The 124,201-nt window shown below is 40.2% G+C and overlaps 1 protein-coding gene and 1 long non-coding RNA gene across 5 annotated transcripts; one reads left to right on the forward strand and one right to left on the reverse strand.

Moving 5' to 3' along the window:
* The first annotated feature begins 11,311 nt into the window (after nt 1-11,311).
* On the forward strand, nt 11,312-37,732 carry LOC144225845 (uncharacterized). Its single transcript, XR_013333427.1, has 3 exons — nt 11,312-11,409; nt 12,839-12,970; nt 36,661-37,732. It is a non-coding gene; the product is annotated as an uncharacterized LOC144225845 (long non-coding RNA).
* A 641-nt stretch (nt 37,733-38,373) lies between these two features.
* Nucleotides 38,374-108,008, reverse strand: RB1CC1 (RB1 inducible coiled-coil 1). 4 transcript variants are annotated; one of them, XM_077757108.1, is made up of 25 exons: nt 107,950-107,968; nt 106,792-106,915; nt 101,024-101,128; nt 100,055-100,172; nt 98,687-98,813; nt 98,166-98,336; nt 95,060-95,262; nt 93,240-93,666; nt 88,027-88,197; nt 81,195-81,379; nt 80,837-81,023; nt 80,671-80,752; nt 80,319-80,380; nt 77,944-78,047; nt 77,373-77,499; nt 75,380-77,280; nt 55,971-56,136; nt 53,116-53,224; nt 52,780-53,020; nt 48,351-48,405; nt 47,216-47,263; nt 44,932-44,990; nt 42,885-43,012; nt 40,490-40,560; nt 38,374-39,764 (listed from the first exon to the last, which is right to left on the reverse strand). In XM_077757108.1, exons 4-25 carry the CDS (start codon nt 100,123-100,125, stop codon nt 39,687-39,689), a joined length of 4,773 nt encoding a protein of 1,590 aa, XP_077613234.1. In that variant the 5' UTR covers nt 100,126-100,172; nt 101,024-101,128; nt 106,792-106,915; nt 107,950-107,968; the 3' UTR covers nt 38,374-39,686. The 4 variants fall into 4 exon arrangements, with proteins under 4 accessions (XP_077613234.1, XP_077613233.1, XP_077613235.1 ...); XM_077757107.1 differs by having other exon boundaries at nt 42,876-43,012; nt 107,950-107,964; XM_077757109.1 differs by lacking the exons at nt 98,166-98,336; nt 98,687-98,813; nt 100,055-100,172; ... (1 more) ...; nt 106,792-106,915; nt 107,950-107,968 and having other exon boundaries at nt 42,876-43,012; nt 95,115-95,185.
* Nucleotides 108,009-124,201: the final 16,193 nt, after the last annotated feature.

A 124,201-nucleotide genomic window follows, 5' to 3' on the forward strand; every position in this document is an offset into this window, starting at 1 on the left:
GCAGGACGGGCGGGGCGGGGAGCAAGGGCGAGTCCCAGCGCACGGGACTCGGCGACAAACGCGAGCCTCGGGCTGCGGGTCCCGGCTCCGCCGAGAAGGGCGAACAGAGCCGCGACTTCTAGGTCGGGACGGAAGGCAGCGGGGCCGGGGTGTCCGGGGCTGAACGGTGCGGGGCTCACGGTGCAGCCGGGGGCCGGCTGTGCCCAGACGCGCGGGCTGGCGCGACCCAGCCGTGCAGGAGGCCCGACCTGCTGGAGGCGGGCGCNAGGGGTTCCCCGGGCGGGGTGCTCCCGCAGATGAAGTCACCGGGGTCCACCCGGGAGCCCAAGACCGCAGACGCCGAGATTTTCTTTTTAAGGTCAAGAACTCTCCAAATGTTCTGTCGATGCTAACAACACAAAGATGAGATTAAGTCCACTTGTTCTGATTAAAATCAGGTGGGCATCTCTGATCAAATTGTGCCGTGAAGCATCACTGTGGTTTTTAGCCCGATTTATTACTTGATATTAAGTCTATCGAGGAATGTTTCAGTTACTCCCTAAATAGTCGGTTGCCAATTCTCTTCTCGGATGCAATGTGGTCGGTAGTGTGAAGAGAGAAGGAAGGCACCGTCCAACGTTAAATTGTCCTACCATGTTGGTCACAAACCCTGAAAAATAATCCCAACTAGACTTGGTATTTCCAGCCTCTCCCGGAAAGTGGGGAAACATACAGCAAGCTTTTCAAGGCCCCTACAATGGAACGTTATAGAGAAAGATGATATACAGGGGACTCTCTTTTCTGTTAATAATAGCATAAGAATCTGGTATTCCTGAAGGAAGCAAAATGGCATATGAGAACGGCTTCCACCATAGGAGACACAGAAAAGCAATCTTGGGGGTGGAAATTATTAAGAGTCTCAGAAGGCCCTAGTTAGGTAGAATAAGTTCTTCCTTACAGCTTTACTCTGGTGAAATGAGAAAACTGGAAGCTCAGGGACATTGACAAGCATTTCAAAATTTATTATAATAGTAAGTTAGCCACCAGTTTGGAAAACAACAGGAAAGATACAAAGTGAAATAATGCTGGTAGACGTGATATAGAAATAACAGTGAGAAATTAACTCAAAAGCAAATATTGGGGGAAGGAAAAAAACAAACAAACCTGGAAGCTAGATTATTTCACTTTCCATATACTGAAACTACAGGAAGTAATCAATCTGATGAACTTTCCAGAGCCTGACAGTTTGAGCTCTACTTTTTGTTCAGCCATTAGCCCTGTGACCTTGAGCAAACTGTTTCACCTTCATTTTGTGTCTGACAAAGTGAAAGATTGAATTTCAGTGGTTCTCAGACTGCAGGTAGCATGTGGAACAAGGATTCGCTGTGTGTCTGTGAAGACTGCAGGTTCTGATCCACCCCTCCGGGAGTTGGGGGGGGGGGTCACAGTTCCACCTTGGGGTGCCCAGTGAATCTGCCTTTGAAAGGACTCTGGGTAGTTTTCAAGTAATTGGGTCCTTGAAACCCACTTCTATTCGTTCAATAAAAATTGTCTGAATGCAAACCCTAGGCCAGGCACAGTGCAAACACTGAAGCTACCTGCGTGGGCGAAATACGCAACATCTTCGTCTTTGTGAAATATCTAGCCTCAGGTTTCTGATTCCCCAGCATAATGGTTTTATCATCAATGAACAGGTTGGGAGCGCCTGGCAGGCTCAGTGGGTGGGGCATGGGACTTTGATCTCAGGGCTGAGTTTGAGCTCCACATTAGGTAGACAGATTACTTTTTTTAAAAATCTTTATAAATAAACAGGTTGTGTATAACTAAATTATCATTTGTTTTTTCTTTTTACGTTTATTGTTTACCCTTGGTTATTTCTTGTTATTGTCCCAATTTATGCTATTTTTGTAGGTTTTGTAGTACAGTTTGAAATCGGGGAGTGTGATGCCCCCAGCTTTGTTCTTCTTTCTCAAGATTGCTTTGGCTATTCAGGCTGTCAATCATTTTTATTTTATTTTATTTAAATAAAAATACCTACCTCTTGCTAATTAGTTCAGAAGCAGCTTTATGTGTAGGTACTATCTCAGTAACATAGGCTAACTTATTTTTTTATTTTTTACATGTTTTTATTTATTTTTGAGAGAGAGAGAGTGTGTGTGTGTGTGTGTGCGCACGTGCGTGTGAGTGGGAGAGGGGCAAAGAGAGAGGGAGACACAGAATCTGAAGCAGACTCTAGGCTCTAAGCTGCCAGCAAAGAGCTCCGATGTGGAGCTTGAACCCATGAACTGAGATCATGCCCTGATCCAAAGCCGGATGCTTAACTGACTGAGCCACGCAGGCACCCCACTAAATTATTTTTTAGTAGACTTTTTAAAGAGCAGTTTCAGATTCACAGCAAAATTGAGAAGATACACACACACATTTCAGATAATTCTTGTCCCCTGCCTTCCCCCCTCCCCCACATAGCCTCCTCCATGATCAATGCCCCTTACAGGAGTGGTATTGCTTATCACTGATGAACCTACACTGATAGATCATTATCACCCAGAGTGCTTGGTTTACATTAATGTTCACTTTTGGTGCTATATGTTCTGTGGGTGGGACAAATGTATTATGACATGTGTCTACCATTCTAGTATTATATGGAGTAGTTTCACTGCCCTAAAAATCCTCTTGGTCTATCTATCCATCCCTCCCTCTCCCACGACCAACCCTGCAACCACTCATCTTTATCCTGTCTCCATCATTTTGCCTTTTCCAGAATATCATATAGTTGGGATCATATAATATACAGCATTTTCAGTTCCACTCTTTCCAAATTCCAGTGATAGAATACGGTGGTATGATCCATATTCACTATGTTATACATTAAATCCTCAGACTTCATCTTGTAGCTGAAAGTTTGTGCCCTTTTTACCAACCTTTCCCTATTTCCCTCACCCCCAGTCCCTGGCAACCAGTTTTCTACTCTGTTTCTATGAACGACTTTCTTTTCTTTCTTTTTTTTTTTTTTTTTAATCCACACATACATGATATTCTACAGTATTTGTCTTTCTCTGCCTGGCCTATTTCATTTAGCATCATGCCGTCAATGACCATCCATGTCATCACTAACAGCAGAACTCCTCTCTTTCTCAAAGATGAATAAAGTCCATTGTGTATGCCTTCTTTATCCATTCACCTGTTGCTGGACACTTAAGACGTTTCCATATGTTGGCTTTTGTGAATAATGCTACAGTGAATATGGGAATGCAGATACCTCTTCAATATCCTGTTTTCATTTCCTTTGGAAACATACCCAGAAGTGAGATTGCCGGATCATGGGGTAGTTCTATTTTCCACTGTGGCTGCAACAATTTACATGCCCATCAACAGGGCACAAAGGCTCCCTTTTCTCCACATCCTCATCAACACTTATCTCTTGTCTTTTTGATCAGAGCCATACTAGCAGGTATGAAGTGACATCTCATTATGGTTTTGATTTGCATTTGCCTGAAGATTGGTAACTGTGATGTTGAGCATCTTTTCAATTGGCCATGTATATATCTTCTTGGGAAAAAATAATCTCTTCAGTTTCTCTGCTCACTTTTTAATCGTGTTTTGTTGTGTTTTATTTTGTTACTGAATTGTGTACATACTTTATATATTTTGGATATTAACCCCTATCAGATGTATTATTTGCCAATATTTTCTCCCATTCAGTAGATTGCCTTTTCATTCTGTCAATAGTTTCTTCGGTAGTGCAGAAGCTTTCTAGTTTGATATAGTTCTACTTGTTTATTTTTGTTGTTGTTGCCTTTCCTTTGATGTCAAATCTAAAAACTCATTGCGAAGACCGATGTCAAGGAGGCTTTTTCCTATGTGTTCTTCTATGAGTTTTATGGTTTCAAGTCTTACGTTCAAGTCTTTAATCTATTTTGTGGTGGAAGGTAGGGGTCCAGTTTCGTTCTTTTGCCTGTGGCTGTCCAGTTTTCCCAACACCATTTGTTTGAGGAGACTGTCCCTTCCTTCCTGTAGATTCTTGGCTCCTTTGTCATAAATTAATTGACCATATATTATTAATGATTATTTCTGGTCTCTCTATTCTGTTCCACTGATCCATGTGTGTGTGTTTGTACCAATACCATACTGTGTTAATTACCATAGGTTTTGTAGTACAGTTTGAAATCAGGGAGTGTGATGCCCCCAGCTTTGTTCTTCTTTCTCAAGAGTGCTTTGGCTATTCAGGCTGTCAATCATTTTTATTTTATTTTATTTAAATAAATCTTTTAAATATTTTTTTTTTAATTTTTGAGAAATAGAGAGACAGAGCATGAGCTGGGGAGGGGCAGAGACAGAGTGAGACACAGAATCTGAAGCAAGCTCCAGGCTCTGAGCTTCTGAGCTCTCATCACAGAGCCTGACACAGGGCTCAAACTTGTGAACTGCGAGATCATGACCTGAGCCAAAGTTGGATGCTCATCCAAGTGAGACACATAGGCACCCCTTTAGAGAAAAAATGTTGATTTATTTATTTTGAGAGAGAGAGAATGAGCAGGGAAGGGACAGAAGGAGAGGGAGAGAGAGGGAGAAAGAATCCCAAGCAGGCTCTGCACTGTTGGTGTGGGGTTTGAACTCATGAACTGTGAGATCACAATCTGAACAGAAATCCAGAGTCAGAAGCCTAACTGACTGAGCCACCCAGGAGTCCCTGGGTGCCCCATTTTTAAAACATAGAATTTTAAAAAGCACAAAAAATGAAAAACCCATTGTGACCCTCCCCCAAAATTATTGATAATATAAACTTAATTTTTAAGAGATTATCATCTTTATACATATTTTGTATCTTCTTGGCTAACGAGGTTACTTTTCTTGACTAAGGGTAATAGAAGTCCTATTTCAGGTCAGCTGAAATTACCGATCCAGGATTATCTGTTAGAAATTTAGAACCTGGGTGCCTAGGCAGCTCTCTCTTTCTCTCAAAATAAATAAACATTTAAAAAAATTTTTAAAAATTTAAAACCTCAAGTCAAAGTGTGAATTTGAGGAACAGGTAAAGACTATAACACAGAAAATCAGGAGAACATCCAAGACAATTGACCTATGCCAACAGGGTTATGGTGCCAAGCCCCTTTTTATAGTAATAAAAGCTTCCAGCCCATTTCTTTCTAGAACTGGATGTATTACATTTCACTCTTATTTTTTTCTTAACCTCTTTTTCTTTTTAACTGTGGTACCTTACACAACTTGTATTTATTTGTTTAAGTTTTTATTTATTTTGAGAAAGAGAGAGAGAGCATGAGTAAGGGCGGGGCAGAGAAAGAAGGAAAGAATCCCAAGCAGGCTTTGTACTGTCAGTGCAGAGCCTGATACGGGACTTGGACTCACGAACCATGAGATCATGACCTGAGCTGAAGTTGGATGCTTAACTAACTGAGCCACCGAAGCATCCCATCTTACACAACGTTTAAAATAATTTGTTTCATAGCTTTTTTCTGCCTATATTAATGGAACTGTGTGTACCCCAGGCTGCAAGATTTTACATAATAGTTCACTGTTTGATTTGACCTAAACTTCACTCCATACATACATTATTTGAATTGAGTAGTATACAATATGCTCTGTCAATATAAATGAAGAATCACATATGCTTTTGCCTACCTCTTTTGAGTAACATTAAAAATTCATTAAAAACTTCACAAAACGGGGTACCTGGGTGGCTCAGTCAGTAGGTTGAGCGTCTGACTTTGGTTCAGGTCATGATCTCGCTCTTCCTGGGTTGGAGCCTTGCGATGGGCTCTGTGCTGACAGCTCAGAGCCTGGAACCTACTTCAGATTCTGTGTCTCCCTCTCTCTCTGTCCCTCCCCTGCTCATACTCTATCTCCCTCTCAGAATTAAATAAACATTTAAAAAAATTTTTTTAAATTTTTTCACAGAACTATTTATACTTTTTGATGCTCAAACAACACAGGTTGGTTGGTCGGAATGCTGTAAGCCATTTCCTTTCCCTTTGACATTCCATAAACAACGTGATAGCATCAAGCATCCTTCCTTTTTTAGAACCAACAAAGACAACCAAGCACATCTTGATTTCCCTGATTCCTTTCTATCAGGGAAAGACACTTAATTGACTACTGTCCAGGAAGTTTCAGTAGAGATGAAGATCAAATTCCTCCACATGACAAAACATGGCAGGTGGAATGACATGTCAGCAGGGTATCAAAGATCTAAGTTTTAAAGGTCATGAGTTCATGTGGTTGTTTCCAATTTTAACTCTACCAAGTCCTTCTTTAGGATCATTTTTTAAAATATGTTTTTAATTTTCCCTTCTTTAGCTATCAGCTTTTCAGAGTTTTCATTGTGTATGTATATGTATTTGTGATTCATAAAATTGTATATAAAACCAAAAAAAAGAAAGAAAGAAGGAAAAAGGAAAGTAGAAAACAGTAACATCTCTTATAACTTAAATGGATAAGTAATAGGCATATTTATGAACTAATATTTCCTTTAACAAACTGGTTTTATGAAAACATGCCATTTCTACAAACTTGTTTCAAAATGTTTTTAATTAACAAGCTTTGGAGTTAATGAGTTACATTATGGACATGTATAAGGTCTATAGTAAAACAGTCAACAACAAAATCCTTTCCTCTATACTGAATGTCAAGAAAGTAAAACAAAGGATCTGTCACCTATGATAAATGTGACAGCCACTCTTATTTAAAATCAATGATTCAGACTGGACAGACAGGTAACATAGGCTTTTTGTTTATTATGCTGAGTGGTAAGTTCTGTATTTCTTATCATCTTAGGAAAATATTGTACAGTGCAGCAGCTAAATAAAGAAAAGATGTTCAGGTCTAACGAGATTGGAAAATTGGTTTCCCTCTGTGTAAGTCCTGTCCATATCTCACTTTTAATCGAGACCAGAAAAGAATTATAAAGTGTATCTGTACTACACATTTCTCCTTGGTGACATAGGCTCCCTGATCCCACACTAAGCTCTGTGAGAGAAGGCACCAAGCTGGACTTCCAGCCTCGGAACTTACAGACACAAATGATAATGATGCACAAGGTGGTCACTCTGAACACCGGGGGGCGGGGGGTGGTGTCCTTTAACGGGGGATGGTACTGAATTATATCAGAATAACAAATATGATCAGAAACAGCTTCATTTACAAGCGTGAGTGCATTTCTCTCTTCCATATTTAGTCTGAGTTACCTTTACATCACTTTTATGATTCTGAATCAGCTAAGTGGCATACTTAGATGAAGTGAGAGGAAGAAGATATCATTTATAAATATCTAACAAGTGAGACATAGTGCATTCTACCCATATTTTTGAGTTGAGATTCTCAGACACAAAGATAAAGAAACAAACGGTAATATTCCTACATGAATGTTTGAATCATCACAAACTTTTATAATGTTTATGTCCTATGCCGAGTATACTTAAACTCTCCAAGCGATTGGGAATAATTCAAAAAGGAAAAGACTGGAATTTGAAAGTATTTCATGGATTTTTTCATGTTACATGCTATACAGGGCAAAAGGAATTAGGAGACACCCTTCTGATCTTGAAGGAGACACAAAATAGTATATGTTGGACTTGCTTAAAATAATAAAAATCAGTTAGAATCCATGGTACCAGCAATTTACTAAGGCTATATTGACCAGCTACTGTTAACTCAAGCAGAGCAGAGCATAGGTAAACAGTCTAATGCTCTAGGTCCGGAAAGTGGGCTCCAAAATCAATCTACTTGGAGCCAGATCCCAGCCCTACCACTTCATAGCTGTGCGACCTTAGGAAGTATCCATCTCTTCGCTGTAAACAACAATAATAACCCACTTTAAGTGACTGCCCTGTCTAGGTTAGACTTAATTTTCAGCTTCTTTTAAAAAAAATACAAAAATAAATAAATAAAATAAATACAAAGGTGGGGCGCCTGGGTGCTCAGTCAGTTGAGTATCTGACTCTTGATTTTGGCTCGGATCCTGATCTCTCAGTTTGTGAGTTCGAGCACCACATGTGGCTCTGTGTGGACAGGGCAGAGCCTGCTTGGGACCCTGTCTCTCCCCTTCTCTCTCTACCGCTCCCCTGCACGTTCACACTATCTGTCTTAAGATAAATAAATAAACTTTTAAAAAATAAAAACAATAAAACAAAATACATACAAAGGTAAAAATTTCAGGACACCCTGTTGACCAGTCACCATCTGAGTCTCCAACTTAGCCCACTTAGTCAACTGCTTGCAGGTTTTGTCCTCTGCTAGTGGCTGTAAATAACATTTTCATTTCTTTGTTGTTGGTTTTTTGTTTTTTTTTTTACAAATAGTTTATTGTCAAATTGGTTTCCATATAACACCCAGTGCTCANCATTTCTTTGGATAGATCTGGATCATCTACTTTTGAGGAGTAGCCACAGAAGGCCTTTTGCCTGCAAGCAGTGTCTGCTTTAAAGAAGAGACCCTCCCCTGCTTGCTCGCTCTCTCTCTCTCTCTCTCTCTCTCTCTGATGGGCATGGAGGAGGGCACTTATTGGGATGAGCACTGGGTGTCATATGGAAATCAACTTGACAATAAACCATGTGAAAATAAATAAATAAATAAATAAATAAATATTAAAACATTTTTTAAAAAAAGAAAGGTGTTCTTATTCTCATAGCATCTCATATATCTCAGAAAAGTGCATCTGGCTTAAAAATTGGAACAATTAACTGTCAACCCTCAATTAACTATAAGCCCCACCAGAGTCAAACTAAAAGTTCTCTTGGGTACCTCAGATCTGTGAACTTTCCTTTCAGGCCACACCTGCAGCTTGACTTGGGTTTGTGTTCTTTCGGGATGGACTTCATATTGCGACCCTTCAGCCACTGACAAGCCAAATTAGTCCCACCAAAATCTCTCTTCTGGGTCCTCAGACTGTACATGGACACATGGACAGCTAACTATTGTGCATATATTATTCCTAAACTATATCATATACTTTTCCGACCTGTACACATAGTATTTACTGTACTCGGTATTTTAAACAGAGCTCAGTAATGTATTTTGAGACTGGCTGATTAGGGAGAGTAAAAGAAAGCAGCATCATTCTTGCCAATATATTATAAAATGCTACTTTTTGTAGAGGGCAACCTTAGAATAAGAAGCTCATTCACCAGTAGATGGCACTGGTGATTTAATTTCCAGACAGATTATTATAATGGAAAAGCAGTAAATTCCCAAGAATGCCTGATTTCATTTTCCGTCCCTGTATTGAGTTTTCTCCCAGCTTCCAATGTCCGTACCATCTTCCTCAGCTCTGTCTGCCTCTGCCCTAAATAAGAGCTGCCTGAACACGTGTAGCAACTTCCTTAACGAGACTTCACAGTTTTCACCTCTCTTCCAAGCTATCCCAGGAATTAAACTGTGATTTAGTATGTATGACCCACGAAGGAAAACAGTGAGAGGTGGGGCTTTATTAAAGTTGAAAACTCCGGGGGCGCCTGGGTGGCTTAGTCGGTTAAGCGTCCGACTTTCGCTTAGGTCATGATCTCGCGGTTCGTGGGTTCGAGCCCCGCATTGGGCTCTGTGCTGACTGCCAGCTCGGAGCCTGGAGCCTGTTTCAGTCTGTGACTCCCTCTCTCTCTGACCCTCCCCTGCTCACGCTGTCTCTCTCTCTCTCCTAGAAACAAACAAAAAACATTAAAAAATTTAAAAAAAAAAAGTTGAAAACTCCTGCTCTGCAAAAGACACCGTGAAGAGAATGAAAAGACAAGCCACATACTAGAAGAAACCATTTTTTAAAATGTTTTATTTATCTCTGAGACAGAGAATGACAGCATGAGCAGGGGAGGGTCTGATAGAAAGGGAAACACAGAATCCGAAGTAGGCTCCAGGCTCTGAGCTAGCTGTCAGCACAGAGCCCAATGCGGGGCTCGAACCCACGAACCGTGAGATCCCAACCTGGGCTGAAGTCGGACACTTAACTGACCTAGCCACCCATACAAGAAACCATTTGATTTTATTTTTTTTTAATAGTTTATTGTCAAATTAGTTTCCACATAACACTCAGTGCTCATCCCCACAAGTGTCCTCCTCCATGCCCATCCCCCCCTCCCCCCACATCCATCAGTCCTCAGTTTTTGTCAGCATTCAAGAGTCTCTCATGGTTTGCTTCTCTCCCTTTCCCCCACCATTTCCGCCCTTCTTCTCCCCCTTGTTCCTCCGTCAAGTTCCTCCTAATCCTCCTATACGTGCAAACATATGATATTTGTCCTTCTCTGCCTGACTTATTTCGCTCAGCATAACACCCTCAAGGTCCATCCATGTTGCTACACATGGCCAGATTTCATTGTTTCTCATTGCCATGTAGTATTCCATGGTATAGATAAACCACATCTTCTTGATCCATTCGTCCGTTGATGGACACTTAGGCTCTTTCCATGTTTTAGCTATTGTGGAGAGTGCTGCTATGAACATTGGGGTACATGTGCTCCTATGCATCAGCATTTCTGTATCCCTTGGGTAAATTCCTAGCAGTGCTATTGCTGGGTCATAGGGGAGTTCTATTGTTAGTTTCCTGAGGAACCTCCACACTGTTTTCCAGATGGGCTGTACCAGTTTACATTCCCACCAACAGTGTAGGAGGGTGCCCGACAAGAAACCATTTTAAAACCTTACAACTGATAGAGAACTTATTTCCAAAATGCAAAAAGAGCTCTTAAATGCTAACTAACCCAATTTTAAAAAGACAAAAGATCTGTCTGAACACCCACCACACCAAAAAAAATAATCAGAGGGCAAATAAGCACATGAAAAGGTGTTCAACATTTGTAATTAAGGAATTGCAAACTGAAACTGTAATGAGATACCAATACACCTGTATTAGAATAGCTAAAATTAAAACCAAACCAAACAGACAAACAAAAAGCCTGACAACATCAATGGCTGGAGCAGTAGGAATTCTTACTCATTGTTGATGAAAATACAAAATGGAGCAGCCGCTTTGGAAGACAGTTTGATAGAACCTTACTAAGCTAACCGTTGTCTTCACATACAATCCAGCAACCACACTCCTGAGTATTTACACGACTGATTTGAAAACACATTACATGCAAATGTTTGTAGCAGCTCTGTAGTAATCAAACCCTGGAAGCAGTCAAGATGCCCTTCAAAAGGTGAGAGTGTAAACAGACAGTGGTACATCCACGCAGTGGAGTATTATTCAGTAACAAATATGAATATATGAATATATTTGCATGTATTTGAATATGCTATCAGGGTCCCACCTATGAATCTCAAATGAGTGTAGCCATTTAAACTGAAAGAAAACAATGTGAAGAGGTTACATACTCTATGATTCCAATCATAAGACATTTTGGAAAACTATGGTGTAAAGATCAGTGGTTGCCAGTGGTTCCGTGAAGAGGGAGAATTAACTGTGTGACACATGGGGAGTTGTTTAAGGTAGGGTACACAGAACTTTACATAGTCATTTAGAAGGTTGTGGGGTCCCTGGATGGAACACCAAATGTAACAAAATAATCTATATTGCAGAAGTATGAGACAACCTTACTAAAGGAAGGGTGAGAGGGTGGGAAATACGCTGACGTATGTAACTTTGTAAAGGAGTGGAATCTGTAAGACCAAATGCAGTGGGAACTGTCCATAAGCACTGTGTTCCATTTAATAATGGTGCTTCTCATGGGATTCGGGGTTCGCAATCTGGCACTACTATGCATATACATTAAAATTGAATGATTCAGAGCTGCCTGGGTGGCTCAGTTGGTGAAGCATCTGACCTTTGGTTTCAGCTCAGGTCATGATCTCATGGTTTCATGAGTTCGAGCCCCAGGGCGGGCTCAGTGCTGATAGCGAGGAGCCTGCTTAGGATTCTTTGTCTCCCTTTCCTCCACTTATACTGTCTCTGTCTCTCTCAAAATAAATAAACAAATAAACTTAAAAAATAAAAACAAATAAAAAGAGAAAATTGAAAAATTCACTAAATCGGTGGTGGGTGGTGGGAACCAGGTTTTTCACTATGGGAGTGGAAGTTTATAAGTAAACAGGGAAGGAGGCTAGAATGACCTGTGGGATAATGGATTATAGGTGACCACTTCAGTATGAACTCCTGTTTATACTGGATATAATATGATTATATGCCTAATATGGATACAAATGGTTACATATAGAAATATTTATAGGTGTGGGTGTCTATAGTTCAGTGTACATACCCACTTCCTCGCTCCCTCAGCTTAGAGGACCTAGAGGCAATGACACTCAGTAGCAACCAGCATACCGAGAACCCAAATCTTGGTTTCCAATACTATTCTCTAGTGAAAGGAGCCAGGACTCACTGGAGAAATGGATGATTTTAGGACTGGGGCAAGAAATATCCAAGATAAGCCTGAAGTAAATTGTAGTGCCCGAAGTAAGGCACTGCCAACACGCGCGCGCGCGCGCACACACACACGCAATGATGGGGGTCTGTCCAAGGGACAGTGGGGCCATCTAAGAGTTCTCAACTGCCAAAGCTGCATACTTTAATCAACAAAATAAATAACGATGGGGGCGCCTGGGTGGCTCAGTCGGTTAAGGGTCCGACTTCGGCTCAGCTCATGATCTAACGGTTCGTGGGTTCGAGCCCCACATTGGGCTCTGTGCTGACAGCTAGCTCAGAGCCTGGAGCCTGTTTCAGATTCTGTCTCCCTCTCTCTCTGCCCCTTCCCTCCTCATGCTCTGTTTGCCTGTCTCTCTCTCAAAAATAAATAAACATTTTAAATAAATAAATACACAATGTAATCAGTGAAATTGAATAGTCTTATTCTGGTGGAGTAAACACCTGACTTGAGGCTGAAAGCTCTGCTGAAATCCTGACCATGCTGTTTGTTCCCAGTGTTAGCTGCAGTACGGCCTATGAATATTCTACAGGAGGACAGTGATGTTGCAGCCGACTAGAAGAAAAGAGCTGTTCTTCTGGGCGTCCCTCTGACTGCTGACTCTCGTCTCTCAAGAGGACATCAGGATGGTAGGATTGGCATGGTCTAGTGTCTGGTCCCAGCATTAGGATGTCAGAACTTGAAATTACTAATTTCCTCAAATTAGTTGGTCTCTCCAAATGCAGGCTGATGACAAAATACACAAGAAAATAGTGTATGAGCCAAAGGGCAATTTGAAATATAGAATGTAAGGAAAAATTCCAAGGAAATATAGTCAGACAAATGTACTTGGAAGATGCTTAGTGAACACAGAATCAGGAAGATAAAAATGTGACATCTTGGCATAAGTTAAACCTAGTAGTATTTATTTTTTATGTTCTGACATACATTTCTCAACATTTTTTAACACAATGACAATGATTGTTCTTGAACGAATGGTAGATTAAATTTGAAGTTTTTCCCAAGACCATTTTAAAGAAAAGAGTAAGTCTGTGATCAGTCTTATAAGCTGAAATGATTCCCCTGTTTTACTAACAAAATAATTATAGTAATACAATTTATTTTTTGCCAGCAGTGCTTATACTTTGATTTTTATTATAGTAAGGGTTTTTTTAAGTTCTGTTTTTGAGATCATTCCATAAGATCTTTTTTGTTTTTGTTTTGGAAAGATACAAAACAAAACTCAGGGTTCTTACCTCAAGTTATCACTCTGAATCTAGTAAATGAATAGAGTGGTGACCTACAGAGAGGTCATGAATTCTACCTAAAGTTAAGAATTTATTGGCTAAGTGATTTTGCGCCAGTTCTTTAAACACTCTGTGGGGCACNTTTAACACAATGACAATGATTGTTCTTGAACGAATGGTAGATTAAAATTGAAGTTTTTCCCAAGACCATTTTAAAGAAAAGAGTAAGTCTGTGATCAGTCTTATAAGCTGAAATGATTCCCCTGTTTTACTAACAAAATAATTATAGTAATACAATTTATTTTTTGCCAGCAGTGCTTATACTTTGATTTTTATTATAGTAAGGGTTTTTTTAAGTTCTGTTTTTGAGATCATTCCATAAGATCTTTTTTGTTTTTGTTTTGGAAAGATACAAAACAAAACTCAGGGTTCTTACCTCAAGTTATCACTCTGAATCTAGTAAATGAATAGAGTGGTGACCTACAGAGAGGTCATGAATTCTACCTAAAGTTAAGAATTTATTGGCTAAGTGATTTTGCGCCAGTTCTTTAAACACTCTGTGGGGCACCTGGGTGGCTCAGTTGGCTAAGCGTCCAACTTCGGCTCAGGTCATGATCTCGCTGTTCATGAGTTCAAGCCCCTCATCGGGCTCTGTGTTGACAGCTAGCTCAGAGCCTGGAGCCTGTTTCAGATTCTGTGTCTTCCTCTCTCTCTGACCCTTCCCTGCTCAAGCTGTCTCTAACTCTTTCTCAAAAATAAATAAAACATTTTAAAAATTAAAAAAATAAACAACGATGTGTTCAAATATAATCTAAGGTGTAAAATAAATAAATCCCTAAGTCCATGATGGTATACATGTATACATACGTACATAGGAGAGAAGAGACAAATCTTCTATGCAAAATAATAATAAAAAACTCATGCAGATACTCCATCCTCAAGGAAGAGAAATATAACTTTCCACTCCGTAAGTGTGGGCTGAGCACAAGGACTTCCTTCCAGAGAGTTCAGTGTGGAAACGGTAAAAGAGTAACTTCTCAGTGGAGAAACGTGACAGTACTACCAACAGCCAGGTGACTGAGATCAACATAGTCATAGGTCACATCGACAGTGCATACCTTTGATAGGATGTGTGTGTTGCCTTTATCTTATACGCTCATTGTCCAACCACGAGAAAGACATAGAGAATGTATTCTATGAAATACCTGAACAAAACTTCCAAAGTCATCAAAAACAAAGAAAGTCTGAGAAACTGTCACAGCCAAGAGTAACTTAAGGAGATATGACAATAAATGGTAATGTGGTGCCTTGAATGGGATCCTGGAGCAGAAAAGAGGTTTTAGGTAAAAACCAAGGAAATCTGAATAAAGTATGAACTTTAATGAAAACCATTTTTTTTCAATGTTTATTTATTTTTGAGAGAGACAGAGACAGAGCGTGAGCAGGTAGGGTCAGAGAGAGAGGGAGACACAGAATCTGAAGCAGCTCCAGGCTCCGAGCTGTCAGCAGAGCTTGATGCAGGGCTCAGACTCACGAAGTGTGAGATCATGACCTGAGTCGAAGTTGGACGCTTAGCCTACTTTGAAAAACAATTTTTTAATAATGGTTTATTAATTATAACTAATGTCCCATATTAATGTAAGGTGTTCATAATATGGATGGAATGTATGTGCTGATGTATGGAATTCTGGACTATCTTCACAGGTTTCTTTGTAAGTCTAAAACTGTTTGAAAGTAAAAAGTGAATTTAAGTAAGAGCCTAGATTATGTATAATTCACTTTTCCCAATTTTACTGAGATACAATTGGCATATAACATATGTAAGTTTAAGATGTGCAACATGATGATTTGATACATGTATATTGCAAAATGTATGTGTGTGTGGTGGGGATATTTAAGATTGACTGACTTAGCAACTTTCAAGTATATAATGCAGTAGTGTTAACTGTAGTCACCAAGCTATGCAATAGATCCCCAGAACTTACTCTTTTTTTTTTTAATATTTTATTTATTTTTGAGAGAGAGATAGAGACAGCATGAGCAGGGGAGGATCAGAGAGAGAGGGAGGCACAGAATCTGAAACAGGCTACAGGCTCTGAGCTGTCAGCACAGAGCCCTACGCGGGGCGGGGCTCGAACCCACGAACCGTGAGATCATGACCTGAGCCGAAGTCGGACGCTCAACCGACTGAGCCACCCAGGCGCCCCCAGAACTTACTCATCTTATAACTGGAAGGTTGTGCCCTTTGACCAGTATCTCCCCATTTCCCCCACCCCACCCCACCCCACCCCACACTACCGGCTGCCACCATTTTACCCGCTGTTTCTATGAGTTAGATTCACATATAAATGAAATCATACAGCATTTGTCTTTCTCTGCCTGATTTATTTCACTTAGGGTAATGCCCTCAAGTCCATCCATGTTGTGGCAAATGACAGATTTTCTTCTTTTTCGTGGCTGAATGGTATTCCATTGTATATATATATATATATATATATACCACACCTTCTTTATCCATTCATCTGTGGACACTTAGGTTATTTTCCTAGGTTATGTATAATCCTAATGACTTGTAGACGGGAAGAACTTCCCATACCACAAAAGAGTAAGGCTAAAGCATTATCCTGAAGTTTTAACCTTTAAAAAAAACAAAACTACTGACCAGGGCACCTGGGTGGCTCAGTTGGCTGAGGTCCGACTTTTAGTTTCAGCTCAGGTCATGCTCTTGCAGTTCGTGATTTCGAGCCCCACGTTGGGCTCTGTGTTGATGGTGTGGAGGCTGCTTGGGTTCCTTTCTCTCCCTCTCTCTCTGCCCCTACCCTGGTCATGCTCTCTCTCTCTCAATAAATAAATAAACTTTAAAAAATTTTAAGGGGTGTCTGGGTGGCTCAGTCAGTTAAGCATCCAACTTTGGCTCAGGTCATGATCTCACAGTTCGTGAGTTCAAGCCCTGCGTCGGGCTCTGTGCTGACAGCCAGCTCAGAGCCTGGAGCCTGCTTCAGATTCTGTGTCTCCCTCTCTTTCTGCCCCTCCACCACATGTACTCTCTCTCTCCAAAAAATAAATAATAAAACATTAAAAAAATTTTAATAAAAAATAAGTAAAAATTATTGACCATGCTGTGACTACAATATATATTAATGTCATCTGTCATGGCATTCTGATGGACTTTCACTGATTCATGCAAGGGTCATACTATCTCTCCAAAAGGCCCTGAGAAATATGTGAGACTGAGTTGAACTGACATGTTGCCTGGAAGTTATTACTGAGATTTTGTGAATGGAAGGAGGGTAGCTAAAGCCCTATAAATCAGGGGTAAGTCCCCTACACTGCATAATTTCTTTGTCCCAAATAGCAATGGGCATTTCACTGAGAAACACTTGAGATGGAATTAGGCATTATTTCTATTTTCTGAAGACATAGACTATCAGCATGGGACTACATTTTAATATTACTTCCACCATCTTGATTTGTTATTGCTTTTTATATAATTGAAATTACTCACTTATATTATTGTCACTTTCTTCAATAAAGTTCTGTGAAGTAGATAGAATGGTCACCTTGATATTATAAGTCAGGACCATGGCAAGCGTAGATGTTTTGTGGTACCCCCATGTCAATCAGCAGGCAACCCCATCATCTGCTTGTCATTTTATGACGGACACAGGTGAATCTATGTTTTTCAGTTTGGAGAAATATCCAAAATGAGGAGCTATATTTTCCAATTGACTTTTTTTTTTAATAGTTTATTTATTTTTGAGACAGAAAGAGACAGAGCATGAGTGGGGGAGGGGCAGAGAGCAAGGGAAAAAAGGAATCTGAAACAGGCTCCAGGCTCAGCCCAGAACTCCGACACAGGGCTCAAACCCACGAACTGCAAGATCATGACCTGAGCCGAAGTCAGACACTTAACTGACTGAGCCACCCAGGTGCCCCTACCACATTAACTCTTTGTCCTAATTAACTCTCAGGTGAAGATCTTCTCTCAGGAGAAGCTTGGTGCAGATCATTTACATAACTTACAGTATTCTACTTCTCACCCATCATAAAGAATGTGCCATTTTATTGTCACAAGATAGATTTCCATTGATTTCAAGTTAACTATATTCTAAGGAAAGGTGTCATTAATTTGTTAATCTTCATTTGTAATGAATTTCTACATACTACAACCGCCACCTTCTATAAAGATGAGGTGAAAATTGAGGGACATGTTTTCAGTTTTTAAAAATGTGTACTGTGAGTTTTACTTAGAAAAACTCTTGAAGTTACTTTCCAAATTAATAGCATCAACAATACACACATGCATACACACATATATACATACATACATAAAAGCAGTTAACTTCAGAATAAAAAAATTATAGTTTTGTAACCATTTCAGTAAAGAAGTTTCTGGTTAATTTAATTTTGTGGTGAACTTAAGGTTCATCGTCTGCTACATTTACTTTCCAAATTTCTTTTCGGTTGGTCCTGGGTGGCTCAGGTGGTGAAGCGTCCGACTTCTCCTCAGGTCATGATCTCGCGGGTTTGTGAGTTCGAGCCCCGCGTTGGGCTCTGTGCTGGCAGCTCAGGGCCTGGAGCTGCTTCAGATTCTGTGTCGCCCTCTCTCTCTGCCATCCCCTGTTTGCACTCTACCTCTCTCTCACACGCACAAATAAACATTAAAAATTTTTTAAACTAAAAATATTTTTGAAAATCTCTTTTGGAAGTACAATCGAAACCATGACAATATATGTAGCAGGATAACAAGGATAGAACACGTTGCCTGCATCCCTCCCCACTGGTGGGTAGAAACACATGGAAGATAAAACCTCACCTGATAAAAATGGACTTTAGAGGAAAAAAGTTAAATATTGTTTAAGGACTATTTCCAAGAAGCTGTTTTCTCCATCCTTGGGATATTTAAAACTAGGAATCTATCTAGTGAAGATAAAAGTCAGATGGCTTTGCCTTAATCTTTTTTAATCTGTCACCAGAACCATCATTGCTTTGTGAAAGGTGGACCACGGCCTGATTGAATGATTACCATTTTCTTTATATCAGTCTGTGGTCGCCTTATATGATCTCAGTTCACAACTTGACCTCTGACAGAGACTTGGAAATCTCCCTGATTCCATTAACTTGACACTCCACAATGATTTATATACGTGGCTACACTAATCCATTGTATGTGAGTTTTTATAACTTTCAATCCAGAAGATACACTTTCTGACTTTCTCACATGTTCTTTTTGGCAGTGTATTATAGGTGCTCCTGCTCTTCTCAAACTCGGGTGTTCTTAAGAACCACTCAGGGATTTTGTGAAAATGAAGTTTTTTGGGTTTCATTTGAAGAAATTCTGATTTATAGATCTGAGAGTAGGGTCCAGTGACCTGCATTTTTAATAAGCAGCCCCTCTCTTCAAAAAAACTTCTGTGCAGGGAGCCTATAAATCACACTTTTTAAATGCTTTTAGTTTTCATATGCTTTTTGTTGAAATCATTGTAGAGCTACCCAAAAACTGCAAAAATAGCACAAAGAGTTCCCATATACTGTGTACCTGGCTTCCCTAATATTGACATCTTATGTGACCATAGTACCAGAGTGCATAGTACATAACCAAACCCAGAAAATTCACATCCATATGATCCTATTAGCTCTTGGACAGACTGGAGTTATGTTTCCTTGGTTGTGCTGCTGACATCTTCTCCAGCCCAGGGCACAATGCAGGATTCTGCCTTGTGCGTAGAACTTGTTTCTCCGCAGTCTCTTCCAACGTGGGACAGCTCCTTCATCTTGTCTTCCATGACCTTGACACTTCTCAGGAGTACCGACCAGTTATTTTGAAGAATAAACCTCAGCTTTAGTTTTCCAATGTCTCTAGAAAACCAAATTCTGCTCATGCATTGCGGCAAGAACACCACCTAAGTGACGGTGTGTCCTCATGGTACATTATCAGGAGGCTCATGATGTCACCATATCTCAGGATGGCTGGTGTCTTTGAGTGCTTGTCTGCTGACTGTCTCCAAGCAAATGTACTCATTTTCCCCCTTGTACTTAATAGCTATCTTGCACGAACATACTTCTTGACTAAATATCTTGTTTCCCGTCATACTTCTACCCACTAGTATTAGCATCCATTGATGACTCTTGCAACAATTATTCCATGTGTTTGCTAACTGGTAATTTTCCATTTTTTACAATATTTTACATGTATTAATTGGAAGTATATTTAAGGAAGAATTGTCCCTTCTACCTCATTTATTTACATACTTAGTTATATTTATTCAATTCCTTGTTTATACTTGAGAAACTCGTTCTACTTTGTGCTCACCCAACACTATGAGTTTCTATGATCAGTTAGGCTCTACTCTTACCTCCAGGACACATAAGTGAGCAGGAAATGGTCCTTGCTCTTGAGAACATTCTAAGGTATAATCCAGGTGAGTCTGAGTAGTCTAACTTAATTTCCCCAAGCCTGCTTTGTCAGACTGAATCGATACCTGAACTTCTGGCATCCGCCAGGTGCTCTCAGCATGAGAGCATGAGCATGAGAATGACGCAGGCACCTTGTGAAACAGACAGACCCCTAGCAAAGAATCTGGCTCAGAATAGCCAGGAAGAACCTGGGCCTCTGCATCTGTTACTATGTCTCCTCAATGTTTGAGATACAGGCGACTGAGAATCCCATCTGAGAACCTTGCTCCAGACACAAGGGCTTCCCATTCACTTTGATGTAGTTTTAATCACAACATGTCTTTTCACTTCTTCAAAATATCCTCTCTTCCAAAGCCCTGGGACAGTTGTTTTATTTAGGGCCATCGCTTTCCCTGAAAGCACCAACTTCTCTGCCCAATAGAGGATGAAAGAAACACTGGTTTTCATTCAACAGCATATCACCAGGACTTGTTAGCAGCATTGAAAAAGGGAGGTTTTGCTGAAATCTGATCTCTTGAGGGTCTGGAACTCCTGAGGCTTGTTCTATAAGCTTCCTGAAGACCATTGTAGAAAAACTGATAAAACACATTCTTACAGTTCAGAATGTTGTAAAAAGTTAATACGTTTGTTTGTTTTTTTTTTAGTTTATTTATTGATTTTGAGATAGAACGTAAGCAGGGAAGAGGCAGAGAGAGAATTTCACACGGGCTCAAACTCATGAACCATGAGATCATGACCTGACCAAAATCAAGAGTCAGATGCTTTACCAACGGAGCCACCCAGGCACCTCCTAAAAGTGAATATGTTTAAGTAGACTCCATAGCAGTTTTATATTAGAATCTTGGGGCAAATGGCTTTTCTGCCTCAATGGACTGTCAATTTACTTGGTGTCCCTAGTTTTCTTTTACCCCTTCAGCAGCAGAAAGAATGCTTATTTATAATTAATTTTGAAAAATACCAATTTGAGGGATATAGATAGAAATATTATTTAGTGCTTTTAAAAAAGAAATATTACTTCCTGCTTTAAATAAGCCACTCACATGATGGTTTATTTCTTATGAATGGACTTGGGGCCACAAGTTCAATTAATGAATTTTTTCTGCATGAGAGAAATGGTTGAGCTGGGAAAACTGAGGGGGAAAGTCTCCCGCCCTAATGTGTTACTCAGCATGTTCAGGTTACTGTAAAGTTTGTTTAAATTTCCATCTATCTTCTTAAACGGTCTTAAATATAAAACAGATTTAAACCCTTTAAGGGAAAAAGTTACCTTATGTACCTGCTAATCTCCTTGTAAATCTCCTGAGGGTATTTAATGGATGACTTAAACTTGACATCCAAGGGGGAAGTTTGACAGTTTTATGAGGGAATTGGCTCCTTTCGGTTCTCTGGTGGGTGTTTTGCCTCTCAGCTGTTCAGCCTCATTCTGAGGCATCTCGGGGCTGTATCTACACACCCAGCCCATGGCCAGAGCCTGAGCTGCATTTCCTGCACATCTTCATCTCAGCCTTGCCTCTGTCACAAGTAAACCCCCAAATCATTCCAGGAACATCTCTCCTGAGAAGATTTTCCTTCTATGCTCCCTCTCTCACTTGCAATTCTCTTTTGGGTGATGTGAAAATACATTGGAGGCTGGAGTATGTGCTAAGGGACTACACAGGAGGAGAATGCTTGAGGGAGGGTACATGCCAGACTCCAAGGCACAGAGCAGATAAGGATGTTATGCCCCAAGGGTGTATATAACAGTGTGGTTAAACAAAAGGAGAGAATGGGGGTGGGAGCTGTGCTTCAGAATATTTCATGTCACAGGACGGTCATTGTGATTAATTTGTCCAAGATGGTAGTCATGATGATCAATTTGTCCAAGATGGCATTGGTCTGGTTCACACAAAGGAGGGTAAGAACTTCTCTGTTTGCCTCCAAGAAGACCAAAGGGTTGGTGCTACAAGGAGACTATGTAAGAATTCAGAGATTCAAAGATAAAATGAACCACCCTGGGCAGTAGCAACTTTTTCCATCTCTGGAGCAATTCAAACATCAACGGGCTACCTCTGGGGAATTCCTATGTATTGCAGACAAGACTTAAACATTGCTTAGGTTTGGGTGATGACGCCCTTTATGGTTTCTGATATTTTATGACTTTATACAAATCTATTGATGATTTAGGATAGGTTTGAATTCTAGAATACCGAAGCCAAGGTAAATGTTTGAATTCATGCTTTGTATCCAAATCACAAAGGAAAAGATCATATGCCATTCAAAGAAATTGTCTATTAAATTGCGATTTTCCTGAGAAGTTCCCTACTAATTAAGAGAATAGATTTTAAGTCACTAATTACAGGAAGACTCCATCAAATATTTATTGTATGAATAAAATCTGGATAATTATACATGTGCACAAATCACATGTTTGTATTAGATTTTTCATTCATTATTCCTCGGCTTACAGAGAGATTTGAGCTAGCTATATGATAAAGAGGCTCACTGTAGCCTGCATGTGACTATTAGCCAATTTTAAGAAAACAAGGTTAATTTCATATGCTCTTCTGGTGCCCCAATTATTAAAGCAATTGCCACTTTTATAACCAGTACTCATATATGTCAAGTATAAGAGAGGAAATAGAGTGTCATAAACTTGATTACCAATAATTGAAACGCCACACTTACTTTAGCTAGATAATTATTGTGGTTTTCAATGGGACCATACTCTGACAATTGCGAGGTTTTTGCCTAGTCTCACCTTCTGCCACTAGGAAACACATCCAGGCATATTTTAGAGGAGCAGATGGGCAGTAATAATGCATGTTTCCTAAGTAGATCACTCACAATCTAAATGCTCGCTCACTTATTTATTGCCTTAGTATACTTTGGAGGAGTTGAGGCTACTTGGATATTGTGGATAGCTCTCTAAATTACCTGTATTTAAGGAGGCATTGCTTACCCCCTTTGTTTCGGGGGCTAGTAGGTGAACAATTGTTTTTCTGACTCTTCTCTAGCAATTGGTGTTGAGACTTCTGTTGTACCTAACATACTTTGGAATGTATATTTCAGGCCTTTTGGTAAATTGGTCCTTAGGTGTCATAAGGAATCAAAAGAACACGATCTTAGCCCGAAAGGTAACTTGATGTGAAAATATCTCTCAATTGTGATTTATCCTTGTAAACAGGACATTTCGTCATTATGACTGGTGAAATAATTTTATTTGAGTACCATGTCTAAATCAAAAGAAAGCTTTAATAGAACCATTTGAATATGTCTGTGAACACTAGCTTCTAATGTATGGTTTAGAACACCTTTAGGATCATAAAGTACATATTTCAATGAGTCAATAGCTGTTGTTTGGACCATGTCTAACACAACCTGTTGTCAATATGGAGTGTGATGAGGCAAAACTGAATTTCTAAGGCCATTTTCCATTGATTCTGAGTTACAACTGCTATTAGATCATATTCTTAAAGTAATCGATACTCACCAGTAAAAAATTACTAACACATCACTAAGAGGATTGAGCCACAAATGCAATGTATGAATGCAGAGTAATTTTACTAAAATATATCATAACTTGCTCCTTCTATTGTTCATATATGTGAATTTGGGGGTAATGTATTAATTATAACAAAGGTGAAGACATACTGAAATATGTACCCTGTGCTTACATAAAAGAGGCGCACGTAGCCATACATTGAAGGCGGCTAACCGTCGGCTGCACAGAAGATGCCAGCACCTTCCAGCAATGTGCATACAACAACCTTAAACCTGCTTGCTTAAACAAGCATGCCATGAACTGTGGACACCACAACTCTCCACATTTTCATCATACGGAAGGAGATGGTGAATCATGGACAAGGTCACTGGTCCAAGGTCAGAGCTTATACTAGGCAGAGCAGGACTTGAACTGGGTGGTCTGCTCCAGACTTCATGTTCCCAGCTCTCAGCAGAAACCATGTTAGTTTCTGTGTTAAGATATTTACTGAATGGAATCATCTAAACCAAATCAAATGTCACCCAGTTCGCACGTCAGGAGGCTTCTTTTCCTGATGTGTTTTAGGATGGTACTTGAGACATTGTTATTAATTTGGCTTTCCTGGCTGCAGACTGTACATTTGCATCTCTGCAAAATTACCAATCAGTTCCTTGGCTCGGCTGCAAGCATTTTTACATAACTGCTAAGATAATAAACAACTCCTACTTTTCTATAAGCAGAGTTCTCTGTTGGAATGCAACAGCCACAGAAGGGCCAAAATGTTGAATGCCAGTGCTCATCTAAGAAGTAGGACTGGCCGGCAAGACCCCCTCCCCTACGTCCTGCAGGCAGGCACTGGATGATCATTGTGCACGAGCCCTGCACCGCCGGGGCACGTGAGCCCCTTCTTCTGAGCGCCAGCCTCGCGCCAGGCTGCTGGGCAATCACACGAGACACAAGCGTGTACGTGAGTTGTTTCCATTACACGTGTTCCTGTCCTGAAGAGGCTTATAAGGCAACATTTACTTAGGGCACGATTTCCTAATTTCAGGCACTTGCTCAAAATTTCAGTCTTCAATACAGGTTAATTTAAAAATTGTTCAGGAGCGCCTGGGTGGCTAGTTGGTTAAAGCTTCTGACTCTTGATTTTGGCTCAGGTCTTGATCTCCCAAGCTCGTGTGAGATTGAGCCCTGCATCTGGGTCTGTGCTGACAATGCAGAGCCTACTTGGGATTCTCTCTCTCCCCCTCTCTCTCTGTCCCTCCTCTGCTTGTGGGCATGCGAGAGAGAGAGAGAGAGAGAGAGAGAGAGAGAGGGAAAGAAAGAGAGAAAGAGAGAGAGAAAGAAAGAGAAAGAAAGAATGAAAGAAAGAACGAAAGAACGAAAGAAAGAAAGAAGAAAGAAAGAAAGAGAAAGAAAAAGAAGGAAGGAAAGGAAGAAAGTACAAATCAAACAAAGAAACAAAGAAAGGAGGGNAAGAAAGAAAGAAAGAAAAAGAAGGAAGGAAAGGAAGAAAGTACAAATCAAACAAAGAAACAAAGAAAGGAGGGAGGGAGGAAAGGAAGGAAGGAAGGAAGGAAGGAAGGAAGGAAGGAAAGGGAAGAAAGGAAGAAAGGAAGAAAGAAAAGAAAGAAAGAAAGAAATGGAAGAAAGAAAGAAAGAAAGAAAGAAAGAAAGAAAGAAAGAAAGAAAGAAAGAAAGAAATGGAGGAAAGAAAGAAAGAAAGAAAGAAATGGAAGAAAGAAATTTAAAAACAAGCAAATAAAAACAAAAACTGTCCGTAAATGGTACAGGACATGTAGAAAACAGATATTTCTTCACTGTTGTCATTATTAGAATGTTCTCACGTTCTCTCTTCAGGAGGAACCAGCAGAGGCTTTGCTGATGTTCAACGTGAGGACTACCGTGGACTTTCTGAGGCCCCTTTCTGGGTCGCTGCCCAGGGCCGCTGCGAACTCGAGCAGACGCCCTTTGTTTTCTAGATCCGTTCCTCTGGGAGGTGGCAGTCAGCGGCCACCGTGAATTCCGTGAGATGAAGTAGTCTGGAAGGGAAGTCTGGGACTAGATTCCCCAAAACAGAAAGCACCGAGGGGTCTGGGTCTGGCTCACCAGTGCGCCGGGTGCGCGGGTGGACACGCAGGAGTGCGGATCGATGCAGCTCAGCAGAAGGCCCCTCCGTGTTGATTCTGGATCAAAGGCACTTGCCCCAAACCCTTCAAGGACCACGACTTAACAATTTGTACAGCACAGATTTATCCAAAGTTGCGAAAAGACGGTTGAATTTGTTAAGACGCCTAATTACACTTCTTGCTCTCCACGTTAAGGTTCAGAGCTCCGAGAACGCACAGCGGGCGGGGGGTCGCACTGTGCAGCCGTCCAGCTGCAGAAATCAGGTGGTGCGAAGGGGGCCGGCGTGGAGTAGAGGGGAGAAAGGACGAGAATGTTAGGCCAAGGGCAGGCTTGAATCTGTATGTAGTAAGTCATGATTACCAAAGGTTTTTAAGTGACAAACTAAACTAAACATTTGGATATAACAGTTTCGATGCTCCTGAAAAGTTAATTTCTTCTGGAAGGGAAATGAAAACCCACTAAGAAATCAGTGGAATTCGCGCTCCTGGGGGGCTCAGTTGGTTAAGCGTCTGACTTCGACTCAGGTCATGATCTCACAGTTTGTGGTTCCAGCCCCGCGTCGGGCTCTGTGCTGACAGCTCAGAGCCTGGAGCCTGCTTCGGATTCTGTGTTTGTGTCTCTCTCTGACCCTTCCCTGCTCACGCTGTCTCTCTCTCTCTCTCTCTCTCAAAAATAAAAATTAAAAAAAAAAAGAAGTCAGTGGAATTAAACTATAAGGGAACCGTTAGAGTAAGTAGCCTGTGATTTAGGTCCTGGAGAATCCACATTTTTATAGCTTTAAGTCTCTCTTTTGATACATCCTTTTCGAAAGTTAAATATAAAACACGTTCCGATTTGTTTAGAGAATTTCATGGCATCTTTTGAAGTAATTTGACCCACTCATCGATGGATCTTAGTACATTTCTTATTAATTCATATTTATTTTTAGTTGTATAAAATAGTAAGCTTTTATCATATTTGTAGAAACAACATTTCTTGGTGAGCTGATGACTGTTTTCTTTTGGTTATTATATTCGCCGAAGGTATGTTTTTTATTAGTGTGTGGGCAAATATACCCTTTTTTCTTTTTAATTTCTTCTCTTTGTGAGGTTAGAAAATCTTTCCCCTTTCAGGGTGGTGACAAGTATTTAACTCTATCACTGTCTTGTTTGTAAGTGGTGTCTATAGTTTCTTTTAAAAGTTTTTTTTTTTAACATTTATTTATTTTTGAGAGACAGAGCACATGCAGGGGAGGGGCAGAGAGAGAGAGAGGGAGACACAGGATCAGAAGCAGGCTCCAAGCTCTGAGTTGTCAGCGTGGGGCTCAAACCAATGAATCATGAGATCATTACCTCATTCAACGTCTGAGCCTCCCAGATGCCCCGTCTATAGTTTCTATACCTCATCTAGATGTTATTTTGGGTGAGGAGCTAGGCCAATTTTTTTTTTTTTTTTAAAGCCAGGCTGATGTCTTCTCTGCCTTCATTTATGATGTGCTGATTTGGCTAATCTGGTCTCTTTCCTCTGCTGCTTTATGGAAGGGTTCTGTGGACCCACGTTCTTCACTTCTCAGGTGCTGGGTTTAATGATTGTTTGGCTAAAGGCAGTGAGAGGGGCCAGTGGGCTTGTCCAGGGACCGGGAACGAGGTGCAGACTGAGGTGCACTCGGTGGGGTTTCATCTGGGACAACCAGGTACCCAGACTGTGTCACAGGGAACCCCCCTACAATGCAAAGAAGGTTGTGGGGGCTGGTTTAAAGACCCAGAACAAATCACCCCACTCCTATTCACCTCTTACCATCATCAAAAATACAAAATTACCCTTCTCCTACTTATGCATATACCTCCTAGGCTAAAGCTACATCGTGTAATTTGATTTAACTTGAACTTCAAAAAAATAAAAGCAGATCATTTGTTCTGAGCACTGAATCTTTTCTCGGGATGCTTTCAAACATTGGAGCAATGCATTCTCTTAAAGTATGATACTGAAAGCTTGGCTTTCTCCATTTCTTCCTTGGAATTTCCCTTCTCTGCCATATGTATCCTGCAAGCAGACATAAACAATAAACAAACAAAGGGTTCTGTTGTCTAAACCTGCATCAGGATGGATTTAGTCTAGACCTAAAGAACTCCAAAATGATGAGAAAGGAATATACTTGTTTTGAGCCTAGCTGCCAGGCGCTGTTCTTTCCTTTCTGGAATTCAGAGCCTGGAGTGACAGACAGAAAGATGGGATGATACAAGCAAGATAGGGGCACCTGGGTGGCTAAGTCCGTCCGGCACCTGACTTCGGCTCAGGTCGTGATCTCGCGGTTCGTGAGTTTGAGCCCTGCATCAGGGTCTGTGCTGACAGCTCAGAACCTGGAGCCTGCTTCACATTCTGTGTCTCCCTCACTCTCTCTCCAGAGCTACAATCACTTAACCCCACCCTGATGAAAATATTGACGATTTCTAGCACCCAATGCTCCCTTCTACAAAACTAACTTCTACCATCACAATTCATTTATCTGTTTTTGAACTACGCATAAATAGAATCATTTAGCGCTTTACTAATGGCTTATTGGCCATTTGGTTTTCCTCTTTTATAAAGAATCCATTCAGGTATTTTACTCATTTTCTAAACTGGCTTCTTTGTCTATTTTCCCCCTTGTCTTTTTCCTATTGTTTTGTAGTTCTTTATATATTCTAGGTACTAGTCCTTTTGTAACTGAACCAACATAGATTTGCTCTCACTCCCTGGTGAGTTGCAGATTCATCAGGTGGAGTTGTTGCGCAAAAGAAATGTTATTTGCAGCAAATGAGGAGATAGATCATGGGGGAATAACTTCCAAAGCCATGACTCTGAGAGAGGGTGAATGGAAATCTTTATTTTTAGGCTTAGGATGAATATTTAGATAGGGAAGTTTTGTCATCCTATGTAGAGGTGGGCATAAATTCACACATACACCGTAAGGAAACATGCCTAAATATATATGTAAATGAGGCTGAGGCTACTCCTTGGTAGGGATTTTAGTATTATAATGAGGTAAAGGGAATTGTCGGTCATTCCAGGGGTCACTCCGCAGTCCATCTGTGCAGGTCTAGGTCAGGGGCTTAGCTCAACTGGTCTGGGTGGTCTGTGCTGGTAAGGCAGTTGCTATCACCTGAAGCGGGGTTTTGGGTTTCATTTGCCGGGGTTACCAGGTAAGCCCTAAAGTGGTTAAGGAAAAATGTGAGACAAAGGTTGTGAATACAAGCAGTTGAGTGAGTACAGGCGGTAAAGGTCAGGTCTTGAGGTCTGGTTGGTGACACTTGGTTAGCTGTATGCAATGAAAATATCTTCTCTTGGTCTGTGACTTGCCTTTTTTACTCTATGAGTAGAGTCTTTTGATGAACAGTAGTTGTTAGTTTCAGCGGAATGTAATGTTTCAATCTTTTAATTGCTTTTTTGGGAGGGGGTCGTGTTTAAGAATTTTTTTGTCTTAGGGAAAAAAAGCATTTTTCTGTTGTCTTTGAAAAGTTTTAGTAGACCTTTCACATTTAATCTCATGATCCATTTCAAATATGCTTTCTGTGTTTCAAATACGTTTCGTGCATGGTATGCGGGCGAGGTCAAGGTTCATTTTATTTTCCATCTGGTACCTTTTATTAAGAAGATCTTCTTTCCCTACTGACTTGTACCTCTGTGGTTAATCAGGTGACTGGATAATTGTGAGTTTATTTCTGGACTCTGTTTTCTTTTCCATTTTATTCTGTGAGCAGAAACCAGGACTGGATTTGTGAGGCTATAGATAGTCATTTCCCAGCATGCTATTTTTAGGTTGAGACATGAATGCTTTCGCCTTGATATAGTTCTTTTGATTCTTTTCCCTGATGAAAGGAACATCCCTTTATAAGGACAAAGATGGCAGTAAGCTCAAAGACATGCGCTGGTAATGGTGACCCCAGACGATTTTTACTATAAATTCTACTATGCCTACTTTTTCTAATAGAAAAAAATTAATATAAAAATTATATTAATAACGGTTCCTTAACCCACCGTTCAGAAAAAAAAGTAAAATTACATGAATGCCTCAGGAGTCTTTATTTTGCATTACACAGAATTTATTTTCTATATTCCTGATTATATATGAACACCTACTAGAAATATTTTACAAATGTTTTGGGATCTCAGAGAATAACAGTGCTATAATCTGAGACTTTAATTTCTATTAAGAGAATATTACATCAGTTTGTCTTTAATCTTGGTATTTAATACAGTACTTAGTATAGCTATTCATGAAATCTTATTTGCAATGTATAGTTTAAATTATCTTTCAATCAGAAAGGTAAATTTTTAGTTCTTGTTTGTGAATGGAAACATTACAAGAAGAAATTTATTTAAAAAAAATTTTTTTTAATTTCTGAAAGAGAGAGAGAGAGAGCATGAGCAGGGTAGGGTCAGAGAGAGAGGGAGTCACAGAATCCAAAGCAGGCTCCAGGCTCTGAGCTAGCTGTCAGCACAAACCCCAATGCTGGGCTCGAACCCACGAACCATGAGATCATGACCCTAGCCGAAGTTGGATGCTTAACCGACAGAGCCACCCAGGCACCCCAATTTATTTTTGATATATAGAGAGACAGAGGACGAGCAGTGGAGGGGCAGAGAGAGAGGGAGACACAGAATCTGAAACAGGCTCCAGGCACAGAGCCCAATGCAGGGCTTGAACCCACAAACCGTGAGATCATGAGCTGAGCTGAAGTCAGACGCTTAACCGACTGAGCCACCCAGGCGCCCCAAGAGGAAATATTTTATGTACTTTGGCTGTCATATTTTCATGCAACTGATAGTTAAAAGTATTGCTCATAGTTTCTCTAGTGGCATTTGTACACCAGATTCAATTCTTTGCAAGTACTTAGTCACTGAACACTTAACGTCTTGTGAAAATTCCTTAAGCTCATCTCACAAAGCACCCAGCTCCCAGAAAAATAGTTTTGGCAATATGCGCAGCTTTAATTATGAAGTTCTGGATTTATTTCTCCTCCTTCTAGATTCACCTTGTGCTTCCTCAAAATGTTAGGGGAGCTTTTCAGAGGTTCCATCTAACAACAGAGCTCACTGATAAATGTCAGCTACCTGAGTCGTTCACACAAGGAAGTTTCTGTCGAGAAAATAAACTTAGAATAAGTGGTCACTGTCCCACAGAATCCAATTTTGTCTCATTTGCACCATGAAAAATGTGTAGTTTGTTTGCATTCACAATATACACAAAGTTAACACCGAAAAAGGAGCACACTGGTGACTGAGATCTTCTCTGATGTCCTTAGTCTGTGAAGATAAGCCAAATAGAGCTCGGGGGTATATACTTGAAAGAAGTGATATTAACTGATCACTTTTCCTGTTCAGTTATTTTTGAAGCATGTAAACTGATGTAAGAAACATTTAAAAGGCATTTTTCTATCAGCCCCGAAGATTTTTAAAGTTAAAGATGGTTAATGGAATTCTCTTGTTTGGAAATGAAAAAATAAATATCAGGGCATCTGGGTGGCTCAGTCAGTCGGTTAAGTGTAGGACTCTGGATTTCAGCTTAGGTGATGATCTCAAGGTTTGTGGGTTCAAGCCTCATGTCAGGCTACACGCTGACAGCACAGAGCCTGCTTGGGATTCTCTCTCTGCCCCTCCCCTTGCTCAAGGGCTCTCTCTCTCTCTCTCTCTCAAAATAAATAAACATTAAAAAAATTTCTAGACCTGTACTTTAACCTGTTTACTGTGTAGTATGGTTAGTTTTCTAAAATCTTTAGTTCTTGTCAAAACTAAGTTTCCATGTATCATTTTTTCCATTAAAATTATACTTTATTTAGAGAAAAACAGAATTTATCAAAATAAAAATGGCAGTATCTAATGAATGATTACTTTTTTTAAGTTTATTTATTTATTTTGAGAGAGAAAGAGCACAAGTGGTGGAAGAAGAGAGAGAGAGGGAGAGAGAATCCCAAGCAGGCTCCACATTGTCAGCATAGAGCTTGACTCAGGGCTCAAACTCACAAACTGTGAGATCATGATCGGGGCTGAAATTAAGAGTCAGACACTTAACGGACTGAGTGCCCAGACACCCCTCTAATGAATAATTCAAACTAAAATAGGGGTCCAAATGTTTAATGTTTTCAAAAATATTCTAACATGTATATTCTAAAATTATTTTATTATTTTTTACCGTTTAAGAGTGTGTGCATGCCTGCACATGCTGAGTGGGGGAAGGGCAGAGAATGAGACAGAGAATCCGGAAGAGGACCCTGTGCTGTCAGCCCAGACCTCCATGTGGGGCTCAATTTCACAAACCATGAGCTCCTGACCTGCGCTGAAATCAGGAGTCTGATGCTAAACCGAATGAGCCACCCAGGTGCCCCTGAAATTACTTTACAATACAAACTAGGGATGTTAAGTAATCTTTAAGTGCTGCTACACCCCCCCTTTTTTTTTTAAGATTTTATTTTTAAGTAATCTCTACACCCAGCATAGGGCTCGAACTCACCACCCCGAGATCAAGAGTTGCATGCTCTTCCAGCTGAGCCAGGCAGGTGCCCCAAGTACTGCTACAGCTTAACTCTAGAATGGGAATTTATTTGTAAGTTCTTGTGTTAAAATCTTTATCCCAAGGAAAAAACAGAGGGAAGAGAACAGAGGGAGGTTTTGGTGCCTCTTCATATCCCTAAATATATCATGGCTGTCATCTGCTCTCATCTGAGGTGCCATGGTTTGACTTTTGTGTGGTTTTGGAGGTGGGCGGGGGTTAGGGTGGGCTTCTATACCCTGTTTTTGGACAGTGAGTAATAATAGCATTGATGGAGAAGACTAGGAAGACCGCCCTGCAACTTCTAATTAGTGTTTAAAAAGTACACAGATGGGGCGCCTGGGTGGATCATTTGGTTAAGCATCTGACTTTGGCTCAGCTCATGATCTCATGGTTCATGGGTTCGAGCCCCGCATCAGGCTCTGTGCTGACAGCTCAGAGCCCAGAGCCTACTTCGGATTCTGTGTCTCCCTCTCTCTGACCCTTCCCTGTTAAGAAATAAAAAGTGTTAAAAAGAGTATGTAGAATCTTTGAAAAGTCTTTCTAGGGCTGTATCAATATTTGCTCATCACTTTTCAATAAGCAGAATACTTTCACTTACCTTCTCCCATTGCGACCATGACAACACACTGAAAGGTTTATTTCTTACACATAAAAGAAATTCCTACAGGAAATCTGGGGCTAAAAAAAGTTATAGGTTAGCCAGTAATTTGCTTTGGAGGTCCTATTTGAGCCCAGTTTTAAACACTAGAAGCATTCTGATGTTGCCCCTTGTCAGAATGTCGCATTGTGTCATAGCTATAATTCTAAGCAGAAGGATCTGCATAAAATTGGAATTCTCCAGAGGAAGCAAGTTTTCTAGATGTTTACATTGAAGAGTCTCCCCAAAAGATTAAGGAGGGCTATGTTCAAGGCATGTATTTTTGAGGCTCAACTATGGATATTGATGAAGTGGGACTACAGATAAACCTGAGCAAAGTGCAGGACTGAAATTCCCCCATGCACAGAAATTAGAGACCACAAGCATGGCAGACTGCGTCGGTTGCCCTGAGTGTGCGTCACTGGTGTGTTATCTGATTCGGCCTCGCTTCCTTGTGGCCTACTGGTCAAGTGTAATTGGTTTACCTGACTGGATAAGGTTCAGAATTTTTCCTTAGAGCAAAGGCGTACGTGCTTCAAGGACAAAGGCTAAATTCAGATGGAGTGACAAAGGTCAACCCTGCAGACTCGTGGTTTCTTGAGCATTATCTTGACAATGTGGACTACTTCTGTAGACCAGCAGTTCATACTAATGTAAGAGGTTTCCTGCAGAAGAGCCAACAGGTTCCTCATCACTAAGGAACTATATCCTTTTAAGTTATGCTTGTGCTCTTAACATTAATTTGTAGAACTTTATCCAGGAAAGGGCCACAGTGACCACTCACCCCTTTCAGTCAACATCCAATTTTGTTATATAGTAACCTTGATTAGATGGGCTCCCCCAAAACATTGCAAAGGACTTGAGCAAGTGCTATGCAAAGTGACTTTACTAAATTCACTGATATTAGACATCCCCCCTCCAATTCATCTTTAAAAGAATTGCCACAGTGAATTAGAAGGCATTTTGCTCTGGCCCTTTTTACCCAAATAAGACTTCTGGAGGTTACTGTTACGTGAATACACAGAATCATCTCAATGTCACACATTTAATGGAGATTTTCTGAACATCATTCTAATCATAACCGTTTAATGACAAGCTCTGTAAATAAAACTAGAAATAATATGGTAGTGGGCATTGAGGAGACATTTTAGTATGCCTAAATTGTTGGGATGTTCAAGATTTATAGAAAAATCTCACCAGGTTTTTGTATAAATTTCCATTTCCAGGTTAGCTTATTCTAATAAGCACTACAAAGAACATATGCAGGGAGGAAATCTCAATGGGCAGAGGGAGAAAGAATCTCAAGCAGACTCCACACTCAGCTCAGAGCCCCATGACTATGTGATCATGACCTGAGCCAAAATCAAGGTTGGAGACTCAATCGACTACTGAGCCGCCCAGGAGCTCCCTAGGATTTGAAGTCCAGTTGAGGCAACATGGATTTGGTTGTAGTCTCACAGAGAATTTCATTACACTTTGACCATGGTCATAGCCTGTCTTTATACAGAGACATGGAAAGTTAGTCCTACGATTCGTTCATTTATTTTTTGGGAAACAGCTTGAGTAAAGACATTTAGAAGACAGAGAAGCACAGGCTGCCTGTGGGGTGATGAGTAATTTCTAATAAGACACCTCGGATATGCTGGGAAAGTGGAGAGATTTCTTCTTGACGTTCAAGTTGCATCCACAAACCTGTACCCACCTTTTACTGTTGTGAACTAGTAATTATCACTTAGTTCGTGGTGTGGGATTCAACTATCTTAACTGTAAATACCCTATTGATAATAGCAAATAGCCAGTTATTCAATAAATCGGAACTTGTGTGAAAGCCTCACAGTTGTTCACAGTTCTTACCAATGTGGAGGTGCTTTGGGAAATAGTGGGTACCAAAGTTGGATGGTGACTTGCCTGGCATCCCAGATCCCCATGGACATCAGGATGAGCGATGACAAAATTCTTGTAGAATTTCTGAATGCTGTTATATTAAGGCAATTAAAAATATTTTAAATTGTGCACAGTTGCTTGTAGTGCTGTTAGGACTCCTCTGGGAGAGCAGGGGCTCCTGGGTGGCTCAGTCAGTTAAGTGTCATGGACTTTTGATCTCAGCTCAGGTCTTAATCTCAGAGTTGTGAGTTCAAGCCCTGCACTGGCCTCCACACAGGGAGCCTACGTAAACTCTTCTGGCAACATTTCCAGAGTGCAAGATGGCCAAAGTTGAAAAAGCTGCTCACTTAGTTTCTTGTATTCAATGCTACAGGCCAAATTTGAGGAATATTCATTAAAACATGTTTCTTAAGGATTTAGTTATGTATATAGTGGCATGAAACAGGGCAAAGCATACATTTCTCCTAGACTGTGTCTAACCTGTTTTAAAAGTTAATACCTACATATATGGTGACAGCTCCAGAAATCATACTTTTAACAAACGTTTGAGAGAGAGAGAGAAAGAGAATGAGGAGGAGGAGGGGCAGAGAGGGAGAGGGAGAATCCCAAGCAGGCTCCGTGCTGTCAGCACAGAGCCTGATGGAGGGCTTGATTTCACCAGCTGTGAGATTACCGGAGCCAAAATTAAGAGTTGATTGTTTAACTGGCTGAGCCCCCCAGGTGTCCCCAGAATTCACAATTTTGAACAGGCTGGATAAAGAGATAAACTTGTATATAATTTTAACTGAAATAGCTGAGAATTCAGGTATCATATACGCTACTGAGATTTGGCTTTACACTTGTAGACATTAAGAACTCTTTTAAGAAACTGAGCAGTTGTGTCAGAAGCTTGAGCTGGTTAGGTAGACAGTCCCTGGTACAGCGGAATTCCAAAGAGATTACAAGTGACACCTGCATTAGCTAGTCACTGAGTAATATTATGACTGACTGGTGGAGGAATTAATCGGTGGCCTTTCTAGACCAGTCTGAGAAAGGAGTATTACAACATCAATTGGGAATTAGAATGTCCGAAGCATCTTTGCTATAAGCTTCCACAAAACTGGAGAACTTTTGGAAGCAACACAGAAAACTGGTAAAAAGTTTTTACCCTGCAAGTGTTGGAAATTCCTGAATTGCCCATATTATAGTGAGTTTAGTGAGAATGGAGGGATTCCTCCATCTAGCTGGCCTAGCACCTGCTCTGAAGGAAAGGGTGACATCTGTTAAAATGGCTTAAGACCACAGCATTTTAATGGGGGCACAGACACTAAAGAGGCATCGCCAGATATATTCTTATGTGACACCAACAGTTATTAATTTGATGAGGAGGCTGCAGAGAACTGATCTTGCATTTTATTACATGGAGCCTTGCCACTTGTTTCCACTAACATGAGGACTAGTGTTGCTAGTAAGACTTATTTATTTTAAGGTAGGAATGGAACAGGTGGGGCTCAATCTAAATGGTCTCCAAGTGTGAGACACTTAAGAAGTATGTAAACCAAATAGCTTTCAGCTGACGGTAGAGTCTCATTACCACTATGTTAAGAATTGTTTGAAAGAACTCCCATCTTACAAAGATTATAAATTATCTAAAAGTATTCTCAAAAATTGGCCAAAGATAGCTTGTTTATAGTCTGAGAGTATGACTAATAATAAAAGCTATCGATTGGTGAACAAGAACAGTTTTAAGTGCTTCCAGGTTTTACTAGTAAGTAAAATACATATTTATGGAAATTATTTTAAAGTATTACTTAAAGTTTTGTGGTTTTAGACATTATTTTAAATCACATGCTATTCTTTAAAAAAAAAAAAGGCTATCCATAACTATTTCTAATTATTAAAGGCCAATGGCTGTTTTGCACCCAACCTCAGCAAGAATTGTGGTGGTGTAAGAAAGACCATTCTCCTCCATGACTCCTACACTTGGAATCTGACTGGGTTCTATTAGTTTGACCAAAAGACAAGTGGCATAACTGTACTCTCAAACTTCTGACTTTGGTTGCCTGCCTTTTCAGAATGCTGCTGCTGCAGCTTAGAAACCCAGGGTGTGCGGACAGGCCACCAGAGGAGCAAAGCATCCCTGAGGCCAGCCCTAAGAAACCTTCAGACCCTGGAGTGATGGCATTACAGAGCATCCAGCTTGAGCAGAGTCAACAGCTGACCGCAGCCAGGTGAACAAGTAATGGGTTTGGAGCAAACCCTGACACAACACTAAACACCTGGTCGCGGTGCTGCCACTACAAGAGCCTAACAGGTGGCGTGGCCTGACCACCGGCTGGAAGAGCAGCGGAGAGGCCATGAACATCTGGGAAGTAGAGTAACTGCTACAGGAAGCTGGAAAGATGATGACGCTTTGTAAGCAGCAAAACAAAGGTGTGCTTTCAGCTGAAACAGAAAGGGTCAAAGTGAGAATTCGTTCACACTGGCTGTGTGTGAAGAGACGGTTCTGAAATGCACGTCTCTGGGGGACGTGACTTGATGAAATAAAATAGGAAGCATTTGAAAAGATCAACTACGGCAATTACACAATATAGCACGAGAAGAAAAAAAATAGAAAAGCTTCTGAGGGCTATGGGCTGTAGAAAAATGGAAATGTAATCATAGTTCATGACTTTGCTCAGCGAACAGTATTTATAGAGTCATGATCATGTAAATGCTAGTGAACCAGTTGGAAAGTAACAGTAAATTACTGGAAAATAGCAGAGAAAGTTCTTACGGAGTAACTACAATTTCATATAAGAAAATAAATCGATAAATTGTTTATCAAGATAATTGCAGTATAGTCCTATTATCTGGCATAGAAGCTAAAAATGCTAAAAAGCAAAATTTCACCGCTAAGTGGCACAACTAACAAATGGAACAGAAGTATGGGAGAGTATTAATTTTTTGGAAAGCACTGCACATGTTTTATACCATGGTAATTTCAAAAATAAAGTTTGGATAATTTTTGCTCCTTCTGTTAGCATATGCAGAGGTATCATTGCAAAAATCAATAGAACTATCCATATAATTCACGTGTGCTTACATTGTACTTGCAGTAAAATGACTTAAACATTATTCTTGTAATAAAGCTACATTTCTATTAGAGTTTGGGTAATGAGCTTAACAGTTTGTGATTATGCAAAAAGTCTTAGTAGCTAATATTTATTGAATACTTAAATGTTTTTAATGACTGTTCAAAGCATGTTATATATTTGACAATTTCATCACTTAACCTTCAAAATAACCCTATAGGTACGTCCTTTTATACCACTTTACACATGAGAAAACAGGTTCATTCAAAGTTTATGTAGGTTGCCCAAAATTAAGGTTAGATTCAGATGGAACTCAGGGGTTCTGATGCCCACACACTTAGTCCATTGACCATAACCATACAAAGGTAAGGACTCCAAGTGTTTTGATTTCCAGGTTTCATTTCTCTTTTGAATGAAGAAAATTGCATTTTCTTTACATGTGGTTTATAAAGGGATATGTGGACAGATAGGATGGATATAAAATAGGATGTGAGAAAAACTATGAGCAACAAAATCCAGCATTAAAGAGCAGCATCAAGAGATGATGGCTTTCACGTCATGGGTCAGGGCAATTGCGGTTCCACAACGCAATGGCCATATGCTTACGTGTGTGAAAGGAGGCCCCACCAAATCTGCTTAACGAAACCACTCTGGATATAAAGTAGTTTATTGCTCTGGTGTTCTTTGCATTGAGAAGGACTGAATAGAAACGTGTGAAATCATTTGTTCATTTATTCATTAATATGTTGTCAAATTCCGTTTTCTATACACTATGGTGTTTATTCCATTTTCTGTACTATTAGATATACATATTTAAAAAAATATTTAACTTATTTTAAGAAGAAATTATTTTCTGAAAAAGAATCATTTTATTATTGTTCTCCAGCAACAAACCTGAAACAAGCCTCATCCCCCTCAACTAACTCCTTTAAATACCTTTGCTCCAACAGCAGTGCGTCTAAATATCGATTTTACACAATTCTAGTCTACATAACACTGTTTTACCCTGTTACATAGTTTATAGGTAAAGAACATTTTTGTAATAAACATGTTTCTCTTTCGCTATGATACAGAACAAGATTTTCACACTTCCCAGCAATCACTCAAATACGGTAAAACTGTATCCTCCTTTAAAAGGCACACACACTTACAGGTTCAAATCTTTATTGTTTTAAAATTCTACATGTCTTTTACAATACAATATTTTGTTATTTAAATGACCTCTAAATGGTTAATGTACAATGAATATGCTTTTTTTCTGAAATCAAACCATGAATGACGATTTCATCAATATGATTCTTCTAACCCAAATCATCAAGAGGCTGGGAAGGTTTGAGTGCCACATTCGAAACTCAAGAGCACACGTGCTTCCCGGTAGAACCCAGGTGGCCACTGCTGAAAGTGCTTTTGAAGATTGCTGACCATGGCTGACCCTGACATCAGTCCACCAAATTACAAGTTTTTGTTTTGAAACATCAAAGGGCATTTAAAAAAATAAAGGAAACAATTTGCTTTAGTAATCTACAGAGGCAAACTCAAAGTTATGATTATCTGCATGCAGTAACACTCCTCTTTAGTTTTCCAGAATTTATACATTTTATAAAGAATGTGTTTAAGAGTGCAAGTTTTCTGATATTGATTTCACAAAAGGACAAATGCTGGTAATAATAACTAACATTTAATACCTAAGTCCAAGCTAATGTATATGTAACAGGCAATTAATATGGCTGTAACCGTAAGCCACAATGCAGGGTATGCCCTTTGAGAACATGAACTAGTTTGGTCCGCATTTCTAGTTACTTGGGTAAAAAAAACTGAAAACAAAACCAATTTGATTCAGCCAAGGGTTTTGATGAATTTATTGTTCCTAAAACGTAGCCAGTTAAAAAGTGAGTGATATACACCAATGAAGTATATTGTCACGGAGACCTCTGTATAAAAAGACGGCCTGCTGTTTCTGGAGTGATGCGTGAGCACTTTAGGACAAATCAGCAAAGTGTCACAGAACGTTTAATTTCTTCCATAGGTTACACTTTCTTATTCCATGACACAGCTTTCACTCTGTAAAACTTTGTCCCCAAAGGAACTTTGAATCTGTTTTGTGCCTACGAAGAAAAGGATTGAATCACTTACATGGTTACAACCAAAGCATGACCATACTGCTACAGGTTAGAGCACCAGGCCTGGGGAGCATGGGGCGACAGCACCGGGCCTGGGGGCGCGGGGGAGCGGAAGCCTTTACCCAACCACCCACCCACGATCCGCCCTCCCCAGGCTGAGAGCAACTGAACCACTAATCCCGCCGGGAGAAAGAGCTGGCAGTCACTGCTGAACAATACAGTACAAAGGGAGCCACAGGTCACGGTTCTGTATCAAGAACTGTCAGTACACAGTTTACGTTTCGTTAGGCTTTTGCTCAGTAGAGTCTAAGGACCCTACAGCAAGAAAATGCAGACGTTACAGTCAGATACATGTGCAACCATCAGATATTTTCCACGCTCTCCTTTCAATGGGGGCAGCAGATGAAAATAAGAAAACAACATCTGCCTTTCTGCACACGAAAACACTAGTAACTTGCTAGTCACAGACAGAAACGTGTAGTAGTTTTCATGCATAGGCTGGTGAGTGGTCAGTAATCTACCCTCTTCTATTCTCTAAAGAGAAACAACAAATCCTTATAAAACTGCTGGTCCATACTCGCACTCATTAAATTCAAGGTGTAACTCAATCAAGTTAGCTAAACGGCCAGCCACTGGCCAGTGGTTAAGTCCTATGCCCATCTGACTCTTCCTTCCGAGTCCTAGGTTTTTATTATCTGATGTAGTTTTACCTTTTTGGCTTGACAGTATTCCTTTTCCATGACCTTTCCAAGTACCCAGGGTCTTCTCGATGCACCTGAAGCTAGTGAATGAAATTGTGAGTTTGTTTAAAAGTACAGTTATAATTACCCATGAAAACATTAACTTCCAGAATCAAAACAGATGAATAAAGTTCTCAAAAGTGAAAAAATGTATAAGATTCTTAAAACTGAAATCCCTAAAAAATATTTTTTAATAAAAATGAAATCATTTTACTTTTCAGCCAGTAATTTTAACTTTACTCACTGAATATAGAGGTAAATCAAATCAGAGAACAAAGTTCAAGAACTACAAATAATCTAAGAACAAATCATGAACACATAAATCTAGGAATTCTAAATTAGCCCAACAGCGCCATCTACTGAAACTGCTAATGAAGAGGACCATTTCTTTTTCTGAAAGCAGTTATTCAGATAAAATTTATTTTCTAGGTTCAAAGCAAAGCAGGGCCTCTTTTTTGGGGGTGGGGTGGGGGGGACTTTTAATGCCAGTGCTCCAGGCAGGCACTGCACCTGTCTCACATCTGTACCGCGCATCGCCTGGCGTGGTGGAGTTAACGAGGTCCGTGCACTATCAATAACAAGTAAACGGGCTCAGAACCAAAGCCTGGAAGGAAGGACAGTGCTTGTGTTAAGAGGAGATAGGAAATGTGGGAGGAGACAGGATGAAACAGCTAATCCTCAAAGAGCCCAAGTGTGACAAGCTAAGAAAAGACTACTCATTTTATTTTTAAGTTCATTGAAAGAGAAGCTAATAAAAGAGCTGATTTCAAAAGTATGTGGTCAATAAATGAGGTGCTTAAGGTAACGCCTTTGAGATTCCCAAAAGACGACAAAACTGATTTTTATTCCATAAACATAGGTGGGCAGGATATAAATTAAAGATATCATGAATAAACTTTCAGAAATAAAAAGATATAGATATATCACGATAGAAACATAAAAGCCCCTGAGCCACAGGCTATGGAAAATGCTTTACAGAGAAATAGAGCACTTCACAGATGATTTGTGATTTCTGAAAAGAATAATCTAAAACTGAATGCTTATGTTTTGCGTCTGAGGAGTAATGGGTCCCACTGTCAAGGGCATAAAAACACTCTTAATATTCTGTATTTCTTTAAAAAAAAAAAGAAGTGGAGAGGAGGGTAGAGTTCTTTGGCAAGTAAGACTGTTAAATTCTTTTTCCGAGATTTGTGAGAGCCCTTGAAGAGGTAATGTGCCCTGTGAGCCTCTAAGGGTACACAGTGAGTGTTTCCTAGACATTAAACACTGACTATCCTATTCTTGGGAAATGCACACTGAAATTTTTAAAGACAAAGATCTCTGATAAAACTTAGACCCTTACAGTTCTAGAAAGAAAACCAGGCACATGTTTGTGTATATTTATGTATTTATACATTTAGACATACATACGTAGGCTAAAACAAATGGGGCAAAATATTAACAACAGGTGAATTTGAGCAAAGATCTATGGGTCTTTTTTTTACGCTGTATTTATTAGGCAACTTTTTGGTAAATTTCAAAATCATTTTGAAATAAGAAGTTTAAAGAAATGAAAAAGAACACACAAAATTTAAAAAATACCAAGTTCATTGTTTTCAAGGCACAAAATCAGTTAAGCTTATCTTCTCATTTTCCAAGGTCACATGAAACCTGTACAAGGCTCTGCACGTTCTGTATAACCCACCACCAATAGCCAGGATGGCGTGATCACGTGACACTGGCCTAATTCAGGAATTGGTATTTGCCCATATTGCTAAGTCATTCCAAACAGAAACAGTGTAAATGGACACACAGCCCTGTATTTTAATAATTCTATTTAAGCTAAGTATCCCAAGGTATCTATTCTTTTTTAAAGATCAAAGCAATTGTTAATAGACACTGTAATTTAATATATTTTAACAATGCTTCTTACCAAAAGCCTAAAGAAACTATCGACAATAAAAAAAAAAAAAGGCATGAACATAAGATGAAAAATAAGGAGAGAAAAGGCATTTTAAGACTGGAGAATCTTTTTTCTAAAATTGGTCTTTGTTGCCTTTACAAATAAGTGTGTAGTAAGCTAAAATAGGCTGCATTTATATGAGAATTTCAACAATATAATTCTTTTGCTAGGGCATATCTGATCCAATCTCATTAAATCCACTCTATTTTTGAATGGTCAGTAGAATCCGAGAAAATAATCTGTATAATGCAGATTTTATAAAAATAAAAACAAAAGCAAAACAAAAACCAAAAAAACACATTAAGCAGAGTTCCCTCTTTGTGATTTAACTGTTATGATTAGACAGGAGGGGGAAAACCTTCGACCCTCTCTACGCTCCAGGTTTATCATTGTAGTTACGGACGTGACACTTACCGCCCTCACCTGGTCTGAGGTCCAGGGCAGGCAGAGACTCCGAGTGCAGGAAGTACAAGGTGGGACTGACGGTGAATAACACATAGTTGTCATGGCGCTCGTCCAGGATGATGAGCACCAGGTCTCCCACCTGAAAGCTGAATGAGGAAGGCACTTGATCGTCCTACAGCGTTACAAGTATGTATTCTGCAGTGTTCAACCATATATTCAAATATAAAATGCCACCTATTGTTTAAACAACAAAAACAGAACACACGCTTGGATGAGGGGGGAGAAAAACACCCCCATGGCCATCTGGTCACAGGAAGAGACACTGGGCCTCGTCTTCCAGGCAGACCACATGCTGCAAGCAGTCCCTCCTGTCTCCATGTACAGGGCTCCTCAATTTGAAAGAAAAACCAACTGTATCTAGTTCATGTACTTAATTAGGCTTAACCAAGTCAATGGAAATTCCTCCCTCAGGGTGAGGGCCTGCAAGTCGGAGCAAGGAAGAAGGACATGGCTCTGAGTGATGGGCTCCTCAGAGTCGGTTTTCAAAATGCTGTTGAGAACATGAACAGGCCTTGGAGGTTAATTTTTACGGCCTTACTGAATTTATCTATCAGTTATAGCAGTTTTTGGTGGAGGCTTTAGGGTTTTCTTTATATAGTATCATGTCATCTGCAAACAGTGAAAGTTTTACTTCTTCCTTACAGAGCTGGACGCCTTTATGTCATTTATGCTGTTTCTGCTGTGTGATTGCTGCAGCCAGGACTGCGGTGAACAGAGGCAGTGGTGGCTGGGGGAGAGGGGGGGAGTGGACAGGTGAATGGGATTAGGAGCACGCTTGTCATGCTGGGCACTGAGTGACACAGAGAATGCGGAAATGCTAAGTCGCACACCTGAAACTAACATTAACATTGTGTGTTAACTAACTAAAGTTAGAACTAAAAACAAAAATTAAAATCACTGGGAAATCTTTGAAAAGACAACAGTTGAGGCGCCTGGGTGGCTCAGTCGGTTCAGCGTCTGACTTTGGCTCAGGTCATGATCTCACGGTTCATGGGTTCGAGCCCCGCATCGGGCACAGACAGCTAGCTCGGAGCCTGGAGCCTGCTTCAGATTCTGTGTCTCCCTCTCTCTCTGACCCTCCCCTGCTCATGCTGTCTCTGTCTCTCTCTCAGAAATAAATAAAAACATTTAAAAATTTTAAAAAAGAAAAGAGAACAGTTGTTTGTCCATTCCTTGCTTATCCTCTAAGTCCTCAATGCCCGCCCAACAAGGCATGGCAGGCACTGTGGGGGCTAAACACCAGGACATCTTTACAGAGACAGATGGGGCCTCTCCAGGCAGCTTTTTCTTTTTTTTATAAAGCTCGTCTCATTCTAATCTTTGAAAGGCCCCAAACCGGATCTGATTTAACAGACAGCTGATACATAAAAGCAGATGCCACTTAGCCCTGTAAAATCACTGAGAAAAGATAAAATTCTAACCAGAAGTTGAGGGTCTGGAACCACAGATGTCTGATGAGCAAAACTTTAGTTGACAGACCTGATTATAGACAAAATATAGAAGTCTAAGCAGTACTCACGAGCTGTTAACAATGCTCTCTGAAAACTTTATTACGGAGACCCTCCTTTCAAAGAGCCTGCGCCAAAACCCAATATATTACTGTGAGGGAATGTGGTCCAAGAAGGCTGTCCGTGAAATAATTCAACTGATAAATTTAATAGTGTATTATGAATTTGTGGTATATCAATTAAAATGAGGTCTGAAAATAAAAATGAGATGGCAGTGGCTGAAAAGTGAAGCAGAGTCAAAAAGATTTCGGAAATTGTGTAAAAATGATAATTAAAGCTGTAATAGGAATGACTTTGAATGTGATCCTAATGTTTCCAAGAATAATAATTTAGAAAAACTTGGCTTTTTAATAAGAAATTTTACAACCAATGTGTATAAAACAGGCAGCTCCATGCACCTGAAATCTGCAAGATTTCCATTAACACTTCAATACTATCTAAGTCAGTGAATTTATTTCACAGGAAAAACTTTCAGAAAATATAAATAAAGTACTTACTCTCTAATAGCTATCTTTTCCGAATGCCTTGAGGACACTGAAGACATACTCTGAGACATCTAAAAAAGGGACAGGTCAGAAAGCCATTTACATAATTAAAACACTACATACAGTTATTAGGTCCATGCTGCAGAAATTCCTTTCAATGTCATATGCATTCACATCTGTGTCTCAGCTTTTAAGAGTCCCAAGTAGAAGGTTCATTAATACAATTTCTTTCCTTCAACAATGATTTTCAGTGGACAATTTCACCTACATTTTTACTTGTATTATTTTCTTAGTCAAATGTGCCTGCACTGAAAACTAAATACAGTGAATTCCATAGCTAATATTAAAAATATCACAGGGAAAGAGATGAACAATTTTTGAAGAAGACTTTGCCAATTGTAACACATCAGTTTCAAAACTTTTGGTAAAAGAACACACCAAAAAACTCTTTAGGAAAATCATATTCAAAGGCCCAATAACTAGGAAAAACAAATAAGTGCACTATAGAGTTGGCAAAGTCCCTCTCTTACGTCCAAGGCAACTACTGAGAAGCTTCAGTGTTCAAAGTCACTTGTTCCGACCAAGTGCGAACTAAGGAGAGTGTGACTGTCACCCACGTCCTCTCCGGACGATCAACAAAATGGAATGAGACCCGCGCGCTGACGTGCTGTTGCCCTCACTCGGCTGGGGTGCCTGCTCTTCTAACAGGCTTCAATCCATTTGTTACACCATCACATGACACACAGGACGTGTGTCCCCTGTCGTGGGGCCAGAAAGGAGGGCAAGGATGCCCACAATTCCCAAGCAGAGCAGGGGGCACAGATCTAAGACAGATAAACAGATTTCTCTAATTAAGCCTAACTCTGATTCTCAGCAGCTGTTCCATTGCCCTCCGAACATAATCTGGAATAATGCAGGGTCTCATTAGTGTTTGGAGACAAAATAAAAAGAACAGTAACAAATAATGAACAGAAAGGCCTGAAAGCATAGGAATTTATCATCAAAATCATCGAACGGTCTACATGCTGCAGGTGAAGACCAGTTTGACCATCCATTTTCTAGACCATATTTTACTTAGATTTTTAAAAAAGCTTAAGTTTTTCAGATATTTATTGTCAACGAGGGCTTAGATTTAAGAAAACACTGTGAAAACAGTTATAAATTGATATGAATCTATGCTTAGCAATGAGACACCTCTCAGGGTGGGAGTAAGGTTGTCTGGATCTGAAGGGCAAAGTTCTTTCATTCAAAACACCTCGCAAGCATCAACTGTGTACCAGTTACTATTCATGGTGCTAGGAACACAGACAAAACTGACCATTAACTCTTGCCAAACAGAGCTTATATTCTATTGGAAATGATGCATAAATCAGCATGTTGAATGGTGTCTGAGGCAACTCTTCTCTGTCTTTTTGAACAACGGTTTGCTCTACTTACAAAAACAGCAAACAGCCTTAAGATTATCTTGGTGATAAATTAATGATCAACGGTAGTGACTGTAGACTAATTGACTATATGACCAATGACTACAGAATTAAGATGGAATTTTTGCTGTTCAAGTTAATAGAGGCAGGTTATAGAGCAGATGTTTCCCTATAAGATACTATTTTTAAAACGCTCCATTCTAATCAGAATCTTAAAACTTTTCAAAAGTACTGAACACACACCTTAGGTTATTTCCTTCCCGGTAAAATATAATTATTAGAACTTGAAAAATGAAGTGCTTTGTTGAAACAAGTAAGATCAACTGTATAACTGTTCAAGGAATTGGTTAAGAAGTTTGCACGTTAGAGTAAAGCCAAGATTAATTCAGAAGATTACACAGGGTCTCATGCAAAGCGTTGGGATCAAACACGTTCATTTAAAAAAAAAAAGTGAACGGATATAATGTATTAATTATGCACCCTTAAGAGTGACTATGTTAATTTTCAAAAGGCCTAGCACTTCTAACTTAGTTACCGCCTTAACAATCCTAACTCAATATTACAAATACATGTAATTATGGAATCTTAAATGATCATAGCTTATTAATCCCCAGAAACACTGCCTTGATTTTGTTGACTGATATTAACACTACACTAGTAAGGTAGTCTGGTTGGTCAGTTTGACAGCTAGAAGGCACCTCTGATCCGCGGTCACCCCTCTGAGAATCAAGTCATCACTGACCCACATAGCCCAATGAAACGACTAGAAATAAACTAATCAAACCAAACACATTTCTGATGGTATTTATAATGAAATGTAATGCAAACCATTCTGAAATGTTAACATCTATTGGCCAAGAAGAATAACTTACCAGTCTTTGATTTAACCGCTTGTTTTCTTCTTCCTTCAGTTGTAATGTCTGCAGGAAAAAACAAAAACAAAAAAAAAAAGGACCTGTGGTTTACCCCTTCTACCTTCTCAACTTGAAACTTCACAATTGTCAAAATTCCCTTAGTCTTCACATTATATGTTCTGATCTAGTATGAAAAGTTAGTGAGGATATTCTTTTTTTATGGACCCTTTACAACTTCTTTCATTATTTACAGGCTTAAGAGAGAATTAGAACTATTTTAGGGTATGTTTACCTAAGCCGAGGGTTCTCAAAGTTTAATATGCATTAGAATTACTTGTGGAACTTGTAAATATGCAGTGAGTAGCTGAGATCTATTCCCAAAGACCCTGTGAGGGATAGACAGGGGCCAGGGGCCCGGACTAGGTCTGGTGTAAGAGGAGGATTCTGCAGTTTTAACACACACCCCATGTGATTTTGACAAAGGTGATCACACAACCCTTTAATATGAAAAGAATGAATGATAGAACACAAAGTTATAGGATTCTGACTCTGGATTCTTATCGGACGATTAAGCTTGAAAAGAGCAAGAGAAAATGTTGAAAATCTTAAAAGCACAGGAATGAAAAGTGATCTATGAATAAAGATATATTAACTCTGATTCAAAATTATATATAACCTGACAGTACAACTGAGAGGAAACCCCTAATTGCTTTTTATTTCAATTAATCTCTAAAAAAATACCACCCATAGCTTTTCATTACTTATACTCAAGTTTTGCCCACTTCTAGAATATATGTACCTTGTTTTTGATATAAATACATGAGGTTCCTATTTATGATGTGTTGCATTCTGAACTGTTACTGAATAAAACCATTATTCCCTACATTCATTTTATAAAGACCACCAATCTTTTTCTTTGATATAGACTTCATTTACTGGTAAGAAATGACAAATAATAGACCTGGAATACTATTACCAAATATTTAGCCACTTGAATAATAAAAAAAATGACACGATTTCTCAAAACAATCACAAAAGTAATTAGTTTTTAAAAAGATGTACTTTATAAACACGGTTTCAATATAAAGTTTATGTAACTGCAACCCCAGTGCGAACATAGTCAACATTGCATTCAAGAAATAAATTTACTTACTCGTTCTAACAGCATTATTCTCTGTTTTTCTTCAGATAACATATGGATATTTTCTCTAAAAGAGAATGATTTATTTTAGTTGAAATTTTTTAAAATTCTGGACTTTATGTTCTTCACTAAGATTTGGAAATTTAACCATTAATACAGAGCACTTTAAAAATTAAAGGTTTGGACTACATTTTGAAAAGCAGCCTGTTTACATTAGGACATGTTTCAGAGGTATATGGCCAGAGGTCTTGAACCTAGGTCGACAAACCTTTTGAAATTATAAGCAAAAGTTTGAGCATGCATTTTTCTAGGGACCATGTCTTTTGAACTTGAAGTTCCCCCAGGGAGGAAGAAGCACCCCTCTTCCTCCACGTGGGTTAATGTGTGTCACCAATAAAGTGGTACTTCCTGGGTGGCTTCGCCATTAAAACTGGAAACAAAATGCTACACATCTGTGATTAAGCCACACACAGAACTTAGTATTTCACAAAAGAAAAAAAACAACCAAATCTCAATAAATATTTTAGCAGTACTATTAAGTGGCTAGAAATGGGCTAGTCACTCTGCCCGCTGTGAATTTGCCCATCACACTAAAATACTCAAAAGTTAGAAAAGAAAAAAATGTATAATATGGTGTAGGCTTCAATTTCATATTTTTATTACAATTCTTTATTGAGGCATAATTGAGAAATAAAATTGAGACATTCAAAGTGTAAAATATGATGACCTGATATACATATGCATTGTGAAAACATAGGTCTAATTTTTCGGCAAGGCAGGGAGAATACTGAAATCCGACTCTACTATCAAATTCAATGATACAACATAGTGTTATCACTTACTGTCACCATGTTATATCCTCAGGTCTTTCTTACTCATCTTCTAACTTGTAACTGAACGTTTGCAACCTTCCCCGCACTAGCCCCAGCTCCTGGCAACCACTTTTCTACTCTATGAATCTGACTTTCTCATGGCTGAATCGTAAGTCATATATTTTTGTCCACCATTTTTAATTCATTCATCCATCAAGGGATACTTAGGATGTTTCCACATAATAGCTACTGTGAATGATGGTGCCATGAACACGGGAGTGCAGAGATCTCTTCTGAGATAATGGCTTCATTTCCTTTGCACAGACGTACTCAGAGAGGAGACTGCTGCGTCATATGGTAGGTCTACTTTTAATTTCTTGAGGAGCCGCCATACTGTTCCCTATACTGGCTATGCCAGTCTACGTTCCCACAACAGTGCATGAGGTGCCCATTTCTCCACATCCTCACCAGCATTTGTTACCTATTGCCTCTTCAATAACAGACACCCTAATAGACATGAGGGGACTGGTATCTTGTGGTTTTGATTAGTATTTTCCTTACACTTGGTGATACTGAGCACCTTTTTCATGTATGTCATCTTTATGTCCTCTTAGGAAAAGGGCTATTTTCTGCCCACGTTTTAACTGGGTGGTTTCTCTGCTGTTGAGTTGTGTTATTTTATATGTTTCAGACATTAACAACTTATCAGATATGTAATTTGCAAATATTTTCTTCCACTTCATAAGTTGTCTTTTCATTTTGTTGACATACAGAACCTTTTCGGTTTGATGTAGTCCCACTTGTTTATTTTTGTTGTCTTTGTTTCCAGTGAAAACCCCCTGAAATCACTGCCAGGCCAATGTCAAGGAGCTTTCCTCCTACATTTTCTTCTAAGAGTTTTATGGTTTTGGGTTTTATATTCAAGTCTTTAATCTGTTTTGAGGTGATTTTTGTGTGTGGTGTAACAAAGGGATCCAGTTTGATTCTTCTGCATGTGGCTATCCAGTTTTCCCCACACCATTTATTGAAGACACTATCCTTTCCCCACTGAGCATCATCCCTCGCTCCCTTGTCAAATTTTAGTTGCCTGATATGCAAGACTTTATTTCTGACATCTCTATTCTGTTCCATCCAGCACTGTGACTATGCATGCCACCTGTCGGATTACTACAGCACTGTAATACAGTTTGAAGTCAGGGAGTGTGAAACCTCCAGCTTTGTTCCTCCTGCTCAAGATTGCTCTGGTCACTCAGGTTGTTCTGTAGTTCCCTGTGAATTTTAGGGTTGCTCCTTTCTAGTTCTGTGAGAAATGTCACCGGAGTTTTGATGGGGAATGCATAGAACTTGCAGATTGCTTTGGTTAGTGAAGACATTTTAGCAATTTTAATTCTTCGAATCCATGACTGCACGATCTCTTTCCACTTATTTGTGTCTTTAATTTCTTTCACCAATGTTAAGTTAATTACTAAGGATTTTATTCTTTTTGATGCAATTGTAACTGGGATGGGTTCAACTGCCTGTAAACATAAGGGCTTATTCCCAGACTCTACTTCAATGGTCTATATTCATGTACATACATATATCTACATACATATATATCAGGCTACCATCATTCTGTTCTGAACACTGTAGCTTTGTATTAATTTTGGACATGTATGTTTCCAACTTCATTCTTTTTGAAGATTGTTTTGGTTATTTTGAGCTCATTGTATTTCTGTATGAATTTACGAACCACTGTGCACTTCAAAAAAGGTGTATTTCAACAGGAATAGTGTTGAATCTGCAGATCAGAGTATTGGTGCCTCAACAGAATTGTCTTCATTTTTTTTAAAAAAGGATTTTATTGGGGCACCTGGGTGGCTCAGTCGGTTAAGCGTCTGACTTCGGCTCAGGTCATGATCTCACGGTTTGTGGGTTCGACTCCCACATCAGGCTCTGTGCTAACAGTCAGCTCAGAGCCTGGAGCCTGTTTCAGATTCTGTATCTCCCTCTCCCTCACCCTCCTCTGCTTATGCTGTCTCTCTCTCTCTCTCTCTCAGAAAGAAATAAAACATTAAAAAAAATTTTTAGAAAGATTTTATTTTTAAGTAATCACCACACTCAACACGGGGCCTGAATTTACAACCCCAAGCAAGATCAAGAGTTGCATGCTCTACTGACTGAGCCAGCCAGGTGTCCCTGATGTTTAATTATATGTCTAATTATTATTGCACTGAGTCATGATGACCATCTTCATATGCCATTGTATTTGAAATGCTAAAATTGTCTTTTGGTTTACACCTATATTAACAAATGAGATTAACCTATATCTGATTCTTTACAATTTTTAAATCCATACCTGTGGTTATGGTTCTATTCATTCCACATATTTATTTGTATCTTCTTTTTACTTGATATTTTATTTATAATCGTTTATACCTTATATACTTTTAGGAGTTTCACTTCTGATACATGTATGGAGATTATACCATTGTCCCACTGTTACCACCTTGACTATATCTCACATTTTTGATACTCTTGTTTAGACTTAAGTAACTCAACTTCCATTTTCTTATCAATACCTATGTTGTTTATATAAGTATTCAAATTAGCAAATGTATAAACTTTTGTTACTAATTTTCAATTGCTTATGCTTAGTGGTTGGAATTACATCGATATTTAGAACTTTGAGACTTGTTTTGTGATCTGGCATATAGTTAATTTCCTTAACTGCTACTCTATTGCTTTATTTATTTTTTTTCTTCATCGTGTCCCGACAGGAAAAAGGTCTACTATACCTGAGGCTCTACAAAGTTCCCCTTTTAGATTTAATCCACTTTTTACTCGTAGACAACTGATCGAAGTTGTATTTTTAAGCTTCTATCTACAAGTCAACCGACTGCTTATGGTAAAACTGTACCCTCTCTAAATATGAAACTTTTTTTTAATGTTTTATTTATTTATGAGAGAGAGAGAGAAAGAGAGAGAGGGAGGGTATGAGCAGGGGAGAGTCAAAGAGAGAGGGAGACAGAATCTGAAGCAGGCTCCAGGCTCTGAGCTGGCTGTCAGCACAGAGCCCAACGCGGGCTCGAACCCATGAACCTGAGATCATGACCTGAGCCAAAGTCGGACGCTTAACCGACTGAGCCACCCAGACGCCCCTGAAACGTCTTCTTTAACTTCTAAAAACCTTTCACTTTGAATGATTTATATATTTTCCCCCTTATTACTTTTCTTCAGGTGCTTCTCGTATGCAGAACTGAGTTGGGTACTTCTTGAGAGGTTTTGTTGTGATAGGGCAGTTAACTTTTCACGTTTGGACCTACTTCGGTCATTTATGCTTTCTCATTACCATGGTGTCTTTAAAAACTCCTCCGCCTTCCCCCGCCCAATACACACTCACCAAAGCAAATATATCCGTCACTCTAGTAACAACGCCTTTCCCTCCTAGGTAATGGACCTCAAAGATTAACCGCTTCCTGTGAAGGAGAACAGCTCAGCATCACGCGGGGACCCCTAGCCTGACGGCCCACGGAAAAGTCTGGGGCGCACGTGAAGGGCCAACACAGCCACAGCGCCGCACCAACACACTCAACCGGCAATACGGAAATCGTCTACGAGGCCCGGCCTCCGAGGAGCGGGGCACTTACTGAACAGACATCATGCTGGTCTCCAGCGCCGCGTCCGCCCTGCCCTCCTCCTGCGTCTCCACCACAGGTCTCTCCGGCTCCCCGGGGAGCTCGGGGGCACAGGCGCCGCACAGCTCCGGGGCCACTGCCGCGAACGGCGGGGGGCCCAGGCCGCCGCCGCGCAGCTTACTGACCTCCTCTTCCAGTTTTTTCTTCTCCTCAAGCAGACGCGCCCGATCTTCAGACAGCGACTCGATCAGATCTGAAGGCCCCCAAGTTGAAATAACATGATGAAACGTTTCGCCTGACAGTTTTCATTGTAAGAGGGGTTAAAAACACGTGACAGGCGTCACTCACCTTTATCCCGCTCCTGCTGCTGCATCGTACTTTTCAGCTTATCGTTAAGATCATTGATTATGTTTTCTTTTCGCATTTTCTCTCTGGTTAAAACAGTGTTAAAATTGGTCTGGAACAAGAGAATGACAACTACTGAAATGGTCTGCATGTACACAGCAGCTGGGGCTCAAGAAACTAGTAAGTACTTTTGCAGGGTGCATTTGTATGTGGAGGGGACAGAGCAGTTCACAAAGGATGTACTCTGGTTGGTTGGTTGGTTGGTTGGTTGGAGGGGCAGAAAGAGGGGGGGACAGAGGATCCGCTGAGGGTGCAGAGCCTGACTCAGGGCTCGAGCCCACAAAACTGTGAGATCATGACCTGAGTCGAAACCAAGAATCAGACGCTTAACCAACTGAGCCACCCAGGCACCCCACAAATGTTGTTTATCCTTAAGTAAGAATGCTATACTGTCACAAATACATTGTCACTGTATTGTCCGGGTTCCATATGAAGATATGTTCCAATTTACTACCTTGCAAATGAATTCTGTTTTCTCAGTACTGTCTACATATTTATTGTCAGAGGAAAAGCATGAGGAGATGACTTTAAATTTGGGGGGAAAGAAAGAAAACTATGTAATACACTTCCTTTTTCTTCTTCTTTAATAATCTTCCTGCTTCTGGAATCTCCCTTTTGTTTCTATCTAAATCTGGACTACCATAGCAATGTTTCAGAGAGGTGACATCATCCCATCTCCTTCTATTATCTGGACATTTGCAGCAGTGACTGCACATCTGGTTTATAATAGCCAGACTTGTTATTCTTCCATTTTTATAAAAACTTTCCAGGCGCCTGGGTGGCTCAGTCGGTTAAGTGTCTGTGATTTCAGCCCAGGTCATGACCTCACAGTGAGGAAGTCGAGCCCCACATCAGGCTCTGAGCTGGGCAAGGAGCCTGCTTAAGATCCCCTCTCCCTTTGCCCCTCTCCTGTGCACACACACCTGCTCTCTTTCAAAAAAAAAAAAAAAAAAGAAAAAAAGAAAGAAAAAACCAAAACCCTTTCCTACTATGTAGCTCATGCTCATTTATTGAAATGCCTGCCCAGATCAGCCCATTTGGCAATTTTCACTGTAGTTTCTTTTTTAAAGATGACCAAATTGTCAACAACTGCATTTGCAAAAATTTCCATTAAGATCTTCTTTAAACTTAAGAGCAAGAGATGGATGGCAAACGACCCTTCCCCTGTGCCCGGCATTTCCAACTCCAAAATTAAATGATTTTTGGATCATTAAAATGATCCTTCAATTAATGCATAATGCCAACAGTGCTAAAAACTGGGAGATATAGTAAGAATATGGCATTTTTAGATCAAAATTAGTGAGTTCATTAATTAAACACTAAGTTAAAGATCATTTCTAGAAAGAAAGCATTTGTAAAGATGCCTCAAAAGGGACACTGATGATATCTTTTGTTAAGCCATTTCTCTATATATTATTCATGTAAAAAGAATTAACAAATATTAATAATAGGATACATATTTCAGTTAATTGGGAAATCTAACATAACGAATGTGCTCATAAAGGAGCACATTCGGACAGCAAGAGAGCGTAGTACATTGTAGAATGAATCATACAAAGGAATGTACAATCTCAGGTGTTTAAAAACAGAAACATCATTAATGATCTCTTCCTTGGGAATTCTTACTTGAAACTGGTTGCCACTTCACCTCCCTTAACACAAAATTTCACTGGCTTCCATAACCCCCCCCACCCTTTCCTTTTCTAGTTACTCTCATTCCTTTTCAGGCTCTTCTTTCTTCTCCCAGGCCTTAAAACCTAAAATGTAAAGTTACTACAGGTCTTGAACTGCCATATTTTCTTGAATTCTAAAAAGACATGAGTGTAATCCTATCACTTCAGAAAAAGAAAACTACCACATCTATTAAATAAATGTGTACACCAACTACAACATGTGTAACTGTTTCGGAAGTGCCTCCCTTGGGGTAAAAAAAGCAGGTCACTCTTGCCCCCGGCCTAAGAGGTCCCCGCGGACAGCCACCATCCCCGCCCCCCACAGCCTCCTGCGTCTGGCGGCCCCCCACTCTTTCTCCCTGCCCCAGGGGCCGTCCAGGTTAAGTGCAAATCCCACTGCAGCTCCTCGACTTCCTCTCGGACTGCTTGTCCTCCAGGCGCCAGAGGTGAAGCGCAAGCTCCTTCAGCAGGCTCCCTAGTCCGTAGCGGCGGCCCCTGCATCCCTCACACGCTTTACACCCTTGCCTGTCCTCAGTATTAATAAGTGAATCGGCAAAATTCAACAGTCCACCATCATCTGCCACCAGCCCATCATGTGAGTAATTATTAGGAAAAGTGTAAGAAATTTGTGCTGGGGTGCCTGGGTGGCTCAGTTGGTTAGGCATCCAACTTCGGCTCAGATCATGATCTCATGGTTTGAGAGTTCAAGCCCCATGTTGGGCTCTGTGCTGACAGTTTGGAGCCTGGAGCCTGCTTCGGATTCTGTGTCTCCCTCTTTCTCTGCCCCTCCCCTGCTCGCTTTCTGTCTCTCTCTCTCTCAATAAAATAAACATTTAAAAAATTAAAAAAAAAAAATTTGTACTGATTTGCATATAATTTAGAATAATGAAATTTTAGAGCTCAGGGGGAAAATTCAAACACTATATATGAAGTAATATAAACATTTAAACTAATCTGACTTGAAAATGCTTTTATCATGAAGTTATTTAATGAACACCATCAAGGTCAATGCTGGAAAAATCCCATCTAACATATGAGGCACCCTCAGCTGCACAAATTATATTCATTAACTTACGTTTAGCTTCCTTAGACCTAAGATAAATGTTATGAGGGCCGGGGACATACCTGTTGCTCAGCAATCAGAGATGTTCGGACATTTTGCATTTCTTCATTCTTTCTTTTCTCTTGCTCTTCAAGTTGTTCTAGAAACTTTGCTTTTTCTTCCTGGAGCTTTTCTTGAAGTTCAGCAACTAGGCTTGAAGAATCCTCTCTAGTAGATTCAACGGCAAGACTTGAAAATTAAGCAAAGCATTAAAATATTTTCCAAAGGAACAAATAATCATGAATATATCAAATGCCACAATTGGCTGACATCAGAAAGGCTATGTAGCCTCCTTAAACCTCGCAGTAATTAAGAGATATTTCTGTGAAACCCTCCACCTTTTTATCTACCACAGGAAGAGAGCCAGAGGGCAAAGTGTTGCATACTGACACCAACATGGTTGAATGACTGTAATGATTATATGTGATAAATTCAGGATACCCTGCTTCTACCCGTAAGTGGGAATGTCTTCAATATAAAAATCAATATGCCTCACAAGAACTCAGCTTCAAATTTCAGTTCTGCTGTCCCTAAAACTGTTAATGTACATGACAGAGAGGAGATAAAAAAAAAAAATAGAAGAGAGAAACACATACATGAAGATCACAGACACTGAAAAGCCCTTAATTTTTAAAATAGGTTTTGGTTTATTTTGTCAGCTAATGAATAAATAACACAAAACTAAAGGCGAGCTTAAATGTCCACACACAGTAACTCCACGTATTCATAATTCATATCCCCTTCCCTCAAAGTCAGCTAACCCCTAAAGGGCTGCTGACAAACCACAAACACTAGTTACTAAGCATTGTAACTTCTGACGCAGAAGTGAATTTTGTCTGTTTTCAATCTAATACATTTTTACATCAAAAAAATTTGCCCACAAAGTAGATAATTAATCCCACTGAGTTACATGTATGTTAAACCACAGGAAAAAGGCTGCAGTCTTAGCAAATATTCCCACACTATTTTAGTGACGAAATCAACTCATTGCTTTTTGTGTACATTTACACAATTTCAAATGACATTTTAATGTTTTTGGAATGAGAAGGCATTTTACAATCAATGTGGATACTGAAATTGTTTGCTCTGATTTATCTTATTTATCTGTGATATAACTTCATAATCTATAAAATTATCATGCTATTAACACTACAGCAATTGATAATCATACAAAAATTCTTCACTGTGATTCATTCCAAACTTCCTGCTAAACTCTGGTAATTCATATAAACTTGCTGCCCATTTTCTCTTAAGGGATGGTTTTATTTTTTTAACGTTTTATTTATTTCTGAGAGAGAGAGACAGTGTGAGCAGGGTAGGGTCAGAGAGAGAGGGAGACACAGAATCCAAAGCAGGCTCCAGGCTCTGAACTGTCAGCACAGAGCCCAACGTGGGCTCGAACCACGAACCATGAAATCATGACCTGAACCAAAGTGGGACGCTTAACCGACTGAGCCACCCAGGCACCCGCCCCTCTTAAGGGATGGTTTTAAATGACCAAACATGAGATACAAAGTTAGAGACATAATATTTTTATCAAAGTCTGACATTTCTTGGTTTACAGAAAGGCTTCAACTGGGGAAATACTTCATCCATAATATAGTAAAAAAGCATAAGGTAAAAGACTTGCTTTCAAAGTTTTCCTTTAGGGCTGGAGGAGAAAGGGGTATGGAAGGTAAAAACCATAGCATAGACAGAAACCATACAGGCTATGCAAAACAAAGGATTACTGAAGAGCTAGAATATTAATGCAGACTCAACATACAAGTGTTAAGGATTAAAATTAGGTATGGATAGAGTTTACATATTAGTTCCTCTACAACAGTGTTTGTCTAATGTCTTATTTAATTATTTATTTATTTATAAGGCAAATTGTTTTTGAGACAGAGACAGACAGTGCGTGAGCAGAGGAGGGGCAGAGAGAGGGAGATACAGAATCCAAAGCCAGCTCCAGGCTCCGAGCTGCCAGCACAGAGCCCGACGTGGGGCTCAAACCCACAAACCGCGAGATCATAACCTGAGCCCAGGTCAGACACTTAACTGACTGAGCCACCCAGGCACCCCTATTTATTTTTAAATGTTTATTTTGGGGGGGGGGAATTGGGGAAGGGGAGAGAGAGGATCTGAAGTGGTCTCCTCACTGAGCACAGAGCCCAATGTGTGGCTCAAACTCATGAAATGTGAGATCATGACCTGAGCTGAAGTTGGACACCCAACCAACTGCGCCACCCAAGGGGCCCAAACACTGTGGATTTTATCACAAGTACCGTGTGAAGTCATCAAAAGAATTTTATCTAGAGAGAGGAGGATAAAGTAGAAATTTAGGACTGCAGAAGACTGTTGTGAGGATACTGGGCAGAGTACTGGAACACAGTAACAAAGCATAAAGGAGAGATGGTTTCAGCATGAGAAAGGAGTTCTGGAAGTGCTCGACTCTCTTCAGAGCAGGGCTGGGGCCCGGGGAGGAGGGAGCTGGCCCTGGACTCCAGGGCGCACTGGGAGGGAACAGTCCCCTTCCTGGAGTACTTTTGGAAGACAGCATATCACCTCCCCAAGGGCAAAAGGCCCTACAGGGGCCAGCTAGAGGCTTTCCACTGGCGGGGGGCAGAGGTGCACCCAGAGCGCTTTCCACTGGTGGGGGAGGGAGGTGCACCCAGAGGGCATCCAACTTCACTGCTGCTTTCAGAGGTGCCACACCACAGATTCCGCGCACTGTGCAGGCGTGGGACTGCTTTTCTGGGACAACAGACATCGGACACAGCGTGGAGAGGCTCTACTCTGGAGGAAGGTGGAGGGGGAGCACGGCCACATGGTGCCAGGTCCTTTAAGATCTGAGTGCTGAATCCGGGCTGTGTGCCTAAGACAACGTGCAGCAGGGCAGGCTAACTGCCCTCACTCTTCTGCAGGGAGGCCTGAACAGAGAGAGCTGTGAGATGTGCCCCATCTGGGACAAGAGACTGGGGTGGGGCAGGGGTGCTCCGGCAACCACACTGCAGGACTTCAGAAAGCAGCAGCAGCCCATCATGGCGGGCCGGACCACTTACATCAATCCCGCACAGGCCAACCCCACCCCCCTGTGCCCGGTGACTGCATGTTGCCTGGCAGGACTGAGTGTGGCCAATGCAGAGGGGCCCCTCCTGCATGAGACCGGCACATGGCACCCCGCGTACACCAAGGGCACTGAACAAACACACAGGACACCCCGCATGCACCAAGTACACTGAAAACCCAGTGCTTCAAAATGACACCTGCAGCCCCGCTGGAAACAGCACTAGCTTTCAGGGTTGTTGGGTTGTTGTTTTCTTTCCTTCTTTTTTTCTTTTGGGATCAGGCTCATAGTTTATTTGTTGGTTTGTTTTCCTCTTTTCTTTTTCTTTCTTTCTTTCTTTCTTTTTTTTTTTTTTTGGATCAGGATTTTTTTTTTCTTTTTCCTTTCTTTTTTCTTTGGAATCTGGCTTCCAGTTTTTTCACTTTTTTTTGTTGTTGTTGTTCTTTTTCCTTTTCTCTTTATTTGGGATCGGGCTTTTCCCCCACTTTTTTTTCCAGGCTTATTTTCACAAACAAATCAAAAAACAAGCCTACTTAAAAGTCCAAACACTCTCCACTACAAGCACAGAGGAGCTCTGCAGAGGACTCACCAGTGTGAGAGAGCAGCCACACCTCAACAGCAGCGTGCACGCAGCGCACACTTCCTGAAGGGCCAGGCCCTGGGCAGGGTACGACCTCTTGTTAACACAGCAGCCCTCTAAGGTTCAGAAAACATAACAAACTTTCAAAACGCACCGAAGACAGAAACGCAGTCAAAATGACCAGGTGGAGGAATTCTCCCGCAAAAGGTGGAGAAGAAATCAAAACTGGAGACTTGTGCAAAACAGATATAAGCAACTTATCTGAACAAGGATTTAGAAGAGTGGTCGTAAGACCAGCGGCTGGCCTTGAAAAAACCATAGAAGACACCAGAGAAAGCCCTGCTGCAGAGATCAAAGACCTAACGACTAGTCAGGCTGACATAAAAAATGCTGTAACTGACATACAAAACTGCCTGGATACAGTCACAATGAGGCCTGAAGAAGCAAAGGGAAGAATAGGTAATATAGTAAAATTATGGAAAATAATGAGGCTGGAAAAAAGAAGGAAAAGAACTATTAGATCACGAAGGGAGATTTAGAGAACTGAGTGACTCCATAAAACGAAAAGATTATCTGTATCATACAAGTCCTCAAAGAAGACTGGGAATAAGGGGCAGAAGAATATTTGAACGAATTTTAGCTGCAAGCTTCCTTACCGTGGGGACTCAAGTTCAAGATGCACAGAGAACGACCCTCAAAATCGACAACAGGTCAACACCGTAACATATTGTAGTGAAAGGTGCAAAATACAAAATACAGAATTGAAAGAATAATTCTGAGCAAAAGGCCCTTAACCTACAAGGGTAGACACATAAGGTTAGCAGCAGATCTGTTCAGTGAAAGTGGGCAGACCAGAAGGGAGCATCAGGAAACGGTCAATGTGCTGACTGGGAAAAATATGCAGCCAAGAATTCGTTACTCCAGCAAGGCTGTCATTCAGAATAGAAGGAGATTTAAAGAATTTCCCAAACAAAAGCTAAAGGAGTTCATGACCACCAAACCAGCCCTGCAAGAGATTTTAAGGGAGACTCCTTGAGCGGAGAAAAGACAGAAACAAAACAAAAAGACCAAAAGCAACAAAGACTAGAAAGGACCAGAGAACATCACCAGAAACACTGACTCTACAAGTAACACAACGGCACTACATCCGTATCTTTCAATAATTACTCTCAATGTAAATGGACTACATGCACCAATCAAAAGACATAGGGTATTAGAATGGATTAAAAAAAAAAACAAGATCCATCTATATGCTGCCTATAAGACCCTCATTTTAGACCTAAGAGACCTGCAGACTGAAAGGGAGGGGATGGAGAGAGAACCATCTCTCATGCTAATAAGTGTCAAAAGGAAGTCTGAGTAGTCATACCACTGTCAAATAAACTATATTTTAACACACAGACTGCAACAAGTGATGAAGAAGGGCTTTATATAATCATTACAGGTGTATCCATCAAGAATATCTAAACACTGTAAGTATTTATGTTCCCCATTTGGAGCCACCCAAATATATAAATCAATTAGTACAAACATAAACTCAATGATAATAATACAATAATTGTGGAAGGCTTTAACACTCCACTTACAGCAACTGACAGATCATTTAAGTAGAATATCAAGAAAGAAACAATGGCTTTGAATGACACACTGGACTGGATGGACTTAACAGATATATGCAGAACATTTCATCCTTTTTTTCTAAGTATTTTTTTTATTAACTTATTTTGAGAGAGAGAGAGAGAGAGTGCACATGCGAGTGGGGGGGGAGGGGAGAGAGGGAGAGCGAATCCCAAGCAGGCTCCACACTGCCAGGTTGGAGCCTGAGTGGGGCTTGAATTCACAAACCGCGAGATCATGACCTGAGCTGAAGTTGGACGCTTAACTGACAGAGCCACCCAGGTGCCCCTCAGAACACTTCACCCTAAAGCAGCAGAACACACATTCTTTTCCAGTGCACATGGAACAGAACAGATCACACACTGGGAACATAAATTGTCTCTCAACAGGTTAAAAAAAAAAAAAAAACCGAGATCATACTATACATATTTTCAGATCACAACGTGATGAAACGTGAAGTCAACCACAATCAAAAATTTGGAAAGCCCTCGAATACATGGAGGTTAAAGAACATCGTACTAAAGGGGCACCTGGGTGGCTCAGCTGGTTAAGCCTCTGACTTCAGTTCAGGTCATGATCTCACTGCTCTTTGGTTTGAGCTCTGCGTAGGGCTCTGTGCTGACAGCTCAGAGCCTGGAGCCTGCTTCCGATTCTGTCTTCCTCTCTCTCTGCCTCTCCCTTGCTTGTTCTGTCTCTTTCTCTCTTTCTCAAAAAAACATTAAAAAAAAAAAAAAGAAAAAGAAAATCTTACTAAAGAATGAATGAGTTAACCAGGAAACTAAAGCAGAAATTTAAGAAAAAAAATAGAAGCAAATGAAAATGAAAACACAACAGTCCAAACCCTTTGGGATGCAGCTAAAGCAGTCATAAGGTGAAAGGGTATTGCAATTCAGGCCTCTCTCAAGAGGCAAGAAAGGTCCCAACTATACAAACTAACTTACATCTACTGGAGCTAGAAAAGGAATAACAAATAAAGCCTGAAGCCAGCAAAAGAAGGGAAATAAAGATTAGAGCAGAAATTAAGGATAGAGAAACAAACAACAACAACAACAACAACAAATCAATGGAACAGATCAAAAAAACGAAGAGCGGGTCTCTGATGAGCCTCCAGCCAGACTTACCAAAAGAGAGGAATGACCCAAATAGAAAAAAATCACAAATGAAAGAGGAGAGATCACAACCCACACCACAGAAATACAAACAATTATGAGAGAATACTATGGAAAATTATATGCCAACAAACTGAACAATCTAGAAGAAATAGACAAATTCCTAGAAACTACCAAAACTGAAATAGGAAACAACAGAAAAGTTTGAACAGACTCATAACCAGCAAAGAATCTGAATCAGTAATCAAAAATCTCCCAACAAACAAAAATCCTGGGCCAGATGGCTTCCCAGAGGAATTCTACCAGACATTTAAAGAAGAGCTAAGGGGCGCCTGGGTGGCTTAGTTGGTTAAGGGTCCGACTTTGGTTCGGGTCATGATCTCCTAGTTCGTGGGTTCAATCCACTTCAGGCTCTGTACTGACAGCTCAGAGCCTGGAGCCCGCTTCAGATTCTGTGTCTCCCCCTCTCTCTGCCCCTCCTCAGCTTGTGCACTGTCTCTGTCTCTCTCTCAAAAAAATAAACAAACATTAAAAATTTAAAAAAAAGAAAAAAGTTAATACCTATTCTCTAACTGTTCCAAAACACAGAAATGTAAGGAACGCTTCCAAACTCATTCTATGAAGCCAGCATTACCTTGATTCCAAAACCAGGCAAAAACCCCACTTGTATAAAGGAGAATTACAGACCAATATCCCTGATGAACCTGGATGCAAAAAAATCTCAACGAGATAGCAGAAAATGAATTATACAGTAAATTAAAAGAATTATTCACCATGATCAAGTGGGATTCATTTCTGGGGTGCAGGGCTGGTTCAATGTTTGCAACTCAATGTAATTATATCACAGTAATAGAAAAAATGCAGAAAGAGCATTTGACAAAATACAGCATCCATTCTTGATAAAAACCCTCAACAAAGCAGGAATAGAAGGAATATACCTGAACATCATAAAGGCCATATATGAAAGACCCACAGGTACATCCTCATTGGGGAAAAGCTGAGAGCCTTTCCCTAAGGTCAGGAACAAGACGTGGATGCCCACTCTCACCATTACTATTTAACAGAGTATAGAATTCTTAGCCTCAGCAATGAGACAACAAAAAGAAAGGGAATGTAAATCAGCAAGGAAGAAGTCAAACTTCCACTATTTGAAGATACACAATATTCTATGTAGAAAACCTGAAAGTTTACACCAATAAAATCGCTAGAGCAAATACAAGTATTCAGCAAAGTTGCAGGATATAAAATCAACATGCAGAAGTCTGTTGCATTTATATGTACCAATAATTGAGCAGTAGAAAAAGAAATCAAGGAATCAATCCCATTTACAATTGCACCAAAAACTCTAAGATAGCAAAGAATAAACTAAAGAGGTTAAAGATGCATAGTCTGAACACTATAGAACGCTTATAGAAGAAACTACAGAGGATACAAAGAAATGGGAAAGCATTCCATGTTCATGGATTAAACAAATATTGTTAAAATGACTGTATTACTCAAACCAATCTATACATGTCATGCAATCCCTATCAAAATACCACCAGCACTCTTCACAGAGCTAGATCCAACAATCCTAAAATCTGTATGGAATCACCAAAGACCCACAACAGCCAAAGCAATCCTGAAAAAGAAAAACAAAACTGGAGGCATCACAATTCTGGATTTCAAGCTCTATTACAAAGCTGTTGTCATCAAGACGATATGGCCCTGGCACAAAAACAGACATATTAGATCAACGGAACAGAACAGAAAACCCAGAAATGGACCCACAACTAAAAGGTCAACTGATCTTCTGACAAAGCAGGAAAGAATATCCAATGGAAAAAAGTCTCCTCAAAAACTGGTACAGGGGAAACTGGACTGCAACATGCATAAGGATGAAAGTGGGCCATTTACTTACCCCAGACACAAAAATCAATTCAAAATGGATGAAAAGACCTAAATGTGAGACAGGAAACCATCAAAATCTTAGAGAACACAGGTAAGCAACCTCTTTGACCTTGATCAGAGCAACTTCTTACTAGACAAAAGCAAACATGAACTACTGGGACTTCATTAAGTTACAAAGTGTCTGCACAGTGAAGGAAGCAACCAATAAAACTATGCGGCAAGTGACAGAATGGGATGTTTGCAAATAACTTGTCTGATAAAGGGTTAGTATCCAAAATCTATAAAGAACTTATCAAACTCAACATCCAGAAACAAATAACCCAGTTAAGAAATGAACAGAAGAGGGGGCGTCTGGGTGGCTCAGTCGGTCAAGTATCCAACTTCGGCTCAGGGCATGATCTCACGGTTTGTGAGTTCGAGCCCTGTGTCGGGCTCTGTGCTCATAGCTCAGAGCCTGGAGCCTGTTTCAGACTCTGTGTCTCCCTCTCTAACCCTCCCCTGCTCATGCTGTCTCTCTCTCTCAAAAATAAACAAACATTAAAAAAGGAAATGAACAGAAGACATGAGTACACACTTTTCCAAAGAAGACATCCAAGTGGCTAACAAGACACATGAAAAGATGCTCAACATCAGTCATCATCACGAGAAATACAAATCAAAACCATGATGATTCTGATACCACCTCACACCTGCCAGAATGGCTAAAATTAACACAAGAAACAATAGGTGTGGGCAAGGATGTGGAGAAAGGGAACCCTCTTGCACTGCTGGTGGGAATGTAAACTGGTATGGCCACTCTGAAGAGCAGTGTGGAGGTTCCTCAAAAAACTGAAAACAGAACTACCATAGGATCCAGCAATTGCACTATCAAGTATTTACCCAAAGGATCCGAAAATACAGATGAAGGGGCACATGCATCCCAATATGTATAGCAGCATTATCAACAATAGCCAAAAAATGGACAGAACCCTGTCCATTGACTGATGAATAAAAAAGATGTGGGGGGTGTGTGTGTGTAGGTGTATACTCCACACAATGGCATTTTAGTCATCAAAAAGAATGAAATCTTGCCATTTGCAGTGAAGTGGATGAAGCTAAAATGTATTATGCTAGGTGAATTATGTCAATCAAAGACAAATACCATGTAATTTCACTCATATGTAAAATTTAAGAAACATAACAAATGAACACATAGGAGGTTGGGGGTGACTCTAAATGAGAGAGAACAAACTGAGTTGATGGGGGAGTGGGGGATGGGGAGTTTGGCCAGATGGGTGATGGGTACTAAGGACACGTGGGATGAGCACTGGGTGTTGCATGGGAGTGACGAGAATCGCTGAATTCTACTTCCGAAACCAATACTGCACTGTGTATTAACTAAAATTTAAATATATAAAAAAACGTGCAGTGAATACATACTAGACTGTCATGATGCTTGAATTATCTCCTATTAGTAAGTATATTAGATTTGGGGCCAGTAAACTATTATTGTTTATCCTGAGCTTTTTAAACTTTTTTTTTTGTTAAAAGGAGATTAAAATGATAAAACAGAAACGTACCTCCTGTACTCAGTTCTAGACTGACGACTCCCTGGAGGAATGGCTCTGAACGGTGCAGTAGGGAAGTTTGCCAACATATGCAAACACACCACACACACACACACACAAAACACACACTCTTTGCACTCTGTGTACATAGGTGTATGAGAAAGGCTTTTCCCCTTAAAAATAATGTAAGCTATTGATTTTTCCCAAGGAAAAGATGTATCTTGATTTTGCATTTCCTTAATACCACGTAGCCTGACAAGCTATTTACATATCAGCCGTTTGTATTTCTTCATGGCTCTGGCTATGTGTATCCCGTGCACACTGCTCTAACAGCCTGCCTGGTCCTTGTGGGCTGGTGGGGGCTCCAGGGGTTCACAGGCTCTGTGAACATGCCTAGACCCTGCGGACGCTTCTCCCACGCACTGGCTCTCTCCACGCCGCTTCTGGCCCACGTGCGGCCAACCAAGTGGTGGAGAGCGAGGAGGCGCATTGGACGGCATCCTCATCTCAGCATCATTTCTTCTCAAGTTTCCTTTCTTTTCTAAGTTTATTGATTTTGTGAGGGATGGAGGGCCAGGGAGGGGAAGGGAGAGGGAGAGGGAAAGAGAGAGCCAATAAGCGAGCAGGGGAGAGGCAGGGAGAGAATCCCAAGCAGGCTCTGTGCTGTTAGCACAGAGCCCAACATGACGATCAATCTCACAGACCATGAGATCCTGACCTGCGCCTATATTGAGAGGCGGGTGCTTTTCCAGACTGAGTCACCCAAAAGCCCTTCCTTATTTTTTTCAAGTGTTTCTTCTGTGTTGACCGAGAAGCCTAGAAGGACACTGTCGAGAAACCCTTCCCAGGAAGTTCTGAGTTCAAGTTTGCCAATGATAGACAAGAGAGTCTGTCAATCTCTAGAGGTGGCTACGGCTAGATATGTGGGCTACGTAAGGTCCCTAATGGGCTTCCACGTGAAATACCTGCACTGGTGTCCCACTAGACAACTGGTATATAAGTCTCCCAGTAACTGTAGCCATTTCCTTTCCTTTTTAAAACAATGCTTGTTTATTTAGTTTTGAGAGGAAAAGAGAAGACCTAGCAGACTCTGTGCAGTCAGTGCAGAGTCGATGTGGAGCTCCATCCCAGAACCAAGATCAAGAGTCCGATGCTTAACCGACTGAGCCATGGTGACCCTGTAGCAATTCCCTGATTAGCCACCCACCTTTGGTGCTTCTGACGGCTTTGAACCTACAGATTTCCAGGTTTTTGGCAGCAACCCTCTTACCCCATCCCCAAATTCACAGAAGTTCTCATTTTAATATTAAACCCTTTAATCCTGGAGTATTTAAGAGATTCTGTTCTCTAAACTCAATTCTAACAGATACAAATACGATCCTTGGGAGGGAAAAGCATAAAGACAGGAATCTGGAATGGATTCTCTGATCTGCTTCGATCTGAAGGCACTCATGACCTCACTGCCCATGGAAAATGGAACTCTCGGAGATCAGGCATGACCACAGAAACCCAGAGCTGCCTGGGCCAGGCGGCTAAAGGCTCTGGAGACGCCACAGTGTCCCCCCCAAATCCCACCCAGTCTTCTCTGCCAGCAGCGGCCTCTGCCCACAGATTAGTGTCACCTCGCCTGAGGGTCCCATCTCCACAAGTTGGTCCTTCTCAACCAGCTCCCCTAATTGTTAATTACTTCCAGACCCAACTCTATTTTCCAATCTGCAGATCCCAGGGGAGTTGAAAACCTAACCACGGAGGAATCGCAACTGCAAAGTTTTCCTTTTATTTTGGTAGCAATATAGGAAATATGTACGGGAATACATCCAAAAAGAGTTTGAACAAGAAAGGTAAACATTATGATAACTTAGGCCAAAATTATCTGGATGGGTACAATCATCAGACTTTGCATTCAATGTTAACAATTGGCTGGACTGCTTCCTGAAACCCAGACCTAATGGCCAACATTTACCAGAAAAGGCAAGGCCACAGCAAGCTATTCTAGACTACAGGCAGGCAGGCGCCAGTGGGTAGGCCTGTTTGTGTGACTGAAGTTCTCCCGGGGCATAGCCGCACCCACACCCATTCATTTACATGGTCTCACTTCTCTCTTGCTAGGTGAGTAGCACGGATGGAAACCTTGTCAAAGGTTTACAATGCTGCCATTTACACAGTTTACCAGCCCATCCCCGTATCAACGGTTCACGAAGTGCGATCCACAGAACGTTGGGTTGACTAGAACACTTTCAAGGGGTTAGTAAGATTGTAACTATTTCCACAATAATACTAAAATGATCAGTCTCTTATATTTTGTTGACATCTGCAGATGGTAAGATCGCGGACACCTTAACATAAAGGCAATCTTGCCAACCCGTACCTTTAGTCGTCGTTTCCTTTATACCAAGGCACTCAAAGTGAAAAGAAAAAGGCAGGTGTATTTTGGAATATCCATAATGTGGTAAAAATTGTATTATTGCATCCTGGCCACCAAGCATGTGCTGTTCAGTGTTCAGTGAGACAACATGAGCACATATACAGCACCACTGCCACTTCTGGAAGTACTTTCTGTGTCCGTCTCACAGAAAAGTACCTGTGTAATCGTTCTGGCGGTGTGCTGAATTACCTGCTTTTCTCATGCTATACTATTTCTATTTGAAAAATAACGATCTTTGGTTATTTGAGTTTTTCAACAGACATTTTTTCAAAAAGGACCAACATGAGCGTGTTATCAATGAACAATTGACGGACTTGGTTACCTATGGTAAAATGTGATTCTTTAAAAACAAATTAAAATTTTAGAAAACTTGGGGCACTTGCCTGGCTCTGTTGGTAGAAGATGTAACTCTTAATCTCAGGATCATGAGTTCAAGCCCCATGCTAAACAAAGAGATTACTTAAAACAAAACCAAACAAAAAACCCCCAAATCCTAGAAAACCCGCACCTGCCACTATGAGTTTGAGAGCTTCTCAGTACCTAAGATCTTTTTCATAAAATTGGCAGGTATGTTAACGTCTGATTTTTCTGTCGATACAATATGTCCGTATTTACAAGACCTGTTTAACTCAGTGAGCCAGTGTTTTTCAAACGACCAATTCGTTGTGCTACAAAATCATGCATGAATACATTATCCACTCAAAGTTTAAGACAGAGAACTCGACAGATATTAGCATATAACAGTAGGAAAACAATCCAGTTGACAGTTTCATATCCCACACTGAAACTAATGTTTAAGAAACCATTGTTTGTTGGGTTTTTATTTAGTATCAAAGAAATATCCACAAAGTATCAGAAAAAGGTATTGAAAGATTCCTCTTTTCCAGTTACATGTAAGTGAAAGGCTGAATCTTGATCATCCATCGATCAGAAGACATTGCAACAGATTGGACGCAGAAACAGGAGACTCCATCAAGCCAAACATTAAAGAGGTCTGTGAACATACAACGACAGTGGCGCTCTTCTCACTAGTTTTCATTTTAGAAAATGGTTTTTAAGGAACAAATTCCGTCTTGAGGAGGATATCCAAAGAATGATGGTAACAAGCACAGTGGAAGAGGCTTATTATTTATACCCGGGGAGGGTTCACAGAATACACCCTTCACCAAAGCTTTAGGAAATTCGACTTGGAAAAGCTCTGTAGTGGTGCTCTGCTGGACAGGGAAGGCAGAAGGAGAGGAAGCCACGGAAAATCAATGAACTTAATGGGAATGACAAGACTCTGCAGTGGTGGAGGCCAATTAGGGGCACTTAACCAGAGACACCATGTGGTGCTGTCACAGGCAGCAATGCCAGGGCGGCAATTAGAAGGTCTGCCCTGCAAAAACTCTTTGGCGCTGGCTGTCCCCAGGGCTATAACACAATGGGATGACAAATGATTATTAAAAATTTTTTTAAAAACCTGTTTTTTAAAAACTCAGTATCAATTGCTCAGAGAGCTAATTTAAATAAAGAGAATCACCACCCCTCACCCAATCCCAAGACCTGAGTCAGTCACAAAGTACAATGCCAACATTTTATAATACGGTCTCTTTTATAGTCTTAAGTATAGGGACCTGTGCCCACTTCTCAGGCTGAGTGTGTACTCTAAGTAACCAACTTTTGAAGGAGTAATGAATACTGGCTCTGAGGGGGCTCCAATGTCACGGTGGTCCACCAGGAGAGCCAGATGACAAATGGTGTTTGGACTCAGTGGGTCCCTTACCAGAGGTAAGTGATACATCCTTACATCCAGAATTTTTGGTGGAACAGACATAAAGGCAGCTGTTGGAGATTTCCTGTTGGCTCCCTTACTTATGGAATGGAGAACTATTATGGTCAAAGCCAAGTAAAATCTCTAGAACTGCCTCACTTCACATGATATAAGGGAAATTTCTATCACATTGTTATTCAACTTAAGTATGTGTCCTGTAGAAAATATACAAAAACAATGGATTCCCATATATTTAATCAGGTACCAACTCCAAGAAAACAAATTATTTCACATCTGACTTCTCTGCTGTGGTTAATCAACAAGGCCACTACCACCAGACATGGGGCTACGGACTCCGTGATTTCTCCCCTCCCTTCATAGCTCTAAGTATATAGCAGAGCTGACACACTCACTGTAAAAGGACGAGTAAACATTTTAGCCAGATGATCTGTCATGCCTACTCAACTATGCCAAAAGCAACCACAGGCAACAAACAGGTAACGGGGTGGGTATCTGTGTATTCCAGCATAGCTCTGTTTACAAAAACAAGTGGTAAGCTGGAGTCCCGGAGTCCAGTGCGTCAACCGCAGTACACAGACTCAACCCAGAGTCCGTCAGATTTCACCTACGGTAACAGCAATACACTTCCAATGTCTTATCGTCTCTGGGTTACACCAATTCTCTAGTCCTCTGTTAAAACCAGGTTGGCAGGGATACCAGTCTTCTCGCGATTCCTCAAGATATCACACTAATCCGAGAGGTGGGGAGAAAGAAAAAAGAAAAAGGTCACACCAATACAATACGTCCACAACATTTATGCTCCTTGGGTCAGGGGAGTAGGAAGCCACAAGTAGCTGAGCTCCCAGGGCCGGACACGGGCATGCCAGTGGAGGGGCAATCAAGCCCATCAAACTCCAGCTGCTCGTCGGCACGGCGTCATTTCTAAGTGTCTGGTGGTCTGATCACATGATATATCCCCTCTATGGTGAAGGGACACGCTGCCACTGGGGAAGCATCTCTGAATTTTGGAGGCAAGATAATATAGTACATCTGGGTGTGCCACTGACTCGTTTATGAAACAGCTTGTGAGGCTCCCTGTTCTGCAAAAGGCCCAGAGCGACATGCACGTTGCTCTGTCCCTTGAGCGGGATTTCTCAGAAGATGCCTGACGTGTCTGAAGCAGAAATGAATACAGGATAGAGCCTTTGGCAAGTCCCAGAGGAGAATCACAGTGGAGACTCTGAAGTGGAGAATTCTGAAGCGCATAACCATTTTCCCGTTGTAAGGTAACTGTGGCTTGCTACACTGGGTCTGTAGACTTTGGAAGATTGACCATGGTCCCCCAAGCTACTGTGTGACCTGGGCTGCCCATCATAAAGTGAAAACTGTCTGAGCCATCACACCATAAGGCTGGGTATACACAGCAATCTTCTATCACAGGACAGATGTGGCATACCTGAGCCCCAACGAAATGCGGGCTCAGATTCCCAAGGTGCCTTCTCCTGCCACACTGCCTCCTTCCTCTTCATCACCACTCTGACATTCACTATGAGCGAAAAAAATTGGCAGGCCTGGGTTCATCATGATTCTGCAAAATATACTGACATGATTGGAGGTACGCAGCCCCGCTGAGGAGTGGCTCTCAAGAGCAGTAGTGAAGGGAACGTTCCCAGTGGCAGTATGTCAGGCAGCGTACTGAAGTTACTTAGGAGGAGAAATGGTCAGGGGTCTAGAGTTATAGTGATTCATGGGGACTGGTCAAAGGCTCAGCTGCATAGTGAGGGACATGGGAGAAACTAGATTGAAATCTGGTGGCAAGATTTCTGGAAAAGAAATAGATCCAAGTCTTAAATGTGCAGGACACCTAAGTATGAGCACTTGTAAGTTCTGAGTATATTATGTCCCACTGTGAGGAACCTCTTAATTCTCAGATGGGCAAGGTGAACATTCTGTATCAATCAGTCCTATTCAGAAGGTTCACAGGCAACTCTCCACAGAGGCAGGAAGCGGGGTTACATACGGGCTCAGCAGCAGGGATTTCCACCCATCTAGTAACGAGTGGTGAGCCCGCGATACAGAAGTGCTCATGTGGGACACCACCCAGCCACCTGATGGCAGGCTGATTACACTGATCACTTCTGTCATATAAAGGATGGTAATCCGTCTTCACCAGAACAGTTTATTATTCTCCAATCAGAATTACCATTCGTGCCCACAATATATCTGAACATACAAAAAGACTTATTCACTGCTGTAATATTCTAGTAGAACTGCTTCTGAACAACGAATTCCGTTTTACAGGGAAACATTTGTAGCCAAGGCCTACAGCCCATGGAAGTCACTTATCTTACCGCATAAGGATGCCAATCCTTAAAGCCGCGGGATTGAGACAACTGTGGATCACTGCATTGAAACCTCAGTCACAGTAGCAGATGGGTGACACTCTGAATGGTTAGAGGTGAAGGACGCAGAACACCTGAACCCAATACTACACTTTGTGAGATGAATTCTCCCACAGTTAATAGACACTGGTTGGAGAACCAATGATGAAAACTAGAATAACTGCTATTTCAATGAGCCAATAACAAAAGTTTTCCTTCCATCCTACAACTTTGGACTATGCCAATTTAGTTCCCCCTGAAAGAATTCCTTTACCAAGAGACAGAACCAGGGTCCCATTGAACTGGAAGCTGAAACTGCCACATGGATACCCAGGGCTCATCACAGCGCAGAGTCAATGCACAAAGGAAGAAGCTGTCCTGTGTACTGATATGACCGAATTTATCAATGGAAAACACTTGCTCCTACACCGTAAGGGCAGAGGAAGATGCCTGGAAGTCAGAAGCTTCTCCAGGGGGTCTCTTGGCACTGCTGTGTCCATGGACAAATAGTCAGAGGAGAAACTACATCAAGTGTGTTACAAGAGGAATCGTTAATGGCTGTCTCGTCCGGCCAACAAGTAAAATCAGCCAAGGTAACATCTGAGGTAAAAACTAGAGTGAGTGATACAAGGAAGCTCTAAGTGCCTACCAGAGTTGCAAGACTAGTTACAGAAACAAAGACTATACAGTAATTAAACCTCTACACAGAGATCAATTTTTTTATCCGTATCCCCTTCTCTCATTATGTTAGTATGTAGTACATGTTGACAATTGCAGTTAACCCTGTACTTCAGGATTTAGCCTACAGAATATCAAAGAGAGATTGTGTCTGTGCAGACAGAGACATGGACAGAGCTCTAGGGTGGCTGTAATGACAGAATTCGAGTCTTGTGTATTGAAGAGGGTGAGGATATCTGAGGTAATGTGAGAGACATAAGCTGAATCACGTCCAACAGAAACATGACATTTTAAGTGTCTTTATTTGGAATTCACGATGGGTAGAGCCAGGAAGGACCCCTGAGTTGGAAATGGGGTGTATATATACAGAGCTGCACTGTCATCACCTGCACCTACTCTCACTCCTCTTCTAGAATCTAATCTGTACTGTGCTGCAGAGATGTTATATTTCCCAGAATCCCCCTCTAACTGCAAGTTTGCCAATGAAAAGAATTTAGGAAAAAAACTACAAATAAACCAAAAGAAGGAAATTAATGAATTAAAAAAGGAAGAAGTCCTTGAAAACACTTGAAATTTGCAAAAAATCTTTCTCTGGAAATCCAAGATGCTAGTCTAGTTTATTATTTTTTCCCTATTTTTAAAAAAAGTTTATTTACTTTGAGAGCGAGCATACACGCACCAGACATGGAAAGCAGAAAGCAGTCCAGGCTCGCTCTGCCCGAGGTGCCCAAGACGGAGCTCCGCGCAAGCCTCCTGGCAATTAACGGAAAGCTGCCAGCCTGAGCCCCAGCGCCGGCGCTACAAGGAGGTTCCAGTTGCCACGGCAGCTTTCCAGTGAGCCATGAGTGACTATCAGCTTTGGTGGGTACTTTAGCATCTGCTTTCCTGATATTTCACCAAGAGCCTTCCTGCTTCTCAGTAGTCACTTGCTTGACCTTGACCCTCTGACTCTGTAAACATTCGTGCCAGCCCTAATTCCTGGACAAAACCCTCCACGGCCCCCAGAATCCACAGGGTTTCTGTTTTCAAGACAGAAAGGGAAGCTTAACTGTAGATCAAGATATGAATATTACACGGCAGAAAGTCAATCACAAGAGACTGGAAAAGTGATTAGGCAAGAAACAGGTTAAAATATATCAGGGATACAAACCTATAAATACATTCACTTGGAAGAATTAATGGTAGAGCTCATCGATGATGCTCCAGAAATTCTTTATTAGGCCATAAAACTGGAATTTAAGGAGCAGAAATAACTGAAGACTATTTTCTCTGATCAAAAGGTGGTAACATCAGACAGTAACAATATTAAAAATGCAAACAACCCACCACAATCCAGGTATAAAACCTGAATTTTAAAAAGTTATCCTTTGAACCACAGAGGGAATAACTGAACTTTCATTATCAAGAAAATAACGATGAAACTATTAAGCCCCAATTTAGAACTTAGCATTTACTAAGCCATGCTCAAGAGGAAGGTGTTATCTTTCATACATACACAATTTTTTAAATTGTTTATTTATTTTTTTAGAGAAAGAGCAAGAGGGCATGAGTGAGCAGGGGGAGGGGCAAAGAGAGAGGTGAGAGAATCCCAGGCAGGTTCCACACTGCCAGTGAAGAGCCTGATGCAGGGCTCAGTCCCACGAACGGGGGGCTTGATCCCACAAACCACAAGATCACGACCTGAGCCGAAATCAAGAGTCGGGATGCTTAACCAGCTGAGCCACCCACATGCCCCATACGTACACAATTTAAAATGAATGGAAAAAAGCAATTTTCAACTGGAAGAAATCAGGGGAAAAAAACTTCAAATAAACCAAAGGAATTTAACAAGTTAAAAAAGGAAGAAGTCCTTGAAAACACTTGCAATTTGCTTAAAAAAAAAAAAAATCATTCTCTGGAAATTCAAAATGCTAATCCACTTTATTATTTTTTCCTATTTTTTTAAAGAGTTTATTTATTTTGAGAGACAGTGCACACGCACACATGTGCTCGTGCGAGAGGGGCACAGAGAATGAGTGAGCAAGAATCCCAAGCAGGCTCCGCATTGTGAGCAAGGAGTCCTGCACGGGGCTCGATCTCATAACTCGTAGGATCATGCCCTGAGCCAAAATCAAGAGTCGGATGCTTCACCGACTGAGCCACCCAGGGGCCCCATCAAGATACTAATATGTTTTAAGAAGCCACTAATGGGTGTATACAGTGTTAGTTTTTAAATGTTTCTAAGAAACACTGGGTATAAAGGATTTTACTATGGAAAAATATCTGTTACTATATTTACCCAAGATAAGTTACTATATTTACCCAAGATAAGTAAACATATCAAGGTACTGTGATTATACACGATACTAAAATTTGAATCACCAATGTATTAATTTTCTAATTATAGCCTAAAGTAATTCTTACCTTTTTGCTATTTGATTCTCAAGATGTTTAACTTTTTCTAATAACTCTTTCTCAATAGCTTCTCTCTCCGCCTTAAACTCTGCGAGGGCAGTCTGAATAGCTTCTTCTTTCTCACAATTAAGCTTCTGAATTAACTGTTCCCTGTCCTGTTCCTGGATCTGGACAAGTTTCTCTTTGTCTTTCTCAAGTTTCTGGATAATCGCTTCATACTTCTCTTCCTGTTGGTTGAGTTTTTCATCTTTTTGCTTCTCAAGAGCACTCAAGTCTGCGTCCAACTTACTCTGTAGTTCCGTGATTTCTTCTTTCAGGTGTTTTTCCATTTCAAATGCTTGGTTGTGCAATGATGTGACTTTGTTTAGTTCAGCTTTGAGCAGGTCGGATTCCTCTTCGTGTCTGCTAATTAACTCGGAAATGCACTGATCTTTTTCAATTGTCATTAAAGTTCTCAGCTCTACCAAGCCCACCTGATAGCTTTCATTATTATCCTGAATCTTTTGGTTTAGTTTACTTATCTCTGTTCTCAAGTTTTCGGTCTCTTGTTCGAGAAGAGATTTCAAGGTCTCCTTCTGCTGGGCTCTGCTTTCCTCCAGCAAAATTTTTATTTCATCGGTTTCCGCCTCCTTCAGTGCAAGTTCGACCTCTAACTTACATCTCATGTCGGACAAATCAGAAACTCTGAGTTTTAACTCCTGGAGCTGCTGCTCTTTTTCCTGGATCGCCGCGGCGTGAGACTCCTGCATCTGGTCGATTCGTTGCTGATTTTCCTTTTTCAGTTTCTCCAAGGACACTCGGTGGTCCGTCTCCGCCTTCTCAAACTCCTGCGTGTGCCTGTCGTGCAGCGTGTCCTCCAGCTCCTTCAGGTGGCTCTGCTCTAAACACTGCAGCTCCGTCCGCAGCAGCTGCAGCCTCTCATCGTTCTCCTCATGCAGCTTCTTGAGGTCTTCCAGCACCACCTCCCGCGACTGCTTCAGCTCCTTGATTTCACAGTTCTGGGTGTGCATGAGATTCTCCATCTCCAACAACTTCTGATCCTTTTCATTTTGCAGGCAGATGACGGCTTCTTTTTCATGTTGCACCAAAGCAAATTCGTTGTCTTTGTTTTGTAAGACCTCCTCGAGGCGGGCCAAGTCTCCGGTCAGCTTCTTAATTTTGTTCTCATTTTCTTCACTCTCCTTTCTTAGTGCCCCAAGTTTGTCCTCGTATTCGCTCTGGAGAGACTGCAGTTCTTTTTCGTGTTTTTCATTTAGTGTTAATTCCAGAGAATACCTTACCTTTTCAATAATGCTTCTTATTTCTAATGCTGTACATTTTAAAGAATTTGAGAAGTCACACTGTTCCTTCTGCACAAATGTTCTCAAGTGGCAAAGGTCTTCCTTGACGGCCTGTACACTGAGATGGGAGTCCCGGGCAGCGCCTCGGCATCTTTCCAACTGGATGTTTAGGGAGGCGCGACCTCCCAGCTCCTCCTTCCCGCACACGTTTGTATCCTGCAACCGTCTACTGTCTATTGCATTGATAACTGATGAATACAGCGATTCCACCATCATTTCTGGACTCTGAGGGTCACTTATAGGATTAGGAGAGGACAGATTTTCTTCTATTACAAACTCATTGACAGCAGACATAAAATCAGATTCGGGACTTTCTGCTAAGGAATCCAAGTCCAATGAAACTTGATGAATAGTCTGTTCTATGTTTGGATGAGGAATAGTCTCAAAATCAAAGGTATGGGCATCAATGCTGTCCGGAGATAATTCTTCTAAGGGACACACTGCAGGACACAAGGGATCCTGAACAGCGAGCGGGGGAGGAGTTCTTGGTGAGGTAGTAGTTGCAATTCCTGTTGCACTTTCGGTCCGTGGTGAGGAAGCCGACTGCGGGGACACGTGACTCACGGAAGCCTGGAAGAGAGAGGGACAGGCTTACAAAAGAGCGACAGCAACACAAACGTGCAATGCCAATGACTCAAACCACGGGTAGGAACTTAATTTGCCTTCTGTTCGCTCAGTAGATCTGTAATGGTCTGTGACATCTCATCCACACTTTGTGCTGCTTTCACCAAGTTGTGCAGAGCAAGTACGTGCTGGTGCAGAGGGTCAAAGTCACAAAGTAAGGGGACCCTGAAAACGAATGCAACTAAATTAGAGTTCTGACTGGGCAACAACAAGACAGATACCTACCTGCAGGTATTTTAAACTGTGTTGAAAATAACTACAGTTTTAACATCCTCTTTCAATCATTACCAGCAATAGCTTCAGACAGCTGAGGCATAATCATTAAAGTGGTGAATTAGAAATCCCCCACAGTATACAGAAAGTCAGAGGAATTACTGAAAAAAAATTAACTGCAGATAAGGCATTAATTTCCTTCTGCTTTATCTTCATTTTCTGATCATTTGCACTGCACGTTCCCTAGAAATTTCCTGAAGCAGGATAGGAAAGCCAATCTATCATATTTCTATATTCTGGCAAATGCTACAGTGACTAGTGCTACTTCCCACAGCTCCAAAATAAGGAAAACGTTTTAAGGTGATAACTAAAGTTAAGAATACTCATGACATTTACCTGAGGAATGGCTGGACTTCTGAAGGACAAAATGATTGCAGAAACTGTAAATCTTTTAATGAAATATCTGGGAGTTCACAGTCAAACTTCCGAGGCTTCTGTGTCTATACAAAACAAAAATTTCCCAAAAACATACAGGACAAATTTATAAATGCTTTTTTACTGTAATTAATTCCAGTATAACAAAGAAGCAAAAGTGCTACAGAATCACCTACTGACATTTAAGGAGTAGAATAAAACAAAATAAAAGTAAAGCACTACTCGATACAATGTGGTATATACTATTTTCCTGAGTCTTAAATAACTGGGAACCATAAGCTGTTGATGATTAACTGACAGGACTCTTCCTTTCTCTCTTGTCAGATTTTTAAAAATGGGGTAGTAGCCTGTCAACATTTTTATTTTCTTTTACAGTTTAACGTCAAGTTGGTCTGCATATAACAAGTGCCCTCCTCCCTGCCCATCACCCCTTTCCCCCTCTCCCCCACCCCCGTCAACCCTCAGTTCTCAGCATTTAAGAGTCTCTTATGGTTTGTCTCCCTCCCTCTCCTTAACCATTTTCCCACAATAGCCAGATGGAAACAGCCTAAATGTCCATCAACTGACGAGTAGCCTATCAACATTAAAGGAACTCATTTGCTTCCCTAGCACACAGGCTACTCCCGAATTTTTCCTTGACTTATATAGCCTGACCACGAAGATCTCTCTAGCCCTCACCCTATTTCTATTCCTATCTCTTATTACCAAGCCTTGTTTAAATATTGTAAAAAGCTTTTCCTATGTAACGCTGCCTTTCCTTGCCTTTTACTTGATCTTTTTTCCATTACATATTCAAAAATACAAACTCTTACTCAATTTCAGCTTCTTTAAAAGCAAATTATACTTATATCATTTCTTTATAATATTGACAAAAAATACAACTTTTTAAGTTTATTTACTTTGAGAGAGACAGAGACAGAGTGAGTAGGGAGGGGCAGAGAGAGAAGAGGACAGAATCCCAAGTGGGCTCCACACTGTCGGGATGAGGCCGGATGTGGGGCTGGGACACCGGTAACTGTGGTTATCGTGCCCTGAACGGAAACCAAGAATCCGACACTTAGCTGACTGAGCCACCCAGGCGCCCCAAGAAATACAACTGTTAAAGCAACTCCAATTGTTGGATTCATTACCTAAACAGATTCAGAAATGTCAAGTCAGTCTTCATTAAACAGTGGTCCTACAGAAAAGAGTACAGGAAGCCCTATTACATCGCTCAGTTAGATATTCAAAATTACAGAGTTAAAGCCCTAAGAAATCCTGCAGTACAGAACCATGTTTAATAGCTAGGCAGGGCAACTGGGAACCAACAAAATACCTACAGCATCTCCCAAACTTCTGACCTGTGGAATCCTTTTATTCCCATGAAATAAAATGAATGATCCTCAGTAATCCTGGTTTAAAACCACTATTGTATTTTTCATGCTTACAATGAAGACCACCTGACTGTAAAGAAATGAATAATGGGGTGGATGGGGTGGTGGTAGTAATGGTGGTAAAGAGAATGTAAAGGGAGAGGGCAGAAGGGGCCGGGAGGGAAAGAGAAAGGAGCAGGGGAGAGGTAAAGAGGAGGGGAAAGGACAAGGACAAAATAATAAGAATATCTGTTCCTACCATTTGACCGCTTAACAGTATAGTATGGCTGGGGCACCTGGGTGGCTCAGTCAGTTAAGTGTCTGACTTCGGCTCAGGTCAGGATATCGCAGTTCGTGGGTTCAAGCCCCATATTGGGCTCTATGCTAACAGCTAGCTCAGAGCCTGGAGCCTGTTTCAGATTCTGTATCTTCCTCTCTCTCTGACTCTCCCCTGCTCACACTCTCTCTCTCAGAAATAAATAAAAACATTAAAAAAAATTTTTTAAAGAAAACAAAACCAAAACAAAACAGTATAGTATGGCTTATCCTCCTGTGTTAGGAAAACTCTTGATCAAAAGCTATGAACATATCTTAAAGTTACATGAGAACTGGCTCTTAAAGCCAAAAACATTTAATGTTGATAGAAAAACAATTCTACATCTTCCTGAAAAATCTCCCTCCTTCTGAAATAAAGGTTTGAACACTTAGAAAATTCAGTCACGGTTAGAAAACACACACAGAAGGGGCACCTGGACGGCTCAGTCAGTTAATCGTCTGACTTCAGCTCAGGTCATGAACTCACAGTTCCTGGATTCCAGCCCACGTTGGGCTCTGGCCTGACAGCTCAGAGCCTAGAGCCTGCTAGAATTCTGTGTCTCCTCTCTCTCTCTGCCCCTCCCCTGCTCACGCTCATGCTCTCCCCCTCTCACAAAAATAAGTGAACATTAAGAAATAAATTAAAAAGAAAAAGAAGAGAATACATACACAAAAAGACGGGGGCCAGGAGTCCAGTCCCTTAAACAGACGATTTCTCAAAAAGGACCTCCCTGTGTGAAGAAATGAACAATATAGCTATTTTATAATTTTGGGGGGGGGGAGGGGGAACCTCTGGTTTTTAAAAAAACAAATGGGCAATTCTTCATATTTGAATTTTAACGATGGATTCAAATCTACAGACCTTAAAAGCAATGTTTCCCCAGAGTTCAATAATAATTAACGCTATTAATACTAGTATATAATGTAGCACATACGTTATACATAATAATACATTCATATCTACAAAATAGAAACTGCATTTTTCGTTAAAAATAAATTTAGTAGTGAAGAGAACACTTACTAAATAATTTCCCAAAGGATTCCCTTTTTGACTTTTCAGCTTCATATAATCGCTTTCCGTCCTTGACTAAAGCACCAGCCCACTAAGAGGAGGAAAGCTCAGGTTAATGTCACACACCAACTCGTTAAGGCTCATACACAATGAAAACAGAATTCAACTTGCATACCTCCCTGTAGTGTTTTATGAACATTTTTCTCCTTACAACCTCAACAACAGCTAAGCAGTACATCTGAGGCACTGTACTAAGAGCTTCAACAATTTTGACTCTTTCTAACAGTTCTATTACGAGGCGGAGCAAAGCTTGCAATTTCTCTCCATCTTGATCCGCATGAAGCATTACAAAGCAACACCACCTATAGAATGAAATTGAGACACACAAACTCTATAAAAATGAACTAATCCCAAGTTAATCAACCAGTCAAATATTTCAATATAATGATAAGAGACAAATACTCCATTACTTGGTAGAAATTTTAAGAAACCAATGCTAAACATCATAAGTTAGATGTGACAGAATGACTTACTTCAGTCTGACGTGTAGGTTATTTGCTAGTTCCTGTTTCGCAGTGGTACACTTCTGTTTAATATCCAGCAGCTTTCTGTGATTTTGCAACATAATCATCAACTGATTTGCATGACTCAGGCACAAATCAGGTAACACAGATGCATCCTTCAAGTTTTCAGCTCTCATCTGATTAGCTAAAAATCCCTTTGAGAGAAAATATTGAAAAGGATACTAACTTTCTTTCATGAAAGATACATACATTCATTTAAAAGGAAAATCTTTGTTAAACATGAACTGTTCTATTTTTAAACACGATTTCTTTTAAAGTTCATTTACACCGGGGGAGAGGGAGAGAGAGAGAGAGAGAGTGAGCGAGCAAGCACATGCCCACACGGGAGTGGCAGAGAGAGAGAGACAGAGAGGAAACCCAAGGCAGGCTCTGTGCTGACAGCACTGGACTCACAGACATGAGATCACGACAAGAGCCAAAATCAGGAGTTGGACGCTTAACCAATGCAGCCACCTGGGGAACCTTAAACGAGATTTTAAAATCCACTTTCCACTTTCCTGAATGTAGGTGTGTTCATAAAAAGAGACTGTTTTTAAGAACTCTCTGCTCATCTAATTCAATTCCATTTTTATTCTAGGGGATAAAAAAAAAAAGAAAGAAACCCACTGGGAAGAGAGAGTGATTTGTCCAAGGACATGCTTAGTCAATCACAACTAGAGCTTATGTGTCTAGACTCCTACTACACCATGGATCAGAGCATGACATTACACAAAACACGGTCACTGATGGTAAGCCATGAAATAACTGACTTAACCTAACCAATGATATTCAGTAGTATTTTGTACATTTCACCAAATGAGTAACAATCGACTGCGCTTTTTATTGAAAAGTCGTTCCTCTCTCAGTATTTCTGGACTGTATTTTGATTCCCCTACATATATATGTACATATGATATACATAGACGTATCAGTGCTCATATCATTACAATAACTTAAACGTGTAATTTTTATAATACAATTTATTTGGTTAAAAAATTAACATTTTCTTACATTTTTTTCTTAGCTATCCTCACTCAGTTGTTTTCATAGGTAAACTATGCATCATTTTGTTAAGCAAGGATTGTGTTTAGGCCATAAATTTAGACAGATGTGCCACATATAATATAAGGTAGCTGTGGGGCGCCTGGGTGGTTCAGTAGGTTACATGTCTGACTCTTGATTTTGGCTCAGGTCATGATCTCATGGTTCATGGGTTCAAGTGCTTAGCCTTCTTTTGATCCTGTGTCCCAATCTCTCTCAAAACAAAAAGTAATAATAAATATTTAAGAAATGATAAGGTAGTTGTGTGCACAAAACTTTAACAAAATCCTAACAGCAAGTATTTTTATTGTATTTATAGGTTCTTTTTCCAACTCTGCTAACTAGACAGTTAACGCGCGAAAGAAGTTTCAGGATATGCATGAGCATCTGACTGCCATGCGTGCTCCTATAAATAATCCTAAGAAAACATGACTGCCGACAGTACATCTTCCAACTTTTTGGTAGTTCTCTCTCTCCTTTCTGTTTCAGGTCTTCCTAAACTTCAAGAAAATATCTGAATTTAAGTGATGTGCATTACAGTCAAAATGGTTTAGGGGCGCCTGGGTGTCTCAGTCGCTTAAGTGTCTGACTTCGGCTCAGGTCATGAACTCACAGTTCACGGGTTCAAGCCCCGCATCAGGCTCTGTGATGACAGCTAGCTCAGAGCCTGGAGCCTGTCTCTGGATTCTGTATCTCTCTCTGTCTGACCCTCCCCTGCTCGTGCTGTCTCTGACTCTCAAAAATAAATAAAAAATGGGCACCTGAGTGGCTTAGTCGGTTGGGCATCCGACTTCAGCTCAGGTCATGACCTCACAGCTTGTGGGTTCCAGCCCCACATCAGGCTCTGTGCTGATAGCTCATAGCCTGGAGCCTGCTTCAGATTCTATATTTCCCTCTCTCTCTGACCCTGCCCTGCTCATCCTCTCTCTGTCTCTCAGAAATAAATAAAACATTAAAAATTTTTTAAATAAATGAAAAGACATAAAAAAAATTTAAGTCAAAATGGTTTAATATCTGAAAGCAAGACAATTTCACAGTAATTTTATACAGTACCTCCCTTTCAATATGCTGTATGCTCAACTGTGGCAATAGTTTTTCTGAATTTAAAAATAAATTACTGTTTTCATCAATTGTGTTAAATTAAAATCTTAGTAAGTTTTCAACTGCTTTTTACTGAACCCAAGTAAAATACACCACCAATCCCCCAAACCAAATGCTAGGTCATCAATAAAGAATTTCCTGACACCAGGGGCACATATATGCAAATGGTGCCAAAAGAAAAAATGTGAATCTGTTTTCAATAAAATAGATTTGTTTAACCATCCTTAGCGTAACATTAAGACTAAGTAGAAATATCCTTCACGAGGCACAAGCTTCGTAAAATAAGTCAGAGGAATGTAAAATCCAGCATAGGGAATATAGTCGCCAACACTGTCCTAATGTTGTATGATGACAGAGGACGATTACAGTTGATCACGGTGAACACTAAGGAAGGTACATAACTGTCCAGTCACTATGTTGTAGACCTAAAACTAATAGAACATTGTAGGTCAACTACACTTCAATAAAAGAAGGTAAATAAAGAATAGAATAATCTCTGATGTCATTCAGTATTAATTTTTTATGTGTAAATAAGGACTGATAGCCACATGATGCATATATACATTTAAAAAAAATTACATAGCTGAGTGAAGATAGAAAGCAGAACTTAAACTGTATCATACTTCTGAATTTCACTAGATTATCTAATAAGAATTAAGTAATCATGACAATACTCTAAAGAAATGTCACTACTTGCTGGTTTACTACAGTACTTACGACTGCCCTCAAGGACATATTCTGTGGGCTTTTGGTTTAGGAAGAAGATTCCTTCTTATTTATTTTTAAGAGGAGGACAGAGAGTGTGAACAGGGAAGGGGCAGAGACAGAGGGAGACAAAGAGTCCTGTGCAGGCTCCCTGCCGTCACCATGTAGAGCCTGACACAGGGCTCAAATTCACAAAATCATGAGATCATGACCTGACTGAAATCAAGTTAGGTGCTTAACCCACTGAACCACCAGGGAACCGCCCTTGTTATTTTCCTTAGTTTGCTGACAATCCTTAAGGATGAGAAGATGGCTAAAGAAATACTACTCACTGAAATGATTTTCAGGGCTCCAGTGTTAACATATCTTCACAGACCTGGGGAAGTTTCTCTATCAGACCAGGTAGAAGGTCTATAACATCACCAGCAGTGTGGTTTTAAAGACATGACTCCATTAAAGCTTCATGAACTGGTCTTTGTCATATAAAATACGAAGGCAATAAATCTTCTATTATTTCTTTTCCTTTCTCTTTAAGAGTGGCTGGTTAGAAGATTTAATTGCTATGTAGATAGAATGAACTACACAAAACTGTGTTTACACAAGATGTAAAATCAATTCGTCAAAACAATCTGAATTTATCTACTTTCACCAACCACATTCTAAAGAAAATACCGATAAGCAAAGAAAATATCTGCAATGGGGAAAACAAGACTAGCTGTCACAAAACTGACAAATGAGACATCTGTAAATAAAATGTGAGAGATTCCAGACCAGACAGATTGAAGAGAACTCTCTAACATTTCACAAACTTAAGGATCTACTACTCCAAATTCTCATTCTAGAGGTACTGACAGTGGCAAGTTCCTGTGAATAGGACAAAACGAAAAGACAGACTGGAGTCCTGCAGGCTTGGACCTCATATTCTTAAAGAAGAAAGTGCTTTTTAAAAAACACACACAATCTCTTAAACATAATTATGACATAGGCTAAGAACAACATGCGAAGAGAAAATAAATCGGATCAAGACTGCAGTCAGAGACGGCTTGTCTGTGGAAGTGATGGCTCAGTGGGAGAAACCTCTGCCTCTATGAATCCGTGCCAGTCAAATACATATGAACTGGGGGACAGAAGATGGTTGGTTGGACAGGGTACTTCTATGATCACAGGACACCAAAAATTAGTTTTCAAATTTTCACAGGAACAACACAGGACACGTCTACTAAATTTTATTTCAGTTTGGGTTCAAGAAAGTTTAAGGGTCAGGTCTGGAAAGCAAACAAAAAACGATCAAATCTAAAGAAAATCTGCATTAAAACAATTTTTTTTTAATGTTTATTTATTGAGAGAGAGAGAGAGACAGAGTATGAGCAGGGAAGGGGCAGAGAGAAGGGAAAAACAGAATCCAAAGCAGGCTCCAGGCTCTGAGCTGTCAGCACAAAGCCCAATGTAGGGCTTGAACCCATGAACCGTGGGATCATGACCTGAGCCGAAGTCAGACACTTAACTGACAGAGACACTCAGGCGTCTCTCCTTCTGCTTTAAAGAAAATAAAAAATCACTATTAGCACTTCAGCACAGCAACTATACTTCCAGAAAAATTACATTCCTTGTAGGACACAAGTCCATTCGCTGAATCCAATGCAGAGATGAGAATANNNNTTCAATCAGAGAAACAGGAATAAAGGAATGTGGAGATTTAAAAAAATTTTTAATGTTTATTTATTTTTAAGAGACAGAGAAAGGAGAGGGACAGAGGATCCAAAATGGGTACTGTGCTCACAGGAGAACTCACAAACTGTGAGATCATGACCTGAGCCAAAGTCAGATACTTAACTGATTAAGCCACCCATGCACCCCAAAAAATGTGGAGATTTTAAAGGAATGATGAGTTCATAAAATTAAATATGAAAAAAGGACCAATCCATTTGACTACAGAATTTAAAAATTTCTGTACAACAACTTTAAGTTTATTGATTTTTGAGAAGTAGAGACAGAGCATGAGTGGGGGAGACACAAGATCCGAAGCAGGCTACAAGCTCTGAGCTGTCAGCACAGAGCCCCGACACAGGGCTCGAACTCACAAACCTCGAGATCCTAATCTGAGCTGAAGTGGGACACTCAACTGACTGAGCCACCCAGGAACCCCTAAAAACAAATATTCAGTAATTGCATTAAAAAATGAATGAGGAGCGCCTGGGTGGCTCAGTCTGTTAAGTGTCCAACACTTGACTTTGGTTCAGGTCATGATATAACAGCTCATGGGTTCGAGCCCCATGTCGGGCTCTGCGCTGACAGTGTGGAGCCTGTTTAGGGTTTTCTCTCTCCCTCTATATCTGCCCCTCCCCTGACTGTGCTGTCTGTCTCTCTCAAAATAAATAACCATGAAAAAAAAATTTTAAAAACTGTTAAACACTAAAAATAAATAAATAAATGGACTAAATGTTCCAAATAAGAAATTTCTCAACTTACTTTGAGGCCACTGTAACCCTGATGCCACTGTTACCCTGATACCCAAATACATACCAAATGAAAAATACATACAGGGGAGCCTGGGAGGCTCAATCAGTTAAGTGGCTGACTTTTGATTTTGGCTCAGGTCATGAACTCACAGTTCCTGAGATCGTGCCCTAGTCAGGCTCTGCACAGATAGCATGGAGCCTACTTGGGATTCTCTCCCCCCTCCCTTGTGCACATTCTTGTGCTCTCTCAAAATAAATAAATAATTAAGAAGGCAATAATAATACATACACACAAGTGAATATAATTCAATTACCCAAAATGTTAAACTTAAAAAAGACAACATATTATGTTGAGTTTACTCCAAGAATCCAAAGATCGTTCAAGATTAGAGGTTGACTATTAACTTTCTTAATTCGATAAAAGGTTTCTACTAGGACATAGAGAAAAAAATAAACTAGTAGAAATATTATAATTGTGAAAGAGCACTTTCTATAGATCAGAAATTAAACAAGGACACCATGACCATATTCTACTCAGCAGTGCACTAGTGTTCTAGGTCAGTGTAAATACACAAGATAAAGCGATTTAATTCAGAAGGTGGCTGGGTCCACAGTCAAATGAAAAAAGAAGAGAGTCTGGGAATTAGATGAATTCGATTAAGAAACTATAAAAATGCAATTCAGTATTTTAAGCTTTACTTAAAAAGAATAAGTCAAGGGGCGCCTGGGTGGCTTAGTCGGTTAAGCGTCCGACTTNTTTAAAAAGAATAAGTCAAGGAGATATACATTTTATCCACCTACCACATACTGTGTATACGGCCATGGAGGTGAAGTCAAACATCTGTACCCATCAAAATGATTGTTACGTTCTAAAGTAAGAACACATTTGGAGGGAAAATACTGGCAGAGGAAAGTTAAACTAGAAGTGTGTGTTAGAACCCAGATTAGACAACTGAACTCTTTTGCCGTCTACCAGAGTCCTCTGGAGGGTAGGTCACTGGGGAGACAGAAGATGTCTGCCACTCTCCCATCACTTTACCCTAAATTGACAAGAAAATTCTTAGAACGCTGCATTAAATCAGACCTAAGAAATTAGGTGTTAGTAACCCGCAAGATTTCCTATTTTCCTCCTGCACTTTTACAAATCCCATTTACTCTTTTTTAGTTCTTTGAGCAGGGGCAGGAGGCACTCCAAACGTTTAGTGCAAGGGCTGCTTTCTCATGTTCTTTCCACGTACATTTTCCCCAGCCGCGCACAGCATTTTCACAGTTTACCTTTCAGTTACTGTCTTATCTAAAGTGCTCTCGGCTCACTTGATTTTCTCAAACCTGGACATTAAGAACTGGCATCTGTCTTACTACATGGAAATGACACACCTGCAGTACCAACAGTGAAGACAGAGGTGAAATGGGTGTATACCAAATCGATAGTGCAGATAAAATACCAGCAGAGAAACTACACACTGCTTTTCCCGAGAGAAGTCTGAAGTGAGCACCTGAGCGAGTTCCTTCTGTTCGTTCACCAGTCGGCTGCAGCTAGCGATCATCTGGTCCAGGGCATAGAGCCGGTCTTCGAGTCCTTTAATGGCTTTCATGTTCTGATTATCAAGTTTGGCAATAGTTTGCCGGCATTCTGCTATAAATGGTCGAATAATCCTTGGATCGAGCTAAACGACAACAGAAGGTATGAATGAAGTTTTCAGCCAAGAGTTTAAGATACATTTCTCATTATTTTGATACACAGCTTCTGAGGAAAAAAAAATTGGAAAATCCAGAAAAGTAACTGCATGGGGAATCAAAGTTATACTTTCACAAAACTGAGAGCAAGATAATTATGTCAATAAAAAATTACTGATTATATTGGGATATATAATTAGGTATATAGTTCCAGGGATTCTACCTTCCAATCAATGCCACCATTTAACCAATCCTCATATCACCCAGAAAATGCTATTTTCATGATCTTATAAAATAAAAGAGTTAAAACACATTCTTTGGTCATTATCTGTCTTAAAAGTCCAATTTCCCTCAAAATATATCAATACCTTCAAACTTAATTCCCTCCTAGAGCTATCTTTATTTTCTGTCTTTATCTCCTAAAATCTGCTTGATCAATCCAACTTTCCTAGTCTTCAATGTCTACTGTTCCTTGGCTTTACTTTCACAATTTTTCTGGAATTCATGGAACTTAAAAGATTTCTCTCCACACTGTTCCCCTTCCCTTGAAAGAATACACTGGCAGGTTTTGTGCATGTCATCTCTGGAACCCCAGAAGCTCTGGGGCAATGCCTCACTGGCCCCCACAGTGCCCTCCTCCTCTCTAATCCATAAACACAGATGATCCAGCAGGACTTAATACTTGGCACATTTTTACTATTTCTTATGTGATTTCAGAATTAAGCATAATTTCTATAAAGCTCCCAACCCTTTTGTAATCCCTGATCCTTCTTATACATGTTTTCAGCCTGTTTCTGACCACTTCTTAATAATATCTCCATGTGGGTACCAACCACATTATCTTCTATTACTAATTACAGTTGTCTCCTGCTGAAATCCCTAAAATGGCTTCTCTCTGCCCACAAGTACATCCAAGCAACACAGCATACAATAAAGGCTTCGGTGATCAGATTACAGTAAACCCTTCCAGGCCCATCCTCATTACATCCAGACAAGCCCTGTGTTTCTCCAGCTCTGATCTTGGTTCATACTGATTATCCTGCCTAGCTGCTGAAAAGCCCATCTCTGTCCTACTCAAACACTGCCTCCTTCATGATGCCTTCCCTGATCTCTACAATCAAAGGAACCATAAATTATTTAATGTAAGTGTTTGGTAAATAGAGAATATACAAAAGCAGATAAAATGGAGCTATTTTATTGTAATTATGACTAATCCAGTATAAAAGGCTGCATCTGTAACACTATAAAAAAGTTAACAGAGCCACTACTTAAATATAAGCAGCCATCTGCCGAATATTAATGAAAATTTGTGCATGTGTTAACATTTTCTCACTTTTCTTAATTTCATGTTAACTGAGTCTAATCTGCATACATTTCTGATCCAAAATATTGTACACACCAAAGACTAGCTATAAGTCATTAATAAAAAGCTAAAGAAAGGATTAAAATAGATTCAGATTTTTAGCTTGTACAAAATTACTACAAAGACTTCACACAGCAATGATTTAAAGAAAAAACAAACCCCAAACCAGAGCTCCTAATTATGATGGTTCTGTATTTCATAATTCGTTGAAAGTATAATACAGCTATCCTGACAATATGGAAGAGTATTTTGTGAATCACTTGAGTACACGTTACATAACCTGACTACCTAAAATCTTATTTTACTTAATAGTTTATGCCATTTGTCCACAAGTAATAAATATTAAAACTTCCAAATAGATGGGGCGCCTGGGTGGCTCAGTCGGTTAAGCATCCAACTTCGGTTCAGGTCACGATATCACGGTTCCCACGTTCGATCCCCGTATCGGGCTCTGTGCTGACAGCTGGCTCAGAGCCTGGAGCCTGTTTCGGATTCTGTGTCTCCCTCTCTCTCTGACCGTCCCCTGCTCATGCTACCTCTCTCTTAGAAATAAATAAAACATTAAAAAAAATTTTTTTTAATTAAATAAATAAAACTCCCAAATAGAGTCTTTGGAGAAGTTTTTTAAAATACATATTTTAAACCACAGAATTCTAATAATTATTTAGCAAATTTTTAATAATTGAACACAGTCTTACACTAATCTTTCACTCCTGGACTCTTCCACTGACATCTACAAAGACTAACATTACTGTTGTCTTAGAAGAAACCAAATCTTTTCTTATCCTCATTATTTCCATCCCACCTCTAATTCCACAAAAACTGCACAGAGTAAATGAAATTCCAATAAGATCACAAGAATCATGAGTGAACCACGAAACCAAAATTCAATGAATTATGCTGGTATTATTCTGGACAGTTTAGAAATGAGCTAATGTGAATTTCCAATTATTAATCATGAGATATATGAATATTTGCCCTTTGTAGTATAACATGAACTAGAATATCCAAGACTTATTCTAATATGAACATACTAAAACCTAAGAAAATATGTAAGTACACAAAAAGCGCAGTAACAATTCTAAATTTTTCTTGGTATATGAAGGGAAAGAGGAGGTTGTGAAGCCAGCATCTATCAATCCACCCAAGCATTATAAAACGGGATTATAAAAAAGTGATATATGGATGACAGGGTGACACATAAGTGGTGGTGCCAGCAGTTAAGCCCTTCTGATGCCAAATCTTAGGCTAATTCCATAATGCCTACCTACATCTTGACCAGTTTCTTGAAAAAAGATACTTGATTTTGGCAGCTGAAAAACCATGTTACAAATACTGCTGGAACTGGGATCGGTATGTAAAACTGATGGCTTTAAACAGTATTTGCTTTTATAGAAGAACATCAAATCTTGGCACATTTTAAAATTCACTGTCAAAAAGCACTAGTACTATCAGATACCCAAGTAGGTTGGCTGTTCTGAACAACTATGTGACAAATGTGAGATGGAAGGAAGGCACCTCTGAGGAAAGAGAGGTCCTATCTATACTCAGTTTAATCTATCTTCAGAAATCCCACTAGTAGTATTAAAAGTAAATACACAAAACTACCCAGAAAAATACTGATCTAATAAACAACCCCATGGCAAGTGCGATTTATTATGCAGTACTTCCTAACACAACATCCCAAATGCATAAAATACAGGTCGAACTATATAAAAAATTCTTCAAAATAGGTTTTTCAGTGCTTTTCAAGAAATTTTTTTAAATGTAATGGGCATGCTCAACTGGAGGGAGAGCTGTATTACAGGCAGTATTTTACACTATGTTAACTCATTTTATAACAAGTGACAACAAATAAAAATTTATATTTTGTTTTTGCAATATAATCACCATGTTAAGTATCACAAAGACTTCAGATATTGTTGGTATGTACTATGAAAGTAAACACTGACTCAGGTCAATAACATGGCTCCCCTGTGAGAATACCATAGCTAACTTCTGTTTTCGGTAGATATAAACTCTTGTGAATTTTCATTAAGCCAGAAAAGGATCATTGTTTACTCCTTGTTTTGTAGCATGAATAAACCTTATATGGACATGCTGGACCTCACTTAAGGATGCAAACACAAAGCCAAGTCAAGTCCTTTTACATACATAGCTCTCTCAGTATCTCAATTTAGATCAAATTACAATCATGTGCTTGACTTGCCACAATCATGAGAATTTTTAGACTACTAAAATGTCAACATTTTAAACAGGAACACTAGTTTTCATTCCTTTTAGGTAGTAATCTTTATATCATATATTGTGTACTCCCATGCCCTGGCAAATGTCTTAATTGAAGGATTTTTGATAATGAATAATAAATGGCCAAAAATAAAACCCTCCTTTAAAGGCTGTCATCAGGAAGCAGATAGTTAGAGAAGAATTAAGAAGAAGCCTAGAATTTATTTGGGGGAGGGAGGGAGGGTTCCCATATTGAAAGGAATGCACCAACTTCCAGGCAACCCAGACAAGGCACTGTCTTTCTCGATATTCAAAGATCAAATATCTTTTCCAACTGAGCGCTCCTTTAAAAATGGTTACTATCGTGCCCACTATCTTTAGACAGCAGCTGACTTCAAAATATTATTTCATTATTTCTGTATTATTGAAACACATGCCCAATCAATTTCTTTTCTGACTTCAAAGATGTTCCATCAGCTTATAGACCACATTTTAAAAGATATTTATTCCCCAGGTTGAAAAGTTTTTGTAAGTATATCTAGGGGAGAACTTAATCCAAGATACAAACTCATTATAATTGCAAAATACAACCAAGAACACAATGTCTAAATTTTGAATTTCATAATATCTCAGGCAGATTTAGTATTTAAAACTTCTTTTAGAAGTCAGAAAAACATCCCTCTAGGGGGTGATGATTAGAAAGACATACACAAGGTTTTCAGTTCAGGGAAGTGTTCAATGTCTTCTTTTGGGTGGTAGTTACTCTGTGACCCAGCCACTCAAGAGCTTGTATATTTCACTGATTGAAAATCATTTTCCCACCTAAAAAATTTTAATTATAAAAAATCAAAAATTCTATCTTTAATATTCTCCAAAACCTCTTGGAAATTCTATAGCATTTGTAGACAGATGTGAATATTGACTCCATTATTAAGAAATACGGTAGGCTAGAGGTGTCCAAATATTACCATTTACCTATTTACCTATAGTTACTGAGATCTCCGTACTTAAGACATAAGAATGAAGACATTAAGACTGCTCAAGTTCTACGTAGCAGAAGAAAGAGCCTAGCTGTTAACAAATAAAAGCAGGAGATATTAAAACATCTAAGTAATATTACAAGTTCAGAAAATAAAAATATTTCAAAGTTGTTACCACCAAAACCATCACCATTTGAGTAGACACTTCAAGGCTCTGCACTTCAGGAGAAAGTCCACATATATGACCTCTAACAGTCATCACAAATTGACTATACATTCATAAATAAGGGTACAAGGAAAAAGATGTGATTTGTCCCAGAGTGAATCCTTGGTTATGAAGTCTCACTCCAAGGCTCATTATTTCCACTATAACTTTATACCATTATAGAAAATATTTAGCATAAATAATTTGATTTTGAATAGTTGACATTGATGTAAGAAATATCAAATTAACATGACTTACTCTGCTCATGGAATCAAAGCATTTCCTGACCAACGATTCCACATCATTAGGTCTATCTTGAACATTTATCCAGTCTAACAAAGAAACATTAAAAACAGGCAGATCACCGTCTTTAGCATCTACTGAAGTTTCATCCTGTGGGACAGTACTTTGACAAGACTCCCTAATTTCTTTTCCACTTTCGGCATCTGTGGTATCTGGGGCTACGTGTTCCACTGACTTGTGAAATGAGGTTAACAAAGACTGGTTAGTTGTTCTAGGCATATCAGGAGAAAGCACCAGTTCAGTGGAGGTTTTCATTTCAGCCTTTTCGGAGCCTCCATGTTCAGGTAAAGAATCCAGTCTTCCCAAACATTCCCTGTAACTATGTCTGGTTAGGCACTCCAACAGCGGAATCTTGGCCATTACTGACACCGCAGTTCCTAAACTTAAAATACAAAAGATGTGTCAGTAAAATAACGGGACTGCTCTAGTGAGAGATTAGCATTTTCAAAGAAATAGCATTTAGTTGTTACACACATAAATATTACCACCTATCTATTACATTATAAACATACAGTCTATGTTCTAGTTAGAGGTCAGTGAACACATTAACACATTAAAACACCACTCGAGTAAAGGAAGCCAGCTTGTACTTAACAAGTGAACATTTGGTTTTCATCAAACCTTAAGACATAAACATTCAAATTTACAAAACTGATTTGCCGCACTGCATACCATATGACTTAAAGTCAGACTTTAAGTCAATCAAGTATTTTTTGATAAGTGAAAGGACAGGATAAAATAACAGTCCTAACAAAGATTAAGGTCACTCTCACTCTCATTCTCATTACACCCTACAAACATGCGGAAGTATGTTGTCAAAAGGTGTGGGGAAGATGAAGTATTAAGGATTTGATTTCTGTAAAAACATGTGTGAAATGATTTGGCTCCTACATAAAATAAATATATCTAAGAGAACTTTCCAAAGAATAGTTACTTGAAAAGGCTGTTATATAAACTTTTGAAAGCTTTTTCTAGTCTTAAGCAATCATTCCCTTCCTTCCCAAGAGCTGTCTTATTTGTAAGGCCAATATCTAATTCATACCACAAAATAGAAAAATTTGAATTAATAAGGTTCATCTGAATTAAAAATGTTACTTCTCTCCAATTCAATTCAAAGTAACAAAAAATGTAAAAATGTAAAACTAAAAAATGAAAGTAAAACACTGAATGCAAACTCACACAAAATAGAGGGCTACGTTCATGCTGAATTATTGCTGTATTTTTATATTCATTATAGCCCTTTTCCAAAACAGCCAGAAGCTATCAGATGTGCTTGTATGCAAAGGACCAGAAACACCACCAAAATGAGAACACAATGGCTTCTTTCCATCACAGCAAGCCTACATCATATAGCAACATTTAAAAAGGCAAATAACATTTTCCTTGATGGCCAAATGTTTGAAAACTTTTCCATTTCCATTAGATGTGTTATGTTTATATTGTGCCTTTACTTTATACTTAACTGTAATGCTGGTAGCAAGGCAAGAAGGAAGCAAAGACTCTTGGGTTAATAAATGATTTCAAAAGTATTCTGAGCCCTTTACATAGAGAAAATGACGTAAGAAAAAGAAATGTGGGAGATCCATAAAACAGGTGGTGAATAAAAATGACCATAATTTTAAAGTTTCAGAATCCATAAAAGTTATCATAAAAGTCTCAAAAAATGAAAACTATGATACACAATTATTAGAAATGAAATCAAAGTTACTAAAACAACTAATAAATTGAGAAGGTAATTTAAACAAACATCTTATCCATTTTAATGGCAAACATACTGAGTAAGTTTTAACTTGATGTCTTCTATGGATTGCAGATAATTTGAATAAATACTTTCAAACTTGAAAAGTAGCTTTTGGTAAGAATTGGAACAGTCCTCCAGATTGGCCATGATGGCTGCCCAGCCTTGGTGTTGAAGGTGTTCATCATGGACCAGACCTTCACAGAAAGAGCAAAGTTTCTTGGCAACTTCATACATTTCCTATATCAAAAACGAAGAAACACAGAAAAAGAAGGGAATGTTTGTGTGCATATGTTTGCATACATGTATTTTTTAAAATTTTTTAATATTTTATTTATTTCGGGGAGAGAGAGAGAGAGAGAGACAAAGAGGCAGCATGAGCAGTGGAGGGTCAGAGAGAGAGAGGGAGATACAGAATCTGAAACAGGTTACACAGAGCCCGACGCGGGGCTTAAACCCACGAACCATGAGATCATGAAGTCAGCTGCCCAATCGACTGAGCCACCCAGGCGCCCCTGCATACGTGTATGCATGAATGCAGTCTAAATATATTTTAAACAAAGCACTGACAGGGCAATGTTTTAGCTTATTATCACAGGCTGCTGTGGTGACAGTGAGGAGGAGGAAACACCCCTAACACACTGCTGCGGGGACCCTATACTGGCGGGGCAGCTACAGAGGGCAAGTCAGCAATAACCATTAAAAGTAAAATGTCGTCTGTCATTGGGCAGTGATTCTTCTTGTAGAAATTTACCCTAAAAACTTAGTATGAACAAAAACCATACTAAAATGTTCTTTATTTCAACTATCAAATGAAATAGAACCCACCTCACTGTCTTTCAAGAAATTACGTGCACCTATATAATGTAATTTATTTAGCATTAAATAAGATGAAGTATCTTATATACTCATATACGTATGCGTAGTAGTATCTTCATACCTCATAAAGGTATGAGAAGGTCAATACAAAATATTAAAATTTAAAGAGTACAGTCCTTGATTCATAAATTGAATTTTTACTACACTATGAAAAATCAATTATGGGCAATTACAGATCAAAATGGAACAGATTTCTGTAAACAGGAGCAACTGTGGACGATAGTGCACCAGACACACACTAGCACCTCTACGTTGCTGTTCCCTTCAGATTTTTGAGAGAAGCATTGTTTCTTAAATAAGATCCCAGAGCAAAAGCACTGATAAAGGGGACATTTTACCACTTCATTTTTATTTTCTTATTTTAGTACATTTCTCAGAAGTTCTAAAGGAATGCTGAATAGATGGATTCTGATTTATTTATGCAAAAATGGCTTGCTGATGTGAAAAGGATTATTTTCTATATTTGGCCAATTCTGTATTTTATTTACTTTTTTCTTCTAGAGCAATGTTATTTGTTAGGAATAGCTGCTCGGTGTGCCTGGCTGGCTCAGTCAGTAGAGCATGCAACTTGACCTCAGGGTCGTAAATTCAAGCCCCACACTGGGTATGGAGCCTACTTAATTAAAAAAAAAAAAAAGGGAATAGCTGCTGAATTTTAACATGTCTCATCTGGACAATATTAATATGACTCCCCGTTTTCTCCTAGGAGTAGTATCGACTGAGGCAATTAATTATATTAATAATTTCCAAATACTGAACCACCCTTGCACTACAATAATATATCCTATTTGCTATTCTAACACACTCACATAAATTCAGTTTACACAATTTGTAGCTTTTAATGTAATTCTGCCTTCTCAAAAACATGTCTAGACTGATTCTTATTAAGTATGTTCCAGAAATATGAAGTTATTCTCTTTTTATGTTGTGTCCTATGTGAAAAATGAGGTTGTTTTCACAAATGTATGTGCTACGCTAAAACAAATTGCTGAGATTTACTTAAAAAAGCAACTATTAACACTAATCTTATTCTGTTGATTTATTTTTTTAAATGATAAATGCTCTTATTTGGTTCTAAAGATAACATTTTTCCTGGTCTGAAAGTAAACGTGTGTCACTAATGATAATTTAGAGCTAACATTACAGTGAAGTACTGGCAAGTCAAAAAGGAAAACAGAAAGACTGTGAAAGAATCCAGGGAAATCACAGAAAGCAGCAGGAGAGGCGTGTGTCGTAAGGACACTTCGTTCTCCTCCAGGCCCTAACTACGGAGACGGAAGAGAGAATCCCATTTCCGGCAGTGTGTAAGCTGTCCTTGCTTCCGTCTGCTCTAACAGGTAACTGCACTGACCGCAGCAATGTGCACAAACCACTACCTACGTACCACCTTGGAGGAAAGAAGTTAGGAGTCACGTTTGCAACAGCTCGTCGACTCTTGAAACTGTTTGCAAATGCAGAATGACTAACAATGTAGGAGTCTGCAATTGAAAAATCAAACATATTAACCAGCAAAACATCTCCCCACTTTGTTTTGGTTTTTTTCCGTAAAAATGTTTTCTGCCAGCTCTGTGAGTCCAGGTGACGCACAATGTCCCAGCAGTTTCAGGTGTACGACAGCTCTGTTAGGCTGCACTTGCCACAAGCAGAGCTACCACCTGTCACCACACAATTCTACTGCAGGATCACTGACTATCATCTTTATGCTGTACCTTTTCTTCCCATTTACTTATCCCAGAACCGGCACCTGTGTGCCCCACGCCTCCTCGCCAATCCGGCACCCGTCCCCTCAGGCAACCACCCGTTTTTCTCTGGGCTCTGTGATTTGAATGTTTTTAGGAACTATCATCTGTTAGACTCACTGATGGCTAAAATAATACCTATGTAAAATACTTTGTGAGAGGCGCCTGGGTGGCTCAGTGGGTTAAGTGCCTGACTTCAGCTCAGGTAATGATCTCACGGTTTGTGGGTTCGAACCCTACGTCGGCGGGCTCTGTGCTGACAGCTCAGAGCCTGGAGCCTGTTTCAGATTCTGTGTCTCCCTCTCTCTCTGACCCTCCCTTGCTCATGCTCTCTCTCGCTCTCTCTCTCTCTCTCAGAAATAAAGCATTAAAAAAGAATTTAAAAATAAATAAAAATACTTTGTGAAATTATTACCAAGTATTTGAACAAGACATCATTTTGTTAAGTAAACGGTTTTTAATTCTAAACTATACCAGATGTAAAATGCATATAATAATCACAAGGAATAATCATTTTTATCTCACCACTGCAAGTTGTGTCCTTGAAGCAACAGTGTGAAAAACCGCAGGCATCATAAGAGATTCTTCGACTTTTATTTCCATGTCATTTTCTGTCGAAAAGGTAGTTTTTGGAATAGCGGGTGGACGATCACATAAGATCATTTCTTTGTTAAAGAGAAAAATTGGATTTGTGTCCTGTAGCAAGAAAAAAGCAAAAACAAACTGAAGTAAAACACTACAAAATATCAAACATGCACATTGCCCTCAATATAAGAGGCAGAGATGCCTTACTCTCTCAAGTGCTGCGACCCCGTTCCCCTGTGACCCGAGCCGGAGCGCGCGTGTGGAAGGGCTCCCGGCGCGTGCCGCGTCCCCGGTCCCCTGTGACCCGAGCCGGAGCGCGTGTGTGGAAGGGCTCCCGGCGCGTGCCGCGACCCCGGTCCCCTGTGACCCGAGCCGGAGCGCGTGTGTGGAAGGGCTCCCGGCGCGTGCCGCCTTCCTGTGACCCGAGTCGAAGAGGGTGTAGAAGGGCTCCCGGCACGTACCGTCCCGGCGCTGTAGGTGCACACTCTCCGGTCTGCAGCCATGCACTCCCCTCCATTGACCACCAGCACCTGGTGCTGAATGGCAATCTTGTATTTGCTATGAATGGCATGCTTGAGGTCGGCCACACTGTGGGGGGTAGGATATTAGTTACTTACATTTCCCAATGACAAACTTTTTTGTTCTCAAAGTGGCACTGTGTAAAAATACTTGATAGATACTAATTAACTTCACTCTAAAAACTTTGCCCAAATAGTAGTAGAAAATATAAACTCCTTGTTTCTGGAATTAGATTCCATAATCTGGCTGATCTCTTAGGTGAATAAATCAACCATGTGGTACATCTAAAAGTGAGTCTATAAAATACAGGCAGTAGCCATATTTATTTCTGTGCTCTTTATATAACATAGCAAAGGAATATGCTCAAATTAGCATCAGGTCTGTTAAAATTCTCAGAGCACAGATGTCTGTTAAAATCCCCACATCACATTACACAAACTACATTAACTATAAATCAAGAAATTGCTTCCTTTCCCTATCTTTCAGAAAATCATTGCTTTACAGATACAATCATATTTTTTAAAAACTAGAACTTTAAAAAAAGAAAACAAGTTCAAGTTCCATTTTTAACTAAGAATATTAATTCCACAAAGTATTCATAATATTTTCAGTGCTATATTTATTTATTCTGTACTGCTATCGAGTCTTTGCTATTAGGGCCAAAATATAAGCAGGAATAGTTGTTACTATTTCTTCTCTTGCTGTTTGGCCCCAAAAAATGTATCCTCGCTGCCCCTGACACCTCTCCCCACCTTTCACAAATATAGGAGGGCATGCATTAGTCAAGTATCTGAATTCCCTGCAAAGTTGGAGAATTATCAGATGTATGAGGCTTACTCAATTGGTTAAAGATATTAAACTGATTTTATTCTCACACCAACAAACAAAACAAATATTACTGACTTTATTCATACAAAGGAATAAAAATCAATCACTAAAATCCTTGGGACTAACACATGTTGCTTTATATGGCTAGCAATAATTTCCTCAGCAATGTGCTAGGAAACTCAGAAGAGTAATCAATTATGAAAACTTCTATTTGATAGTTTTATTTTTAAGTCAGTCTGTTTGTTTGTGGGTAAGTCTGTTTATTATGAATAATCTACTCACATAAATGGAACAAAGCATAGTTTTATGAATTTGACTTTAGCACGTTAGTAAAGGATGACAATTATATACGTAATATGCTGAGATAAAAGATTTAAGATATTGCTACTCTTATTTAAAAAAGTTTTCTCCAAATCATATACTTTAATGTTTTGCATACAGAAAATGCAAAAAGTGATGAGATTAAATGAAACACAGCTTACGTTTGCACTGTTAGTTCAGTATCAAATGTCAGGGTAGTTCCAGTGTTAACCAGAAACACATATAACTTCATGATGCTCTGGATTCCGTGAGCTTATACCTCAAACTCTGATCTGGTTACTAACAGACAAAAACAAGAAATGTGGTCAGTTTTACAAACGGAACAACGTATGCAAACATCCTCCCATAACACATGCTGTAGTTCTACATAAATAACAACAAAGTTTCTGGTGTCTAAGGTGGTTAACCAGACAATTCGGCACACTTGTTGCTTGAAAAATAAACAGTAGTGAAACCAGGAAAAACCGTAATTGTTCTACATTTTAAAAATTTGTTTTAAGGAAGAGATCAGCAATTAGAACAAAAATTATCTGTACATTTCCCATTGTTCTCATGTACTTAATATTAAGAACTAAAATTAAAAACTTGATTAAAGATCTTCCTAACTCAAAAAGTTCTTCCCCGATTGGTTGATTCCTTGTAACAATTAAAAAATAGTCTTAAGGTTAAACTTCCAACTCTTTCGGCTGGCTGTCTCTTATCTAAATTCCACCTCCCACTGAGTTAGGATCGCTCCACAGGAAACAGTGGCCCTAACAGTTCTCTCATCTCATTGAACAGTGGAAAGGGCACAGGTCTGGAGAACAGAATATGTGAAACAACCCTGCTCCCATTAACAAGTTGTCCAAGTCAAAACCTCATGTAAAATATGAACCTCCTCATTTATAAGAAGGGACATATTTCAAGAGCTAGTATTTTATTTTTAACATTTAGAGTAAAATTCCATATAATTAATGAAATTGAGGAAAGACAATAAATTCCTAGACTCGAATATATCTTCTTTATGCTCTTTTGGAGTAAAATCAGGAAGAAGGAAAAAACGAATACAGTTTAAAAATCAATGTTTCTAAAATCATTATTTTCAATGCATTAGATACAAAACAGTTTTGAGTTTAGGAACTGTGACTTACTGTCAGGCACTATGAAGAGGACTACCACTTTTCTTAAAAAGCAGGTTGAAACTGGCTTATGTTTGCTTTCCTTGATATTGGCAACTGAATGGCATTACTGGTGAACTGGAGAAGAAAAATTTCTGGATTACCATAGAGAGAAATAACTCCGTATATGACAGCATATGGTTATTGTTCTCTTCCTTGAAAAACTTCCCTCTGAAAGAGTATTTTCTACTCAATCTGTCTTCCTATCTGCACATTCACCGAAGCCACAAGAGTAGAAATAACTCTAACCCATAGTCCTCCATTAAAAGACATAAAACAGAAGTCTCTGAAGAACTCTCCCAAACCATCAAATTCCACAGCCATTTCTTAGTTCTTAAAATGCAATGGTTAAAAAAGAGCTCAGTTGTGGAGTCTGACTGCCTCAGGTTTTGTTTTTGGCCCTAATACTTGTGTGTGATCTTGGGCAACTTTAACGGCGTGGATTTATTCTTTTGTAAAACAAATAAAAATGGGACCTGCAGCAGGCAGCCTCTATAATACCCCTCCATCTCCAGATGTCCACACTAGAGTGAGAGCCCCGCCTCTACCGGGCCCTCGCTCCAGTGAGAGCCCCAGCTTTACTGGGCGTGGGCAGGGTCCATGATCTGTGCCTAAGCGATGAAATTTGGCAAGGTTAATGAAATGTCACATGATGGCTACTCAAGATTAGAACTTGCCGGTGCCACCTGACCCTTCCCTTGCCAGCTCTGATGAAGTCATGAGCCGCCACAGAGAGGCTCCTGTGGCGAGAAACTGAAGTTAGCCTTGGCAAGTAGCTGAGGGCCTCGCTCTGACAAGCTGCAAGGAATTGACTGTTGACAACAGCCACTGAGCTTGGAAGCAGGACCCCTCGGTGGCCAATCTCAGACAAGACCCTGGCCCTGGCAGTCACCTTCACTGCAATCTTCTGAGACACTCGATACAGGGGATCCAGATGACTTCTGCCCAGAAAATGTGAACGAAAACATTTCTCATACTCAGCAAAAGATAATAAGTACAGTACCCCACGTTACAGGGAACTAGGAGAATTAAGGGAGAAAAGTACAGATTTGCACAGCACTCAGCAGGGAGCCAGAGTTCAATTAACGACCCTGGTACCCGTCTTGGGTTCCTTCTGCCCTGCCAACTCTCCGGTGTCTGGGTGGGACCTCACCACCACCCCCAAATCCAAGACTACACTCTATCTTACAGGCTGAAAGGAGCTGTCTTGTTTTCTAAAGGATTAGATAGCTAAAAGTATGGTAACTAAAATGGAAGGAACATCGGTACAAGAGATCATTCATTCATTCATTCATTCATCCCCACACAGAACACTTAATTGAGTTTATGTATTCTGTGAACAAAACAGACAAGTCTTTCCTCTGATGGGGATCACAATCTTGAAGGAGAAAAAGAAATCAAACAAAAAGAAAGCAAACATAAGTTGCAATAAATGCAGTGAAAGAGGAGTGGGTAGCTAGAAGGGCCTACTTGAAAATCCAAGTAGAGCTCTATGTAGGTTACATTTAAAGGGGGTAATGGGAAGGAGATGAAGATGGCCTGCAAAGGTGGGGTAAGCACTACAAGATGACACAACATTTGTGAGCCTAAACATAAAATCTTTATGATAATCACTACATTATTCTACGTTTTTTTACTTTGGTTTCCTTTTAAATATTGTTTACCTTTGTTTTGGTAGAACTTCCCACTTAGTGAAAAGTTACAAAAATAGTGCAAAAATCTCCCTTTTACCCTCAACTCAGTGTTACCAACCAGGTACACTGGGCTCCATTTGCTTTATCATTTGGGCCACTTAATGCTTGCTCCATGCATGCTCCTCTGCACACACACACACAAATACATATATTTATATAAATATATAAATACGTTCACATAAAATGTATTGTTCTGATCTAGGAGTAATCTGCAGACAGAATGTCTCATTATTCATACATATTTCAGCAAGAATTTTCTCACACATGACCAAAGTGCACTCATCAAATCATGAAAGTTAACATAGATGCCATATTCTTATCTAATCCACATTTCATGCTCAAATTATTGCCCCAATAAAACCTGTTACAGTCTTCCTCCCTCAATCTAGGATCCAATTCAGAATAATATATTGTATTCAATTGTTAAATCTATTTAATCTCCTTCAATCTGGAACACTTCATCAATCTTTATTTTCATGATCTAGGTATAATGCTGCCCACAATTCAGAGGCTTTAGGAATTACTGTAAAGATGTCCTCAGGGTCATTCCCCTCTTCCATAATCCTTCCTGTAAATAAGGGAAACTCTTATAAATGTAGCGGCTACTGTGTGCTTTCAAAGAAACACCAATCCCTTCACCTGGTGCTTGCCCTAAGAAACAGCTCAACCTAAAAAATCACAATCATTAACAATGCTTACAAAAACAGCTACACAGAGCTTCTATATGTATAGTTCATAAATAATGTAAAATGATTTCAAGAATGTCAAGGATAGTTTTGATTGCTGTGGCTCTAGACTTAGGCTATACTTTGGCTCCACTGTACAGGCATACTTGATACTACTATTTGTCATGTAGCTCAGTTCTAACAGCTCCTAAGTGATGGTAATGACAGCATCATTTTGAGAAGCACCTCCTGAGCTACCAGATACAACATCCAAGGTTTTCCTCCCTTAGCTATTATTTAAAGCCCTCGAACGGGCGACTTTAACTAGAGGCCTCCTCCTGAGTCTTCACTCTAAATCCTCATTTATTGTCTACTACCACCCAGGACGTATGCTAGAAAGCATAACAGAAAAATCTAAGTAGTAAAATGAATCATAACTGCTCCATGGGTCTTACTACCCCAGTGTTCTTTGAATAAATGTCAGCTTAATGGTAATCCCAAATTTTGTATGGAACCACAAAACACCCCAAATAGCCAAAGCAATTCTGAACAAAAAAAAAACAAACAAAAAATCAAAACTGGAGATACCACAATCCCAGATTTCAAGATATGCTACAATGCTGTAGTAATCCAAACAGTATGGTACTAGTACAAAAACTCACACATTGATCAACAGAACAGAGAGCTCAGAAATACACCCACAATTATACGAGTAATTAATCTTAGACAAAGGAGGCAAGAATATGCAATGGAAAAAAGACAGTCTCTTCAACAAATGCTGTTGGGAAGACTGGGCAGTTACATGCAGAAGAATGAAACTGGACCACTTTCTCATACCATACACATAAACAAAACTCCAAACGGATTAATGCCCCAACGTGAGACTTGAAACCTTAAAAATCCTAGAAGTGAGCACAGGCAGCAATCTGTCTGACATCAACTATAGCAACTTATTTCTAGATATGTCTCCTGAGGCAAGGGAAATAAAGCAAAAATAAACTATTGGGACTACATCAAAATAAAAAGTGTGCGGCAACAGAAATAATCAACAAAACTAAGACGATCTACTGAATGGGACAAGATATTTGTGAATGATGTATGTGATAAGTGGCAAATATCCAAAATACATGAAGAACTTCTCAACACCAAAAAACTCCAAATAATCCAATTTTTTTAAAAAAAGAAGACATAAACAGATATTTCTCCAGACAAACAAGACAGCCAACAGATACATGAAAAGACACTCAATATCATTCATCATCAGGGAAATACAAATCAAAACCACAATGAGATACTACCTCATACCTGTCAAACTGTTACCATAGTTGTCATGGCTAAAATCAACAACACAGGAAACAACAGGTGCTGACAAGTATGTGGAGAAAAAGGAATCCTCTTGCACTGTCGGTGGGAATGCAAACTAGCACAGCCACTGTGGAAAACAACATGGAGGCTTCTCACAAAATTAAAAATAGAACTACCAAATGATCTAGTAATTCCACTACTGGGTATTTAACCAAAGAATACAAAAACACTAGAAAAGATAAGTGCACCCTTATGTTTATTGCAGCATTATTTACAATAGCCAAGTTATGAAAGCACCCCAAGTACCCAGCGACAGATGAATGGATAAAGATGTATACACACACACATACACACACACAAACACACACACACACTCCATTACTCAGTAATAAAAGAGTGAAAGCCTGCCATTTGCAACAACACAGACAGATCTAGAAGGTATCTTTATAAGTGATATAAGTCATTCAGAGAAAAACAAATACCTTATGATCTCACTCATATATGGAATATAAGAAACAAAACAACTGAACAAAGAAAAAGAAAGAAACCCAAAAGTAGACTTTTTATGAGAAGAAATTGATGGTTACCAGAGGGGAGGTGGGCACAGGGAGGGGTGAAATAAACAGGTAAAGGACGGAGTACCCTTATGATGAGCACTGAGTGTGCAGAACTGCTGAATTACCGTATTATACACCTGAAACTAATATAACACTCTATGTCAGGTAAACTGAAATAGAAATTAAAAAACAAAAAACAAAACCAGGGAACATAAAATAAAAACTAAAAGGGAAGAGCAAAACAAAACCCAGCCTACTGGCTTCCATGACCACAAATCCTCTTATTTATTTCCTACATCCTAAGTACATGGCACATAAAATAATCACCACTAACACTTACCTGTGTAATACATAACACTTATGCCAGCCATGATGCTCAGTAGTATGCAATACCTCCCTTATTATTCATAACATAAGATATCCATAGTATTACTGTTTTCTTTGGAAGGTGAGGAAAAAGATGCAGAGATTACTCAACTTGCTAAAGGTAGACACTTAGTAAACATGAGGTCCAAGAGTCTGCAACCACCTCAGTTCACAACATTTATTCAACAAAAATTTCACCCGAGATTTATACCCTAGGCATTTTCTTAAAGAGCAAGCAATACGGTAAAATCGCCTACTCTCATGAAGCCTACATCCCACTGGGCAACATGAAAATTTTATATCTACACAAACTCCATCTACATTCAAAAAGAACAGCTACAAAAATGAAATTATTTGTATTTAAAAATAATTCCAAAATCTATGCTTGCACTTTTCTATGTTGTAATCTTTAAAGATAAGGATATCGTTGACTTAACAAAAACTACCATTGATTGGAAACAAAAACTGACGACTGTACCAGTTATATATGCTCACAATTTCTACTGTGAGAAGGGTTAGTGTTATCCTCACGAATCCAATGACAAAACCATGGTTCTAAGAAAAGGTTTAATTATCTCCGAAAGTCAAGTAACAAAAACAATCAGAGTTCAAATCGATGGCTGGATCAAGAAGGAAAGAACATGAATGTGCTACTAAAACATATAGTAAGCACATCCCATGACTTGCTATTTTACTGTCCCTTTATAAATACCAATATTCCTCCCCACCCCCAACAATTCTATCACTTTCTACAACCAGTTTTAAGTCTTTGTTTTCCCTGGGGCGCCTGGATGGCTCAGGAGTTTATGCGTCTGACTTCCACTCAGGTCATCATTGCATGGTTCCTGGGCTAGAGGTCTCCATTGGGCTCTGTGCTGACAGCTCAGAGCCTGGAACAGCTTCGGATTCTGTGTCTCCCTATCTCTCTGCCCCTCCCCTGATTGTGTACCGGCTCTCTCTCTCTCTCTCTCTCTCAAAAACAAAGATTTAAAAAGTCTTCATTTCCCTAAATATGATACAAAAAATTCTAAAATAGGCAAGGGGGGTGGGATGGCAAAACACCTCAAAACTGAATGTGGTTAAGGTTTTCAAATGAAAAGCAAGTCACCACCCAAGAAGTGGGGTATACCCAGGTGATGGGAGAACAAGGCTACCTTGGGAACAGAGAACATGGTTCCTTGCACGTAGCAAAGACGAAATTCCTCCACACTGTGGGTCATCTCTGCACACTGGGGTCGTCTGAAACCTTCAAAGATGAAGAAATGTACCCAGAAGAACCTAAGGTGACCAGGAAGAATGTGGCTGAGTGAAATTCTGCTCTGCAGCCCCCACAGGCTGTGCAGGCACCTTTCCAAGAGACAGTGGAGGTGCAAAGACCCACACTGCACTCCCAGCACCATGCCTGCCACCCAGGACACACACTAGGGCACGCTCCACTCCCAGTGCACACTCACCACCCAGGACACACACTGGGGCACGCTCCACTCCCAGTGCACGCTCACCACCCAGGGCTCACATGGGGCACGCTCCACTCCCAGTGCACGTTCAACACCGAGGGCTCACACGGGGCACACTCCACTCCCGGTGCATGTGCACACCCAGGGCACACGAGGCACGCTCCACTCCCGGTGCACGCTCACCACCCAGGGCTCACACGGGGCATGCTCCACTCCCGGTGCATGCACACACCCAGGGCACACACGGGGCACACTCCACTCCCGGTGCACGCTCACCACCCAGGGCTCACACGGGGCACACTCCACTACCGGTGCACGCTCACCACCCAGGGCTCACAATGGGCACGCTCTACTCCTGGTGCATGCTCACCATCCAGGGCACACACAGGGCACACTCCACTCCCAGTGCACGCCCACCACCCAGCGCTCACACTGGGCACGCTCCACTCCCAGTGCACGCACACACCCAGGGCACACATGGGGGCACCGCCATGCCTGGCACTCTGCAGCCTCTGCTGGCAACAAGGAGTAAAGGCAGGCCTGGAACGGGAGGCCCAGGTCCCCTGGCCTCCAGCCACACTTCTAGCAAAAGGGGCAACTCAGGATCTGGAGTGTCTGGACAGAAAGTAAAGCTTACTGCATCGCCTTCCATCCCTAGCCTGCCAGGCCCGTATCCCTCAGGTGGTCCCTGTGCATCCCCCCCCAAAAAATCTTCAACTCGTGGCAACTGAGCACAAAGCATGGCCCCACCCTGGATGGTGGGACATTCTGGACACGTCAGAGAGGGCAAGGCAGGAGAGCTTCCTCTCATCATGTGAGCACCTACATACAAACCAACAAGGCCTGTGTACTTACCTGGTCTCTGATAGAAAAGTTCACCAGCCTCTGCTCTAAGGCTTGAGCAACTGCAGCCAACTCGGCGGGAGCTCACACATACTGGGTTATCAGCCAGCATCTAACAGTCAAGAAGTGCAGCCTCTGGGGACTCACGCCGTGGGCACTTGCATCAGTGCACGGGAACGACAGTGGCCCGAGCAGGCAGGACGCCCTGAGACAGGCCCCTCTGCAAGCTCTCTTTCTACTGACTGGCTCACAGGACTCTGGGCAGGTCACACACTCATTTTCTGACTGTGGGCAAGGGGAAAGGGTGCGATCCAAAAACGATGAATCTTTCCACTGCCTGCTTCACCATCTGAGTCTCAAAAGACGTGTTCTGCCTTTCTCCTCAAAACTGGCTAGTAGGACAGTGTTACAATTGATTCATGGTTAACAGCCTTGTTGTTTTTCTTAAAGGAGTTCTTATGAATTAGTAAGAAAAATCACAAAAATCCACAATAATTAGCACAAGAGAAAGTTATTAAAACAGTTAACCAATGAGGAAAATACAGGAAACCTCTTCAGTAATCAAAGAAATACAAATCCGTAAGAGATCTTCACCTATCAAACGAGCAGGAGTTCCTAAGATGCCTCGGTTTTTAATCTAAGAGAAAAGACATACAACACATAAAGTAGAAAAGTACTTTAGAAATGTCTGAACAAGAAATTTCTCTTTGCATAAAACAGATCCCTCAGGCCTGAAGCAGAGGCAGTGACAAGCCTCGAGCATTAAGCACCCTCACCACCTTGTGTACTAACAATGAACGTTACCCAAAGAGAGGCCTGGCCTTTCACCTTGGCTCTGAGGAGGGGAACTTTGGGTCTCTGGAATATCCTGCTTGACAGGAGTGTCTCTGTCTGTCTGGGGGCTGGAGGACAGTCTAAGAGTGTCATTTATGATGGGCGTTAGGATACACAGTATGAGCTCCCATCTCCAGAGAAAATGGACATTAGTTGGCCCTCCAGGAAGCGCTAGAGCCTAAAGAGCTACCTTGTAAAGATGCCAGGGCCCCAGTAAAGAGTCCGGACCCTAAAGACTCTGGTAAGTTCATGGAGTCAGCGTTGCCCTCGGCAGCCTCGCACTCTGGCTAAGGGGAAGGATGGCGCCCGCGGGTCTACGGGAGAGGGCCGCCAGGAGCACTGCAGCCCGACTCTGCTCCAAGCACAGCTTCCCCTGCGTCCTTTCCACTGTAATTTGTATCCTTTCACTGGAATAAAACCGTAATTAGTATAGCACTTCCCCCAAGGTCTGTGATCCATTCTAGTGAATTCCTGAACCAGAAGGTGGTTGTAGGGACCCTGAATCTGTCGTCAGCTGACTGAAGTGAGGGTGGTTCTGGGCACCGAGCAGGTGGCTGGCATCCAAAGTGGGAGCAGGCTCGTAGAGACGGTCCCATCTACCTCTAGAGCTGACTAAAACCAGTCCACCCAAGTTGTGGCTTCTGAAAGGAACCTTCGGAGGAGCGACGGATTCCAAAGGTGTGACTCACCACATAAGCCTGGAACATTAACGTTCCGTGTCGCAAAGAAGCTATCAAATACTGGTAAGACCTGTCAAAGGGGCAAAGAAATCAACGGGAAGGGGCTTCCATGACGAAGATGGGGCAGTATGAGCATCAAAATACCTAAATACTTAGTATAAAACCCGTAAATATTCATGTTCCTAGTGATACAAAAAAGGGAGACACAAACCCTCAATGAGTTACAGTAGCAACCCATTATGAAACTAAAGCAAAGATTTAAGGATTTATCCTCTTTCCTACATAAATTATACTTCAGAATAACCAATGATGAAGAAATTCCTTTTTATAGAAAAGCTATTACCACAGACAGAATATGGAAAATAACAATTTGGCCATGAAATAATGGATCTAGACATCAACAGACATTCAAATAACTAGAAGACATCTGACAGACGAGCTGAGCTGACAAACTTGAACACACTGGTCACTTGTCACACTGCTACAGACTTGTGTCTCTTTGCGTTTCAGCTGGAAGTATACGGCTTATCTAGAAATATTCTCGCCCACCTCTCCCCAAAAACACAAACCCATATTTAGTAAAACCTCTACAATCTACCTAGCATTACCAGTTTATAGGTAACATGGGGTATAGAGAAAAAAATACTAATAAAACAATCTGCTAAATTCAGAAATAAACATTCTATAAAACAATGACCCAGGTTAACAAATGGCCTCAAAAAGAGAGGAAGAATTCTACTTATTAAAAGAGATGTGAAAGACATAATAATCAAATGTAATGTGTGAATCTGCTTGGATCCTGAATCAAACTACTAAAAAAAAAAAAAAAAAAACGAAAACATTTTGAGGTGTAGAAATCTAAAGATGGATTAGGTATTAGATTACATTGAAGAATTACCATTCCTTTGGGGGGATGACAGTGGCATTTTAGTTATGAAGTAATGAATTCTGAAAATTCTGTAAAATAGTATTTGAGATGTTTAAAAACAGTCTAGCAAAAACAAAGTCAGGAAGCAGGAGGGAGAGGGAAAAGTCAGTTGGGCAGAAGGACAGGTAAGATCAGCAAAATACCAGTAGCTATTAAAGCAATGAGATGTATAGTTTAGATTCACTATAATATTCTCTCTACTAGAACAAACGGATGGTTACCAGATGGGAGGAGGTGGAGGGATGGGTAAAAGGTGATGGGGATTAAAGAGTGCACCAGTGATGCTGAGCTCCAGGGGATGCTCCGACGTGTTGAATTACTGTATTGTACACCTCAAACTAACACCAAAAAGACTTAAAATATATCCTTTACTTTTGTATATGTTTGCAAATTTTTAGAAGATAGTACTAAAATTACCACAAGCATTTTGATAGTCATTTTCAACATCCACATTATAGGTGGGGATCTACTATAATTATGATCTTGCTGGAAAAGCAATTGGTGTTCATGGAATAGGTTAAGTAAGTTTTATAAGCACATATTTTTCTTTCCCTAGTAACTGTACCATAAAAATCATCTTACAGGAATAATCTGAAGTACAGTTGAAGTATATACAAAATACTTCATTTCTTGTGAACACTTATAAAGATACATGGCTACTCATCTATTCATATGTTAAAATAGGACACTGAATAGTATGTAAGAAGGTTTATGATGCTGAATGAATACAGTACATGCAATATGATTACAATGTGTAAAAAGAATAAAGGAAAAATGATGACAGAGAAAATACACAAAACAGTAAAAATAAGTACCTCTAGCACTGGAATTAGTAAAAAAAAATAATAATAATTAGCTGCTGCCAGAATACATCACCTTCCTGGTTATAATGTGACCTAAAGTGAGGGAAAAACAGTGGACTTTTACATAGAAGAGCCTAACGAACCTGGTTTAAATTCTTATTCCGCCATTTACAAGCTGAGTGAGCTGAGAAAAGTAACTTACACTCCCTAAGATTTAGTTTTCTCATCTCAACAGTAGAGAAAATATTTTCATTGCTGGGCTATTGTGGCTGGGTGTATCTGTTCTTCAAAATTTATAAGACTACAGTTGTAAGAGAAGGGGAAGTGGTGGGAAGGGGAGGAGGACCTGTATGGCATACAATTGAAACAAGATTGGCCATGAGATAACTACAGACACAAAATGATGTTTGTGTGTGGCTCTATATTCTACTGCCTATTTGTGTTCTTTTCCATAAAAAGTAAATATAAACATACAAGAACAAAATTTACAGAGCAATTCACAGGTTCCTTACCCCAACAAGAGAAGAAAAATGATACAGCTAAAAGCTTGGCTCGATAATCTGCTTTTTCTGTATTTTGTTTGTATGGTTTCATTTTTGCTTTTTTTTTGAGTTTTCACTAAGGCAAGTTACCTTCTATAAAAGGCTGTGAAGAACCTGTCTGTTCTGAAACCTAAGTTCTGACGATGCCTACAGCAGGGCTACATGCATGTGAGAAATGATGTGTCCCACACTTCCCGCCATCCACGACAGACAAAGATTTCCCCTGCATGTATCAGTCATATTTTCTCATGTTGATAGTGAGTTGCTGAAACACTTTCTAAAAGAAGCTTTTCACCATGGTAAAACTGAGCTGAGAAATTTTCCTTTCCATAATTTCTCAAAGAGACTTGTCAACTTGTTAAATAAGTGTGGACCCAGCATATAAAATCTCAGCATATCATATTTGCAGCCAGTGCATGAGCATGAGAATTGGCAAATAATGTATCCATGTATGGACTTTGTGATCAATCATTTCAATGAAAACCACAACTTCTCACAAGTAAACACATATATACAGAAATACAAAAATCAAGCTTACATTTTATACTAACACTTAATCAACATACAATGTAAAGGATATGCAGAGCTTTCCTACCCTCAGCCTCATTTTTTTCTGCAAAAATCACCAGACATGAAAAATAAAATGTACTTGTGAGTTAAGTTTCCCTGGACCTAACATTGCAGTGAGAAAAAAATCTGACCTTGACGACACCCAAGGTGCCCACCTGTTCAAGATTCTGTAAGGTACAGTTTACGCACAGGGCTCAAACCATCTATTTAGAGAAACAGACCCAAATGAATCTTTTTTTTATGTTTATTTTGAGAGAGAGAGAGAAAGAGAGCGCGCACATGTCCATGCAAACATTGGAGGGGGAGGGGGTATCCCAAGCAGGCTCCGCACTATCAGCACAGAGTCTGACTGAGCACCCAGGCACCCCTTGTCACTACACATCTGGATTTGTTTGCTGACGTGTAAAATGGGAATGTTAACAATACCTGTCTCGTAAAGCTTTGTGAAAAACAAGTAATATTATCTATGCAAAGAGGTTAATATTTAGCACAATGCCAAAATGCACATTACGTACTCCAAAATGTAACCTAGGAACAGGAAGTAACTCTTGAAGCATAACAGAAAGTACTCAAGAGCATCTACTGAGTGAATAGGCTCTAATAAATACAAGTACCCTTAGGATGCTACTAGCAGTAAGTACACAACGGAACAGAGTTCAAATACTTAACTGAGAAAGATCTCAACCAACTAGCTTTTGGTATTTTCCTTAGAGCCAAGGTATCCCAAGACTCTTTAATGAAAAAACAAACACAACATAATAATCAACCCTACCTTACACGTAACTTCCTCTCTGAAATGTTTCTCCTGCTGACCTCTCTGGGTTCACACGATAGTTAACGTTAACATGTCACATATGTGAAAAAGTACTCCCAGGTTAGTGTACCTCTCTCCTGCACTAAATTCTCATTAAGCTAATTCAGCGCTTCCTACTGTGTCCCTGAGCTCTGACGACAACCTAACTGAGCTCCCTCTACCTGTAGATTTCACCTCAAATCCACCTTGAAGGACACAACCAACTAAATGACCTTAGGTCATAGCTTAATGTCATTTTGCTTCATAACATCTACTTAATGGTCTAGATTCCTAGGACTGTTTACTCCAACACTGCCTTTCTGTGCCTCATTACATGAGGCTCCACACCATTTAAACCTATCTCCTGATGAGAGATGAATCAGCCTTGGTCTCTCATGCCTTTACTCATGTCATTCCATTGCATCCATTTTGTAACCATGAAGTCACAAAGACCCTGTGTCATAAATTCTTCACCAATCTACTGGCTGCCAACAATCTTCTTCAGGCACTTAAAACCCACACTTGAAATTTTAACAAATCAAATAATAGTGTTGGTATCCAGAAAGAACATAAATAAATGTCTCGCTCTACATTTTTCCCTACATGCCAAATATCTCACATTCCCAAAACTATACTGTCAATGGCTAGAGAATTCTTGGCCATGCCTTAAACCTCTCTTTGAGATGCCACACTCACTACCTAACCTGCTGCCTAGACACAGGTCAGTAAATGAGGCCACAGCCATGAGAAGGACTAGATCAAGAACCAAAACTGCGAAATCAGAAAATACAAAAGAGCTCACAGAGAATCCACAGGAATATTTTATTTATACGGGGTGTGTAATTAACATATTCTTATTTTCTGGCTATCAAAATAAGATTCATTCTTTGGTATGTAACTGTTAAAATGTTAATAAGCAGGAAGGGGCATTAGCAAACAAGCACATCTGTGGCCATCTTGAAAATAAACAGAATTCATCCTGAAAAAATACTGTAACGGAAGTTAAAAAGGCCTGGGTTTTAGACTAGATTCACATTTTTACTGCTGTGACCTTACGAACCTGATTTCACCAAATCTGTTTCCTCACCTAAAACCTACAAAGAGTATACTAATTCCTCCAGGTTTTTATAAAACGCCAGATGGCCAAATGTATATTAAACTCATTTCTAACTTATTTAGTGCTCCAGTCTCTAAAGATGAAAAGAATAAAGTACAGGCTCTCCTTTCAAGGAGCTCAGTTACATAAATGAGCATGAAAGTGAAATGCAATACATAACACTACGGAGAGGCATGCAAGAGTTACAGAGAAGAGAGAGATGGGCGAGAGTTCACATAAAAGAGCCATCATTCCAAAAAAAACCCAAAAAAGGATATGTGAAATTGACCAACACATCTACTAAAATTAAAATGTTAAGAGGATTTCCTTGAAGAAATCGATCCTTAAGATGGGCTAACCGCGGGGCGCCTGGGCGGCTCTGTCATAACTGACTCAATTTCAGCTCAGGTCATGATCTCTGTGCTGACAGAGAAGAGAGAAGAGCCTGTGTGGGGATTCTCCCCCTCCCCCTGTCCCTCCCTTGCTCATTCTCCAAACAAATAAATAAACACACATTAAGAAAAAAAAAAAAATGAGCCCTTTTATCAACTTGCAAAGTTGGGATTGCTCATTATGCTCATTTTTCCTTACTGTATATAAAATCTACCAACTCTCTACGTGGATTACATCTAAATGATCCAGAACTAAACTCTTACAAACAATGATAAAGTGTTGCTGAAACCATTAGAATTTAACTTTAGGGGCGCCGAGTGGCTCAGTTGGTTAAGCACCATCCTACTCTTCAGTTCAGGTTTATTTTCTCACGATGTGGGTTCAAGCCCCACATCAGACTCTGCACTGAGTGAGAAGCCTGCTTGGGACTCTCTCTCCCTCTCTGTTTTCCCCTTCCCAGTGTCTACTCGTGCGTGCTCTCTCTCTCTCAGAATAAACTTAAAAAAGAAATTAACTTTATATGACATAAAATCTAAGCCTAGTACATAACAGTACTTTCACCCAATAGTCAAGATTTTCTAAAATTTGACACAATGCTCATTTTCTATATAAACCTTTTTATAAAATGAAGTCCTACTTTGTATGACCAAAGCTAGCCCAAACCAATTTTAATTTAAAAGCAACAGTTTAGTAACTCAGTAAATGACACAAGATTTTCTTAAAATTATTATGTGGTCCTTTCCCTAAACAATGTCTTTAGTTTCTGTCCATCAAGAAGTATTAAGTGCCTATTATACATACTTAAACACATACACACACATATATGGGGAGACAGAGAGACAGAGACAGGCACCCTGAAGGTGAGAGCATTTATCAAAACACATCAAGCATACTCTAACAGTAATTAAAACCAGGAGTCTGGCCCATTAATAGATAACATATGGAGCAGAAGAGATTCAAATGCATCTTCCTATACACACACACACACACACACACACACACACATGCCCATGCACACAGATAAACAATATAATTTCAAATTGGAGGAAAAGATACATTGTTTAAGCAATAGTACTATGACAAATGGCTATCCACACATGCAGAAAAAGAGTCTCTCTGAGATGCCATCAGTTCTCACCCTTCAGGTTACTTCTAATGACTAAAACAGTGTTGACTCTTGTTACCTTATAACGAGCACACTGGCAGTTTTGACAAGAGTAAAAATGGGTACAATTTATAAGACTTAATCTGGCAATTCAAAAATATAATTTATGTATTAAGATGTACAAACCAGCAATTCTACCACTGGAAATACACTGAAAGCAAAAAGACAAGTGTACAAAGGTACATATCCAGTGAAATTCTTATTTTTAACAATGAAAAATGAGAAAACTATCATGCTTGATCAAATAAACTATGGTGCAGCTATATAATGTCACATTAGATATTTAAAAATGTTAGCTCTGTACATATTGATTAATGATATGTATTATTGAGTAAGAAAGGCAAGTTACAGTTATAGCACATATCGTGTGATTCGGTTTGCAGATTTTATTTTTATTTTATTAACTAACGCTGAGGGAGTACATGTATACACAAGTATTAAAAAAGTATGGCCTGTAGCAACTTTTTTCTAGATATGTCTCTTTTTTTTTTTTTTAAATGTTTTATTTATTTCTAGGAGAGAGAGAGAGACAGCGTGAACAGGGGAGGGTCAGAGAGAGAGGGAGTCAGACTGAAACAGGCTCCAGGCTCCGAGCTGGCAGTCAGCACAGAGCCTAACGTGGGGCCCGAACCCATGAACCGCGAGATCATGACCTAAGCGAAAGTCGGACGCTTAACCGACTAAGCCACCCAGGTGCCCCTAGATATGTCTCTTGAAGCAAAGGAAACAAAAGCAAAAATAAACCACTGGGACTACATCAAAATAAAAAGCTTCTGCACAGTGAAGATAACGATCAACTGAACTAAAAGGCAACCTATGGAATGGAAGATATTTGCAAATGACATATCTGATAAAGAGTTAATATCTAAAATATATAAAAAACTGATAACACTCAACCTCAATTAAAAAGTGGGCAGAGGGGCGCCTGGGTGGCTTAGTCGGTTAAGCGTCCGACTTTCGCTTAGGTCATGATCTCGCGGTTCATGGGTTCGAGCCCCGCATCGGGCTCTGTGCTGACTGCCAGCTCGGAGCCTGGAGCCTGTTTCAGTCTGTGACTCCCTCTCTCTCTGACCCTCCCCTGCTCATGCTGTCTCTCTCTCTCTCTCCTAGAAATAAATAAAACATTTAAAAAAAAAAGTGGGCAGAAGACATGAACAGACAATTCTCCAAAGACGCATAGATGGCCAACAGACACATAACAAGATGCTCATCATCACTCACCATCAGGGAAACGCAAATCAAGACTACAATGAGATAATACCTCCCACCTGTCAGAGTGGCTAAACTCAAGAACAACAAATGTTGACAAGGACGTGGAGGAAAAAGAACACTCCTGCACTGTTGGCAGGAATGCAAACTGGTGTAGCCACAATGGAAAACAGCACAGCGGTTCCTCAAAAAGTTAAAAAGAGAACCATCCTATGATTCAGCCATCGCACTACTGGGTATTTATCCAAAAAATACAAAAGCACAAGGGATACATGCATCCCTATGTTCACAGCAGCATTATTTACAACAGGCAAACTATGGAAACAGCCTAAGTGTCCAAAGATGGATGAATGGGTAAAGACGATGTGGTACATACACACACACACACACACACACACACGAACATTACTCAGCCATGAAAAAGAATGAAATCCTGATATTTGTAATGACATGGACGGTGCTAGAGTATAATGCTGAGAAAAAAATGTCAGAGAAAGACAAATACCATATGATTTCACTCGTGGAATTTAAGAAACAAAACAAATGAGCAAAGGGGAAAAAGAGGCAAACCAAGAAACAGACTATAGAGAATAACCTGATGGTTCCCAGAAGGGAGGGGGTCCAGAGGTGGGTGGGCTCAGTGGGGGTTAAGGAGTGCACTTGCGGTAATGAGCACTGGATGACATATGACGTGTGGAATCACTACAGCGTACACTGAAACTAGTCACACTGCATGTGAACTGAAATCAAAATAAAAACGTAAAAAAAAAAACCTCTGGAACAATTTAACACCAATCTTTTTACAATGGCTATTTCTGGATGCGGGCCTTTCCCATTCTCTGGTCTCCTTAAAAGTCACATTTCTAATCAGGGGTAAAAATACTTCCTTTTTGAAAAAGAAAAGAAGACAACACTTTATGCATCACAAAGAAGTAAAGCACTTGATGATGCTGTCCTAGAAGAACTGGTCCAACTGAAAACAAGCAGATGACCCCCATGTGCTGTCCCCACTTAACTGTCTGCGCCACCGAGGCGCCCCTCAGAGGCCTAATTTTAAGTTCTATCTCCACAATTGACTGCGGGTGACTGACTAACTTCATCAAATTATTTTTTTGTGAGTTTTTTAAGTAAACTGAGGCTCAAACTCATAACACCAAGATCAAGAGTCACATGCTCCACCAACTGGGCCAGCCAGCACCCTTAAACTTAAATTATTTTCTTTACCAAAAAACTCCCTATCTCACTAGGTGGTTGTGAAAATGTAAGAGAACCTACACATAAACGGAAGAGTTATGCAAACTCCAGGGCAATACAAACCTCATCAGTTAGCAGTTAACGCAGATCTCTGCCTCGGGCACGGGGTGAACACTCAGCCGAGGCTAGAGGCTAAGGATCTTCCGTTAGCAATCATGCTGTGAGCCGTGAACCTGACATACCCACGTTTCAAGTCAGTGCTTTTCCTTTCAAACTATTTATTCCCCAAATTCTTTTGTCAAGAACACTATCATTCTCCTGTTGCTCAGAACTTCAGTTATTTCTATCTACATCCCATCCGTTTTCCTTTAGAATCCAACCCTTCATTTTCCAAGGACATAACCCTTATTTAGAGCCTAGAAACTCTTCTCACCGCCTGTTAAGTCTTGGTCTTGCTCCAAGTCTCCCTGAGTGCTCCCACCACCTAACCCACAGTCATCGGGCTGCTTCCCTTCTCACGGACCCTCCCCAGAGGCTCCCACAGTTGCCTATGGAGGGCATAAATCAAAGGCATACCAGGCTCTGTAGCTGGTTTCTTTTACAGTGCAAGGACTATTATAACTCCAACATTCATAGACTTCGTAATTAAGCCCTAGGTTACCTTTCTAGAAATACCTCTATCTACTCCTCGAAACGAAACTTCTATTCTCTCCCTTTATATAGCCCTGCCAGATAAAACTCCCCCAATTTCTGCTAATCTGAATTTTACTTATCCAAGTATGGGCCAAAAACATGGTTCTATTAATACTTCTGGGAAGTTTTCACTAATCACAGGTGGTTCACATGAACTCTTTCCCTCTGAATTTACAGAGCTACATAAGGTAGAAGGAACTACACTGGAGGGGAAAAAAATCTCACATCACAAAAGGGTATGTGTTTTTCCTGGATCCTTCTGGGATACAGTCAGCTATAAATGAGGGGGCTTCAAGGTGAGATATATGTTTTTCTTTTTTTTTCTTTCTCAAAAATGCTTCCATTCAATTCATTCCCAGATACATGAGTTACAACTGGACTTTCAAGTCCATAAAAAAGAAAAAAAGCATCTCCTATACCTATGAAAAGCACGGTCTATCCAATTTATCACCTGGAGATTAATTTACAATTTCCTCTTGAGAGATTACAGATAATGATTAGGTCAGTCATTACAGTTTATTGTCAACTATTCAAAATTCAGAAATAGCTTCCTTATGGGGGAAACAAAGGTGGGGGGGAACCCTCAATGTCTCACCTGCCAAACTGAACACATTCAGTCATTATTCACACAACTTTTGTTGAACACTCAACATAAGCCAGAGACTGTGCCGGGCACTGGAACTGCACGAGCTGCTTCCAGGTCTTGCAGAATTCACAAAATTTGGATGAACTAGATACAGCGGACCAAAAGTCTCAGAGAGAAAGAACAAGAACTGAAAATAATTTTGTCTGATTTGTAATTCTGCAATTGCAATTTGACCTCAATGAGGGACCCCTAGGTGCTGCATCAATGAAAGTAATGTTCACCACAAGTGCAATGACTAGGTTACCCAGGGACTGAGAGCTGGTCTTCAAGCCCTCCAAATCAGATTATTTCCATCTGATCCTACCCTTTCTCTGCCAAGAGGATAAGAAAAAAAGAAAAAGAAGGGTAGGTCAGCCATTTCCCTCACACTCGCCCAAAGAGAACCTTTTCCATAAAAGTTCAAGGCCTCGTAAATGAATGTCTCATCTACAACCTGACAAGCAACTTCATATTCAGACAGCTCCAAAAGAACAGAGACTACAAGACTACTTTTAATAGTCTGGCACATTCCTTCATGTTTTTTTTTTTTTAACTTTTTTTAATGCTTTATTTATTTCTAGGAGAGAGAGAGAGAGAGACAGCATGAGCAGGGGAGGGTCAGAGAGAGAGGGTGTCACAGACTGAAACAAGCTCCAGGCTCTGAGCTGGCAGTCAGCACAGAGCCCGACGCGGGGCTCAAGCCCACGAAACGCGAGATCATGACCTAAGCGAAAGTCAGACACTTAACCAACTAAGCCACCCAGGCACCCCACATTCCTTCATGTTTTGTGCCTGCGTGTATGTGTACACACGTGCGTGTATGTGTACACACAGACAGCCTGGCTTTGCACAAACGTTGCCTCCATCAAGCACACTAGCTCTACAACTCGTTGGAGCTCAATAATGGATGTGGGAATCTTTCCCTCAGTACACAGAAATGTATTCCACATTCTGCTCTCCTGTCATTCATAAAAATTATGTAAAAATGCATGATTTACTGATAACTTGAATTTGGAAATATTACTAAACAGTGTTAAAAAAAAATCCCAAAAGAAAGTATCAGCAGATTTGTCATGCTGAATTGAGTGTCATTCACAACTAAACTCATTTTGCACTACTGTATTTAAACATGTTTTCACATATATACTATTTCATATGATAGCTTCTGCCTCACAGACACTCAAAAAAAAATGGTAAAACGACTTTAAGTCAAGTTTATGAGAAAACAGCTGTCTTGCCTCCGAATTATCCCAAGGACAGAGGCCACATCCCGTGTCTACGTCAGTGTCACCCGAGCTACGTGACACCCAGGGCTGTGCACGGTGTGACTTTTGAGGGACGGCAGCATCAGGCTAGCACACTCCTTTCAACGGGAATTCAGGTTTTCTAGATTCTTAATATCCACATAATTATGTCTGCAGCAAAAATGTGATAGTTCTCTGCTTCATCTTATAACACTTAGTTTAAAAATGAAATCAAAATTATACACAGCAAATACCAAATCAGCTTCGTTCTATTAAGCCAAGACTGTATGTAAGCATGCAGCCGTCTCAAAAAAAAAAGGATGTACACATCTGGAATTTGCAGAGTAACACCTGAAACAACAACAGATATATTAACAATATGGTACTAACTTCACTAACATTTCAACAGATATTCAACAGGTACTCTGGATAGTTACTGATCAATTATTATGTGTAGAGCATGAAGGAAAAAATGATGTGTTTGGTGCCAAACCAGTAACAACAACAATTGGAAATGATCATAATTATTTTCAGCCTTTAACATAATTACAAGCTAATAAAATATGAGAATTCAAAACAGGGCAAGGTCATGGGGGGTGACTGGGAGAGTGCGGTGCCTGCCCTCCATAATCCTCAGGGTTCTCACTAAACGCTGCAAAAGAAGAAACCAACCAATGAGAGAAAGGGTGCTTGAAAGTACTCAAGTGCTAGACTTGGGAAAAAGTCATTTAAAAGGACCTCATCTTTACTGAGAGATGAAAAACAATGCAATTATCTCAGGGGCCAGGCAACAGAGGTCCACTTACAGACGAATTAGGTTTATTAGGGCACAATAATAAGCAAACCCGAAACCTGATAATTAAAACTTACATATTTTATCAACAACAGTAAGTACATCTTCAATGTAGCACTCTACAGTCTGTTTCTCTAGCATTACGTCATTCCAGCATCTTACAGCAGACTGTGTTAGCAATTTATCTTCTTTAAAATTGCCTACCATTCACCTTTTCCTATGATCTTATACACAAAGCTTACATACAAAGTTCTTATTATTCACTGTTCACATTACAGGAGCTAAAAATGTGTTGCAGGGGTTTAACATTTCCTGAAAACATCCGTGAAAGCAGGTACAGCTGCCTTCTAGCCTTGCTGAGTTTACTGGAACAAACCCCTGTGCCTTTGCACATGCCATGGTACTGCACTTCACAGTTTCCTTACCATTACCCAAAGAACCTGAGTACCTGTAGAGCCCTCGCTACCATCATTCTCCTAGTACTACCCTCGCCCTCATCAGTCCACCTCAGTAACCTTTCCACTTTTTCTTGTATATGCCAAGTATCTCAGAGCCTCTGCATTTACTGTTCCTTCTGCCAAGAATGTTCTTGACCCAGATAGTCACACAGCTAGCTTCCCCACTTCTCCTGGGTTACCAATCAGTGAGGCCTTCCTTGGCCACTTTATTGAAAGTCTCAACCCCTCCAATCCTGATAATCCTCTCCTCCTTTTTTTTCTTTTTCCTTCCCAGCATGTATCTCTTCACATTTTTCTTAGATGAATACAAGGATTTGGCTTGGTTTGTTCACTGCCAAATCCCCAGTATTTTTACACCATTGTGCCTGGCACATAGTAGGCACATGATAAACCCCAGGCCAAATTTGTTGGGGTGGCCAGGACATCTTTATAAAGAAAAGTGAAGTGACTTAGCCATGTCAGATCAAGCTTCTAAAAATATCCCCCTAACACTCCATAAAAATCTGAATCCCCTTCAATAATTTTCTTTCAAATTTCCAATAATGCTCCAATATTGCAATCAGTTTTATAGATGAGTCCAATATTCTATTATAAGGCAAGAACAATTCCTCACACATTCCTCTATTCCTTGTAATGACTGGCTCAATGGTCTCCTGTGGTAAGTAAATAACTGCATGAGTGAATGCATGTAGAAGGCACTGCTAGATTTTTACTTCAGTTTCCTAAGCCACCTACACTACAAAAGGAAAAGTTTAATCGGGGTTAGAGAATAGTGTTATCAAAAGCAGAACATTTTACTAGATATTCCTTTAAAAAAAAAACATTTATAAGTTGTCCACATCTGCAAAGGACAGCATACAGCAGGTGCTCAAACATTTGGCTGAATGTGTGAAAAGTTAAAAGACAGTCTCAAAATTAGAAGCCGAATAAAAGCTCCTCTCAATCTTACACAATAAAAATTTAGGTTCAGAAGTATGGCTTTTCAAAAACAAAGGTTTTGTGTCCTCTGCCCTTTTGGACCTTAAGAATCTGATTTGCTAAGGTCAATCTGCCGTGCACTGTGGACTTGTATTTGTTAGCAAGGGCCAGGAAAATGTTGAGACCAGAGTACGGCTTCCCTGTCATCCAACAACACCATCAGAACTGGGCGAATTATTAATTGTAAATCTGACTATCGTGAAGGATTCAAAATAGACGAAATACAATTATTTTCCGAAAGGGGTCTGAGTCCACATCTAATGTCCATCAACAGATAGCTGTCAACATAAACACCAACATTAAGCATCTCTTTTACAAAACTCTATTTAGATATTAAACATAAGGTAAACACTGAAATTTTTTAAAAAGCATGACGGGAATATTTACTGAGAAATTGTGTTCATTTAGGCCACATTCTGCAACAACGTTAATTAAATACACAAACCAAAAACATCCTCCCAGCCCTCACAATTGTCTGCTTCCAAAGCAAATAACCCCCCAAATCAAATCCTCACGGTACTTTTGCTTCCCATAGTAACATCACCTCCGAGTGGAGAAGAAGCCCTTCGCATCAAATATCGAAATAGAATTCTGTGGCTCTGGATTAAACAGATTTGTCGACCTAAGTTAAAACTCGTCTCCTAAGTTGCTTACCTCCTTCTAACCCACCGGATATATCAACAAGCAGCATCAGCACACAAAAACCTAGGGACTACACCAGAAAATCATAGGCACATTTTCCCAGGGCCCAAATCATCGTTCCACGTACAGTAAACTTGAGGCAAACATCGTTATCTGGCTTAATGACCTGTAGTAACAAGACTATCAACGGCGAGCACGTCGGTCTCCCTCCCCTGACATCCAGGCGCACACCGCTCCGTGGTCTGGCCACACTTTAAAGAGTCAAGACGGAAAAGACGAGATTACGAAACCATAAACAATAAACATAGTACATCCACCAGGCGGTGGAAGAAACTATTCATTCCCCCCAGAAGCTGCCATTTCTCCTCTGGTTCTCCAGCTTCTACTAAGGAAGTTGTGAAATCCGCAAACACACCCCATCCCAAATCTATCCGTGGGGCGGGCGGAGGCTGAGTCATTCCCGAGAGTAACTTTATCCCGATCGCGCACTCCGGGGTCGGGACAAAGCTGTCTCTGCGTTCCTCCCGCGGGGTGCCGCGTGCGGCCCCGGCCCAATACCCTCTCTCCGGTTTGTCAAGCCAGAGGCGGCACTGGGGGCTCAGCCCGGCATGGACCACAGAGCCT

The sequence above is a fragment of the Crocuta crocuta genome, unplaced genomic scaffold, assembly GCF_008692635.1.
Source record: "Crocuta crocuta isolate KB4526 unplaced genomic scaffold, BGI_CrCroc_1.0 scaffold465, whole genome shotgun sequence".
NCBI lineage: Eukaryota > Metazoa > Chordata > Mammalia > Carnivora > Hyaenidae > Crocuta > Crocuta crocuta.

Coding starts and splice junctions, on each gene's coding strand:
- RB1CC1 (XM_077757107.1), bottom strand. CDS start 100,125: ATGAAGTTATATGTGTTTCTGGTTAACACTGGAACTACCCTGACATTT. Junction 81,380..88,026: donor AACAGAAGGAACTCGCTCAG/GTGCTCACTTCA, acceptor TTTCTCTCAAAG/GGATTTTTAGCTAATCAGAT. Junction 48,406..52,779: donor ACCAGCATGATGTCTGTTCA/GTAAGTGCCCCG, acceptor ATTCTCTTTTAG/AGAAAATATCCATATGTTAT.